General features: G+C 49.4%; 38 non-coding genes across 38 annotated transcripts; all 38 read left to right on the forward strand.

Moving 5' to 3' along the window:
• Window positions 1-2,889: 2,889 nt before the first annotated feature.
• Trnan-guu (transfer RNA asparagine (anticodon GUU)) lies at window positions 2,890-2,962 on the forward strand. Its single transcript has one exon. It is a non-coding gene; the product is annotated as a tRNA-Asn (tRNA).
• Window positions 2,963-7,529: 4,567 nt separating this feature from the next.
• Trnan-guu (transfer RNA asparagine (anticodon GUU)) lies at window positions 7,530-7,602 on the forward strand. Its single transcript has one exon. It is a non-coding gene; the product is annotated as a tRNA-Asn (tRNA).
• Window positions 7,603-8,457: 855 nt separating this feature from the next.
• On the forward strand, window positions 8,458-8,530 carry Trnak-uuu (transfer RNA lysine (anticodon UUU)). The gene has a single exon. It is a non-coding gene; the product is annotated as a tRNA-Lys (tRNA).
• Window positions 8,531-8,919: 389 nt separating this feature from the next.
• On the forward strand, window positions 8,920-8,992 carry Trnaa-ggc (transfer RNA alanine (anticodon GGC)). Its single transcript has one exon. It is a non-coding gene; the product is annotated as a tRNA-Ala (tRNA).
• A 1,309-nt stretch (window positions 8,993-10,301) lies between these two features.
• On the forward strand, window positions 10,302-10,378 carry Trnan-guu (transfer RNA asparagine (anticodon GUU)). Its single transcript has one exon. It is a non-coding gene; the product is annotated as a tRNA-Asn (tRNA).
• Window positions 10,379-11,233: 855 nt separating this feature from the next.
• Trnan-guu (transfer RNA asparagine (anticodon GUU)) lies at window positions 11,234-11,306 on the forward strand. Its single transcript has one exon. It is a non-coding gene; the product is annotated as a tRNA-Asn (tRNA).
• A 1,787-nt stretch (window positions 11,307-13,093) lies between these two features.
• On the forward strand, window positions 13,094-13,166 carry Trnaa-ggc (transfer RNA alanine (anticodon GGC)). The gene has a single exon. It is a non-coding gene; the product is annotated as a tRNA-Ala (tRNA).
• Window positions 13,167-21,891: 8,725 nt separating this feature from the next.
• Window positions 21,892-21,968, forward strand: Trnan-guu (transfer RNA asparagine (anticodon GUU)). The gene has a single exon. It is a non-coding gene; the product is annotated as a tRNA-Asn (tRNA).
• Window positions 21,969-23,741: 1,773 nt separating this feature from the next.
• On the forward strand, window positions 23,742-23,818 carry Trnan-guu (transfer RNA asparagine (anticodon GUU)). The gene has a single exon. It is a non-coding gene; the product is annotated as a tRNA-Asn (tRNA).
• Window positions 23,819-25,591: 1,773 nt separating this feature from the next.
• On the forward strand, window positions 25,592-25,668 carry Trnan-guu (transfer RNA asparagine (anticodon GUU)). The gene has a single exon. It is a non-coding gene; the product is annotated as a tRNA-Asn (tRNA).
• A 1,307-nt stretch (window positions 25,669-26,975) lies between these two features.
• Trnan-guu (transfer RNA asparagine (anticodon GUU)) lies at window positions 26,976-27,052 on the forward strand. Its single transcript has one exon. It is a non-coding gene; the product is annotated as a tRNA-Asn (tRNA).
• A 1,774-nt stretch (window positions 27,053-28,826) lies between these two features.
• Window positions 28,827-28,903, forward strand: Trnan-guu (transfer RNA asparagine (anticodon GUU)). Its single transcript has one exon. It is a non-coding gene; the product is annotated as a tRNA-Asn (tRNA).
• An 856-nt stretch (window positions 28,904-29,759) lies between these two features.
• Window positions 29,760-29,832, forward strand: Trnan-guu (transfer RNA asparagine (anticodon GUU)). The gene has a single exon. It is a non-coding gene; the product is annotated as a tRNA-Asn (tRNA).
• A 2,713-nt stretch (window positions 29,833-32,545) lies between these two features.
• Window positions 32,546-32,622, forward strand: Trnan-guu (transfer RNA asparagine (anticodon GUU)). The gene has a single exon. It is a non-coding gene; the product is annotated as a tRNA-Asn (tRNA).
• Window positions 32,623-35,798: 3,176 nt separating this feature from the next.
• Window positions 35,799-35,871, forward strand: Trnat-agu (transfer RNA threonine (anticodon AGU)). The gene has a single exon. It is a non-coding gene; the product is annotated as a tRNA-Thr (tRNA).
• Window positions 35,872-37,189: 1,318 nt separating this feature from the next.
• Window positions 37,190-37,262, forward strand: Trnan-guu (transfer RNA asparagine (anticodon GUU)). The gene has a single exon. It is a non-coding gene; the product is annotated as a tRNA-Asn (tRNA).
• A 2,702-nt stretch (window positions 37,263-39,964) lies between these two features.
• Window positions 39,965-40,037, forward strand: Trnan-guu (transfer RNA asparagine (anticodon GUU)). The gene has a single exon. It is a non-coding gene; the product is annotated as a tRNA-Asn (tRNA).
• An 855-nt stretch (window positions 40,038-40,892) lies between these two features.
• Trnan-guu (transfer RNA asparagine (anticodon GUU)) lies at window positions 40,893-40,965 on the forward strand. The gene has a single exon. It is a non-coding gene; the product is annotated as a tRNA-Asn (tRNA).
• An 854-nt stretch (window positions 40,966-41,819) lies between these two features.
• Window positions 41,820-41,892, forward strand: Trnan-guu (transfer RNA asparagine (anticodon GUU)). Its single transcript has one exon. It is a non-coding gene; the product is annotated as a tRNA-Asn (tRNA).
• Window positions 41,893-45,976: 4,084 nt separating this feature from the next.
• Window positions 45,977-46,049, forward strand: Trnan-guu (transfer RNA asparagine (anticodon GUU)). The gene has a single exon. It is a non-coding gene; the product is annotated as a tRNA-Asn (tRNA).
• A 3,177-nt stretch (window positions 46,050-49,226) lies between these two features.
• Trnan-guu (transfer RNA asparagine (anticodon GUU)) lies at window positions 49,227-49,304 on the forward strand. The gene has a single exon. It is a non-coding gene; the product is annotated as a tRNA-Asn (tRNA).
• Window positions 49,305-51,077: 1,773 nt separating this feature from the next.
• Window positions 51,078-51,150, forward strand: Trnan-guu (transfer RNA asparagine (anticodon GUU)). The gene has a single exon. It is a non-coding gene; the product is annotated as a tRNA-Asn (tRNA).
• A 3,637-nt stretch (window positions 51,151-54,787) lies between these two features.
• On the forward strand, window positions 54,788-54,865 carry Trnan-guu (transfer RNA asparagine (anticodon GUU)). Its single transcript has one exon. It is a non-coding gene; the product is annotated as a tRNA-Asn (tRNA).
• Window positions 54,866-57,568: 2,703 nt separating this feature from the next.
• On the forward strand, window positions 57,569-57,645 carry Trnan-guu (transfer RNA asparagine (anticodon GUU)). Its single transcript has one exon. It is a non-coding gene; the product is annotated as a tRNA-Asn (tRNA).
• Window positions 57,646-60,817: 3,172 nt separating this feature from the next.
• Window positions 60,818-60,890, forward strand: Trnan-guu (transfer RNA asparagine (anticodon GUU)). Its single transcript has one exon. It is a non-coding gene; the product is annotated as a tRNA-Asn (tRNA).
• Window positions 60,891-63,590: 2,700 nt separating this feature from the next.
• On the forward strand, window positions 63,591-63,663 carry Trnan-guu (transfer RNA asparagine (anticodon GUU)). Its single transcript has one exon. It is a non-coding gene; the product is annotated as a tRNA-Asn (tRNA).
• A 3,636-nt stretch (window positions 63,664-67,299) lies between these two features.
• Trnan-guu (transfer RNA asparagine (anticodon GUU)) lies at window positions 67,300-67,377 on the forward strand. The gene has a single exon. It is a non-coding gene; the product is annotated as a tRNA-Asn (tRNA).
• Window positions 67,378-71,011: 3,634 nt separating this feature from the next.
• Trnan-guu (transfer RNA asparagine (anticodon GUU)) lies at window positions 71,012-71,089 on the forward strand. The gene has a single exon. It is a non-coding gene; the product is annotated as a tRNA-Asn (tRNA).
• A 2,241-nt stretch (window positions 71,090-73,330) lies between these two features.
• On the forward strand, window positions 73,331-73,408 carry Trnan-guu (transfer RNA asparagine (anticodon GUU)). Its single transcript has one exon. It is a non-coding gene; the product is annotated as a tRNA-Asn (tRNA).
• Window positions 73,409-83,081: 9,673 nt separating this feature from the next.
• Trnan-guu (transfer RNA asparagine (anticodon GUU)) lies at window positions 83,082-83,159 on the forward strand. Its single transcript has one exon. It is a non-coding gene; the product is annotated as a tRNA-Asn (tRNA).
• Window positions 83,160-84,015: 856 nt separating this feature from the next.
• On the forward strand, window positions 84,016-84,093 carry Trnan-guu (transfer RNA asparagine (anticodon GUU)). The gene has a single exon. It is a non-coding gene; the product is annotated as a tRNA-Asn (tRNA).
• Window positions 84,094-86,333: 2,240 nt separating this feature from the next.
• On the forward strand, window positions 86,334-86,411 carry Trnan-guu (transfer RNA asparagine (anticodon GUU)). The gene has a single exon. It is a non-coding gene; the product is annotated as a tRNA-Asn (tRNA).
• A 6,067-nt stretch (window positions 86,412-92,478) lies between these two features.
• Window positions 92,479-92,551, forward strand: Trnat-agu (transfer RNA threonine (anticodon AGU)). Its single transcript has one exon. It is a non-coding gene; the product is annotated as a tRNA-Thr (tRNA).
• A 2,245-nt stretch (window positions 92,552-94,796) lies between these two features.
• Window positions 94,797-94,874, forward strand: Trnan-guu (transfer RNA asparagine (anticodon GUU)). Its single transcript has one exon. It is a non-coding gene; the product is annotated as a tRNA-Asn (tRNA).
• An 856-nt stretch (window positions 94,875-95,730) lies between these two features.
• Trnan-guu (transfer RNA asparagine (anticodon GUU)) lies at window positions 95,731-95,808 on the forward strand. Its single transcript has one exon. It is a non-coding gene; the product is annotated as a tRNA-Asn (tRNA).
• Window positions 95,809-98,048: 2,240 nt separating this feature from the next.
• On the forward strand, window positions 98,049-98,126 carry Trnan-guu (transfer RNA asparagine (anticodon GUU)). Its single transcript has one exon. It is a non-coding gene; the product is annotated as a tRNA-Asn (tRNA).
• Window positions 98,127-104,655: 6,529 nt separating this feature from the next.
• Window positions 104,656-104,728, forward strand: Trnat-agu (transfer RNA threonine (anticodon AGU)). The gene has a single exon. It is a non-coding gene; the product is annotated as a tRNA-Thr (tRNA).
• A 2,248-nt stretch (window positions 104,729-106,976) lies between these two features.
• Window positions 106,977-107,049, forward strand: Trnas-gga (transfer RNA serine (anticodon GGA)). The gene has a single exon. It is a non-coding gene; the product is annotated as a tRNA-Ser (tRNA).
• The last annotated feature ends 32,674 nt before the right edge of the window (window positions 107,050-139,723 follow it).

Genomic DNA, 139,723 nt, shown 5'->3' on the forward strand with positions numbered 1-139,723 from the left:
AGCAGCGCCTTGACGTCTCTTTGAGCAGGATCACCAACCGCTTAACCGCTGCCCCTCCGACCCTTCACTGCGGTTGTTCCGAAGGAAGGATGGCGTCCTCTATCGCTGCAATGTCCGCCGGGATGGTCCTGATCTGCTTCCTGTAGTACCTGAGCACCTTCGTACAGATGTACTGCGGCAGCTCCACGACCTTCCAACAGCTGGTCATCTAGGTGTTTCCCGGACCTATGACCACGTGCGACGCCGTTTCTTCTGGCCGGGGCTCTACCGCTCGGTTCACCGCTACGTCGGCGCCTGTGACATGTGCCAACGCAGTAAAGTGCCTCCCACGCTACCCGCCGGACTTCTTCAGCTGCTCGATATACCTATTGAGCCATTCTTCCGAGTTGATTTAGATCTCCTCGGTCTGTTTCCCCGGTCTGCGAACGGCAACAAGTGGATTGCCGTGGCCACCGATTATGCGACACGATCCGCAATCACGCGAGCTCTTCCAACCAGCTGCGCAACTGATCTAGCCGATTTCCTCCTGCCCGACGTCATCTTACACCACGGTGCTTCTCGGTAACTCCTGACAGACCGCGGACGATATTTCCTTTCCCGAGTAGTCGACGACATCCTCCGCACATGCGCAACCGTTCAAAAGGTTAGTACCGCCTACCACCCTCAAACCAACGGCCTCACAGAGCGCCTTAACCGGACTTTAACAGATATGCTGTCAATGTAGGTTTCTGACGACCATGGTGATTGGGACATTGCCTTGCCTTACATAACGTTTGCCTACAATTCGTCGCGCCTTGATACTGCCGGATTCTCTCCCTTCTACCTACTATTCGGCCGAGAGCCGACGTTGCCACTCGACACTCTATTTCAACACCCTCTGCCACCTTCCGTATATGCACAAGACGCCATGGCCCGCGCTGACTTGGCCCGCAACATTGCTCGCGTCAGGCTCGCTTCGTCCCAGCGCTCTCAAAAGGATCGCTACGACTGCCGCCACAGCACCCGCCACTTTGCACCTGGATCCCTAGTGCTGCTCTGGTGTCCTGCACACCGTGTAGGGGGTTCGGAAAAGCTTCTAGCCAGGTACTACGGCCCCTACCGTGTCGTACGCCAAGTGACGGATGTGAATTACGAAATCACCCCACTGGTTCGTCAGACTCATCCCGCTCTCCACAAACAGACGTCGTCCACGTCGCGCGTCTTGAGCCATACGGCTCGGAACCTACAGCTTTACAATGACAAGCACCGAGACAGCGCTCATACCACCGGGGGGTTGTGTTACGGGGCATTAATTAGATTCCCCACAAATAGGACGGCATTCATGTACTGTGCTAGCGGGCATCATCATCAAGAAGAGAGATGAAGAGGACCCTGACGGCGAAGCGCGTTCGCTTTCTGGCTTACGCGGTGCTCTCTTCCATCGTGGTTTGTTATGACTAGAATCTGAATGTGTATCGTAAATACACCACTGTAAACACAGCTTTACCTCGCATCAATGAATATATATATATAGACAGAAATTCAGGGTTGGCAGTCAAGAAAACCTCGGAAGCAAAGGGTAAATAATTTGTTATTGTTTTTTTTTCTTTCTTTTCGACTCAAAAAATTCTTCATCTCTTTTTATGAACCACCACAACCTCCCCTTTGCTTTCCGAGGTTTTCTTGACTGCCAACCCTTAATTTCTGTCTTATTTTCACGGAACCCCTCAATTCCCATTTTCTGATTCGCTACATGCTTAGCGAGGGCCTCTGTTCTGGCAGTCTTGGTGTCAAAGGGAGCTTAAGAGGGTTCAACGCTGGTCGACCACTCTCGACATGTTGTAGACACTCGAGTCGCGGCCCGGGGATTAAAAAAAAGGTCCCCTTCACCCCGAGTAGTTCGAGTGGCACTGGCTACCACCCCCAAGTGCAGAAAACCAAAATACCTAACATAAATACCCAAGAAAGTGCTGGGGAAACAGCCCCGCCGGTAGCGTAGTGGTTATCGCACCAGACCGGTATTCTAGAGGTCGTGAGTTCGAATCCCACCCGGCGGGCATTTTTTCACCACTGTCTTTCTGACTAAAAAAATTTTTCATCTCTTTCTATGACCCACCACAACCTCCCCTTTGCTTTCCGAGGTTTTCTTGACCGCCAACACTTATTTGTGTCTTATTTTCACGGAGCTCCTCATTTCCGATTTTCTGATTCGCTACATGCTTAGCGAGGGCGTCTGTTCTGGCAGTCTTGGTACCAAAGGGAGCTAAGAGGGTTCAACGCTGGTCGACCCTCTCGACATGTCGTAGACACTCGAGTCACGGCCCGGGGATTAAAAAGAAGGTCCCCTTCACCCCGAGTAGTCTGAGTGGCACTGGCAACCACCCCCAAGTGCAGAAAACCAAAATACCTTAACATAAATACCCGAGAAAGTGCTGGGGAAACAGCCCCGCCGGTAGCGTAGTGGTTATCGCACCAGACCGGTATTCTAGAGGTCGTGGGTTCGGATCCCACCCGGCGGGCATTTCTTCACCACTGCCTTTTCGACTAAAAAATTTTTCATCTCTTTCTATGACCCACCACAACCTCCCCTTTGCTTTCCGAGGTTTTCTTGACTGCCAACCCTTAATTTCTGTCTTATTTTCATGGAGCCCATCATTTCCCATTTTCTGATTCGCTACATGCTTAGCGAGGGCCTCTGTTCTGGCAATCTTGGTGTCAAAGGGAACTTAAGAGGGTTCGACGCTGGTCGACCACTCTCGACATGTCGTAGACACTCGAGTCACGGCCCGGGGATTAAAAAGAAGGTCCCCTTCACCCCGAGTAGTCCGAGTGGCACTGGCTACCACCCCCAAGTGCAGAAAACAAAAATACCTTAACATAAATACCCGAGAAAGTGTTGGGGAAACAGCCCCGCTGGTAGCGTAGTGGTTATCGCACCAGACCGTTATTCTGGAGGTCGTGGGTTCGGATCCCACCCGGAGGGCATTTTTTCACCACTTTCTTTACGACTCAAAAAATTCTTCATCTCTTTCTATGACCCACCACAACCTCCCCTTTGCTTTGCGAGGTTTTCTTGACTGCCAACTCTTAATTTCTGTCTTATTTTCACGGAGCCCCTCATTTCCCATTTTCTGATTCGCTACATGCTTAGCGAGGGCTTCTGTTCTGGCAGTCTTGGTGCCAAAGGGAGCTTAAGAGGGTTCGACGCTGGTCGACCACTCTCGACATGTCGTAGACACTCGAGTCACGGCCCGGGGAATAAAAAGAAGGTCCCCTTCACCCCGAGTAGTCCGAGTGGCACTGGCTACCACACCCAAGTGCAGAAAACAAAAATACCTTAACATAAATACCCGAGAAAGTGCTGGGAAAACAGCCCCGCCGTAAGCGTAGTGGTTATCACACCAGACCGGTATTCTGGAGGTCGTGGATTCGGATCCCACCCGGCGGGCATTTTTTCACCACTTTCTTTTCGACTAAAAAAATTCTTCATCTCTTTCTACGACGCACCACAACCTCCCCTTTGCTTTCCGAGGTTTTCTTGACTGCCAACTCTTAATTTCTGCCTTATTTTCACGGAGCCCCTCGTTTCCCATTTTCTGATTCGCTACATGCTTAGCGAGGGCCTCTGTTCTGGCAGTCTTGGTGCCAAAGGGAGCTTAAGAGGGTTCAACGCTGGTCGACCCTCTCGACATGTCGTAGCCACTCGAGTCGCGGCCGGGGATTAAAAAGAAGGTCCCCTTCACCCCGAGTAGTCCGAGTGGCACTGGCTACCACCCGTAAGTGCAGAAAACAAAATTACCTTAACATAAATACCTGAGAAAGTGCTGGGGAAACAGGCCCGCCGGTAGCGTAGTGGTTATCGCACCAGACCGGTATTCTAGAGGTCATGGGTTCGGATCCCACCCGGCGGGCATTTTTTCACCACTGTCTTTTCGACTCAAGAAATTCTTCATCTCTTTCTATGACCCCCCCACAACCTCCCCTTTGCTTTCCGAGGTTTTCTTGACTGCCAACCCTTAATTTCTGTCTTATTTTCATGGAGCCCCTCATTTCACATTTTCTGATTCGCTACATGCTTAGCGAGGGCCTCTGTTCTGGCAATCTTGGTGTCAAAGGGACCTTAAGAGGGTTCGACGCTGGTCGACCACTCTCGACATGTCCTAGACACTCGAGTCACGGCCCGGGGATTAAAAAGAAGGTCCCCTTCACCCCGAGTAGTCCGAGTGGCACTGGCTACACCCCCCAAGTGCAGAAAACAAAAATTCCTTAACATAAATACCCGAGACAGTGCTGGGAAAACAGCCCCGCCGGTAGCGTAGTGGTTATCTCACCAGACCGGTATTCCGGAGGTCGTGGATTAGGATCCCAGCCGGCGGGCATTTTTTCACCACTTTCTTTTCGACTAAAAAAATTCTTCATCTCTTTCTACGACCCACCACAACCTCCCCTTTGCTTTCCGAGGTTTTCTTGACTGCCAACCCTTATTTCTGTTTTATTTTCACGTAGCCCCTCATTTCCCATTTTCTGATTCGCTATATGCTTAGCGAGGGCCTCTGTTCTGGCAATCTTGGTGCCAAAGGGAGCTTAAGAGGGTTCGACGCTGGTCGACCACTCTCGACATGTCGTAGACACTCGAGTCACGGCCCGGGGAATAAAAAGAAGGTCCCCTTCACCCCGAGTAGTCCGAGTGGCACTGGCTACCACACCCAAGTGCAGAAAACAAAAATACCTTAACATAAATACCCGAGAAAGTGCTGGGGAAACAGGCCCGCCGGTAGCGTAGTGGTTATCGCACCAGACCGGTATTCTGGAGGTCGTGGATTCGGATCCCACCCGGCGGGCATTTTTTCACCACTTTCTTTTCGACTAAAAAAATTCTTCATCTCTTTCTACGACCCACCACAACCTCCCCTTTGCTTTCCGAGGTTTTCTTGACTGCCAACCCTTATTTCTGTTTTATTTTCACGTAGCCCCTCATTTCCCATTTTCTGATTCGCTACATGCTTAGCGAGGGCCTCTGTTCTGGCAGTCTTGGTGTCAAAGGGAGCTGAAGAGGGTTCCACGCTGGTCGACCACTCTCGACATGTCGTAGACACTCGAGTCACGGCCCGGGGATTAAAAAGAAGGTCCCCTTCACCCCGAGTAGTCCGAGTGGTACTGGCTACCACCCCCAAGTGCAGAAAACAAAAATACCTTAACATAAATACCCGAGAAAGTGCTGGGGAAACAGCCCCGCTGGTAGCGTAGTGGTTATCGCACCAGATCGTTATTCTGGAGATCGTGGGTTCGGATACCACCCGGAGGGCATTTTTTCACCACTTTTTTTACGACTCAAAAAATTCTTCATCTCTTTCTATGACCCACCACAACCTCCCCTTTGCTTTCCGAGGTTTTCTTGACTGCCAACTCTTAATTTCTGTCTTATTTTCACGGAGCCCCTCATTTCCCATTTTATGATTCGCTACATGCTTAGCGAGGGCCTCTGTTCTGGCAGTCTTGGTGCCAAAGGCAGCTTAAGAGGGTTCAACGCTGGTCGACCCTATCGACATGTCGTAGACACTCGAGTCACGGCCCGGGGATTAAGAAAAAGGTCCCCTTCACCCCGAGTAGTCCGAGTGGCACTGGCTACCACCCCCAAGTGCAGAAAACAAAAATACCTTAACATAAATACCCGAGAAAGTGCTGGGGAAACAGCCCCGCTGGTAGAGTAGTGGTTATCGCACCAGACCATTATTCTGGAGGTCGTGGGGTCGGATCCCACCCGGAGGGCATTTTTTCACCACTTTCTTTACGACTAAAAAATTTTTCATCCCTTTCTATGACCCACCACAACCTCCCCTTTGCTTTTCGACGTTTTCTTGACTGCCAACCCTTATTTCTGTCTTATTTTCACGGAGCCCCCCATTTTCTATTTTCTGATTCGCTACATGCTTAGCGAGGGCCTCGGTTCTGGCAGTCTTGGTGCCAAAGGGAGCTTAAGAGGGTTCAACGCTGGTCGACCCTCTCGACATGTCGTAGCCACTCGAGTCACGGCCGGGGAATAAAAAGAAGGTCCCCTTCACCCCGAGTAATCCGAGTGGTACTGGCTACCACCCGCAAGTGCAGAAAACAAAATTACCTTAACATAAATACCGGAGAAAGTGCTGGGGAAACAGGCCCGCCGGTAGCGTAGTGGTTATCGCACCAGACCGGTATTCTAGAGGTCATGGGTTCGGATCCCACCCGGCGGGCATTTTTTCACCACGGTCTTTTCGACTCAAGAAATTCTTCATCTCTTTCTATGACCCCCCACAACCTCCCCTTTGCTTTCCGAGGTTTTCTTGACTGCCAACCCTTAATTTCTGTCTTATTTTCATGGAGCCCCTCATTTCACATTTTCTGATTCGCTACATGCTTAGCGAGGGCCTCTGTTCTGGCAATCTTGGCGTCAAAGGGAGCTTAAGAGGGTTCGACGCTGGTCGACCACTCTCGACATGTAGTAGACACTCGAGTCACGGCCCGGGGATTAAAAAGAAGGTCCCCTTCACCCCGAGTAGTCCGAGTGACACTGGCTACCACCCCCAAGTGCAGAAAACCAAAATATCTTAGTATAAATACCCGAGAAAGTGGTGGGGTAACAGCCCTGCCCTAGCGTAGTGGTTATCACACCAGACCGTTATTCTGGAGGTCGTGGGTTCGGATCCCACCCGGAGGGCATTTTTTCACCACTTTCATTTCGACTAAAAAAATTCTTTATCTGTTTCTATGACCCTTCACAACTACCCCTTTGCTTTCCGATGTTTTCTTGACTGCCAACCCTTTACTTTTGTCTTATTTTCACGGAGCCCCTCATTTCCCATTTTCTGATTCGCTGCAGGCTTAGCGAGGTTCTCTGTTCTGGCAGTCTTGGTGCCAAAGGGAGCTTAAGAGGGTTCAATGCTGGTCGACCACTCTCGACATGTCGTAGACACTCGAGTCACGGCCCGGGTATTAAAAAGAAGGTCCCCTTCACCCCGAGTAGTCCGAGTGGCACTGGCTACCACCCCCAAGTACAGAAAACAAAAATACCTTAACATAAATTCCCGAGAAAGTGCTGGGGAAACAGCCCCGCCAGTAGCGTAGTGGTTATCGCACCAGACCGGTATTCTGGAGGTCGTGGGTTCGGATCCAACCCGGCGGGCATTTTTTCACCACTGTTTTTTCGACTCAAAAAATACTTCATCTCTTTCTATAACCCACCCGAACCTCCTCTTTGCTTTCCCAGGTTTTCTTGACTGCCAACCCTTATTTCTGTCTTATTTTCACGTAGCCCCTCATTTCCCATTTTCTGATTCGCTACATGCTTTGCGAGGGCCTCTGTTCTGGCAGTCTTGGTGCCAAAGGGAGCTTAAGAGGGTTCACGCTGGTCGACCCTCTCGACATGTCGTAGACACTCGAGTCACGGCCCGGGGATTAAAAAGAAGGTCCCCTTGACCCCGAGTAGTCCGAGTGACACAGGCTACCACCCCCCCCCGTGTAGAAAACCAAAATACCTTAATATAAATACCCGAGAAAGTGGTGGGGTAACAGCCCCGCCGGTAGCGTAGTGGTTATCGCACCAGACCGTTATTCTGGAGGTCGTGGGTTCGGATCCCACCCGGAGAGCTTTTTTTCACCACTTTCTTTACGACTCAAAAAATTCTTCATCTCTTTCTATGACCCACCACAACCTCCCCTTTGCTCTCCGAGGTTTTCTTGACTGCCAACTCTTAATTTCTGTCTAATTTTCACGGAGCCCCTCATTTCCCATTTTCTCATTCGCTATATGCTTAGCGAGGGCCTCTGTTCTGGCAGTCTTGGTGCCAAAGGGAGCTTAAGAGGGTTCAACGCTGGTCGACTATTCTCGACGTGTCGTAGACACTCGACTCACAACACGGGGATTAAAAAGAAGGTACCCTTCACCCCGAGTAGTCCGAGTGGCACTGGCTACCACCCCCAAGTGCAGAAAACAAAAATACCTTAACATAAATTCCCCAGAAAGTGCTGGGGAAACAGCCCCGCCGGTAGCGTAGTGGTTATTGCCCGAGACCGGTATTCTGCAGGTCGTGCGTTCGGATTCCGCCCGGCGGGCACTTTTTCACCACTTTCTTTTGGACTCAAAAAATTCTTCATCTCTTTCTGCGACCCACCACAACCTCCCCTTTGCTTTCCGAGGTTTTTTTGACTGCCAACCCTTATTTCTGTTTTATTTTCACGTAGCCCCTCATTTCCCATTTTCTGATTCGCTACATGCTTAGCGAGGGCCTCTGTTCTGGCAGTCTTGGTGCCAAAGGAAGCTTAAGAGGGTTCAACGCTGGTCGACCCTATCGACATGTCGTAGACACTCGAGTCATGGCCTGGGGATTAAAAAAAAGGTCCCCTTCACCCCGAGTAGTCCGAGTGGCACTGGCTACCACCCCCAAGTGCAGAAAACAAAAATACCTTAACATAAATACCCGAGAAAGTGCTGGGGAAACAGGCCCGCCGGTAGCGTAGTGGTTATCGCACCAGACCTTTACTCTAGAGGTCATGGGTTCGGATCCCACCCGGCGGGCATTTTTTCACCGTCTTTTCGACTCAAGAAATTCTTCATCTCTTTCTATGACCCCCCAAAACCTCCCCTTTGCTTTCCGAGGTTTTCTTGACTGCCAACCCTTAATTTCTGTCTTATTTTCATGGAGCCCCTCATTTCACATTTTCTGATTCGCTACATGCTTAGCGAGGGCCTCTGTTCTGGCAGTCTTGGTGTTAAAGGGAGCTGAAGAGGGTTCGACGCTGGTCGACCACTCTCGACATGTCGTAGACACTCCAGTCACGCCCCGGGGATTAAAAAGAAGGTCCCCTTCACCCCGAGTATTCCGAGTGGCACTGGCTACCACCCCCAAGTGCAGAAAACAAAAATACCTTAACATAAATACCCGAGAAAGTGCTGGGGAAACAGCCCCGCCGGTGGCGTAGTGGTTATCGCACCAGACCGGCATTCTGGAGGTCGTGGGTTGGGATCCCACCCAGCGGGCATTTTTTCACCACTTTCTTTTCGACTAAAAAAATTCTTCATCTCTTTCTATGACCCACCACAACCTCCCCTTTGCATTCCGAGGTTTTCTTGACTGCCAACTCTTAATTTCTGTCTTATTTTCACGGAGCCCCTCATTTCCCATTTTCTGATTGGCTACATGCTTAGCGAGGGCTTCTGTTCTGGCAGTCTTGGTGCCAAAGGGAGCTTAAGAGGGTTCAACGCTGGTCGACCCTCTCCACATGTTGTAGACACTCGAGTCACGGCCCGGGGATTAAAAAGAAGGTCCCCTTCACCCCGAGTAGTCCGAGTGGCACTGGCTGCCACCCCCAAGTGCAGAAAACCAAAATACCTTAACATAAATACCCGAGGAAGTGCTGGGAAAACAGCCCCGCCGTTAGCGTAGTGGTTATCGCACCAGACCGGTATTCTGGAGAACGTGGGTTCGTATCCTATCCGGAGAGCATTTTTTCACCACTTTCTTTACGACTCAAAAAATTCTTCATCTCTTTCTATGACCCACCACAACCTCCCCTTTGCTTTCCGAGGTTTTCTTGACTGCCAACTCTTAATTTCTGTCTTATTTTCACGGAGGCCCTCATTTCCCATTTTCTGATTCGCTACATGCTTAGCGAGGGCCTCTGTTCTGGCAGTCTTAGTGAAAGAGAGCTTAAGAGGGTTCACGCTGGTCGACCCTCTCGACATGTCGTAGACACTCGAGCCGCGGCCCGGAGATTAAAAAGAAGGTCCCCGCACCCCGAGTAGTCCGAGTGACACAGGCTACCACCCCCCCGTGTAGAAAACCAAAATACCTTAATATAAATACCCGAGAAAGTGGTGGGGTAACAGCCCCGCCGGTAGCGTAGTGGTTATGGCACCAGACTTGTATTCTAGAGGTCGTGGGTTCGGATCCCACCCGTCGGGCATTTTCTCACCACTGTCTTTTCGACTCAAAAAATACTTCATCTCTTTCTATGACCCACCCGAACCTCCTCTTTGCTTTCCCAGGTTTTCTTGAGTGCCAACCCTTATTTCTGTCTTATTTTCACGTAGCCCCTCATTTCCCATTTTCTGATTCGCTTCATGCTTTGCGAGGGCCTCTGTTCTGGCAGTCTTGGCGCCAAAGGGAGCTTAAGGGGGTTCACGCTGGTCGACCCTCTCGACATGTCGTAGACACTCGAGTCAGGGCCAGGGGATTAAAAAGAAGGTCCCCTTCACTCCGAGTAGTCCGAGTGAAACTGGCTACCACCCCAAGTGCAGAAAACCAAAATATCTTAGTATAAATACCCGAGAAAGTGGTGGGGTAACAGCCCTGCCCTAGCGTAGTGGTTATCGCACCAGACCGTTATTCTGGAGGTCGTGGGTTCGGATCCCACCCGGAGGGCATTTTTTCACCACTTTCATTTCGACTAAAAAAATTCTTTATCTGTTTCTATGACCCTTCACAACCTCCCCTTTGCTTTCCGATGTTTTCTTGACTGCCAACCCTTTACTTTTGTCTTATTTTCACGGAGCCCCTCATTTCCCATTTTCTGATTCGCTGCAGGCTTAGCCAGGTTCTCTGTTCTGGCAGTCTTGGTGCCAAAGGGAGCTTAAGAGGGTTCAATGCTGGTCGACCACTCTCGACATGTCGTAGACACTCGAGTCACGGCCCGGGTATTAAAAAGAAGGTCCCCTTCACCCCGAGTAGTCCGAGTGGCACTGGCTACCACCCCCAAGTACAGAAAACAAAAATACCTTAACATAAATTCCCGAGAAAGTGCTGGGGAAACAGCCCCGCCAGTAGCGTAGTGGTTATCGCACCAGACCGGTATTCTGGAGGTCGTGGGTTCGGATCCCACCCGGCGGGCATTTTTTGACCACTGTCTTTTCGACTCAAAAAATACTTCATCTCTTTCTATGACCCACCCGAACCTCCTCTTTGCTTTCCCAGGTTTTCTTGACTGCCAACCCTTATTTCTGTCTTATTTTCACGTAGCCCCTCATTTCCCATTTTCTGATTCGCTACATGCTTTGCGAGGGCCTCTGTTCTGGCAGTCTTGGTGCCAAAGGGAGCTTAAGAGGGTTCACGCTGGTCGACCCTCTCGACATGTCGTAGACACTCGAGTCACGGCCCGGGGATTAAAAAGAAGGTCCCCTTGACCCCGAGAAGTCCGAGTGACACAGGCTACCACCCCCCCCTCGTGTAGAAAACCAAAATACCTTAATATAAATACCCGAGAAAGTGGTGTGGTAACAGCCCCGCCGGTAGCGTAGTGGTTATCGCACCAGACCGTTATTCTGGAGGTCGTGGGTTCGGATCCCACCCGGCAGCTTTTTTTCACCACTTTCTTTACGACTCAAAAAATTCTTCATCTCTTTCTATGACTCACCACAACCTCCCCTTTGCTCTCCGAGGTTTTCTTGACTGCCAACTCTTAATTTCTGTCTAATTTTCACGGAGCCCCTCATTTCCCATTTTCTCATTCGCTATATGCTTAGCGAGGGCCTCTGTTCTGGCAGTCTTGGTGCCAAAGGGAGCTTAAGAGGGTTCAACGCTGGTCGACTATTCTCGACGTGTCGTAGACACTCGACTCACAACACGGGGATTAAAAAGAAGGTCCCCTTCACCCCGAGTAGTCCGAGTGGCACTGGCTACCACCCCCAAGTGCAGAAAACAAAAATACCTTAACATAAATTCCCGAGAAAGTGCTGGGGAAACAGCCCCGCCAGTAGCGTAGTGGTTATCTTACGAGACCGGTATTCTGGAGGTCGTGGGTTCGGATACCACCCGGCGGGCATTTTTTCACCACTTTCATTTCTACTAAAAAAATTCTTTATCTCTTTCTATGACCCACCACAACCTCCCCTTTGCTTTCCAATGTTTTCTTGACTGCCATCCATTAACTTTTGTCTTATTTTCACGGAGCCCCTCATTTCCCATTTTCTGATTCGCTGCAGGCTTAGCGAGGGCCTCTGTTCTGGCAGTCTTGGTGCCAAAGGGAGCTTAAGAGGGTTCAATGCTGGTCGACCACTCTCGACATGTCGTAGACACTAGAGTCACGGCCCGGGTATTAAAAAGAAGGTCCTCTTTACCCCGAGTAGTCCGAGTGGCACTGGCTACCACCCCCAAGTGCAGAAAACAAAAATAGCTTAACATAAATACCCGAGAAAGTGCAGAGGAAACAGCCCCGCCGGTAGCGTAGTGGTTATCGCCCGAGACCGGTATTCTGCAGGTCGTGGGTTCGGATTCCGCCCGGCGGGCACTTTTTCACCACTTTCTTTTGGACTAAAAAAATTCTTCATCTCTTTCTATGACCCACCACAACCTCCCCTTTGCTTTCCGAGGTTTTGTTGACTGCCAACCATTAATTTTTGCCTTATTTTCACGCAGCAGCTCATTTCCCATTTTCATATTCGCTACATGCCTAGCGAGGGCCTCTTTTCTGGCAGTCTTGGTGCCTAAGGGAGCTTAAGAGGGTTCAACGTTGGTCGACCACTCTCGACATGTCGTAGACTCTCGAGTCACGGCCCGGGTTATAAAAAGAAGGTCTTCTTCACCCCGAGTAGTCCGAGTGGCACTGGCTACCACCCCCAAGTGCAGAAAACAAAAATACCTTAACATAAATACCTGAGAAAGTTCTGGGGAAACAGCCCCGCCGGTAGCGTAGTGGGTATCACACCAGACCGGTATTCTAGAGGTCATGGGTTCGGATCCCACCCGGCGGGCATTTTTTCACCACTGTCTTTTCGACTCAAGAAATTCTTCATCTCTTTCTATGACCCCCCCACAACCTCCCCTTTGCTTTCCGAGGTTTTCTTGACTGCCAACCCTTAATTTCTGTCTTATTTTCATGGAGCCCCTCATTTCACATTTTCTGATTCGCTACATGCTTAGCGAGGGCCTCTGTTCTGGCAGTCTTGGTGTCAAAGGGAGCTGAAGAGGGTTCGACGCTGGTCGACCACTCTCGACATGTCGTAGACACTCCAGTCACGCCCCGGGGATTAAAAAGAAGGTCCCCTTCACCCCGAGTATTCCGAGTGGCACTGGCTACCACCCCCAAGTGCAGAAAACAAAAATACCTTAACATAAATACCCGAGAAAGTGCTGGGGAAACAGCCCCGCCGGTGGCGTAGTGGTTATCGCACCAGACCGGCATTCTGGAGGTCGTGGGTTGGGATCCCACCCAGCGGGCATTTTTTCACCACTTTCTTTTCGACTAAAAAAATTCTTCATCTCTTTTTATGACCCACCACAACCTCCCCTTTGCATTCCGAGGTTTTCTTGACTGCCAACTCTTAATTTCTGTCTTATTTTCACGGAGCCCCTCATTTCCCATTTTCTGATTCGCTACATGCTTAGCGAGGGCCTCTGTTCTGGCAGTCTTGGTGCCAAAGGGAGCTTAAGAGGGTTCAACGCTGGTCGACCCTCTCCACATGTTGTAGACACTCGAGTCACGGCCCGGGGATTAAAAAGAAGGTCCCCTTCACCCCGAGTAGTCCGAGTGGCAATGGCTGCCACCCCCAAGTGCAGAAAACCAAAATACCTTAACATAAATACCCGAGGAAGTGCTGGGGAAACAGCCCCGCCGTTAGCGTAGTGGTTATCGCACCAGACCGGTATTCTGGAGAACGTGGGTTCGTATCCTATCCGGAGAGCATTTTTTCACCACTTTCTTTACGACTCAAAAAATTCTTCATCTCTTTCTATGACCCACCACAACCTCCCCTTTGCTTTCCGAGGTTTTCTTGACTGCCAACTCTTAATTTCTGTCTTATTTTCACGGAGGCCCTCATTTCCCATTTTCTGATTCGCTACATGCTTAGCGAGGGCCTCTGTTCGGGCAGTCTTGGTGAAAGAGAGCTTAAGAGGGTTCACGCTGGTCGACCCTCTCGACATGTCGTAGACACTCCAGTCACGCCCCGGAGATTAAAAAGAAGGTCCCCTCACCCCGAGTAGTCCGAGTGACACAGGCTACCACCCCCCCGTGTAGAAAACCAAAATACCTTAATATAAATACCCGAGAAAGTGGTGGGGTAACAGCCCCGCCGGTAGCGTAGTGGTTATGGCACCAGACTTGTATTCTAGAGGTCGTGGGTTCGGAGCCCACCCCGGCGGGCATTTTCTCACCACTGTCTTTTCGACTCAAAAAATACTTCATCTCTTTCTATAACCCACCCGAACCTCCTCTTTGCTTTCCCAGGTTTTCTTGACTGCCAACCCTTATTTCTGTCTTATTTTCACGTAGCCCCTCATTTCCCATTTTCTCATTCGCTATATGCTTAGCGAGGGCCTCTGTTCTGGCAGTCTTGGTGCCAAAGGGAGCTTAAGAGGGTTCAACGCTGGTCGACTATTGTCGACGTGTCGTAGACACTCGACTCACAACACGGGGATTAAAAAGAAGGTCCCCTTCACCCCGAGTAGTCCGAGTGGCAGTGGCTACCACCCCCAAGTGCAGAAAACAAAAATACCTTAACATAAATTCCCGAGAAAGTGCTGGGGAAACAGCCCCGCCAGTAGCGTAGTGGTTATCTTACGAGACCGGTATTCTGGAGGTCGTGGGTTCGGATACCACCCGGCGGGCATTTTTTCACCACTTTCATTTCTACTAAAAAAATTCTTTATCTCTTTCTATGACCCACCACAACCTCCCCTTTGCTTTCCGAGGTTTTCTTGACTTGAAACCCTTAATTTCTGTCTTATTTAAACGGAGCCCCTCATTTCCCTTTTTCTGATTCGCTACATGCTTAGCGAGGGCTTCTGTTCTGGCAGTCTTGGTGTCAAAGGGAGCTTAAGTGGGTTCGACGCTGGTCGAGCATTCTCGACATGTCGTAGACACTCGAGTCACGGCCCGGGTAATAAAAAGAAGGTCCTCTTCACCCCGAGTAGTCCGAGTGGCACTGGCTACCACCCCCAAGTGCAGAAAACAAAAATAGCTTAACATAAATACCCGAGAAAGTGCTGAGGAAACAGCCCCGCAGGTAGCGTAGTGGTTATCGCCCGAGAACGGTATTCTGCAGGTCGTGTGTTCGGATCCCGCCCGGCGGGCACTTTTTCACCACTTTCTTTTGGACTCAAAAAATTCTTCATCTCTTTCTATGACCCACCACAACCTCCCCTTTGTTTTGCGAGGTTTTGTTGACTGCCAACCCTTAATTTTTGCCTTATTTTCACGCAGCAGCTCATTTCCCATTTTCTGATTCGCTACATGCCTAGCGAGGGCCTCTTTTCTGGCAGTCTTGGTGCCTAAGGGAGCTTAAGAGGGTTCATCGTTGGTCGACCACTCTCGACATGTCGTAGACTCTCGAGTCACGGCCCGGGTATTAAAAAGAAGGTCTTCTTCACCCCGAGTAGTCCGAGTGGCACTGGCTACCACCCCCAAGTGCAGAAAACAAAAATACCTTAACATAAATACCTGAGAAAGTTCTGCGGAAACAGCCCCGCCGGTAGCGTAGTGGGTATCACACCAGACCGGTATTCTAGAGGTCATGGGTTCGGATCCAACCCGGCGGGCATTTTTCAACCACTGTCTTTTCGACTCAAGAAATTCTTCATCTCTTTCAATGACCCCCCACAACCTCCCCTTTGATTTCCGAGGTTTTCTTGACTGCCAACCCTTAATTTCTGTCTTATTTTCATGGAGCCCCTCATTTCCCATTTTCTGATTCGTTACATGCTTAGCGAGGGCCTCTGTTCTGGCAGGCTTGGTGCCAAAGGGAGCTTAAGAGGGTTCAACGCTGGTCCACCTTTCTGGACATGTCGTAGACACTCGAGTCGCGGCCCAGGTAAAAAAAAGAAGGTCCCCTTCACCCCGAGTAGTCCGAGTTGCACTGGCTACCACCCCCAAGTGCAGCAAACAAAAATACCTTAACATAAATACTCGAGAAAGTGCTGGGGAAACAGCCCCGCCGGTAGCGTAGTGGCTATCGCACCAGACCGGTATTCTGGAGGTCGTGGGTTCGGATCCCACCCGGCGGGCATTTTTTCACCACTTTCTTTTCGACTAAAAAAATTCTTCATCTCTTTCTATGACCCACCACAACCTCCCCTTTGCTTTCCGAGGTTTTCTTGACTTGAAACCCTAAATTTCTGTCTTATTTAAACGGAGCCCCTCATTTCCCTTTTTCTGATTCGCTACATGCTTAGCGAGGGCTTCTGTTCTGGCAGTCTTGGTGTCAAAGGGAGCTTAAGTGGGTTCGACGCTGGTCGAGCATTCTCGACATGTCGTAGACACTCGAGTCACGGCCCGGGTAATAAAAAGAAGGTCCCCTTCACCCCGAGTAGTCCGAGTGGCACTGGCTGCCACCCCCAAGTGCAGAAAACCAAAATACCTTAACATAAATACCCGAGGAAGTGCTGGGAAAACAGCCCCGCCGTTAGCGTAGTGGTTATCGCACCAGACCGGTATTCTGGAGAACGTGGGTTCGTATCCTATCCGGAGAGCATTTTTTCACCACTTTCTTTACGACTCAAAAAATTCTTCATCTCTTTCTATGACCCACCACAACCTCCCCTTTGCTTTCCGAGGTTTTCTTGACTGCCAACTCTTAATTTCTGTCTTATTTTCACGGAGGCCCTCATTTCCCATTTTCTGATTCGCTACATGCTTAGCGAGGGCCTCTGTTCTGGCAGTCTTGGTGAAAGAGAGCTTAAGAGGGTTCACGCTGGTCGACCCTCTCGACATGTCGTAGACACTCGAGCCGCGGCCCGGAGATTAAAAAGAAGGTCCCCTCACCCCGAGTAGTCCGAGTGACACAGGCTACCACCCCCCCGTGTAGAAAACCAAAATACCTTAATATAAATACCCGAGAAAGTGGTGGGGTAACAGCCCCGCCGGTAGCGTAGTGGTTATGGCACCAGACTTGTATTCTAGAGGTCGTGGGTTCGGATCCCACCCGTCGGGCATTTTCTCACCACTGTCTTTTCGACTCAAAAAATACTTCATCTCTTTCTATGACCCACCCGAACCTCCTCTTTGCTTTCCCAGGTTTTCTTGACTGCCAACCCTTATTTATGTCTTATTTTCACGTAGCCCCTCATTTCCCATTTTCTGATTCGCTTCATGCTTTGCGAGGGCCTCTGTTCTGGCAGTCTTGGTGCCAAAGGGAGCTTAAGGGGGTTCACGCTGGTCGACCCTCTCGACATGTCGTAGACACTCGAGCCGCGGCCCGGAGATTAAAAAGAAGGTCCCCTCACCCCGAGTAGTCCGAGTGACACAGGCCACACCCCCCCCCGTGTAGAAAACCAAAATACCTTAATATAAATACCCGAGAAAGTGGTGGGGTAACAGCCCCGCCGGTAGCGTAGTGGTTATCGCACCAGACCGTTATTCTGGAGGTCGTGGGTTCGGATCCTACCCGCAGAGCATTTTTTCACCACTTTCTTTACGACTCAAAAAATTCTTCATCTCTTTCTATGACCCACCACAACCTCCCCTTTGCTCTCCGAGGTTTTCTTGACTACCAACTCTTAATTTCTGTCTAATTTTCACGGAGCCCCTCATTTCCCATTTTCTCATTCGCTATATGCTTAGCGAGGGCCTCTGTTCTGGCAGTCTTGGTGCCAAAGGGAGCTTAAGAGGGTTCAACGCTGGTCGACTATTCTGGACGTGTCGTAGACACTCGACTCACAACACGGGGATTAAAAAGAAGGTCCCCTTCACCCCGAGTAGTCCGAGTGGCACTGGCTACCACCCCCAAGTGCAGAAAACAAAAATACCTTAACATAAATTCCCGAGAAAGTGCTGGGGAAACAGCCCCGCCAGTAGCGTAGTGGTTATCTTACGAGACCGGTATTCTGGAGGTCGTGAGTTCGGATACCACCCGGCGGGCATTTTTTCACCACTTTCATTTCTACTAAAAAAATTCTTTATCTCTTTCTATGACCCACCACAACCTCCCCTTTGCTTTCCAATGTTTTCTTGACTGCCATCCATTAACTTTTGTCTTATTTTCACGGAGCCCCTCATTTCCCATTTTCTGATTCGCTGCAGGCTTAGCGAGGGCCTCTGTTCTGGCAGTCTTGGTGCCAAAGGGAGCTTAAGAGGGTTCAATGCTGGTCGACCACTCTCGACATGTCGTAGACACTAGAGTCACGGCCCGGGTATTAAAAAGAAGGTCCTCTTCACCCCGAGTAGTCCGAGTGGCACTGGCTACCACCCCCAAGTGCAGAAAACAAAAATAGCTTAACATAAATACCCGAGAAAGTGCAGAGGAAACAGCCCCGCCGGTAGCGTAGTGGTTATCGCCCGAGACCGGTATTCTGCAGGTCGTGGGTTCGGATTCCGCCCGGCGGGCACTTTTTCCCCACTTTCTTTTGGACTCAAAAAATTCTTCATCTCTTTCTATGACCCACCACAACCTCCCCTTTGCTTTCCGAGGTTTTGTTGACTGCCAACCCTTAATTTTTGCCTTATTTTCACGCAGCAGCTCATTTCCCATTTTCTGATTCGCTACATGCCTAGCGAGGGCCTCTTTTCTGGCAGTCTTGGTGCCTAAGGGAGCTTAAGAGGGTTCAACGTTGGTCGACCACTCTCGACATGTCGTAGACTCTCGAGTCACGGCCCGGGTTATAAAAAGAAGGTCTTCTTCACCCCGAGTAGTGCGAGTGGCACTGGCTACCACCCCCAAGTGCAGAAAACAAAAATACCTTAACATAAATACCTGAGAAAGTTCTGGGGAAACAGCCCCGCCGGTAGCGTAGTGGGTATCACACCAGACCGGTATTCTAGAGGTCGTGGGTTCGGATCCAACCCGCGGGCATTTTTTCACCACTGTCTTTTCGACTCAAGAAATTCTTCATCTCTTTCAATGACCCCCCACAACCTCCCCTTTGATTTCCGAGGTTTTCTTGACTGCCAACCCTAATTTCTGTCTTATTTTCATGGAGCCCCTTATTTCCCATTTTCTGATTCGCTACATGCTTAGCGAGGGCCTCTGTTCTGGCAGGCTTGGTGCCAAAGGGAGCTTAAGAATGTTCAACGCTGGTCCACCATTCTGGACATGTCGTAGACACTCGAGTCACGGCCCAGGTAAAAAAAAGAAGGTCCCCTTCACCCCGAGTAGTCCGAGTTGCACTGGCTACCACCCCCAAGTGCAGTAAACAAAAATACCTTAACATAAATACCCGAGAAAGTGCTGGGGAAACAGCCCCGCCGGTAGCGTAGTGGCTATCGCACCAGACCGGTATTCTGGAGGTCGTGGGTTCGGATCCCAACCGGCGGGCATTTTTTCACCACTTTCTTTTCGACTAAAAAAATTCTTCATCTCTTTCTAGTACCCACCACAACCTCCCCTTTGCTTTCCGAGGTTTTCTTGACTTGAAACCCTTAATTTCTGTCTTATTTAAACGGAGCCCCTCATTTCCCATTTTCTGATTCGCTACATGCTTAGCGAGGGCCTCTGTTCTGGCAGTCTTGCTGCGAAAGGAAGCTCAAGAGGGTTCAACGCTGGTCGACCCTCTCGACATGTCCTAGACACTCGAGTCACGGCCCGAGGATTAAAAAGAAGGTCCCCTTCACCCCGAGTAGTCCGAATGGCACTGGCTACCACCCCCAAGTGCAGAAAAAATACCTTAACATAAATACCCGAGAAATTGCTGGGGAAACAGCCCCGCCGGTAGCGTAGTGGTTATCGCACCACACTTGTATTCTAGAGGTCGTGGGTTCGGATCCCACCCAGCGGGCATTTTTTCACCACTGTCTTTTCGACTCAAAAAATACTTCATCCCTTCTATGACCCACCCGAACCTCCTCTTCGCTTTCCGAGGTTTTCTTGCCTGCCAACCCTTATTTCTGTCTTATTTTCACGTAGCCCCTCATTTCCCATTTTCTGATTCGCTAAATGCTTTGCGAGGGCCTCTGTTCTGGCAGTCTTGGTGCCAAAGGGAGCTTAAGAGGGTTCACGCTGGTCGACCCTCTCGACATGTCGTAGACACTCGAGTCAGGGCCAGGGGATTAAAAAGAAGGTCCCCTTCATCCCGAGTAGTCCGAGTGACACTGGCTACCACCCCCAAGTGCAGAAAACCAAAATATCTTAATATAAATACCCGAGAAAGTGGTGGGGTAACAGCCCTGCCCTAGCGTAGTGGTTATCGCACCAGACCGTTATTCTGGAGGTCGTGGGTTCGGATCCCACCCGGAGGTCATTTTTTCACCACTTTCATTTCTACTAAAAAAATTCTTTATCTGTTTCTATGACCCTTCACAACCTCCCCTTTGCTTTCCGATGTTTTCTTGACTGCCAACCCTTTACTTTTGTCTTATTTTAACGGAGCCCCTCATTTCCCATTTTCTGATTCGCTGCTGGCTTAGCGAGGTTCTCTGTGCTGGCAGTCTTGGTGCCAAAGGGAGCTTAAGAGGGTTCAATGCTGGTCGACCACTCTCGACATGTCGTAGACACTCGAGTCACGGCCCGGGTAGTAAAAAGAAGGTCCCCTTCACCCCGAGTAGTCCGAGTGGCACTGGCTACCACCCCCAAGTGCAGAAAACAAAAATACCTTAACATAAATACCTGAGAAAGTTCTGGGGAAACAGCCCCGCCGGTAGCGTAGTGGTTATCACACCAGACCGGTATTCTAGAGGTCATGGGTTCGGATCCCACCCGGCGGGCATTTTTTCACCACTGTCTTTTCGACTCAAGAAATTCTTCATCTCTTTCAATGACCCCCCACAACCTCCCCTTTGCTTTCCGAGGTTTTCTTGACTGCCAACCCTTAATTTCTGTCTTATTTTCATGGAGCCCCTTGTTTCCCATTTTCTCATTCGCTACATGCTTAGCGAGGGCATCTGTTCTGGCAGGCTTGGTGCCAAAGGGAGTTTAAGAGGGTTCAACGCTGGTCCACCATTCTGGACATGTCGTAGACACTCGAGTCACGGCCCAGGTATTAAAAAGAAGGTGCCCTTCACCCCGAGTAGTCCGAGTTGCACTGGCTACCACCCCCAAGTGCAGTAAACAAAAATACCTTAACATAAATACTCGAGAAAGTGCTGGGGAAACAGCCCCGCCGGTAGCGTAGTGGCTATCGCACCAGACCGGTATTCTGGAGGTCGTGGGTTCGGATCCCACCCGGCGGGCATTTTTTCACCACTTTCTTTTCGACTAAAAAAATTCTTCATCTCTTTCTATGACCCACCACAACCTCCCCTTTGCTTTTCGAGGTTTTCTTGACTGCCAACCCTTATTTCTGTCTTATTTTCACGGAGCCCCTAATTTCCCATTTTCTGACTCGCTACATGCTTAGCGAGGGCCTCTGTTCTGGCAGTCTTGCTGCGAAAGGGAGCTTAAGAGGGTTCAACGCTGGTCGACCCTCTCGACATGTCCTAGACACTCGAGTCACGGCCCGAGGATTAAAAAGAAGGTCCCCTTCACCCCGAGTAGTCCGAATGGCACTGGCTACCACCCCCAAGTGCAGAAAAAAATACCTTAACATAAATACCCGAGAAATTGCTGGGGAAACAGCCCCGCCGGTAGCGTAGTGGTTATCGCACCACACTTGTATTCTAGAGGTCGTGGGTTCGGATCCCACCCGGCGGGCATTTTTTCACCACTGTCTTTTCGACTCAAAAAATACTTCATCTCTTTCTATGACCCACCCGAACCTCCTCTTTGCTTTCCGAGGTTTTCTTGCCTGCCAACCCTTATTTCTGTCTTATTTTCACGTAGCCCCTCATTTCCCATTTTCTGATTCGCTAAATGCTTTGCGAGGGCCTCTGTTCTGGCAGTCTTGGTGCCAAAGGGAGCTTAAGAGGGTTCACGCTGGTCGACCCTCTCGACATGTCGTAGACACTCGAGTCAGGGCCAGGGGATTAAAAAGAAGGTCCCCTTCACCCCGAGTAGTCCGAGTGACACTGGCTACCACCCCCAAGTGCAGAAAACCAAAATATCTTAATATAAATACCCGAGAAAGTGGTGGGGTAACAGCCCTGCCCTAGCGTAGTGGTTATCGCACCAGACCGTTATTCTGGAGGTCGTGGGTTCGGATCCCACCCGGAGGGCATTTTTTCACCACTTTCATTTCGACTAAAAAATTCTTTATCTGTTTCTATGACCCTTCACACCCTCCCCTTTGCTTTCCGATGTTTTCTTGACTGCCAACCCTTTACTTTTGTCTTATTTTCACGGAGCCCCTCATTTCCCATTTTCTGATTCGCTGCTGGCTTAGCGAGGTTCTCTGTGCTGGCAGTCTTGGTGCCAAAGGGAGCTTAAGAGGGTTCAATGCTGGTCGACCACTCTCGACATGTCGTAGACACTCGAGTCACGGCCCGGGTATTAAAAAGAAGGTCCCCTTCACCCCGAGTAGTCCGAGTGGCACTGGCTACCACCCCCAAGGGCAGAAAACAAAAATACCTTAACATAAATACCTGAGAAAGTTCTGGGGAAACAGCCCCGCCGGTAGTGTAGTGGCAATCACACCAGACCGGTATTCTAGAGGTCATGGGTTCGGATCCCACCCGGCGGGCATTTTTTCACCACTGTATTTTCGACTCAAGAAATTCTTCATCTCTTTCAATGACCCCCCACAACCTCCCCTTTGCTTTCCGAGGTTTTCTTGACTGCCAACCCTTAATTTCTGTCTTATTTTCATGGAGCCCCTTGTTTCCCATTTTCTCATTCGCTACATGCTTAGCGAGGGCCTCTGTTCTGGCAGGCTTGGTGCCAAAGGGAGTTTAAGAGGGTTCAACGCTGGTCCACCATTCTGGACATGTCGTAGACACTCGAGTCACGGCCCAGGTATTAAAAAGAAGGTGCCCTTCACCCCGAGTAGTCCGAGTTGCACTGGCTACCACCCCCAAGTGCAGTAAACAAAAATACCTTAACATAAATACTCGAGAAAGTGCTGGGGAAACAGCCCCGCCGGTAGCGTAGTGGCTATCGCACCAGACCGGTATTCTGGAGGTCGTGGGTTCGGATCCCACCCGGCGGGCATTTTTTCACCACTTTCTTTTCGACTAAAAAAATTCTTCATCTCTTTCTATGACCCACCACAACCTCCCCTTTGCTTTTCGAGGTTTTCTTGACTGCCAACCCTTATTTCTGTCTTATTTTCACGGAGCCCCTAATTTCCCATTTTCTGACTCGCTACATGCTTAGCGAGGGCCTCTGTTCTGGCAGTCTTGCTGCGAAAGGGAGCTTAAGAGGGTTCAACGCTGGTCGACCCTCTCGACATGTCCTAGACACTCGAGTCACGGCCCGAGGATTAAAAAGAAGGTCCCCTTCACCCCGAGTAGTCCGAATGGCACTGGCTACCACCCCCAAGTGCAGAAAAAAATACCTTAACATAAATACCCGAGAAATTGCTGGGGAAACAGCCCCGCCGGTAGCGTAGTGGTTATCGCACCACACTTGTATTCTAGAGGTCGTGGGTTCGGATCCCACCCGGCGGGCATTTTTTCACCACTGTCTTTTCGACTCAAAAAATACTTCATCTCTTTCTATGACCCACCCGATCCTCCTCTTTGCTTTCCGAGGTTTTCTTGCCTGCCAACCCTTATTTCTGTCTTATTTTCACGTAGCCCCTCATTTCCCATTTTCTGATTCGCTAAATGCTTTGCGAGGGCCTCTGTTCTGGCAGTCTTGGTGCCAAAGGGAGCTTAAGAGGGTTCACGCTGGTCGACCCTCTCGACATGTCGTAGACACTCGAGTCAGGGCCAGGGGATTAAAAAGAAGGTCCCCTTCACCCCGAGTAGTCCGAGTGACACTGGCTACCACCCCCAAGTGCAGAAAACCAAAATATCTTAATATAAATACCCGAGAAAGTGGTGGGGTAACAGCCCTGCCCTAGCGTAGTGGTTATCGCACCAGACCGTTATTCTGGAGGTCGTGGGTTCGGATCCCACCCGGAGGGCATTTTTTCACCACTTTCATTTCGACTAAAAAATTCTTTATCTGTTTCTATGAGCCTTCACAACCTCCCCTTTGCTTTCCGATGTTTTCTTGACTGCCAACCCTTTACTTTTGTCTTATTTTCACGGAGCCCCTCATTTCCCATTTTCTGATTCGCTGCTGGCTTAGCGAGGTTCTCTGTGCTGGCAGTCTTGGTGCCAAAGGGAGCTTAAGAGGGTTCAATGCTGGTCGACCACTCTCGACATGTCGTAGACACTCGAGTCACGGCCCGGGTATTAAAAAGAAGGTCCCCTTCACCCCGAGTAGTCCGAGTGGCACTGGCTACCACCCCCAAGGGCAGAAAACAAAAATACCTTAACATAAATACCTGAGAAAGTTCTGGGGAAACAGCCCCGCCGGTAGTGTAGTGGTTATCACACCAGACCGGTATTCTAGAGGTCATGGGTTCGGATCCCACCCGGCGGGCATTTTTTCACCACTGTCTTTTCGACTCAAGAAATTCTTCATCTCTTTCAATGACCCCCCACAACCTCCCCTTTGCTTTCCGAGGTTTTCTTGACTGCCAACCCTTAATTTCTGTCTTATTTTCATGGAGCCCCTTGTTTCCCATTTTCTCATTCGCTACATGCTTAGCGAGGGCCTCTGTTCTGGCAGGCTTGGTGCCAAAGGGAGTTTAAAAGGGTTCAACGCTGGTCCACCATTCTGGACATGTCGTAGACACTCGAGTCACGGCCCAGGTATTAAAAAGAAGGTGCCCTTCACCCCGAGTAGTCCGAGTTGCACTGGCTACCACCCCCAAGTGCAGTAAACAAAAATACCTTAACATAAATACTCGAGAAAGTGCTGGGGAAACAGCCCCGCCGGTAGCGTAGTGGCTATGGCACCAGACCGGTATTCTGGAGGTCGTGGGTTCGGATCCCACCCGGCGGGCATTTTTTCACCACTTTCTTTTCGACTAAAAAAATTCTTCATCTCTTTCTATGACCCACCACAACCTCCCCTTTGCTTTCCGAGGTTTTCTTGACTGCCAACCCTTATTTCTGTCTTATTTTCACGGAGCCCCTAATTTCCCATTTTCTGATTCGCTACATGCTTAGCGAGGGCCTCTGTTCTGGCAGTCTTGCTGCGAAAGGGAGCTTAAGAGGGTTCAACGCTGGTCGACCCTCTCTACATGTCCTAGACACTCGAGTCACGGCCCGAGGATTAAAAAGAAGGTCCCCTTCACCCCGAGTAGTCCGAATGGCACTGGCTACCACCCCCAAGTGCAGAAAAAAATACCTTAACATAAATACCCGAGAAATTGCTGGGGAAACAGCCCCGCCGGTAGCGTAGTGGTTATCGCACCACACTTGTATTCTAGAGGTCGTGGGTTCGGATCCCACCCGGCGGGCATTTTTTCACCACTGTCTTTTCGACTCAAAAAATACTTCATCTCTTTCTATGACCCACCCGAACCTCCTCTTTGCTTTCCGAGGTTTTCTTGCCTGCCAACCCTTATTTCTGTCTTATTTTCACGTAGCCCCTCATTTCCCATTTTCTGATTCGCTAAATGCTTTGCGAGGGCCTCTGTTCTGGCAGTCTTGGTGCCAAAGGGAGCTTAAGAGGGTTCACGCTGGTCGACCCTCTCGACATGTCGTAGACACTCGAGTCAGGGCCAGGGGATTAAAAAGAAGGTCCCCTTCACCCCGAGTAGTCCGAGTGACACTGGCTACCACCCCCAAGTGCAGAAAACCAAAATATCTTAATATAAATACCCGAGAAACTGGTGGGGTAACAGCCCTGCCCTAGCGTAGTGGTTATCGCACCAGACCGTTATTCTGGAGGTCGTGGGTTCGGATCCCACCCGGAGGGCATTTTTTCACCACTTTCATTTCGACTAAAAAATTCTTTATCTGTTTCTATGACCCTTCACAACCTCCCCTTTGCTTTCCGATGTTTTCTTGACTGCCAACCCTTTACTTTTGTCTTATTTTCACGGAGCCCCTCATTTCCCATTTTCTGATTCGCTGCTGGCTTAGCGAGGGCCTCTGTTCTGGCAGGCTTGGTGCCAAAGGGAGTTTAAAAGGGTTCAACGCTGGTCCACCATTCTGGACATGTCGTAGACACTCGAGTCACGGCCCAGGTATTAAAAAGAAGGTGCCCTTCACCCCGAGTAGTCCGAGTTGCACTGGCTACCACCCCCAAGTGCAGTAAACAAAAATACCTTAACATAAATACTCGAGAAAGTGCTGGGGAAACAGCCCCGCCGGTAGCGTAGTGGCTATGGCACCAGACCGGTATTCTGGAGGTCGTGGGTTCGGATCCCACCCGGCGGGCATTTTTTCACCACTTTCTTTTCGACTAAAAAAATTCTTCATCTCTTTCCATGACCCACCACAACCTCCCCTTTGCTTTCCGAGGTTTTCTTGACTGCCAACCCTTATTTCTGTCTTATTTTCACGGAGCCCCTAATTTCCCATTTTCTGATTCGCTACATGCTTAGCGAGGGCCTCTGTTCTGGCAGTCTTGCTGCGAAAGAGAGCTTAAGAGGGTTCAACGCTGGTCGACCCTCTCGACATGTCCTAGACACTCGAGTCACGGCCCGAGGATTAAAAAGAAGGTCCCCTTCACCCCGAGTAGTCCGAATGGCACTGGCTCCACCCCCAAGTGCAGAAAAAAATACCTTAACGTAAATACCCGAGAAATTGCTGGGGAAACAGCCCCGCCGGTAGCGTAGTGGTTATCGCACCACACTTGTATTCTAGAGGTCGTGGGTTCGGATCCCACCCGGCGGGCATTTTTTCACCACTGTCTTTTCGACTCAAAAAATACTTCATCTCTTTCTATGACCCACCCGAACCTCCTCTTTGCTTTCCGAGGTTTTCTTGCCTGCCAACCCTTATTTCTGTCTTATTTTCACGTAGCCCCTCATTTCCCATTTTCTGATTCGCTAAATGCTTTGCGAGGGCCTCTGTTCTGGCAGTCTTGGTGCCAAAGGGAGCTTAAGAGGGTTCACGCTGGTCGACCCTCTCGACATGTCGTAGACACTCGAGTCAGGGCCAGGGGATGAAAAAGAAGGTCCCCTTCACCCCGAGTAGTCCGAGTGACACTGGCTACCACCCCCAAGTGCAGAAAACCAAAATATCTTAATATAAATACCCGAGAAAATGGTGGGGTAACAGCCCTGCCCTAGCGTAGTGGTTATCGCACCAGACCGTTATTCTGGAGGTCGTGGGTTCGGATCCCACCCAGAGGGCATTTTTTCACCACTTTCATTTCGACTAAAAAAATTCTTTATCTGTTTCTATGACCCTTCACAACCTCCCCTTTGCTTTCCGATGTTTTCTTGACTGCCAACCCTTTACTTTTGTCTTATTTTCACGGAGCCCCTCATTTCCCATTTTCTGATTCGCTGCTGGCTTAGCGAGGTTCTCTGTGCTGGCAGTCTTGGTGCCAAAGGGAGCTTAAGAGGGTTCAATGCTGGTCGACCACTCTCGACATGTCGTAGACACTCGAGTCACGGCCCGGGTATTAAAAAGAAGGTCCCCTTCACCCCGAGTAGTCCGAGTGGCACTGGCTACCACCCCCAAGTGCAGAAAACAAAAATACCTTAACATAAATACCTGAGAAAGTTCTGGGGAAAGAGCCCCGCCGGTAGCGTAGTGGTTATCACACCAGACCGGTATTCTAGAGGTCATGGGTTCGGATCCCACCCGGCGGGCATTTTTTCACCACTGTCTTTTCGACTCAAGAAATTCTTCATCTCTTTCAATGACCCCCCACAACCTCCCCTTTGCTTTCCGAGGTTTTCTTGACTGCCAACCCTTAATTTCTGTCTTATTTTCATGGAGCCCCTTGTTTCCCATTTTCTCATTCGCTACATGCTTAGCGAGGGCCTCTGTTCTGGCAGGCTTGGTGCCAAAGGGAGTTTAAGAGGGTTCAACGCTGGTCCACCATTCTGGACATGTCGTAGACACTCGAGTCACGGCCCAGGTATTAAAAAGAAGGTGCCCTTCACCCCGAGTAGTCCGAGTTGCACTGGCTACCACCCCCAAGTGCAGTAAACAAAAATACCTTAACATAAATACTCGAGAAAGTGCTGGGGAAACAGCCCCGCCGGTAGCGTAGTGGCTATCGCACCAGACCGGTATTCTGGAGGTCGTGGGTTCGGATCCCACCCGGCGGGCATTTTTTCACCACTTTCTTTTCGACTAAAAAAATTCTTCATCTCTTTCTATGACCCACCACAACCTCCCCTTTGCTTTCCGAGGTTTTCTTGACTGCCAACCCTTATTTCTGTCTTATTTTCACGGAGCCCCTAATTTCCCATTTTCTGATTCGCTACATGCTTAGCGAGGGCCTCTGTTCTGGCAGTCTTGCTGCGAAAGGGAGCTTAAGAGGGTTCAACGCTGGTCGACCCTCTCGACATGTCCTAGACACTCGAGTCACGGCCCGAGGATTAAAAAGAAGGTCCCCTTCACCCCGAGTAGTCCGAATGGCACTGGCTACCACCCCCAAGTACAGAAAAAAATACCTTAACATAAATACCCGAGAAATTGCTGGGGAAACAGCCCCGCCGGTAGCGTAGTGGTTATCGCACCACACTTGTATTCTAGAGGTCGTGGGTTCGGATCCCACCCGGCGGGCATTTTTTCACCACTGTCTTTTCGACTCAAAAAATACTTCATCTCTTTCTATGACCCACCCGAACCTCCTCTTTGCTTTCCGAGGTTTTCTTGCCTGCCAACCCTTATTTCTGTCTTATTTTCACGTAGCCCCTCATTTCCCATTTTCTGATTCGCTAAATGCTTTGCGAGGGCCTCTGTTCTGGCAGTCTTGGTGCCAAAGGGAGCTTAAGAGGGTTCACGCTGGTCGACCCTCTCGACATGTCGTAGACACTCGAGTCAGGGCCAGGGGATTAAAAAGAAGGTCCCCTTCACCCCGAGTAGTCCGAGTGACACTGGCTACCACCCCCAAGTGCAGAAAACCAAAATATCTTAATATAAATACCCGAGAAAGTGGTGGGGTAACAGCCCTGCCCTAGCGTAGTGGTTATCGCACCAGACCGTTATTCTGGAGGTCGTGGGTTCGGATCCCACCCGGAGGGCATTTTTTCACCACTTTCATTTCGACTAAAAAAATTCTTTATCTGTTTCTATGACCCTTCACAACCTCCCCTTTGCTTTCCGATGTTTTCTTGACTGCCAACCCTTTACTTTTGTCTTATTTTCACGGAGCCCCTCATTTCCCATTTTCTGATTCGCTGCTGGCTTAGCGAGGTTCTCTGTGCTGGCAGTCTTGGTGCCAAAGGGAGCTTAGGAGGGTTCAATGCTGCTCGACCACTCTCGACATGTCGTAGACACTCGAGTCACGGCCCGGGTATTATAAAGAAGGTCCCCTTCACCCCGAGTAGTCCGAGTGGCACTGGCTACCACCCCTAAGTGCAGAAAACAAAAATACCTTAACATAAATTCCCGAGAAAGTGCTGGGGAAACAGCCCCGCCAGTAGCGTAGTGGTTATCGCACCAGACCGGTATTCTGGAGGTCGTGGGTTCGGATCCCACCCGGCGGGCATTTTTTCACCACTGTCTTTTCGACTCAAAAAATACTTCATCTCTTTCTATGCCCCACCCGAACCTCCTCTTTGCTTTCCCAGGTTTTCTTGACTGCCAACCCTTATTTCTGTCTTATTTTCACGTAGCCCCTCATTTCCCATTTTCTGATTCGCTACATGCTTTGCGAGGGCCTCTGTTCTGGCAGTCTTGGTGCCAAAGGGAGCTTAAGAGGGTTCACGCTGGTCGACCCTCTCGACATGTCGTAGACACTCGAGTCACGGCCCGGGGATTAAAAAGAAGGTCCCCTTGACCCCGAGTAGTCCGAGTGACACAGGCTACCACCCCCCCCCCCGTGTAGAAAACCAAAATACCTTAATATAAATACCCGAGAAAGTGGTGGGGTAACAGCCCCGCCGGTAGCGTAGTGGTTATCGCACCAGACCGTTATTCTGGAGGTCGTGGGTTCGGATCCCACGCGGAGAGCTTTTTTTCACCACTTTCTTTACGACTCAAAAAATTCTTCATCTCTTTCTATGACCCACCACAACCTCCCCTTTGCTCTCCGAGGTTTTCTTGACTGCCAACTCTTAATTTCTGGCTAATTTTCACGGAGCCCCTCATTTCCCATTTTCTCATTCGCTATATGCTTAGCGAGGGCCTCTGTTCTGGCAGTCTTGGTGCCAAAGGGAGCTTAAGAGGGTTCAACGCTGGTCGACTATTCTCGACGTGTCGTAGACACTCGACTCACAACACGGGGATTAAAAAGAAGGTCCCCTTCACCCCGAGTAGTCCGAGTGGCACTGGCTACCACCCCCAAGTGCAGAAAACAAAAATACCTTAACATAAATTCCCCAGAAAGTGCTGGGGAAACAGCCCCGCCGGTAGCGTAGTGGTTATCGCCCGAGACCGGTATTCTGCAGGTCGTGGGTTCGGATTCCGCCCGGCGGGCACTTTTTCACCACTTTCTTTTGGACTCAAAAAATTCTTCATCGCTTTCTATGACTCACCACAACCTCCCCTTTGCTTTCCGAGGTTTTGTTGACTGCCAACCCTTAATTTTTGCTTATTTTTACGCAGCAGCTCATTTCCCATTTTCTGATTTGCTACATGCCTAGCGAGGGCCTCTTTTCTGGCAGTCTTGGTGCCTAAGGGAGCTTAAGAGGGTTCAACGTTGGTCGACCACTCTCTACATGTCGTAGACTCTCGAGTCACGGCCCGGGTATTAAAAAGAAGGTCTTCTTCACCCCGAGTAGTCCGAGTGGCACTGGCTACCACCCCCAAGTGCAGAAAACAAAAATACCTTAACATAAATACCTGAGAAAGTTCTGGGGAAACAGCCCCGCCGTTAGCGTAGTGGGTATCACACCAGACCGGTATTCTAGAGGTCATGGGTTCGGATCCCACCCGGCGGGCATTTTTTCAGCACTTTTTTTTCGACTAAAAAAATTCTTCATCTCTTTCTATGACCCACCACAACCTCCCCTTTGCTTTCCGAGGTTTTCTTGACTTGAAACCCTTAATTTCTGTCTTATTTAAACGGAGCCCCTCATTTCCCTTTTTCTGATTCGCTACATGCTTAGCGAGGGCCTCTGTTCTGGCAGGCTTTGTGCCAAAGGGAGCTTAAGAGGGTTCAACGCTGGTCCACCATTCTGGACATGTCGTAGACACTCGAGTCACGGCCCAGGTAAAAAAAAGAAGGTCCCCTTCACCCCGAGTAGTCCGAGTTGCACTGGCTACCACCCCCAAGTGCAGTAAACAAAAATACCTTAACATAAATACCCGAGAAAGTGCTGGGGAAACAGCCCCGCCGGTAGCGTAGTGGCTATCACACCAGACCGGTATTCTGGAGGTCCTGGGTTCGGATCCCACCCGGCGGGCATTTTTTCAGCACTTTCTTTTCGACTAAAAAAATTCTTCATCTCTTTCTATGACCCACCACAACCTCCCCTTTGCTTTCCGAGGTTTTCTTGACTTGAAACCCTTAATTTCTGTCTTATTTAAACGGAGCCCCTCATTTCCCTTTTTCTGATTCGCTACATGCTTAGCGAGGGCCTCTGTTCTTGCAGTCTTGGTGTCAAAGGGAGCTTAAGTGGGTTCGACGCTGGTCGAGCATTCTCGACATGTCGTAGACACTCGAGTCACGGCCCGGTTAATAAAAAGAAGGTCCCCTTCACCCCGAGTAGTCCGAGTGGCACTGGCTACCACCCCCAAGTGCAGAAAACAAAAATAGCTTAACATAAATACCCGAGAAAGTGCTGAGGAAACAGCCCCGCCGGTAGCGTAGTGGTTATCGCCCGAGACCGGTATTCTGCAGGTCGTGGGTTCGGATTCCGCCCGGCGGGCACTTTTTCACCACTTTCTTTTGGACTCAAAAAATTCTTCATCTCTTTCTATGACCCACCACAACCTCCCCTTTTCTTTCCGAGGTTTTGTTGACTGCCAACCCTTAATTTTTGCCTTATTTTCACGCAGCAGCTCATTTCCCATTTTCTGATTCGCTACATGCCTAGCGAGGGCCTCTTTTCTGGCAGTCTTAGTGCCTAAGGAAGCTTAAGAGGGTTCAACGTTGGTCGACCACTCTCGACATGTCGTAGACTCTCGAGTCACGGCCCGGGTATTAAAAAGAAGGTCTTCTTCACCCCGCGTAGTCCGAGTTGCACTGGCTACCACCCCCAAGTGCAGTAAACAAAAATACCTTAACATAAATACTCGAGAAAGTGCTGGGGAAACAGCCCCGCCGGTAGCGTAGTGGCTATCGCACCAGACCGGTATTCTGGAGGTCGTGGGTTCGGATCCCACCCGGCGGGCATTTTTTCACCACTTTCTTTTCGACTAAAAAAATTCTTCATCTCTTTCTATGACCCACCACAACCTCCCCTTTGCTTTCCGAGGTTTTCTTGACTGGAAACCCTTAATTTCTGTTTTATTTAAACGGAGCCCCTAATTTCCCTTTTTCTGATTCGCTACGTGCTTAGCGAGGGCCTCTGTTCTGGCAGTCTTGGTGTCAAAGGGAGCTTAAGAGGGTTCGACGCTGGTCGAGCATTCTCGACATGTCGTAGACACTCGAGTCAGGGCCAGGGGATTAAAAAGAAGGTCCCCTTCACCCCGAGTAGTCTGAGTGACACTGGCTACCACCCCCAAGTGCAGAAAACCAAAATATCTTAATATAAATACCCGAGAAAGTGGTGGGGTAACAGCCCTGCCCTAGCGTAGTGGTTATCGCACCAGACCGTTATTCTGGAGGTCGTGGGTTCGGATCCCACCCGGAGGGCATTTTTTCACCACTTTCATTTCGACTAAAAAAATTCTTTATCTGTTTCTATGACCCTTCACAACCTCCCCTTTGCTTTCCGATGTTTTCTTGACTGCCAACCCTTTACTTTTGTCTTATTTTCACGGAGCCCCTCATTTCCCATTTTCTGATTCGCTGCTGGCTTAGCGAGGTTCTCTGTGCTGGCAGTCTTGGTGCCAAAGGGAGCTTAGGAGGGTTCAATGCTGGTCGACCACTCTCGACATGTCGTAGACACTCGAGTCACGGCCCGGGTATTAAAAAGAAGGTCCCCTTCACCCCGAGTAGTCCGAGTGGCACTGGCTACCACCCCCAAGTGCAGAAAACAAAAATACCTTAACATAAATTCCCGAGAAAGTGCTGGGGAAACAGCCCCGCCAGTAGCGTAGTGGTTATCGCACCAGACCGGTATTCTGGAGGTCGTGGGTTCGGATCCCACCCTGCGGGCATTTTTTCACCACTGTCTTTTCGACTCAAAAAATACTTCATCTCTTTCTATGCCCCACCCGAACCTCCTCTTTGCTTTCCCAGGTTTTCTTGACTGCCAACCCTTACTTCTGTCTTATTTTCACGTAGCCCCTCATTTCCCATTTTCTGATTCGCTACATGCTTTGCGAGGGCCTCTGTTCTGGCAGTCTTGGTGCCAAAGGGAGCTTAAGAGGGTTCAACGTTGGTCGACCACTCTCTACATGTCGTAGACTCTCGAGTCACGGCCCGGGTATTAAAAAGAAGGTCTTCTTCACCCCGAGTAGTCCGAGTGGCACTGGCTACCACCCCCAAGTGCAGAAAACAAAAATACCTTAACATAAATACCTGAGAAAGTTCTGGGGAAACAGCCCCGCCGTTAGCGTAGTGGGTATCACACCAGACCGGTATTCTAGAGGTCATGGGTTCGGATCCCACCCGGCGGGCATTTTTTCAGCACTTTCTTTTCGACTAAAAAAATTCTTCATCTCTTTCTATGACCCACCACAACCTCCCCTTTGCTTTCCGAGGTTTTCTTGACTTGAAACCCATAATTTCTGTCTTATTTAAACGGAGCCCCTCATTTCCCTTTTTCTGATTCGCTACATGCTTAGCGAGGGCCTCTGTTCTGGCAGGCTTGGTGCCAAAGGGAGCTTAAGAGGGTTCAACGCTGGTCCACCATTCTGGACATGTCGTAGACACTCGAGTCACGGCCCAGGTAAAAAAAAGAAGGTCCCCTTCACCCCGAGTAGTCCGAGTTGCACTGGCTACCACCCCCAAGTGCAGTAAACAAAAATACCTTAACATAAATACCCGAGAAAGTGCTGGGGAAACAGCCCCGCCGGTAGCGTAGTGGCTATCACACCAGACCGGTATTCTGGAGGTCCTGGGTTCGGATCCCACCCGGCGGGCATTTTTTCAGCACTTTCTTTTCGACTAAAAAAATTCTTCATCTCTTTCTATGACCCACCACAACCTCCCCTTTGCTTTCCGAGGTTTTCTTGACTTGAAACCCTTAATTTCTGTCTTATTTAAACGGAGCCCCTCATTTCCCTTTTTCTGATTCGCTACATGCTTAGCGAGGGCCTCTGTTCTTGCAGTCTTGGTGTCAAAGGGAGCTTAAGTGGGTTCGACGCTGGTCGAGCATTCTCGACATGTCGTAGACACTCGAGTCACGGCCCGGTTAATAAAAAGAAGGTCCCCTTCACCCCGAGTAGTCCGAGTGGCACTGGCTACCACCCCCAAGTGCAGAAAACAAAAATAGCTTAACATAAATACCCGAGAAAGTGCTGAGGAAACAGCCCCGCCGGTAGCGTAGTGGTTATCGCCCGAGACCGGTATTCTGCAGGTCGTGGGTTGGGATCCCACCCGGCGGGCATTTTTTCACCACTTTCTTTTCGACTAAAAAAATTCATCTGTTTCCATGACCCACCACAACCTCCCGTTTGCATTCCGAGGTTTTCGTGACTGCCAACTCTTAATTTCTGTCTTATTTTCACGGAGCCCCTCATTTCCCATTTTCTGATTCGCTACATGCTTAGCGAGGGGCTCTGTTCTGGCAGTCTTGATGCCAAAGGGAGCTTAAGAGGGTTCAACCCTGGTCGACCACTCTCCTCATGTCGTAGGCACTCGAGTCACGGCCCGGGTATTAAAAAGAAGGTCTTCTTCACCCCGCGTAGTCCGAGTTGCACTGGCTACCACCCACAAGTGCAGAAAACAAAAATACCTTAACATAAATACCTGAGAAAGTTCTGGGGAAACAGCCCCGCCGGTAGCGTAGTGGTTATCACACCAGACCAGTATTCTAGAGGTCATGGGTTCGGATCCCACCCGGCGGGCATTTTTTCACCACTGTCTTTTCGACTCAAGAAATTCTTCATCTCTTTCAATGACCCCCCACAACCTCCCCTTTGCTTTCCGAGGTTTTCTTGACTGCCAACCCTTAATTTCTGTCTTATTTTCATGGAGCCCCTCATTTCCCATTTTCTGATTCGCTACATACTTAGCGAGGGCCTCTGTTCTGGCAGGCTTGGTGCCAAAGGGAGCTTAAGAGGGTTCAACGCTGGTCCACCATTCTGGACATGTCGTAGACACTCGAGTCACGGCCCAGGTAAAAAAAAGAAGGTCCCCTTCACCACGAGTAGTCCGAGTTGCACTGGCTACCACCCCCAAGTGCAGTAAACAAAAATACCTTAACATAAATACCCGAGAAAGTGCTGGGGAAACAGCCCCGCCGGTAGCGTAGTGGCTATTGCACCAGACCGGTATTCTGGAGGTCGTGGGTTCGGATCCCACCCGGCGGGCATTTTTTCACCACTTTCTTTTCGACTAAAAAAATTCTTCATCTCTTTCTATGACCCACCACAACCTCCCCTTTGCTTTCTGAGGTTTTCTTGACTGGAAACCCTTAATTTCTGTCTTATTTAAACGGAGCACCTCATTTCCCTTTTTCTGATTCGCTACATGCTTAGCGAGGGCCTCTGTTCTGGCAGTCTTGGTGTCAAAGGGAGCTTAAGTGGGTTCGACGCTGGTCGAGCATTCTCGACATGTCGTAGACACTCGAGTCACGGCCCGGGTATTAAAAAGAAGGTCCCCTTCACCCCGAGTAGTCCGAGTGGCACTGGCTACCACCCCCAAGTGCAGAAAACAAAAATACCTTAACATAAATACCTGAGAAAGTTCTGGGGAAACAGCCCCGCCGGTAGTGTAGTGGTTATCACACCAGACCAGTATTCTAGAGGTCATGGGTTCGGATCCCACCCGGCGGGCATTTTTTCACCACTGTCTTTTCGACTCAAGAAATTCTTCATCTCTTTCAATGACCCCCCACAACCTCCCCTTTGCTTTCCGAGGTTTTCTTGACTGCCAACCCTTAATTTCTGTCTTATTTTCATGGAGTCCCTCATTTCCCATTTTCTGATTCGGTACATGCTTAGCGAGGGCCTCTGTTCTGGCAGGCTTGGTGCCAAAGGGAGCTTAAGAGGGTTCAACGCTGGTCCACCATACTGGACATGTCGTAGACACTCGAGTCACGGCCCAGGTATTAAAAAGAAGGTGCCCTTCACCCCGAGTAGTCCGAGTTGCACTGGCTACCACCCCCAAGTGCAGAAAACAAAAATACCTTAACATAAATACCCGAGACAGTGCTGGGAAAACAGCCCCGCCGGTAGCGTAGTGGTTATCGCACCAGACCGGTATTCCGGAGGTAGTGGATTAGGACCCCAGCCGGCGGGCATTTTTTCACCACTTTCTTTTCGACTAAAAAAATTCCTCATCTCTTTCTACGACCCACCACAACCTCCCCTTTGCTTTCCGAGGTTTTCTTGACTGAAACCCTTATTTCTGTTTTATTTTCACGTAGCCCCTCATTTCCCATTTTCTGATTCGCTACATGCTTAGCGAGGGCCTCTGTTCTGGCAGTCTTGGTGCCAAAGGAAGCTTAAGAGGGTTCAACGCTGGTCGACCCTATCGACATGTCGTAGACACTCGAGTCATGGCCTGGGGATTAAAAAAAAGGTCCCCTTCACCCCGAGTAGTCCGAGTGGCACTGGCTACCAGCCCCAAGTGCAGAAAACAAAAATACCTTAACATAAATACCCGAGAAAGTGCTGGGGAAACAGCCCCGCTGGTAGTGTAGTGGTTATCGCACCAGACCGTTATTCTGGAGGTCGTGGGTTCGGATCCCAGCCGGAGGGCATTTTTTCACCACTTTCTTTACGACTAAAAATTTCTTCATCCCTTTGTATGACCCACCACAACCTCCCCTTTGCTTTCCGAGGTTTTCTTGACTGCCAACCCTTAATTTCTGTCTTATTTTCATGGAGCCCCTCATTTCACATTTTCTGATTCGCTACATGCTTAGCGAGGGCCTCTGTTCTGGCAGGCTTTGTGCCAAAAGGAGCTTAAGAGGGTTCAACGCTGGTCCAACATTCTGGACATGTCGTAGACACTCGAGTCACAGCCCAGGTATTAAAAAAAAGGTCCCCTTCACCCCGAGTAGTCCGAGTGGCACTGGCTACCATCCCCAAGTGCAGAAAACAAAAATACCTTAACATAAATACCCGAGAAAGTGCTGGGGAAACAGCCCCGCTGGTAGCGTAGTGGTTATCGCACCAGACCGTTATTCTGGAGGTCGTGGGTTCGGATCCCACCCGGCGGGCATTTTTTCACCACTGTCTTTTCGACTCAAGAAATTCTTCATCTCTTTCTATGACCCCCCACAACCTCCCCTTTGCTTTCCGAGGTTTTCTTCACTGCCAACCCTTAATTTCTGTCTTATTTTCATGGAGCCCCTCATTTCACATTTTCTGATTCGCTACATGCTTAGCGAGGGCCTCTGTTCTGGCAATCTTGGTGTCAAAGGGAGCTTAAGAGGGTTCGACGCTGGTCGACCACTCTCGACATGTCGTAGACACTCGAGTCACGGCCCGGGGATTAAAAAGAAGGTCCCCTTCACCCCGAGTAGTCCGAGTGGCACTGGCTACCACCCCCAAGTGCAGAAAACAAAAATACCTTAACATAAATACCCGAGACAGTGCTGGGAAAACAGCCCCGCCGGTAGCGTAGTGGTTATCGCACCAGACCGGTATTCCGGAGGTCGTGGATTAAGATCCCAGCCGGCGGGCATTTTTTCACCACTTTCTTTTCGACTAAAAAAATTCATCTCTTTCCATGACCCACCACAACCTCCCGTTTGCATTCCTAGGTTTTCGTGACTGCCAACTCTTAATTTCTGTCTTATTTTCACGGAGCCCCTCATTTCCCATTTTCTCATTCGCTACCTGCTTAGCGAGGGGCTCTGTTCTGGCAGTCTTGATGCCAAAGGGAGCTTAAGAGGGTTCAACCCTGGTCGACCACTCTCCTCATGTCGTAGGCACTCGACTCACGGCCCGGGGATTAAAAAGAAGGTGCCCTTCACCCCGAGTAGTCCGAGTGGCACTGGCTACAACCCCCAAGTGCAGAAAACAAATTCCTTAACATAAATTCCCGAGAAAGTGCTGGGGAAACAGCCCCGCCGGGAGCGTAGTGGTAATCGCACCAGACCGGTATTCTGGAGGTCGGGGGTTCGGATCCCACCCGGCGGGCATTTTTTCACCACTTTCTTTTCGACTAAAAAATTCTTCATCTCTTTCTATGACCCACCACAACCTCCCCTTTGCTTTCCGAGGTTTTCTTGGCTGCCAACCCTTATTTCTGTCTTATTTTCACGGATCCAATCATTTCCCATTTCTGATTCGCTACATGCTTAGCGAGGGCGTCTGTTCTGGCAGTCTTGGTGCCAAAGGGAGCTTAAGAGGGTTCAACGCTGGTCGACCCTCTCGACATGTCATAGACACTCGAGTCACGGCCCGGGGATTAAAAAGAAGGTCCCCTTCACCCCGAGTATTCCAAGTGGACCTGGCTACCACCTCCAAGTGCGGAAAACAAAAATACCTTAACATAAATACCCGAGAAAGTTCTGGGGAAACAGCCCCGCCGGTAGCGTAGTGGTTATCGCACACCGGTATTCTAGAGGTCATGGGTTCGGGTCCCACCCGGCGGGCATTTTTTCACCACTGTCTTTTCGACTCAAGAAATTCTTCATCTCTTTCTATGACCCCCCACAACCTCCCCTTTGCTTTCCGAGGTTTTCTTGACTGCCAACCCTTAATTTCTGTCTTATTTTTATGGAGCCCCTCATTTCACATTTTCTGATTCACTATATGCTTAGCGAGGGCCTCTGTTCTGGCAGTCTTGGTGTCAAAGGGAGCTGAAGAGGGTTCGACGCTGGTCGACCACTCTCGACATGTCGTAGACACTCGAGTCACGGCCCGGGTATTAAAAAGAAGGTCCCCTTCACCCCGAGTAGTCCGAGTGGCACTGGCTACCACCCCCAAGTGCAGAAAACAAAAATACCTTAACATAAATACCTGAGAAAGTTCTGGGGAAACAGCCCCACCGGTAGCGTAGTGGTTATCACACCAGACCAGTATTCTAGAGGTCATGGGTTCGGATCCCACCCGGCGGGCATTTTTTCACCACTGTCTTTTCGACTCAAGAAATTCTTCATCTCTTTCAATGACCCCCCACAACCTCCCCTTTGCTTTCCGAGGTTTTCTTGACTGCCAACCCTTAATTTCTGTCTTATTTTCATGGAGTCCCTCATTTCCCATTTTCTGATTCGCTACATGCTTAGTGAGGGCCTCTGTTCTGGCAGGCTTGGTGCCAAAGGGAGCTTAAGAGGGTTCAACGCTGGTCCACCATTCTGGACATGTCGTAGACACTCGAGTCACGGCCCAGGTATTAAAAAGAAGGTGCCCTTCACCCCGAGTAGTCCGAGTTGCACTGGCTACCACCCCCAAGTGCAGAAAACAAAAATACCTTAACATAAATACCCGAGACAGTGCTGGGAAAACAGCCCCGCCGGTAGCGTAGTGGTTATCGCACCAGACCGGTATTCCGGAGGTCGTGGATTAGGACCCCAGCCGGCGGGCATTTTTTCACCACTTTCTTTTCGACTAAAAAAATTCCTCATCTCTTTCTACGACCCACCACAACCTCCCCTTTGCTTTCCGAGGTTTTCTTGACTGAAACCCTTATTTCTGTTTTATTTTCACGTAGCCCCTCATTTCCCATTTTCTGATTCGCTACATGCTTAGCGAGGGCCTCTGTTCTGGCAGTCTTGGTGCCAAAGGAAGCTTAAGAGGGTTCAACGCTGGTCGACCCTATCGACATGTCGTAGACACTCGAGTCATGGCCTGGGGATTAAAAAAAAGGTCCCCTTCACCCCGAGTAGTCCGAGTGGCACTGGCTACCAGTCCCAAGTGCAGAAAACAAAAATACCTTAACATAAATACCCGAGAAAGTGCTGGGGAAACAGCCCCGCTGGTAGTGTAGTGGTTATCGCACCAGACCGTTATTCTGGAGGTCGTGGGTTCGGATCCCACCCGGAGGGCATTTTTTCACCACTTTCTTTACGACTCAAAAAATTCTTCATCTCTTTCTATGACCCACCACAACCTCCCCTTTGCTTTCCGAGGTTTTCTTGACTGCCAACTCTTAATTTCTGTCTTATTTTCACGGAGCCCTTAATTTCCCATTTTATGATTCGCTACATGCTTAGCGAGGGCCTCTGTTCTGGCAGTCTTGGTGCCAAAGGCAGCTTAAGAGGGTTCGACGCTGGTCGACCGTATCGACATGTCGTAGACACTCGAGTCACGGCCCGGGGATTAAGAAAAAGGTCCCCTTCACCCCGAGTAGTCCGAGTGGCACTGGCTACCACCCCCAAGTGCAGAAAACAAAAATACCTTAACATAAATACCCGAGAAAGTGCTTGGGAAACAGCCCCGCTGGTAGCGTAGTGGTTATCGCACCAGACCGTTATTCTGGAGGTCGTGGGTTCGGATCCCAGCCGGAGGGCATTTTTTCACCACTTTCTTTACGACTAAAAATTTCTTCATCCCTTTGTATGACCCACCACAACCTCCCCTTTGCTTTACGACGTTTTCTTGACTGCCAACCCTTAATTTCTGTCTTATTTTCATGGAGCCCCTCATTTCACATTTTCTGATTCGCTACATGCTTAGCGAGGGCCTCTGTTCTGGCAGGCTTTGTGCCAAAAGGAGCTTAAGAGGGTTCAACGCTGGTCCACCATTCTGGACATGTCGTAGACACTCGAGTCACAGCCCAGGTATTAAAAAAAAGGTCCCCTTCACCCCGAGTAGTCCGAGTGGCACTGGCTACCATCCCCAAGTGCAGAAAACAAAAATACCTTAACATAAATACCCGAGAAAGTGCTGGGGAAACAGCCCCGCTGGTAGCGTAGTGGTTATCGCACCAGACCGTTATTCTGGAGGTCGTGGGTTCGGATCCCACCCGGCGGGCATTTTTTCACCACTGTCTTTTCGACTCAAGAAATTCTTCATCTCTTTCTATGACCCCCCACAACCTCCCCTTTGCTTTCCGAGGTTTTCTTGACTGCCAACCCTTAATTTCTGTCTTATTTTCATGGAGTCCCTCATTTCCCATTTTCTGATTCGCTACATGCTTAGTGAGGGCCTCTGTTCTGGCAGGCTTGGTGCCAAAGGGAGCTTAAGAGGGTTCAACGCTGGTCCACCATTCTGGACATGTCGTAGACACTCGAGTCACGGCCCAGGTATTAAAAAGAAGGTGCCCTTCACCCCGAGTAGTCCGAGTTGCACTGGCTACCACCCCCAAGTGCAGAAAACAAAAATACCTTAACATAAATACCCGAGACAGTGCTGGGAAAACAGCCCCGCCGGTAGCGTAGTGGTTATCGCACCAGACCGGTATTCCGGAGGTCGTGGATTAGGACCCCAGCCAGCGGGCATTTTTTCACCACTTTCTTTTCGACTAAAAAAATTCCTCATCTCTTTCTACGACCCACCACAACCTCCCCTTTGCTTTCCGAGGTTTTCTTGACTGAAACCCTTATTTCTGTTTTATTTTCACGTAGCCCCTCATTTCCCATTTTCTGATTCGCTACATGCTTAGCGAGGGCCTCTGTTCTGGCAGTCTTGGTGCCAAAGGAAGCTTAAGAGGGTTCAACGCTGGTCGACCCTATCGACATGTCGTAGACACTCGAGTCATGGCCTGGGGATTAAAAAAAAGGTCCCCTTCACCCCGAGTAGTCCGAGTGGCACTGGCTACCAGTCCCAAGTGCAGAAAACAAAAATACCTTAACATAAATACCCGAGAAAGTGCTGGGGAAACAGCCCCGCTGGTAGTGTAGTGGTTATCGCACCAGACCGTTATTCTGGAGGTCGTGGGTTCGGATCCCACCCGGAGGGCATTTTTTCACCACTTTCTTTACGACTCAAAAAATTCTTCATCTCTTTCTATGACCCACCACAACCTCCCCTTTGCTTTCCGAGGTTTTCTTGACTGCCAACTCTTAATTTCTGTCTTATTTTCACGGAGCCCTTAATTTCCCATTTTATGATTCGCTACATGCTTAGCGAGGGCCTCTGTTCTGGCAGTCTTGGTGCCAAAGGCAGCTTAAGAGGGTTCGACGCTGGTCGACCGTATCGACATGTCGTAGACACTCGAGTCACGGCCCGGGGATTAAGAAAAAGGTCCCCTTCACCCCGAGTAGTCCGAGTGGCACTGGCTACCACCCCCAAGTGCAGAAAACAAAAATACCTTAACATAAATACCCGAGAAAGTGCTTGGGAAACAGCCCCGCTGGTAGCGTAGTGGTTATCGCACCAGACCGTTATTCTGGAGGTCGTGGGTTCGGATCCCAGCCGGAGGGCATTTTTTCACCACTTTCTTTTCGACTAAAAAAATTCATCTCTTTCAATGACCCACCACAATCTCCCGTTTGCATTCCGAGGTTTTCGTGACTGCCAACTCTTAATTTCTGTCTTATTTTCACGGAGCCCCTCACTTCCCATTTTCTGATTCGCTACATGCTTAGCGCGGGGCTCTGTTCTGGCAGTCTTGATGCCAAAGGGAGCTTAAGAGGGTTCAACCCTGGTCGACCACTCTCCTCATGTCGTAGGCACTCGACTCACGGCCCGGGGATTAAAAAGAAGGTGCCCTTCACCCCGAGTAGTCCGAGTGGCACTGGCTACAACCCCCAAGTGCAGAAAACAAATTCCTTAACATAAATTCCCGAGAAAGTGCTGGGGAAACAGCCCCGCCGGGAGCGTAGTGGTAATCGCACCAGACCGGTATTCTGGAGGTCGGGGGTTCGGACCCCACCCGGCGGGCATTTTTTCACCACTTTCTTTTCGACTAAAAAATTCTTCATCTCTTTCTATGACCCACCACAACCTCCCCTTTGCTTTCCGAGGTTTTCTTGGCTGCCAACCCTTATTTCTGTCCTATTTTCACGGATCCAATCATTTCCCATTTCTGATTCGCTACATGCTTAGCGAGGGCCTCTGTTCTGGCAGTCTTGGTGCCAAAGGGAGCTTAAGAGGGTTCAACGCTGGTCGACCCTCTCGACATGTCATAGACACTCGAGTCACGGCCCGGGGATTAAAAAGAAGGTCCCCTTCACCCCGAGTATTCCAAGTGGACCTGGCTACCACCTCCAAGTGCGGAAAACAAAAAATACCTTAACATAAATACCCGGGAAAGTTCTGGGGAAACAGCCCCGCCGGTAGCGTAGTGGTTATCGCACACCGGTATTCTAGAGGTCATGGGTTCGGGTCCCACCCGGCGGGCATTTTTTCACCACTGTCTTTTCGACTCAAGAAATTCTTCATCTCTTTCTATGACCCCCCAAAACCTCCCCTTTGCTTTCCGAGGTTTTCTTGACTGCCAACCCTTTTTTCTGTCTTATTTTTATGGAGCCCCTCATTTCACATTTTCTGATTCACTACATGCTTAGCGAGGGCCTCTGTTCTGGCAGTCTTGGTGTCAAAGGGAGCTGAAGAGGGTTCGACGCTGGTCGACCACTCTCGACATGTCGTAGACACTCGAGTCACAGCCCGGGGATTAAAAAGAAGGTCCCCTTCACCCCGAGTAGTCCGAGTGGTACCGGCTACCACCCCAAGTGCAGAAAACAAAAATACCTTAACATAAATAGCTGAGACAGTGCTGGGAAAACAGCCCCGCCGGTAGCGTAGTGGTTATCGCACCAGACCGGTATTCCGGAGGTCGTGGATTAGGACCCCAGCCGGCGGGCATTTTTTCACCACTTTCTTTTCGACTAAAAAAATTCTTCATCTCTTTCTACGACCCACCACAACCTCCCCTTTGCTTTCCGAGGTTTTCTTGACTGCCAACCCTTATTTCTGTTTTATTTTCACGTAGCCCCTCATTTCCCATTTTCTGATTCGCTACATGCTTAGCGAGGGCCTCTGTTCTGGCAGTCTTGGTGTCAAAGGGAGCTGAAGAGGGTTCGACGCTGGTCGACCACTCTCGACATGTCGTAGACACTCGAGTCACAGCCCGGGGATTAAAAAGAAGGTCCCCTTCACCCCGAGTAGTCCGAGTGGTACCGGCTACCACCCCAAGTGCAGAAAACAAAAATACCTTAACATAAATAGCTGAGACAGTGCTGGGAAAACAGCCCCGCCGGTAGCGTAGTGGTTATCGCACCAGACCGGTATTCCGGAGGTCGTGGATTAGGACCCCAGCCGGCGGGCATTTTTTCACCACTTTCTTTTCGACTAAAAAAATTCTTCATCTCTTTCTACGACCCACCACAACCTCCCCTTTGCTTTCCGAGGTTTTCTTGACTGCCAACCCTTATTTCTGTTTTATTTTCACGTAGCCCCTCATTTCCCATTTTCTGATTCGCTACATGCTTAGCGAGGGCCTCTGTTCTGGCAGTCTTGGTGCCAAAGGGAGCTTAAGAGGGTTCAACCCTGTTCGACCACTCTCCTCATGTCGTAGGCACTCGACTCATGGCCCGGGGATTAAAAAGAAGGTGCCCTTCACCCCGAGTAGTCCGAGTGGCACTGGCTACAACCCCCAAGTGCAGAAAACAAATTCCTTAACATAAATTCCCGAGAAAGTGCTGGGGAAACAGCCCCGCCGGGAGCGTAGTGGTAATCGCACCAGACCGGTATTCTGGAAGTCGGGGGTTCGGATCCCACCCGGCGGGCATTTTTTCACCACTTTCTTTTCGACTAAAAAATTCTTCATCTCTTTCTATGACCCACCACAACCTCCCCTTTGCTTTCCGAGGTTTTCTTGGCTGCCAACCCTTATTTCTGTCTTGTTTTCACGGATCCAATCATTTCCCATTTCTGATTCGCTACATGCTTAGCGAGGGCCTCTGTTCTGGCAGTCTTGGTGCCAAAGGGAGCTTAAGAGGGTTCAACGCTGGTCGACCCTCTCGACATGTCGTAGACACTCGAGTCACGGCCCGGGGATTAAAAAGAAGGTCCCCTTCACCCCGAGTATTCCAAGTGGACCTGGCTACCACCTCCAAGTGCGGAAAACAAAAATACCTTAACATAAATACCCGAGAAAGTTCTGGGGAAACAGCCCCGCTGGTAGCGTAGTGGTTATCGCACACCGGTATTCTAGAGGTCATGGGTTCGGGTCCCACCCGGCGGGCATTTTTTCACCACTGTCTTTTCGACTCAAGAAATTCTTCATCTCTTTCTATGACCCCCCACAACCTCCCCTTTGCTTTCCGAGGCTTTCTTGACTGCCAACCCTTAATTTCTGTCTTATTTTTATGGAGCCCCTCATTTCACATTTTCTGATTCACTACATGCTTACCGAGGGCCTCTGTTCTGGCAGTCTTGGTGTCAAAGGGAGCTGAAGAGGGTTCGACGCTGGTCGACCACTCTCGACATGTCGTAGACACTCGAGTCACAGCCCGGGGATTAAAAAGAAGGTCCCCTTCACCCCGAGTAGTCCGTGTGGTACCGGCTACCACCCCAAGTGCAGAAAACAAAAATACCTTAACATAAATACCTGAGACAGTGCTGGGAAAACAGCCCCGCCGGTAGCGTAGTGGTTATCGCACCAGACCGGTATTCCAGAGGTCGTGGATTAGGACCCCAGCCGGCGGGCATTTTTTCACCACTTTCTTTTCGACTAAAAAAATTCTTCATCTCTTTCTACGACCCACCACAACCTCCCCTTTGCTTTCCGAGGTTTTCTTGACTGCCAACCCTTATTTCTGTTTTATTTTCACGTAGCCCCTCATTTCCCATTTTCTGATTCGCTACATGCTTAGCGAGGGCCTCTGTTCTGGCAGTCTTGGTGTCAAAGGGAGCTGAAGAGGGTTCGACGCTGGTCGACCACTCTCGACATGTCGTAGACACTCGAGTCACGCCCCGGGGATTAAAAAGAAGGTCCCCTTCACCCCGAGTATTCCGAGTGGCACTGGCTACCACCCCCAAGTGCAGAAAACAAAAATACCTCAACATAAATACTCGAGAAAGTGGTGGGGTAACAGCCCCGCCGGTAGCGTAGTGGTTATCGCACCAGACCGTTATTCTGGAGGTCGTGGGTTCGGATCCCACCCGGAGAGCATTTTTTCACCACTTTCTTTTCGACTAAAAAAATTCTTCATCTCTTTCTATGACCCACCACAACCTCCCCTTTGCTCTCCGAGGTTTTCTTGACTGCCAACTCTTAATTTCTGTCTAATTTTCACGGAGCCCCTCATTTCCCATTTTCTCATTCGCTATATGCTTAGCGAGGGCCTCTGTTCTGGCAGTCTTGGTGCCAAAGGGAGCTTAAGAGGGTTCAACGCTGGTCGACTATTCTCGACGTGTCGTAGACACTCGACTCACAAAACGGGGATTAAAAAGAAGGTCCCCTTCACCCCGAGTAGTCTGAGTGGCACTGGCTACCACCCCCAAGTGCAGAAAACAAAAATACCTTAACATAAATTCCCGAGAAAGTGCTGGGGAAACAGCCCCGCCAGTAGCGTAGTGGTTATCTTACGAGACCGGTATTCTGGAGGTCGTGGGTTCGGATACCACCCGGCGGGCATTTTTTCACCACTTTCATTTCGACTAAAAAAATTCTTTATCTCTTTCTATGACCCACCACAACCTCCCCTTTGCTTTCCAATGTTTTCTTGACTGCCAACCCTTAATTTTTGCCTTAATTTCACGCAGCAGCTCATTTCCCATTTTCTGATTCGCTACATGCCTAGCGAGGGCCTCTTTTCTGGCAGTCTTGGTGCCTAAGGGAGCTTAAGAGGGTTCAACGTTGGTCGACCACTCTCGACATGTCGTAGACTCTCGAGTCACGGCCCGGGTATTAAAAAGAAGGTCTTCTTCACCCCGAGTAGTCCGAGTGGCACTGGCTACCACCCCGAAGTGCAGAAAACAAAAATACCTTAACATAAATACCTGAGAATGTTCTGGGGAAACAGCCCCGCCGGTAGCGTAGTGGGTATCACACCAGACCGGTATTCTAGAGGTCATGGGTTCGGATCCCACCCGGCGGGCATTTTTTCACCACTGTCTTTTCGACTCAGGAAATTCTTCATCTCTTTCAATGACCCCCCACAACCTCCCCTTTGCTTTCCGAGGTTTTCTTGACTGCCAACCCTTAACTTCTGTCTTATTTTCACGGAGCCCCTCATTTCCCATTTTCTGATTCGCTACATGCTTAGCGAGGGCCTCTGTTCTGGCAGGCTTGGTGCCAAAGGGAGCTTAAGAGGGTTCAACGCTGATCCACCATTCTGGACATGTCGTAGACACTCGAGTCACGGCCCAGGTAAAAAAAAGAAGGTCCCCTTCACCCCGAGTAGTCCGAGTTGCACTGGCTACCACCCCCAAGTGCAGTAAACAAAAATACCTTAACATAAATACCCGAGAAAGTGCTGGGGAAACAGCCCTGCCGGTAGCGTAGTGCCTATCGCACCAGACCGGTATTCTGGAGGTCGTGGGTTCGGATCCCACCCGGCGGGCATTTTTTCACCACTTTCTTTTAAAATAAAAAAATTATTCATCTCTTTCTATGACCCACCACAACCTCCCCTTTGCTTTCCGAGGTTTTCTTGACTGGAAACCCTTAATTTCTGTCTTATTTCAACGGAGCCCCTCATTTCCCTTTCTCTGATTCGCTACATGCTTAGCGAGGGCCTCTGTTCTGGAAGTCTTGACGTCAAAGGGAGCTTAAGTGGGTTCGACGCTGGTCGAGCATTCTCGACATGTCGTAGACACTCGAGTCACGGCCCGGGTATTAAAAAGAAGGTCCCCTTCACCCCGAGTTGTCCGAGTGGCACTGGCTACCACCCCCAAGTGCAGAAAACAAAAATAGCTTAACATAAATATCCGAGAAAGTGCTAAAGAAACAGCCCCGCCGGTAGCGTAGTGGTTATCGCCCGAGACCGGTATTCTGCAGGTCGTGGGTTCGGATTCCGCCCGGCGGGCACTTTTTCACCACTTTCTTTTGGACTCAAAAAATTCTTCATCTCTTTCTAAGACCCACCACAACCTCCCCTTTTCTTTCCGAGGTTTTGTTGACTGCCAACCATTAATTTTTGCCTTATTTTCACGCAGCAGCTCAGTTCCCATTTTCTGATTCGCTACATGCCTAGCGAGGGCCTCTTTTCTGGCAGTCTTGGTGCCTAAGGGAGCTTAAGAGGGTTCAACGTTGGTCGACCACTCTCGACATGTCGTAGACTCTCGAGTCACGGCCCGGGTATTAAAAAGAAGGTCTTCTTCACCCCGAGTAGTCCGAGTGGCACTGGCTACCACCCCCAAGTGCAGAAAACAAAAATACCTTAACATAAATACCTGAGAAAGTTCTGGGGAAACAGCCCCGCCGGTAGCGTAGTGGTTATCACACCAGACCGGTATTCTAGAGGTCATGGGTTCGGATCCCACCCTGAGGGCATTTTTTCACCACTGTCTTTTCGACTCAAGAAATTCTTCATCTCTTTCAATGACCCACCACAACCTCCCCTTTGCTTTCCGAGGTTTTCTTGACTGGAAACCCTTAATTTCTGTCTTATTTAAACGGAGCCCCTCATTTCCCTTTTTCTGATTCGCTACATGCTTACCGAGGGCCTCTGTTCTGGCAGTCTTGGTGTCAAAGGGAGCTTAAGAGGGTTCGACGCTGGTCGAGCTTTCTCGACATGTCGTAGAGACTCGAGTCACGCCCCGGGGATTAAAAAGAAGGTCCCCTTCACCCCGAGTATTCCGAGTGGCACTGGCTACCACCCCCAAGTGCAGAAAACAAAAATACCTTAACATGAATACCCGAGAAAGTGCTGGGGAAACAGCCCCGCCGGTGGCGTAGTGGTTATCGCACCAGACCGGTATTCTGGATGTCGTGTGTTGGGATCCCACCCGGCGGGCATTTTTTCACCACTTTCTTTTCGACTAAAAAAATTCTTCATCTCTTTCTATGACCCACCACAACCTCCCCTTTGCTTTCCGAGGTTTTCTTGACTGCCAACTCTTATTTCTGTCTTATTTTCACGGAGCCCCTAATTTCCCATTTTCTGATTCGCTACATGCTTAGCGAGGGCCTCCGTTCTGGCAGTCTTGCGGCGAAAGGGAGCTTAAGAGGGTTCAACGCTGGTCGACCCTCTCGACATGTCGTAGACACTCGAGTCAGGGCCAGGGGATTAAAAAGAAGGTCCCCTTCACCCCGAGTACTCCGAGTGACACTGGCTACCACCCCCAAGTGCAGAAAACCAAAATACCTTATTATAAATACCCGAGAAAGTGGTGGGGTAACAGCCCTGCCCGTAGCGTAGTGGTTATCGCACCAGACCGTTATTCTGGAGGTCGTGGGTTCGGATCCCACCCGGAGGGCATTTTTTCACCACTTTCATTTCGACTAAAAAATTCTTTATCTGTTTCTATGACCCTTCACAACCTCCCCTTTGCTTTCCGATGTTTTCTTGACTGCCAACCCTTTACTTTTGTCTTATTTTCACGGAGCCCCTCATTTCCCATTTTCTGATTCGCTGCAGGCTTAGCGAGGTTCTCTGTTCTGGCAGTCTTGGTGCCAAAGGGAGCTTAAGCGGGTTCAATGCTGGTCGACCACTCTCGACATGTCGTAGACACTCGAGTCACGGCCCGGGTATTAAAAAGAAGGTCCCCTTCACCCCGAGTAGTCCGAGTGGCACTGGCTACCACCCCCAAGTGCAGAAAACAAATTCCTTAACATAAATTCCCGAGAAAGTGCTGGGGAAACAGCCCCGCCGGGAGCGTAGTGGTAATCGCACCAGACCGGTATTCTGGAAGTCGGGGGTTCGGATCCCACCCGGCGGGCATTTTTTCACCACTTTCTTTTCGACTAAAAAATTCTTCATCTCTTTCTATGACCCACCACAACCTCCCCTTTGCTTTCCGAGGTTTTCTTGGCTGCCAACCCTTATTTCTGTCTTGTTTTCACGGATCCAATCATTTCCCATTTCTGATTCGCTACATGCTTAGCGAGGGCCTCTGTTCTGGCAGTCTTGGTGCCAAAGGGAGCTTAAGAGGGTTCAACGCTGGTCGACCCTCTCGACATGTCGTAGACACTCGAGTCACGGCCCGGGGATTAAAAAGAAGGTCCCCTTCACCCCGAGTATTCCAAGTGGACCTGGCTACCACCTCCAAGTGCGGAAAACAAAAATACCTTAACATAAATACCCGAGAAAGTTCTGGGGAAACAGCCCCGCTGGTAGCGTAGTGGTTATCGCACACCGGTATTCTAGAGGTCATGGGTTCGGGTCCCACCCGGCGGGCATTTTTTCACCACTGTCTTTTCGACTCAAGAAATTCTTCATCTCTTTCTATGACCCCCCACAACCTCCCCTTTGCTTTCCGAGGCTTTCTTGACTGCCAACCCTTAATTTCTGTCTTATTTTTATGGAGCCCCTCATTTCACATTTTCTGATTCACTACATGCTTACCGAGGGCCTCTGTTCTGGCAGTCTTGGTGTCAAAAGGAGCTGAAGAGGGTTCGACGCTGGTCGACCACTCTCGACATGTCGTAGACACTCGAGTCACAGCCCGGGGATTAAAAAGAAGGTCCCCTTCACCCCGAGTAGTCCGTGTGGTACCGGCTACCACCCCAAGTGCAGAAAACAAAAATACCTTAACATAAATACCTGAGACAGTGCTGGGAAAACAGCCCCGCCGGTAGCGTAGTGGTTATCGCACCAGACCGGTATTCCAGAGGTCGTGGATTAGGACCCCAGCCGGCGGGCATTTTTTCACCACTTTCTTTTCGACTAAAAAAATTCTTCATCTCTTTCTACGACCCACCACAACCTCCCCTTTGCTTTCCGAGGTTTTCTTGACTGCCAACCCTTATTTCTGTTTTATTTTCACGTAGCCCCTCATTTCCCATTTTCTGATTCGCTACATGCTTAGCGAGGGCCTCTGTTCTGGCAGTCTTGGTGTCAAAGGGAGCTGAAGAGGGTTCGACGCTGGTCGACCACTCTCGACATGTCGTAGACACTCGAGTCACGCCCCGGGGATTAAAAAGAAGGTCCCCTTCACCCCGAGTATTCCGAGTGGCACTGGCTACCACCCCCAAGTGCAGAAAACAAAAATACCTTAACATAAATACTCGAGAAAGTGGTGGGGTAACAGCCCCGCCGGTAGCGTAGTGGTTATCGCACCAGACCGTTATTCTGGAGGTCGTGGGTTCGGATCCCACCCGGAGAGCATTTTTTCACCACTTTCTTTTCGACTAAAAAAATTCTTCATCTCTTTCTATGACCCACCACAACCTCCCCTTTGCTCTCCGAGGTTTTCTTGACTGCCAACTCTTAATTTCTGTCTAATTTTCACGGAGCCCCTCATTTCCCATTTTCTCATTCGCTATATGCTTAGCGAGGGCCTCTGTTCTGGCAGTCTTGGTGCCAAAGGGAGCTTAAGAGGGTTCAACGCTGGTCGACTATTCTCGACGTGTCGTAGACACTCGACTCACAAAACGGGGATTAAAAAGAAGGTCCCCTTCACCCCGAGTAGTCTGAGTGGCACTGGCTACCACCCCCAAGTGCAGAAAACAAAAATACCTTAACATAAATTCCCGAGAAAGTGCTGGGGAAACAGCCCCGCCAGTAGCGTAGTGGTTATCTTACGAGACCGGTATTCTGGAGGTCGTGGGTTCGGATACCACCCGGCGGGCATTTTTTCACCACTTTCATTTCGACTAAAAAAATTCTTTATCTCTTTCTATGACCCACCACAACCTCCCCTTTGCTTTCCAATGTTTTCTTGACTGCCAACCCTTAATTTTTGCCTTATTTTCACGCAGCAGCTCATTTCCCATTTTCTGATTCGCTACATGCCTAGCGAGGGCCTCTTTTCTGGCAGTCTTGGTGCCTAAGGGAGCTTAAGAGGGTTCAACGTTGGTCGACCACTCTCGACATGTCGTAGACTCTCGAGTCACGGCCCGGGTATTAAAAAGAAGGTCTTCTTCACCCCGAGTAGTCCGAGTGGCACTGGCTACCACCCCGAAGTGCAGAAAACAAAAATACCTTAACATAAATACCTGAGAATGTTCTGGGGAAACAGCCCCGCCGGTAGCGTAGTGGGTATCACACCAGACCGGTATTCTAGAGGTCATGGGTTCGGATCCCACCCGGCGGGCATTTTTTCACCACTGTCTTTTCGACTCAGGAAATTCTTCATCTCTTTCAATGACCCCCCACAACCTCCCCTTTGCTTTCCGAGGTTTTCTTGACTGCCAACCCTTAACTTCTGTCTTATTTTCACGGAGCCCCTCATTTCCCATTTTCTGATTCGCTACATGCTTAGCGAGGGCCTCTGTTCTGGCAGGCTTGGTGCCAAAGGGAGCTTAAGAGGGTTCAACGCTGATCCACCATTCTGGACATGTCGTAGACACTCGAGTCACGGCCCAGGTAAAAAAAAGAAGGTCCCCTTCACCCCGAGTAGTCCGAGTTGCACTGGCTACCACCCCCAAGTGCAGTAAACAAAAATACCTTAACATAAATACCCGAGAAAGTGCTGGGGAAACAGCCCTGCCGGTAGCGTAGTGGCTATCGCACCAGACCGGTATTCTGGAGGTCGTGGGTTCGGATCCCACCCGGCGGGCATTTTTTCACCACTTTCTTTTAAAATAAAAAAATTATTCATCTCTTTCTATGACCCACCACAACCTCCCCTTTGCTTTCCGAGGTTTTCTTGACTGGAAACCCTTAATTTCTGTCTTATTTCAACGGAGCCCCTCATTTCCCTTTCTCTGATTCGCTACATGCTTAGCGAGGGCCTCTGTTCTGGAAGTCTTGGCGTCAAAGGGAGCTTAAGTGGGTTCGACGCTGGTCGAGCATTCTCGACATGTCGTAGACACTCGAGTCACGGCCCGGGTATTAAAAAGAAGGTCCCCTTCACCCCGAGTTGTCCGAGTGGCACTGGCTACCACCCCCAAGTGCAGAAAACAAAAATAGCTTAACATAAATACCCGAGAAAGTGCTAAAGAAACAGCCCCGCCGGTAGCGTAGTGGTTATCGCCCGAGACCGGTATTCTGCAGGTCGTGGGTTCGGATTCCGCCCGGCGGGCACTTTTTCACCACTTTCTTTTGGACTCAAAAAATTCTTCATCTCTTTCTAAGACCCACCACAACCTCCCCTTTTCTTTCCGAGGTTTTGTTGACTGCCAACCATTAATTTTTGCCTTATTTTCACGCAGCAGCTCAGTTCCCATTTTCTGATTCGCTACATGCCTAGCGAGGGCCTCTTTTCTGGCAGTCTTGGTGCCTAAGGGAGCTTAAGAGGGTTCAACGTTGGTCGACCACTCTCGACATGTCGTAGACTCTCGAGTCACGGCCCGGGTATTAAAAAGAAGGTCTTCTTCACCCCGAGTAGTCCGAGTGGCACTGGCTACCACCCCCAAGTGCAGAAAACAAAAATACCTTAACATAAATACCTGAGAAAGTTCTGGGGAAACAGCCCCGCCGGTAGCGTAGTGGTTATCACACCAGACCGGTATTCTAGAGGTCATGGGTTCGGATCCCACCCTGAGGGCATTTTTTCACCACTGTCTTTTCGACTCAAGAAATTCTTCATCTCTTTCAATGACCCACCACAACCTCCCCTTTGCTTTCCGAGGTTTTCTTGACTGGAAACCCTTAATTTCTGTCTTATTTAAACGGAGCCCCTCATTTCCCTTTTTCTGATTCGCTACATGCTTAGCGAGGGCCTCTGTTCTGGCAGTCTTGGTGTCAAAGGGAGCTTAAGAGGGTTCGACGCTGGTCGAGCTTTCTCGACATGTCGTAGAGACTCGAGTCACGCCCCGGGGATTAAAAAGAAGGTCCCCTTCACCCCGAGTATTCCGAGTGGCACTGGCTACCACCCCCAAGTGCAGAAAACAAAAATACCTTGACATGAATACCCGAGAAAGTGCTGGGGAAACAGCCCCGCCGGTGGCGTAGTGGTTATCGCACCAGACCGGTATTCTGGATGTCGTGTGTTGGGATCCCACCCGGCGGGCATTTTTTCACCACTTTCTTTTCGACTAAAAAAATTCTTCATCTCTTTCTATGACCCACCACAACCTCCCCTTTGCTTTCCGAGGTTTTCTTGACTGCCAACTCTTATTTCTGTCTTATTTTCACGGAGCCCCTAATTTCCCATTTTCTGATTCGCTACATGCTTAGCGAGGGCCTCCGTTCTGGCAGTCTTGCGGCGAAAGGGAGCTTAAGAGGGTTCAACGCTGGTCGACCGTCTCGACATGTCCTAGGCACTCGAGTCACGGCCCGAGGATTAAAAAGAAGGTCCCCTTCACCCCGAGTATTCCGAATGGCACTGGCTACCACCCCCAAGTGCAGAAAAAAAATACCTTAACATGAATACCCGAGAAATTGCTGGGGAAACAGCCCCGCCGGTAGCGTAGTGGTTATCGCACCACACTTGTATTCTAGAGGTCGTGGGTTCGGATCCCACCCGGCGGGCATTTTTTCACCACTGTCTTTTCGACTCAAAAAATACTTCATCTCTTTCTATGACCCACCCGAACCTCCTCTTTGCTTTCCGAGGTTTTCTTGCCTGCCAACCCTTATTTCTGTCTTATTTTCACGTAGCCCCTCATTTCCCATTTTCTGATTCGCTAAATGCTTTGCGAGGGCCTCTGTTCTAGCAGTCTTGGTGCCAAAGGGAGCTTAAGAGGGTTCACGCTGGTCGACCCTCTCGACATGTCGTAGACACTCGAGTCAGGGCCAGGGGATTAAAAAGAAGGTCCCCTTCACCCCGAGTACTCCGAGTGACACTGGCTACCACCCCCAAGTGCAGAAAACCAAAATACCTTATTATAAATACCCGAGAAAGTGGTGGGGTAACAGCCCTGCCCGTAGCGTAGTGGTTATCGCACCAGACCGTTATTCTGGAGGTCGTGGGTTCGGATCCCACCCGGAGGGCATTTTTTCACCACTTTCATTTCGACTAAAAAATTCTTTATCTGTTTCTATGACCCTTCACAACCTCCCCTTTGCTTTCCGATGTTTTCTTGACTGCCAACCCTTTACTTTTGTCTTATTTTCACGGAGCCCCTCATTTCCCATTTTCTGATTCGCTGCAGGCTTAGAGAGGTTCTCTGTTCTGGCAGTCTTGGTGCCAAAGGGAGCTTAAGCGGGTTCAATGCTGGTCCACCATTCTGGACATGTCGTAGACACTCGAGTCACGGCCCAGGTAAAAAAAAGAAGGTCCCCTTCACCCCGAGTAGTCCGAGTTGCACTGGCTACCACCCCCAAGTGCAGTAAACAAAAATACCTTAACATAAATACCCGAGAAAGTGCTGGGGAAACAGCCCCGCCGGTAGCGTAGTGGCTATCACACCAGACCGGTATTCTGGAGGTCCTGGGTTCGGATCCCACCCGGCGGGCATTTTTTCAGCACTTTCTTTTCGACTAAAAAAATTCTTCATCTCTTTCTATGACCCACCACAACCTCCCCTTTGCTTTCCGAGGTTTTCTTGACTTGAAACCCTTAATTTCTGTCTTATTTAAACGGAGCCCCTCATTTCCCTTTTTCTGATTCGCTACATGCTTAGCGAGGGCCTCTGTTCTTGCAGTCTTGGTGTCAAAGGGAGCTTAAGTGGGTTCGACGCTGGTCGAGCATTCTCGACATGTCGTAGACAGTCGAGTCACGGCCCGGTTAATAAAAAGAAGGTCCCCTTCACCCCGAGTAGTCCGAGTGGCACTGGCTACCACCCCCAAGTGCAGAAAACAAAAATAGCTTAACATAAATACCCGAGAAAGTGCTGAGGAAACAGCCCCGCCGGTAGCGTAGTGGTTATCGCCCGAGACCGGTATTCTGCAGGTCGTGGGTTCGGATTCCGCCCGGCGGGCACTTTTTCACCACTTTCTTTTGGACTCAAAAAATTCTTCATCTCTTTCTATGACCCACCACAACCTCCCCTTTTCTTTCCGAGGTTTTGTTGAGTGCCAACCCTTAATTTTTGCCTTATTTTCACGCAGCAGCTCATTTCCCATTTTCTGATTCGCTACACGCCTAGCGAGGGCCTCTTTTCTGGCAGTCTTAGTGCCTAAGGAAGCTTAAGAGGGTTCAACGTTGGTCGACCACTCTCGACATGTCGTAGACTCTCGAGTCACGGCCCGGGTATTAAAAAGAAGGTCTTCTTCACCCCGCGTAGTCCGAGTTGCACTGGCTACCACCCCCAAGTGCAGTAAACAAAAATACCTTAACATAAATACTCGAGAAAGTGCTGGGGAAACAGCCCCGCCGGTAGCGTAGTGGCTATCGCACCAGACCGGTATTCTGGAGGTCGTGGGTTCGGATCCCACCCGGCGGGCATTTTTTCACCACTTTCTTTTCGACTAAAAAAATTCTTCATCTCTTTCTATGACCCACCACAACCTCCCCTTTGCTTTCCGAGGTTTTCTTGACTGGAAACCCTTAATTTCTGTTTTATTTTAACGGAGCCCCTAATTTCCCTTTTTCTGATTCGCTACATGCTTAGCGAGGGCCTCTGTTCTGGCAGTCTTGGTGTCAAAGGGAGCTTAAGAGGGTTCGACGCTGGTCGAGCATTCTCGACATGTCGTAGACACTCGAGTCACGCCCCGGCGATTAAAAAGAAGGTCCCCTTCACCCCGAGTATTCCGAGTGGCACTGGCTACCACCCCCAAGTGCAGAAAACAAAAATACCTTAACATAAATACCCGAGAAAGTGCTGGGGAAACAGCCCCGCCGGTGGCGTAGTGGTTATCGCACCAGACCGGTATTCTGGATGTCGTGTGTTGGGATCCCACCCGGCGGGCATTTTTTCACCACTTTCTTTCGACTAAAAAAATTCTTCATCTCTTTCTATGACCCACCACAACCTCCCCTTTGCTTTCCGAGGTTTTCTTGACTGCCAACCCTTATTTCTGTCTTATTTTCACGGAGCCCCTAATTTCCCATTTTCTGATTCGCTACATGCTTAGCGAGGGCCTCTGTTCTGGCAGTCTTGCTGCCAAAGGGAGCTTAAGAGGGTTCAACGCTGGTCGACCCTCTCGACATGTCCTAGACACTTGAGTCACGGCCCGAGGATTAAAAAGAAGGTCCCCTTCACCCCGAGTAGTCCGAATGGCACTGGCTACCACCCTCAAGTGCAGAAAAAAAATACCTTAACATAAATACCCGGGAAATTGCTGGGGAAACAGCCCCGCCGGTAGCGTAGTGGTTATCGCACCACACTTGTATTCTAGAGGTCGTGGGTTCGGATCCCACCCGGCGGGCATTTTTTCACCACTGTCTTTTCGACTCAAAAAATACTTCATCTCTTTCTATGACCCACCCGAACCTCCTCTTTGCTTTCCGAGGTTTTCTTGCCTGCCAACCCTTATTTCTGTCTTATTTTCACGTAGCTCCTCATTTCCCATTTTCTGATTCGCTAAATGCTTTGCGAGGGCCTCTGTTCTGGCAGTCTTGGTGCCAAAGGGAGCTTAAGAGGGTTCACGCTGGTCGACCCTCTCGACATGTCGTAGACACTCGAGTCAGGGCCAGGGGATTAAAAAGAAGGTCCCCTTTACCCCGAGTAGTCCGAGTGACACTGGCTACCACCCCCAAGTGCAGAAAACCAAAATATCTTAATATAAATACCCGAGAAAGTGGTGGGGTAACAGCCCTGCCCTAGCGTAGTGGTTATCGCACCAGACCGTTATTCTGGAGGTCGTGGGTTCGGATCCCACCCGGAGGGCATTTTTTCACCACTTTCATTTCGACTAAAAAATTCTTTATCTGTTTCTATGACCCTTCACAACCTCCCGTTTGCTTTCCGATGTTTTCTTGACTGCCAACCCTTTACTGTTGTCTTATTTTCACGGAGCCCCTCATTTCCCATTTTCTGATTCGCTGCAGGCTTAGCGAGGTTCTCTGTTCTGGCAGTCTTGGTGCCAAAGGGAGCTTAAGAGGGTTCAATGCTCCTCGACCACTCTCGACATGTCGTAGACACTCGAGTCACGGCCCGGGTATTAAAAAGAAGGTCCCCTTCACCCCGAGTAGTCCGAGTGGCACTGGCTACCACCCCCAAGTGCAGAAAACAAAAATACCTTAACATAAATTCCCGAGAAAGTGCTGGGGAAACAGCCCCGCCAGTAGCGTAGTGGTTATCGCACCAGACCGGTATTCTGGAGGTCGTGGGTTCGGATCCCACCCGGCGGGCATTTTTTCACCACTGTCTTTTCGACTCAAAAAATACTTCATCTCTTTCTATGACCCACCCGAACCTCCTCTTTGCTTTCCCAGGTTTTCTTGACTGCCAACACTTATTTCTGTCTTATTTTCACGTAGCCCCTCATTTCCCATTTTCTGATTCGCTACATGCTTTGCGAGGGCCTCTGTTCTGGCAGTCTTGGTGCCAAAGGGAGCTTAAGAGGGTTCATGCTGGTCGACCCTCTCGACATGTCGTAGACACTCGAGTCACGGCCCGGGGATTAAAAAGAAGGTCCCCTTGACCCCGAGTAGTCCGAGTGACACAGGCTACCACCCCCCCGTGTAGAAAACCAAAATACCTTAATATAAATACCCGAGAAAGTGGTGGGGTAACAGCCCCGCCGGTAGCGTAGTGGTTATCGCACCAGACCGTTATTCTGGAGGTCGTGGTTTCGGATCCCACCCGGAGAGCTTTTTTTCACCACTTTCTTTACGACTCAAAAAATTCTTCATCTCTTTCTATGACCCACCACAACCTCCCCTTTGCTCTCCGAGGTTTTCTTGACTGCCAACTATTAATTTCTGTCTAATTTTCACGGAGCCCCTCATTTCCCATTTTCTCATTCGCTATAAGCTTAGCGAGGGCCTCTGTTCTGGCAGTCTTGGTGCGAAAGGGAGCTAAGAGGGTTCAACGCTGGTCGACTATTCTCGACGTGTCGTAGACACTCGACTCACAACACGGGTATTAAAAAGAAGGTCTTCTTCACCCCGAGTATACCGAGTGGCACTGGCTACCACCCCCAAGTGCAGAAAACAAAAATACCTTAACATAAATACCTGAGAAAGTTCTGGGGAAACAGCCCCGCCGGTAGCGTAGTGGTTATCGCACCAGTCCGGTATTCTAGAGGTCATGGGTTCGGATCCCACCCGGCGGGCATTTTTTCACCACTGTCTTTTCGACTCAAGAAATTCTTCATCTCTTTCAATGACCCCCCACAACCTCCCCTTTGCTTTCCGAGGTTTTCTTGACTGCCAACCCTTAATTTCTGTCTTATTTTCATGGAGCCCCTCATTTCCCATTTTCTGATTCGCTACATACTTAGCGAGGGCCTCTGTTCTGGCAGGCTTGGTGCCAAAGGGAGCTTAAGAGGGTTCAACGCTGGTCCACCATTCTGGACATGTCGTAGACACTCGAGTCACGGCCCAGGTAAAAAAAAGAAGGTCCCCTTCACCCCGAGTAGTCCGAGTTGCACTGGCTACCACCCCCAAGTGCAGTAAACAAAAATACCTTAACATAAATACCCGAGAAAGTGCTGGGGAAACAGCCCCGCCGGTAGCGTAGTGGCTATCGCACCAGACCGGTATTCTGGAGGTCGTGGGTTCGGATCCCACCCGGCGGGCATTTTTTCACCACTTTCTTTTCGACTAAAAAAATTCTTCATCTCTTTCTATGACCCACCACAACCTCCCCTTTGCTTTCTGAGGTTTTCTTGACTGGAAACCCTTTATTTCTGTCTTATTTAAACGGAGCACCTCATTTCCCTTTTTCTGATTCGCTACATGCTTAGCGAGGGCGTCTGTTCTGGCAGTCTTGGTGTCAAAGGGAGCTTAAGTGGGTTCGACGCTGGTCGAGCATTCTCGACATGTCGTAGACACTCGAGTCACGGCCCGGGTATTAAAAAGAAGGTCCCCTTCACCCCGAGTAGTCCGAGTGGCACTGGCTACCACCCCCAAGTGCAGAAAACAAAAATACCTTAACATAAATACCTGAGAAAGTTCTGGGGAAACAGCCCCGCCGGTAGCGTAGTGGTTATCACACCAGACCAGTATTCTAGAGGTCATGGGTTCGGATCCCACCCGGCGGGCATTTTTTCACCACTGTCTTTTCGACTCAAGAAATTCTTCATCTCTTTCAATGACCCCCCACAACCTCCCCTTTGCTTTCCGAGGTTTTCTTGACTGCCAACCCTTAATTTCTGTCTTATTTTCATGGAGTCCCTCATTTCCCATTTTCTGATTCGCTACATGCTTAGCGAGGGCCTCTGTTCTGGCAGGCTTGGTGCCAAAGGGAGCTTAAGAGGGTTCAACGCTGGTCCACCATTCTGGACATGTCGTAGACACTCGAGTCACGGCCCAGGTATTAAAAAGAAGGTGCCCTTCACCCCGAGTAGTCCGAGTTGCACTGGCTACCACCCCCAAGTGCAGAAAACAAAAATACCTTAACATAAATACCCGAGACAGTGCTGGGAAAACAGCCCCGCCGGTAGCGTAGTGGTTATCGCACCAGACCGGTATTCCGGAGGTCGTGGATTAGGACCCCAGCCGGCGGGCATTTTTTCACCACTTTCTTTTCGACTAAAAAAATTCCTCATCTCTTTCTACGACCCACCACAACCTCCCCTTTGCTTTCCGAGGTTTTCTTGACTGAAACCCTTATTTCTGTTTTATTTTCACGTAGCCCCTCATTTCCCATTTTCTGATTCGCTACATGCTTAGCGAGGGCCTCTGTTCTGGCAGTCTTGGTGCCAAAGGAAGCTTAAGAGGGTTCAACGCTGGTCGACCCTATCGACATGTCGTAGACACTCGAGTCATGGCCTGGGGATTAAAAAAAAGGTCCCCTTCACCCCGAGTAGTCCGAGTGGCACTGGCTACCAGCCCCAAGTGCAGAAAACAAAAATACCTTAACATAAATACCCGAGAAAGTGCTGGGGAAACAGCCCCGCTGGTAGTGTAGTGGTTATCGCACCAGACCGTTATTCTGGAGGTCGTGGGTTCGGATCCCACCCGGAGGGCATTTTTTCACCACTTTCTTTACAACTCAAAAAATTCTTCATCTTTTTCTATGACCCACCACAACCTCCCCTTTGCTTTCCGAGGTTTTCTTGACTGCCAACTCTTAATTTCTGTCTTATTTTCACGGAGCCCCTCATTTCCCATTTTATGATTCGCTACATGCTTAGCGAGGGCCTCTGTTCTGGCAGTCTTGGTGCCAAAGGCAGCTTAAGAGGGTTCGACGCTGGTCGACCGTATCGACATGTCGTAGACACTCGAGTCACGGCCCGGGGATTAAGAAAAAGGTCCCCTTCACCCCGAGTAGTCCGAGTGGCACTGGCTACCACCCCCAAGTGCAGAAAACAAAAATACCTTAACATAAATACCCGAGAAAGTGCTTGGGAAACAGCCCCGCTGGTAGCGTAGTGGTTATCGCACAAGACCGTTATTCTGGAGGTCGTGGGTTCGGATCCCAGCCGGAGGGCATTTTTTCACCACTTTCTTTACGACTAAAAATTTCTTCATCCCTTTGTATGACCCACCACAACCTCCCCTTTGCTTTACGACGTTTTCTTGACTGCCAACCCTTAATTTCTGTCTTATTTTCATGGAGCCCCTCATTTCACATTTTCTGATTCGCTACATGCTTAGCGAGGGCCTCTGTTCTGGCAATCTTGGTGTCAAAGGGAGCTTAAGAGGGTTCGACGCTGGTCGACCACTCTCGACATGTCGTAGACACTCGAGTCACGGCCCGGGGATTAAAAAGAAGGTCCCCTTCACCCCGAGTAGTCCGAGTGGCACTGGCTACCACCCCCAAGTGCAGTAAACAAAAATACCTTAACATAAATACCCGAGACAGTGCTGGGAAAACAGCCCCGCCGGTAGCGTAGTGGTTATCGCACCAGACCGGTATTCCGGAGGTCGTGGATTAGGATCCCAGCCGGCGGGCATTTTTTCACCACTTTCTTTTCGACTAAAAAAATTCATCTCTTTCCATGACCCACCACAACCTCCCGTTTGCATTCCGAGGTTTTCGTGACTGCCAACTCTTAATTTCTGTCTTATTTTCACGGAGCCCCTCATTTCCCATTTTCTGATTCGCTACATGCTTAGCGAGGGGCTCTGTTCTGGCAGTCTTGATGCCAAAGGGAGCTTAAGAGGGTTCAACCCTGGTCGACCACTCTTCTCATGTCGTAGGCACTCGACTCACGGCCCGGGGATTAAAAAGAAGGTGCCCTTCACCCCGAGTAGTCCGAGTGGCACTGGCTACAACCCCCAAGTGCAGAAAAGAAATTCCTTAACATAAATTCCCGAGAAAGTGCTGGGGAAACAGCCCCGCCGGGAGCGTAGTGGTAATCGCACCAGACCGGTATTCTGGAGGTCGGGGGTTCGGATCCCACCCGGCGGGCATTTTTTCACCACTTTCTTTTCGACTAAAAAATTCTTCATCTCTTTCTATGACCCACCACAACCTCCCCTTTGCTTTCTGAGGTTTTCTTGGCTGCCAACCCTTATTTCTGTCTTATTTTCACGGATCCAATCATTTCCCATTTCTGATTCGCTACATGCTTAGCGAGGGCCTCTGTTCTGGCAGTCTTGGTGCCAAAGGGAGCTTAAGAGGGTTCAACGCTGGTCGACCCTCTCGACATGTCATAGACACTCGAGTCACGGCCCGGGGATTAAAAAGAAGGTCCCCTTCACCCCGAGTATTCCAAGTGGACCTGGCTACCACCTCCAAGTGCGGAAAACAAAAATACCTTAACATAAATACCCGAGAAAGTTCTGGGGAAACAGCCCCGCCGGTAGCGTAGTGGTTATCGCACACCGGTATTCTAGAGGTCATGGGTTCGGGTCCCACCCGGCGGGCATTTTTTCACCACTGTCTTTTCGACTCAAGAAATTCTTCATCTCTTTCTATGACCCCCCAAAACCTCCCCTTTGCTTTCCGAGGTTTTCTTGACTGCCAACCCTTTTTTCTGTCTTATTTTTATGGAGCCCCTCATTTCACATTTTCTGATTCACTACATGCTTAGCGAGGGCCTCTGTTCTGGCAGTCTTGGTGTCAAAGGGAGCTGAAGAGGGTTCGACGCTGGTCGACCACTCTCGACATGTCGTAGACACTCGAGTCACAGCCCGGGGATTAAAAAGAAGGTCCCCTTCACCCCGAGTAGTCCGAGTGGTACCGGCTACCACCCCAAGTGCAGAAAACAAAAATACCTTAACATAAATAGCTGAGACAGTGCTGGGAAAACAGCCCCGCCGGTAGCGTAGTGGTTATCGCACCAGACCGGTATTCCGGAGGTCGTGGATTAGGACCCCAGCCGGCGGGCATTTTTTCACCACTTTCTTTTCGACTAAAAAAATTCTTCATCTCTTTCTACGACCCACCACAACCTCCCCTTTGCTTTCCGAGGTTTTCTTGACTGCCAACCCTTATTTCTGTTTTATTTTCACGTAGCCCCTCATTTCCCATTTTCTGATTCGCTACATGCTTAGCGAGGGCCTCTGTTCTGGCAGTCTTGGTGTCAAAGGGAGCTGAAGAGGGTTCGACGCTGGTCGACCACTCTCGACATGTCGTAGACACTCGAGTCACAGCCCGGGGATTAAAAAGAAGGTCCCCTTCACCCCGAGTATTCCGAGTGGCACTGGCTACCACCCCCAAGTGCAGAAAACAAAAATACCTTAACATAAATACTCGAGAAAGTGGTGGGGTAACAGCCCCGCCGGTAGCGTAGTGGTTATCGCACCAGACCGTTATTCTGGAGGTCGTGGGTTCGGATCCCACCCGGAGAGCATTTTTTCACCACTTTCTTTTCGACTAAAAAAATTCTTCATCTCTTTCTATGACCCACCACAACCTCCCCTTGGCTCTCCGAGGTTTTCTTGACTGCCAACTCTTAATTTCTGTCTAATTTTCACGGAGCCCCTCATTTCCCATTTTCTCATTCGCTATATGCTTAGCGAGGGCCTCTGTTCTGGCAGTCTTGGTGCCAAAGGGAGCTTAAGAGGGTTCAACGCTGGTCGACTATTCTCGACGTGTCGTAGACACTCGACTCACAAAACGGGGATTAAAAAGAAGGTCCCCTTCACCCCGAGTAGTCTGAGTGGCACTGGCTACCACCCCCAAGTGCAGAAAACAAAAATACCTAAACATAAATTCCCGAGAAAGTGCTGGGGAAACAGCCCCGCCAGTAGCGTAGTGGTTATCTTACGAGACCGGTATTCTGGAGGTCGTGGGTTCGGATACCACCCGGCGGGCATTTTTTCACCACTTTCATTTCGACTAAAAAAATTCTTTATCTCTTTCTATGACCCACCACAACCTCCCCTTTGCTTTCCAATGTTTTCTTGACTGCCAACCCTTAATTTTTGCCTTATTTTCACGCAGCAGCTCATTTCCCATTTTCTGATTCGCTACATGCCTAGCGAGGGCCTCTTTTCTGGCAGTCTTGGTGCCTAAGGGAGCTTAAGAGGGTTCAACGTTGGTCGACCACTCTCGACATGTCGTAGACTCTCGAGTCACGGCCCGGGTATTAAAAAGAAGGTCTTCTTCACCCCGAGTAGTCCGAGTGGCACTGGCTACCACCCCGAAGTGCAGAAAACAAAAATACCTTAACATAAATACCTGAGAATGTTCTGGGGAAACAGCCCCGCCGGTAGCGTAGTGGGTATCACACCAGACCGGTATTCTAGAGGTCATGGGTTCGGATCCCACCCGGCGGGCATTTTTTCACCACTGTCTTTTCGACTCAGGAAATTCTTCATCTCTTTCAATGACCCCCCACAACCTCCCCTTTGCTTTCCGAGGTTTTCTTGACTGCCAACCCTTAACTTCTGTCTTATTTTCATGGAGCCCCTCATTTCCCATTTTCTGATTCGCTACATGCTTAGCGAGGGCCTCTGTTCTGGCAGGCTTGGTGCCAAAGGGAGCTTAAGAGGGTTCAACGCTGATCCACCATTCTGGACATGTCGTAGACACTGGAGTCACGGCCCAGGTAAAACAAAGAAGGTCCCCTTCACCCCGAGTAGTCCGAGTTGCACTGGCTACCACCCCCAAGTGCAGTAAACAAAAATACCTTAACATAAATACCCGAGAAAGTGCTGGGGAAACAGCCCTGCCGGTAGCGTAGTGGCTATCGCACCAGACCGGTATTCTGGAGGTCGTGGGTTCGGATCCCACCCGGCGGGCATTTTTTCACCACTTTCTTTTAAACTAAAAAAATTATTCATCTCTTTCTATGACCCACCACAACCTCCCCTTTGCTTTCCGAGGTTTTCTTGACTGGAAACCCTTAATTTCTGTCTTATTTAAACGGAGCCCCTCATTTCCCTTTCTCTGATTCGCTACATGCTTAGCGAGGGCCTCTGTTCTGGAAGTCTTGGCGTCAAAGGGAGCTTAAGTGGGTTCGACGCTGGTCGAGCATTCTCGACATGTCGTAGACACTCGAGTCACGGCCCGGGTATTAAAAAGAAGGTCCCCTTCACCCCGAGTTGTCCGAGTGGCACTGGCTACCACCCCCAAGTGCAGAAAACAAAAATAGCTTAACATAAATACCCGAGAAAGTGCTAAAGAAACAGCCCCGCCGGTAGCGTAGTGGTTATCGCCCGAGACCGGTATTCTGCAGGTCGTGGGTTCGGATTCCGCCCGGCGGGCACTTTTTCACCACTTTCTTTTGGACTCAAAAAATTCTTCATCTCTTTCTAAGACCCACCACAACCTCCCCTTTTCTTTCCGAGGTTTTGTTGACTGCCAACCATTAATTTTTGCCTTATTTTCACGCAGCAGCTCAGTTCCCATTTTCTGATTCGCTACATGCCTAGCGAGGGCCTCTTTTCTGGCAGTCTTGGTGCCTAAGGGAGCTTAAGAGGGTTCAACGTTGGTCGACCACTCTCGACATGTCGTAGACTCTCGAGTCACGGCCCGGGTATTAAAAAGAAGGTCTTCTTCACCCCGAGTAGTCCGAGTGGCACTGGATACCACCCCCAAGTGCAGAAAACAAAAATACCTCAACATAAATACCTGAGAAAGTTCTGGGGAAACAGCCCCGCCGGTAGCGTAGTGGTTATCACACCAGACCGGTATTCTAGAGGTCATGGGTTTGGATCCCACCCTGAGGGCATTTTTTCACCACTGTCTTTGCGACTCAAGGAATTCTTCATCTCTTTCAATGACCCACCACAACCTCCCCTTTGCTTTCCGAGGTTTTCTGGACTGGAAACCCTTAATTTCTGTCTTATTTAAACGGAGCCCCTCATTTCCCTTTTTCTGATTCGCTACATGCTTAGCGAGGGCCTCTGTTCTGGCAGTCTTGGTGTCAAAGGGAGCTTAAGAGGGTTCGGCGCTGGTCGAGCTTTCTCGACATGTCGTAGACACTCGAGTCACGCCCCGGGGATTAAAAAGAAGGTCCCCTTCACCCCGAGTATTCCGAGTGGCACTGGCTACCACCCCCAAGTGCAGAAAACAAAAATACCTTAACATGAATACCCGAGAAAGTGCTGGGGAAACAGCCCCGCCGGTGGCGTAGTGGTTATCGCACCAGACCGGTATTCTGGATGTCGTGTGTTGGGATCCCACCCGGCGGGCATTTTTTCACCACTTTCTTTTCGACTAAAAAAATTCTTCATTTCTTTCTATGACCCACCACAACCTCCCCTTTGCTTTCCGAGGTTTTCTTGACTGCCAACTCTTATTTCTGTCTTATTTTCACGGAGCCCCTAATTTCCCATTTTCTGATTCGCTACATGCTTAGCGAGGGCCTCCGTTCTGGCAGTCTTGCGGCGAAAGGGAGCTTAAGAGGGTTCAACGCTGGTCGAGCCTCTCGACATGTCCTAGGCACTCGAGTCACGGCCCGAGGATTAAAAAGAAGGTCCCCTTCACCCCGAGTAGTCCGAATGGCACTGGCTACCACCCCCAAGTGCAGAAAAAAAATACCTTAACATGAATACCCGAGAAATTGCTGGGGAAACAGCCCCGCCGGTAGCGTAGTGGTTATCGCACCACACTTGTATTCTAGAGGTCGTGGGTTCGGATCCCACCCGGCGGGCATTTTTTCACCACTGTCTTTTCGACTCAAAAAATACTTGATCTCTTTCTATGACCCACCCGAACCTCCTCTTTGCTTTCCGAGGTTTTCTTGCCTGCCAACCCTTATTTCTGTCTTATTTTCACGTAGCCCCTCATTTCCCATTTTCTGATTCGCTAAATGCTTTGCGAGGGCCTCTGTTCTAGCAGTCTTGGTGCCAAAGGGAGCTTAAGAGGGTTCACGCTGGTCGACCCTCTCGACATGTCGTAGACACTCGAGTCAGGGCCAGGGGATAAAAAGAAGGTCCCCTTCACCCCGAGTACTCCGAGTGACACTGGCTACAACCCCCAAGTGCAGAAAACCAAAATACCTTATTATAAATACCCGAGAAAGTGGTGGGGTAACAGCCCTGCCCGTAGCGTAGTGGTTATCGCACCAGACCGTTATTCTGGAGGTCGTGGGTTCGGATCCCACCCGGAGGGCATTTTTTCACCACTTTCATTTCGACTAAAAAATTCTTTATCTGTTTCTATGACCATTCACAACCTCCCCTTTGCTTTCCGATGTTTTCTTGACTGCCAACCCTTTACTTTTGTCTTATTTTCACGGAGCCCCTCATTTCCCATTTTCTGATTCGCTGCAGGCTTAGCGAGGTTCTCTGTTCTGGCAGTCTTGGTGCCAAAGGGAGCTTAAGCGGGTTCAATGCTGGTCGACCACTCTCGACATGTCGTAGACACTCGAGTCACGGCCCGGTTATTAAAAAGAAGGTCCCCTTCACCCCGAGTAGTCCGAGTGGCACTGGCTACCACCCCAAGTGCAGAAAACAAAAATACCTTAACATAAATTCCCGAGAAAGTGCTGGGGAAACAGCCCCGCCATTAGCGTAGTGGTTATCGCACCAGACCGGTATTCTGGAGGTCGTGGGTTCGGATCCCACCCGGCGAGCATTTTTTCACCACTGTCTTTTCGACTCAAAAAATACTTCATCTCTTTCTATGACCCACCCGAACCTCCTCTTTGCTTTCCCAGGTTTTCTTGACTGCCAACCCTTATTTCTGTTTTATTTTCACGTAGCCCCTCATTTCCCATTTTCTGATTCGCTACATGCTTTGCGAGGGCCTCTGTTCTGGCAGTCTTGGTGCCAAAGGGAGCTTAAGAGGGTTCACGCTGGTCGACCCTCTCGACATGTCGTAGACACTCGAGTCACTCCCCGGGGATTAAAAAGAAGGTCCCCTTCACCCCGAGTAGTCCGAGTGACACAGGCTACCACCCCCCCCCGTGTAGAAAACCAAAATACCTTAATATAAATACCCGAGAAAGTGGTTGGGTAACAGCCCCGCCGGTAGCGTAGTGGTTATCGCACCAGACCGTTATTCTGGAGGTCGTGGGTTCGGATCCCACACGGAGAGCATTTTTTCACCACTTTTTTTACGACTCAAAAAATTCTTCATCTCTTTCTATGACCCACCACAACCTCCCCTTTGCTCTCCGAGGTTTTCTTGACTGCCAACTCTTTATTTTTGTCTAATTTTCACGGAGCCCCTCATTTCCCATTTTCTGATTCGCTATATGCTTAGCGAGGGCCTCTGTTCTTGCAGTCTTGGTACCAAAGGGAGCTTAAGAGGGTTCAACGCTGGTCGACTATTCTCGACGTGTCGTAGACACTCGACTCACAACACGGGGATTAAAAAGAAGGTCCCCTTCACCCCGAGTAGTCCGAGTGGCACTGGCTACCACCCCCAAGTGCAGAAAAAAAAATACCTTAACATAAATTCCTGAGAAAGTGCTGGGGAAACAGCCCCGCCAGTAGCGTAGTGGTTATCGCACGAGACCGGTATTCTGGAGGTCGTGGGTTCGGATACCACCCGGCGGACATTTTTTCACCACTTTCATTTCGACTAAAAAAATTCTTTATCTCTTTCTATGACCCACCACAACCTCCCCTTTGCTTTCCAATGTTTTCTTGACTGCCATCCCTTAACTTTTGACTGATTTTCACGGAGCCCCTCATTTCCCATTTTCTGATTCGCTGCAGGCTTAGCGAGGGCCTCTGTTCTGGCAGTCTTGGTGCCAAAGGGAGCTTAAGAGGGTTCAATGCTGGTCGACCACTCTCGACATGTCGTAGACACTAGAGTCACGGCTCGGGTATTAAAAAGAAGGTCCCCTTCTCCCCGAGTAGTCCGAGTGGCACTGGCTACCACCCCCAAGTGCAGAAAACAACAATAGCTTAACATAAATACCCGAGAAAGTGCTGAGGAAACAGCCCCGCCGGTAGCGTAGTGGTTATCGCCCGAGACCGGTATTCTGCAGGTCGTGGGTTCGGATTCCGCCCGGCGGGCACTTTTTCACCACTTTCTTTTGGACTCAAAAAATTCTTCATCTCTTTCTATGACCCACCACAACGTCCCCTTTTCTTTCCGAGGTTTTGTTGACTGCCAACCCTTAATTTTTGCCTTATTTTCACGCAGCAGCTCATTTCCCATTTTCTGATTCGCTACATGCCTAGCGAGGGCCTCTTTTCTGGCAGTCTTGGTGCCTAAGGGAGCTTAAGAGGGTTCAACGTTGGTCGACCACTCTCGACATGTCGTAGACTCTCGAGTCACGGTCCGGGTATTAAAAAGAAGGTCTTCTTCACCCCGAGTAGTCCGAGTGGCACTGGCTACCACCCCCAAGTGCAGAAAACAAAAATACCTTAACATAAATACCTGAGAAAGTTCTGGGGAAACAGCCCCGCCGGTAGCGTAGTGGTTATCACACCAGACCAGTATTCTAGAGTTCATGGGTTCGGATCCCACCCGGCGGGCATTTTTTCACCACTGTCTTTTCGACTCAAGAAATTCTTCATCTCTTTCAATGACCCCCCACAACCTCCCCTTTGCTTTCCGAGGTTTTCTTGACTGCCAACCCTTAATTTCTGTCTTATTTTCATGGAGCCCCTCATTTCCCATTTTCTGATTCACTACATGCTTAGCGAGGGCCTCTGTTCTGGCAGGCTTGGTGCCAAAGGGAGCTTAAGAGGGTTTAACGCTGGTCCACCATTCTGGACATGTCGTAGACACTCGAGTCACGGCCCAGGTATTAAAAAGAAGGTGCCCTTCACCCCGAGTAGTCCGAGTTGCACTGGCTACCACCCCCAAGTGCAGTAAACAAAAATACCTTAACATAAATACCCGAGAAAGTGCTGGGGAAACAGCCCCGCCGGTAGCGTAGTGGCTATCGCACCAGACCGGTATTCTGGAGGTCGTGGGTTCGGATCCCACCCGGCGGGCATTTTTTCACCACTTTCTTTTCGACTAAAAAATTCTTCATCTCTTTCTATGACCCACCACAACCTCCCCTTTGCTTTCCGAGGTTTTCTTGACTGGAAACCCTTAATTTCTGTCCTATTTAAACGGAGCCCCTCATTTCCCTTTTTCTGATTCGCTACACGCTTAGCGAGGGCCTCTGTTCTGGCAGTCTTGGTGTCAAAGGGAGCTTAAGAGGGTTCGACGCTGGTCGAGCATTCTCGACATGTCGTAGACACTCGAGTCACGCCCCGGGGATTAAAAAGAAGGTCCCCTTCACCCCGAGTATTCCGAGTGGCACTGGCTGCCACCCCCAAGTGCAGAAAACAAAAATACCTTAACATAAATACCCGAGAAAGTGCTGGGGAAACAGCCCCGCCGGTGGCGTAGTGGTTATCGCACCAGACCGGTATTCTGGAGGTCGTGTGTTGGGATCCCACCCGGCGGGCATTTTTTCACCACTTTCTTTTCGACTAAAAAAATTCTTCATCTCTTTCTATGACCCACCACAACCTCCCCTTTGCTTTCCGAGGTTTTCTTGACTGCCAACCCTTATTTCTGTCTTATTTTCACGGAGCCCTTAATTTCCCATTTTCTGATTCGCTACATGCTTTGCGAGGGCCTCTGTTCTGGCAGTCTTGGTGCCAAAGGGAGCTTAAGAGGGTTCACGCTGGTCGACCCTCTCGATATGTCGTAGACACTCGAGTCAGGGCCAGGGGATTAAAAAGAAGGTCCCCTTCACCCCGAGTAGTCCGACTGACACTGGCTACCACCCCCAAGTGCAGAAAACCAAAATACCTTAATATAAATACCCGAAAAAGTGGTGGGGTAACAGCCCTGCCCGTAGCGTAGTGGTTATCGCACCAGACCGTTATTCTGGAGGTCGTGGGTTCGGATCCCACCCGGAGGGCATTTTTTCACCACTTTCATTTCGACTAAAAACATTCTTTATCTGTTTCTATGACCCTTCACAACCTCCCCTTTGCTTTCGATGTTTTCTTGACTGCCAACCCTTTACTTTTGTCTTATTTTCACGGAGCCCCTCATTTCCCATTTTCTGATTCGCTGCAGGCTTAGCGAGGTTCTCTGTTCTGGCAGTCTTGGTGCCAAAGGGAGCTTAAGAGGGTTCAATGCTGGTCGACCACTCTCGACTGTCGTAGACACTCGAGTCACGGCCCGGGTATTAAAAAGAAGGTCCCCTTCACCCCGAGTAGTCCGAGTGGCACTGGCTACCACCTCCAAGTGCAGAAAACAAAAATACCTTAACATAAATTCTTGAGAAAGTGCTGAGGAAACAGCCCCGCCGGTAGCGTAGTGCTTATCGCCCGAGACCTGTATTCTGCAGGTCGTGGGTTCGGATTCTGCCCGGCGGGCACTTTTTCACCACTTTCTTTTGGACTCAAAAAATTCTTCATCTCTTTCTATGACCCACCACAACCTCCCCTTTGCTTTCCGAGGTTTTCTTGACTGCCAACTCTTAATTTTTGTCTAATTTTCACGGAGCCCCTCATTTCCCATTTTCTGATTCGCTATATGCTTAGCGAGGGCCTCTGTTCTGGCAGTCTTGGTGCTAAAGGGAGCTTAAGAGGGTTCAACGCTGGTCGACTATTCTCGACATGTCGTAGACACTCGACTCAAAACCCGGGGATTAAAAAGAAGGTCCCCTTCACCCCGAGTAGTCCGAGTGGCACTGGCTACCACCCCCAAGTGCAGAAAACAAAAATACCTTAACATAAATTCCCGAGAAAGTGCTGGGGAAACAGCCCACCAGTAGCGTAGTGGTTATCACACCAGACCGGTATTCTGGAGGTCGTGGGTTCGGATACCACCCGGCGGGCATTTTTTCACCACTTTCATTTCGACTAAAAAAATTCTTTATCTCTTTCTATGACCCTTCACAACCTCCCCTTTGCTTTCCGGTGTTTTTTTGACTGCCAACCCTTAACTTTTGTCTTATTTTCACGGAGCCCCTCATTTCCCATTTTCTGATTCGCTGCAGGCTTAGCGAGGTTCTCTGTTCTGGCAGTCTTGGTGCCAAAGGGAGCTTAAGAGGGTTCAATGCTAGTCGACCACTCTCGACATGTCGTAGACACTCGAGTCACGACTCGGGTATTAAAAAGAAGGTCCCCTTCACCCCGAGTAGTCCGAGTGGCACTGGCTACCACCCCCAAGTGCAGAAAACAAAAATAGCTTAACATAAATACCCGAGAAAGTGCTGAGGAAACAGCCCCGCCGGTAGCGTAGTGGTTATCGCACCAGACCGGTATTCTGCAGGTCGTGGGTTCGGATCCCACCCGGCGGGCACTTTTTCACCACTTTCTTTTGGACTCAAAAAATTCTTCATCTCTTTCTATTACCCACCACAACCTCCCCTTTGCTTTCAGAGGTTTTGTTGACTGCCAACCCTTAATTTTTGTCTTATTTTCACGGAGCAGCTCATTTCCCATTTTCTGATTTGCTACATGCCTAGCGAGGGCCTGTTTTCTGGCAGTCTTGGTGTCAAAGGGAGCTTAAGAGGGTTCGATGCTGGTCGAGCATTCTCGACATGTCGTAGACACTCGAGTCACGCCCCGGGGATTAAAAAGAAGGTCCCTTTCACCCCGAGTATTCCGAGTGGCACTGGCTACCACCCCCAAGTGCAGAAAACAAAAATACCTTAACATAAATACCCGAGAAAGTGCTGGGGAAACAGCCCCGCCGGTGGCGTAGTGGTTATCGCACCAGACCGGTATTCTGAAGGTCGTGTGTTGGGATCCCACCCGGCGGGCAATTTTTCCCCACTTTCTTTTCGACTAAAAAAATTCTTCATCTCTTTCTATGACCCACCACAACCTCCCCTTTGCTTTCCGAGGTTTTCTTGACTGCCAACCCTTATTTCTGTCTTATTTTCACGGAGCCCCTAATTTCCCATTTTCTGATTCGCTACATGCTTTGCGAGGGCCTCTGTTCTGGCAGTCTTGGTGCCAAAGGGAGCTTAAGAGGGTTCACGCTGGTCGACCCTCTCGACATGTCGTAGACACTCGAGTCAGGGCCAGGGGATTAAAAAGAAGGTCCCCTTCACCCCGAGTAGTCCGAGTGACACTGGCTACCACCCCCAAGTGCAGAAAACCAAAATACCTTAATATAAATACCCGAGAAAGTGGTGGGGTAACAGCCCTGCCCGTAGCGTAGTGGTTATCGCACCAGACCGTTATTCTGGAGGTCGTGGGTTCGGATCCCACCCGGAGGGCATTTTTTCACCACTTTCATTTCGACTAAAAAAATTCTTTATCTGTTTCTATGACCCTTCACAACCTCCCCTTTGCTTTCCGATGTTTTCTTGACTGCCAACCCTTTACTTTTGTCTTATTTTCACGGAGCCCCTCATTTCCCATTTTCTGATTCGCTGCAGGCTTAGCGAGGTTCTCTGTTCTGGCAGTCTTGGTGCCAAAGGGAGCTTAAGAGGGTTCAATGCTGGTCGACCACTCTCGACATGTCGTAGACACTCGAGTCACGGCCCGGGTATTAAAAAGAAGGTCCCCTTCACCCCGAGTAGTCCGAGTGGCAATGGCTACCACCCCCAAGTGCAGAAAACAAAAATACCTTAACATAAATTCCCGAGAAAGTGCTGGGGAAACAGCCCCGCCAGTAGCGTAGTGGTTATCACACCAGACTGGTATTCTGGAGGTCGTGGGTTCGGATCCCACCCGGCGGGCATTTTTTCACCACTGTCTTTTCGACTCAAAAAATACTTCATCTCTTTCTATGACCCACCCGAAATACCTCTTTGCTTTCCGAGGTTTTCTTGACTGCCAACTCTTAATTTCTGTCTAATTTTCACGGAGCCCCTCATTTCCCATTTTCTGATTCGCTATATGCTTAGCGAGGGCCTCTGTTCTGGCAGTCTTGGTGCTAAAGGGAGCTTAAGAGGGTTCAACGCTGGTCGACTATTCTCGACATGTCGTAGACACTCGACTCACAACCCGGTGATTAAAAAGAAGGTCCCCTTCACCCCGAGTAGTCCGAGTGGCACTCGCTACCACCCCCAAGTGCAGAATACAAAAATACCCTAACATAAATTCCCGAGAAAGTGCTGGGGAAACAGCCCCGCCAGTAGCGTAGTGGTTATCGCACCAGACCGGTATTCTGGAGGTCGTGGGTTCGGATACCACCCGGCGGGCATTTTTTCACCACTTTCATTTCGACTAAAACAATTCTTTATCTCTTTCTATGACCCTTCACAACCTCCTCTTTGCTTTCCGATGTTTTCTTGACAGCCAACCCTTAATTTTTGTCTTATTTTCACGCTGCCCCTCATTTCCCATTTTCTGATTCGCTGCAGGCTTAGCGAGGTTCTCTGTTCTGGCAGTCTTGCTGCCAAAGGCAGCTTAAGAGGGTTCAACGCTGGTCGACCCTCTCGACATGTCCTAGACACTCGAGTCACGGCCCGAGGATTAAAATGAAGGTCTCCGTGACCCCGAGTAGTCCGAGTGGCACTGGCTACCACCCTTAAGTGCAGAAAACCAAAATACCTTAACATGAATATCCGAGAAAGTGCTGGGGAAACAGCCCCGCCGGTAGCGTAGTGGTTATCGCACCAGACTTGTATTCTAGAGGTCGTGGGTTCGGATCCCACCCGGCGGGCATTTTTTCAACACTGTCTTTTCGACTAAAAAAATACTTCATCTCTTTCTATGACCCACCCGAACCTCCTCTTTGCTTTCCGAGGTTTTCTTGACTGCCAACCCTTATTGCTGTCTTATTTTCACGTAGCCCCTCATTTCCCATTTTCTGATTCGCTACATGCTTTGCGAGGGCCTCTGTTCTGGCAGTGTTGGTGCCAAAGAGAGCTTAAGAGGGTTCAACGCTGGTCGACCCTCTCAAAATGTCGTAGACACTCGAGTCACGGCCCGGGGATTAAAAAGAAGGTCCCCTTCACCCCGAGTAGTCCGAGTGACACGGGCTACCACCCCCAAGTGCAGAAAACCAAAATACATTTATATAAATACCCGAGAAAGTGGTGGGGTAACAGCCCCTCCGGTATCATAGTGGTTATCGCACCAGACCATTATTCTGGAGTTCGTGGGTTCGGATTCCACCAGGAGGGAATTTTTTCACCACTTTCTTTAGGACTCAAAAAATTCTTTATCTCTTTCTATGACCCACCACGACCTCCCCTTTGCTTTCCGAGGTTTTCTTGACTGCCAACTCTTAATTTCTGTCTTATTTTCACGGAGCCCCTCATTTCCCATTTTCTGATTCGCTACATGCTTAGCGAGGGCCTCGGTTCTGGCAGTCTTGGTGCCAAAGGGAGCTTAAGAGGGTTCAACGCTGGTCGACCACTCTCGACATGTCGTAGACACTCGACTCACGGCCCGGGGATTAAAAAGAAGGTCCCCTTCACCCCGAGTAGTCCGAGTGGCACTGGCTACCACCCCCAAGTGCAGAAAACAAAAATACCTTAACATAAATTCCCGAGAAAGTGCTGGGGAAACAGCCCCGCCAGTAGAGTAGTGGTTATCGCACCAGACCGGTATTCTGGAGGTCGTGGGTTCGGATACCACCCGGCGGGCATTTTTTCACCACTTTCATTTGGACTAAAAAAATTCTTTATCTCTTTCTATGACCCACCACAACCTCTCCTTTGCTTTCCGATGTTTTCTTGACTGCCAACCCTTAACTTTTGTCTTATTTTCACGGAGCCCCTCATTTCCCATTTTCTGATTCGCTACATGCCTAGCGAGGGCCTCTTTTCTGGCAGTCTTGGTGCCAAAAGGGAGCTTAAGAGGGTTAAACGTTGGTCGACCACTCTCGACATGTCGTAGACTCTCGAGTCACGGCATGGGTATTAAAAAGAAGGTCTTCTTCACCTCGAGTAGTCCGAGTGGCACTGGCTACCACCCCCAAGTGCAGAAAACAAAAATACCTTAACATAAATACCTGAGAAAGTTCTGGGGAAACAGCCCGCCGGTAGCGTAGTGGTTATCGCACCAGACCGGTATTCTAGAGGTCATGGGTTCGGATCCAACCCGGCGGGCATTTTTTCACCACTGTCTTTTCGACTCAAAAAATTCTTCATCTCTTTCTATAACCCACCACAACCTCCCCTTTGCTTTCCGAGGTTTTCTTGACTGCCAACTCTTAATTTCTGTCTTATTTTCACGGAGCCCCTCATTTCCCATTTTCTGATTCGCTACATGCTTAGCGAGGGCCTCTGTTCTGGCAGTCTTGGTGCCAAAGGGAGCTTAAGAGGGTTCAACGCTGGTCGACCACTCTCGACATGTCGTAGACACTCGACTCACGGCCCGGGGATTAAAAAGAAGGTCCCCTTCACCCCGAGTAGTCCGAGTGGCACTGGCTACCACCCCCAAGTGCAGAAAACAAAAATACCTTAACATAAATTCCCGAGAAAGTGCTGGGGAAACAGCCCCGCCAGTAGCGTAGTGGTTATCGCAGCAGACCGGTCTTCTGGAGGTCGTGGGTTCGGATACCACCCGGTGGGCATTTTTTCACCACTTTCATTTTGACAAAAAAAATTCTTTATCTCTTTCTATGACCCACCACAACCTCTCCTGTGCTTTCCGTTGTTTTCTTGACTGCCAACCCTTAACTTTTGTCTTATTTTCACGGAGCCCCTCATTTCCCATTTTCTGATTCGCTGCAGGCTTAGCGAGGGCCTCTGTTCTGGCAGTCTTGGTGCCAAAGGGAGCTTAAGAGGGTTCAATGCTGGTCGACCACTCTCAACATGTCGTAGACACTCGAGTCACGGCCCGGGTATTAAAAAGAAGGTCCCCTTCACCCCGCGTAGTCCGAGTGGCACTGGCTACCACCCCCAAGTGCAGAAAACCAAAATAGCTTAACATAAATACCCGAGAAAGTGCTGAGGAAACAGCCCCGCCGGTAGCGTAGTGGTTATCGCACCAGACCGGTATTCTGCAGGTCGTGGGTTCGGATCCCGCCCGGCGGGCACTTTTTCACCACTTTCTTTTGGACTCAAAAAATTCTTCATCTCTTTCTATGACCCACCACAACCTCCCCTTTGCTTTCCGAGGTTTTGTTGACTGCCAAACCTTAATTTTTGTCTTATTTTCACAAAGCAGCTCATTTCCGATTTTCTGATTCGCTACATGCTTAGCGAGGGCCTCTGTTCTGGCAGTCTTGGTGCCAAAGGGAGCTTAAGAGGGTTCAACGCTGGTCGACCACTCTCCACATGTCGTAGACACTCGACTCACGGCCCGAGGATTAAAAAGAAGGTCCCTTTCACCCCGAGTAGTCCGAGTGGCACTGGCTACCACCCCCAAGTGCAGAAAACAAAAATACCTTAACATAAATTCCCGAGAAAGTGCTGGGGAAACAGCCCTGCCAGTAGAGTAGTGGTTATCGCACCAGACCGGTATTCTGGAGGTCGTGTGTTCGGATACCACCCGGCGGGCATTTTTTCACCACTTTCATTTCGACTAAAAAAATTCTTTATCTCTTTCTATGACCCACCACAACCTCTCCTTTGCTTTCCGATATTTTCTTGACTGCCAACCCTTAACTTTTGTCTTATTTTCACGGAGCCCCTCATTTCCCATTTTCTGATTCCCTGCAGGCTTAGCGAGGGCCTCTGTTCTGGCAGTCTTGGTGCCAAAGGGAGCTTAAGAGGGTTCAATGCTGGTCGACCACTCTCGACATGTCGTAGACACTCGAGTCACGGCCCGGGTATTAAAAAGAAGGTCCCCTTCACCCCGAGTAGTCCGAGTGGCACTGGCTACCACCCCCAAGTGCAGAAAACAAAAATAGGTTAACATAAATACCCGAGAAAGTGCTGAGGAAACAGCCCCGCCGGTAGCGTACTGGTTATCACACCAGACCGGTATTCTAGAGGTCATGGGTTCGGATCCCACCCGGCGGGCATTTTTTCACCACTGTCTTTTCGACTCAAGACATTCTTCATCTCTTTCTATGACCCCCACAACCTCCTCTTTGCTTTCCGAGGTTTTCTTGAATGCCAACCCTTAATTTCTGTCTTATTTTCATGGAGCCCCTCATTTCCCATTTTCTGATTCGCTACTTGCTTAGCGAGGGCCTCTGTTCTGGCAGGCTTGGTGCCAAAGGGAGCTTAAGAGGGTTCAACGCTGGTCCACCATTCTCGACATGTCGTAGACACTCGAGTCACGGCGCAGGTATTAAAAAGAAGGTCCCCTTGACCCGAGTAGTCCGAGTGTCACTGGCTACCACCCCCAAGTGCAGTAAATAAAAATACCTTAACATAAATACTGGAGAAAGTGCTGGGGAAACAACCCCGCCGGTAGCGTAGTGGCTATCGCACCGGTCTGGTATTCTGGAGGTCGTGGGTTCGGATACCACCCGGCGGGCATTTTTTCACCACTTTCTTTTCGACTAAAAAAATTCTTCATCTCTTTGTATGACCCCCCAAAACCTCCCCTTTGCTTTCCGAGGTTTTCTTGACTACCAACCCTTAATTTCTGTGTTATTTTCACAAAGCAGCTCATTTCCGATTTTCTGATTCGCTACATGCTTAGCGAGGGCCTCTGTTCTGGCAGTCTTGGTGCCAAAGGGAGCTTAAGAGGGTTCAACGCTGGTCGACCACTCTCCACATGTCGTAGACACTCGACTCACGGCCCGAGGATTAAAAAGAAGGTCCCTTTCACCCCGAGTAGTCCGAGTGGCACTGGCTACCACCCCCAAGTGCAGAAAACAAAAATACCTTAACATAAATTCCCGAGAAAGTGCTGGGGAAACAGCCCTGCCAGTAGAGTAGTGGTTATCGCACCAGACCGGTATTCTGGAGGTCGTGTGTTCGGATACCACCCGGCGGGCATTTTTTCACCACTTTCATTTCGACTAAAAAAATTCTTTATCTCTTTCTATGACCCACCACAACCTCTCCTTTGCTTTCCGATATTTTCTTGACTGCCAACCCTTAACTTTTGTCTTATTTTCACGGAGCCCCTCATTTCCCATTTTCTGATTCCCTGCAGGCTTAGCGAGGGCCTCTGTTCTGGCAGTCTTGGTGCCAAAGGGAGCTTAAGAGGGTTCAATGCTGGTCGACCACTCTCGACATGTCGTAGACACTCGAGTCACGGCCCGGGTATTAAAAAGAAGGTCCCCTTCACCCCGAGTAGTCCGAGTGGCACTGGCTACCACCCCCAAGTGCAGAAAACCAAAATAGCTTAACATAAATACCCGAGAAAGTGCTGAGGAAACAGCCCCGCCGGTAGCGTAGTGGTTATCGCACCAGACCGGTATTCTGCAGGTCGTGGGTTCGGATCCCGCCCGGCGGGCACTTTTTCACCACTTTCTTTTGGACTCAAAAAATTCTTCATCTCTTTCTATGACCCACCACAACCTCCCCTTTGCTTTCCGAGGTTTTGTTGACTGCCAACCCTTAATTTTTGTCTTATTTTCACGGAGCAGCTCATTTCCGATTTTCTGATTCGCTACATGCTTAGCCAGGGCCTCTGTTCTGGCAGTCTTGGTGCCAAAGGGAGCTTAAGAGGGTTCAACGCTGGTCGACCACTCTCCACATGTCGTAGACACTCGACTCACAGCCCGAGGATTAAAAAGAAGGTCCCTTTCACCCCGAGTAGTCCGAGTGGCACTGGCTACCACCCCCAAGTGCAGAAAACAAAAATACCTTAACATAAATACCCGAGAAAGTGCTGGGGAAACAGCCCTGCCAGTAGAGTAGTGGTTATCGCAGCAGACCGGTATTCTGGAGGTCGTGTGTTCGGATACCACCCGGCGGGCATTTTTTCACCACTTTCATTTCGACTAAAAAAATTCTTTATCTCTTTCTATGACCCACCACAACCTCTCCTTTGCTTTCCGATATTTTCTTGACTGCCAACCCTTAACTTTTGTCTTATTTTCACGGAGCCCCTCATTTCCCATTTTCTGATTCCCTGCAGGCTTAGCGAGGGCCTCTGTTCTGGCAGTCTTGGTGCCAAAGGGAGCTTAAGTGGGTTCGACGCTGGTCGAGCATTCTCGACATGTCGTAGACACTCGAGTCACGGCCCGGGTATTAAAAAGAAGGTCCCCTTCACCCCGAGTAGTCCGAGTGGCACTGGCTACCACCCCCAAGTGCAGAAAACAAAAATACCTTAACATAAATACCTGAGAAAGTTCTGGGGAAACAGCCCCGCCGGTAGCGTAGTGGTTATCGCTCGAGACCTGTATTCTGCAGGTCGTGGGTTCGGATTCTGCCCGGCGGGCACTTTTTCACCACTTTCTTTTGGACTCAAGAAATTCTTCATCTCTTTCTATGACCCACCACAACCTCCCCTTTGCTTTCCGAGGTTTTCTTGACTGCCAACTCTTAATTTTTGTCTAATTTTCACGGAGCCCCTCATTTCCCATTTTCTGATTCGCTATATGCTTAGCGAGGGCCTCTGTTCTGGCAGTCTTGGTGCCTAAGGGAGCTTAAGAGGGTTCAACGTTGGTCGACCACTCTCGACATGTCGTAGACTCTCGAGTCACGGCCCGGGTATTAAAAAGAAGGTCTTCTTCACCCCGAGTAGTCCGAGTGGCACTGGCTACCACCCCCAAGTGCAGAAAAGAAAAATACCTTAACATAAATACCTGAGAAAGTTCTGGGGAAACAGCCCCGCCGGTAGCGTAGTGGTTATCACACCAGACCGGTATTCTAGAGGTCATGGGTTCGGATCCCACCCTGAGGGCATTTTTTCACCACTGTCTTTTCGACTCAAGAAATTCTTCATCTCTTTCAATGACCCACCACAACCTCCCCTTTGCTTTCCGAGGTTTTCTTGACTGGAAACCCTTAATTTCTGTCTTATTTAAACGGAGCCCCTCATTTCCCTTTTTCTGATTCGCTACATGCTTAGCGAGGGCCTCTGTTCTGGCAGTCTTGGTGCCAAAGGGAGCTTAAGAGGGTTCAATGCTGGTCGACCACTCTCGACATGTCGTAGACACTCGAGTCACGCCCCGGGGATTAAAAAGAAGGTCCCCTTCACCCCGAGTATTCCGAGTGGCACTGGCTACCACCCCCAAGTGCAGAAAACAAAAATACCTTAACATGAATACCCGAGAAAGTGCTGGGGAAACAGCCCCGCCGGTGGCGTAGTGGTTATCGCACCAGACCGGTATTCTGGATGTCGTGTGTTGGGATCCCACCCGGCAGGCATTTTTTCACCACTTTCTTTTCGACTAAAAAAATTCTTCATCTCTTTCTATGACCCACCACAACCTCCCCTTTGCTTTCCGAGGTTTTCTTGACTGCCAACTCTTATTTCTGTCTTATTTTCACGGAGCCCCTAATTTCCCATTTTCTGATTCGCTACATGCTTAGCGAGGGCCTCCGTTCTGGCAGTCTTGCGGCGAAAGGGAGCTTAAGAGGGTTCAACGCTGGTCGACCCTCTCGGCATGTCCTAGGCAGTCGAGTCACGGCCCGAGGATTAAAAAGAAGGTCCCCTTCACCCCGAGTAGTCCGAATGGCACTGGCTACCACCCCCAAGTGCAGAAAAAAAATACCTTAACATGAATACCCGAGAAATTGCTGGGGAAACAGCCCCGCCGGTAGCGTAGTGGTTATCGCACCACACTTGTATTCTAGAGGTCGTGGGTTCGGATCCCACCCGGCGGGCATTTTTTCACCACTGTCTTTTCGACTCAAAAAATACTTCATCTCTTTCTATGACCCACCCGAACCTCCTCTTTGCTTTCCGAGGTTTTCTTGCCTGCCAACCCTTATTTCTGTCTTATTTTCACGTAGCCCCTCATTTCCCATTTTCTGATTCACTACATGCTTAGCGAGGGCCTCTGTTCTGGCAGGCTTGGTGCCAAAGGGAGCTTAAGAGGGTTTAACGCTGGTCCACCATTCTGGACATGTCGTAGACACTCGAGTCACGGCCCAGGTATTAAAAAGAAGGTGCCCTTCACCCCGAGTAGTCCGAGTTGCACTGGCTACCACCCCCAAGTGCAGTAAGCAAAAATACCTTAACATAAATACCCGAGAAAGTGCTGGGGAAACAGCCCCGCCGGTAGCGTAGTGGCTATCGCACCAGACCGGTATTCTGGAGGTCGTGGGTTCGGATCCCACCCGGCGGGCATTTTTTCACCCCTTTCTTTTCGACTAAAAAATTCTTCATCTCTTTCTATGACCCACCACAACCTCCCCTTTGCTTTCCGAGGTTTTCTTGACTGGAAACCCTTAATTTCTGTCCTATTTAAACGGAGCCCCTCATTTCCCTTTTTCTGATTCGCTACATGCTTAGCGAGGGCCTCTGTTCTGGCAGTCTTGGTGTCAAAGGGAGCTTAAGAGGGTTCGACGCTGGTCGAGCATTCTCGACATGTCGTAGACACTCGAGTCACGCCCCGGGGATTAAAAAGAAGGTCCCCTTCACCCCGAGTATTCCGAGTGGCACTGGCTACCACCCCCAAGTGCAGAAAACAAAAATACCTTAACATAAATACCCGAGAAAGTGCTGGGGAAACAGCCCCGCCGGTGGCGTAGTGGTTATCGCACCAGACCGGTATTCTGGAGGTCGTGTGTTGGGATCCCACCCGGCGGGCATTTTTTCACCACTTTCTTTTCGACTAAAAAAATTCTTCATCTCTTTCTATGACCCACCACAACCTCCCCTTTGCTTTCCGAGGTTTTCTTGACTGCCAACCCTTATTTCTGTCTTATTTTCACGGAGCCCTTAATTTCCCATTTTCTGATTCGCTACATGCTTTGCGAGGGCCTCTGTTCTGGCAGTCTTGGTGCCAAAGGGAGCTTAAGAGGGTTCACGCTGGTCGACCCTCTCGATATGTCGTAGACACTCGAGTCAGGGCCAGGGGATTAAAAAGAAGGTCCCCTTCACCCCGAGTAGTCCGACTGACACTGGCTACCACCCCCAAGTGCAGAAAACCAAAATACCTTAATATAAATACCCGAAAAAGTGGTGGGGTAACAGCCCTGCCCATAGCGTAGTGGTTATCGCACCAGACCGTTATTCTGGAGGTCGTGGGTTCGGATCCCACCCGGAGGGCATTTTTTCACCACTTTCATTTCGACTAAAAACATTCTTTATCTGTTTCTATGACCCTTCACAACCTCCCCTTTGCTTTCGATGTTTTCTTGACTGCCAACCCTTTACTTTTGTCTTATTTTCACGGAGCCCCTCATTTCCCATTTTCTGATTCGCTGCAGGCTTAGCGAGGTTCTCTGTTCAGGCAGTCTTGGTGCCAAAGGGAGCTTAAGAGGGTTCAATGCTGGTCGACCACTCTCGACTGTCGTAGACACTCGAGTCACGGCCCGGGTATTAAAAAGAAGGTCCCCTTCACCCCGAGTAGTCCGAGTGGCACTGGCTACCACCTCCAAGTGCAGAAAACAAAAATACCTTAACATAAATTCCCGAGAAAGTGCTGAGGAAACAGCCCCGCCGGTAGCGTAGTGGTTATCGCCCGAGACCTGTATTCTGCAGGTCGTGGGTTCGGATTCTGCCCGGCGGGCACTTTTTCACCACTTTCTTTTGGACTCAAAAAATTCTTCATCTCTTTCTATGACCCACCACAACCTCCCCTTTGCTTTCCGAGGTTTTCTTGACTGCCAACTCTTAATTTTTGTCTAATTTTCACGGAGCCCCTCATTTCCCATTTTCTGATTCGCTATATGCTTAGCGAGGGCCTCTGTTCTGGCAGTCTTGGTGCTAAAGGGAGCTTAAGAGGGTTCAACGCTGGTCGACTATTCTCGACATGTCGTAGACACTCGACTCAAAACCCGGGGATTAAAAAGAAGGTCCCCTTCACCCCGAGTAGTCCGAGTGGCACTGGCTACCACCCCCAAGTGCAGAAAACAAAAATACCTTAACATTAATATAAATACCCGAAAAAGTGGTGGGGTAGCAGCCCTGCCCGTAGCGTAGTGGTTATCGCACCAGACCGTTATTCTGGAGGTCGTGGGTTCGGATCCCACCCGGAGGGCATTTTTTCACCACTTTCATTTCGACTAAAAACATTCTTTATCTGTTTCTATGACCCTTCACAACCTCCCCTTTGCTTTCGATGTTTTCTTGACTGCCAACCCTTTACTTTTGTCTTATTTTCACGGAGCCCCTCATTTCCCATTTTCTGATTCGCTGCAGGCTTAGCGAGGTTCTCTGTTCTGGCAGTCTTGGTGCCAAAGGGAGCTTAAGAGGGTTCAATGCTGGTCGACCACTCTCGACTGTCGTAGACACTCGAGTCACGGCCCGGGTATTAAAAAGAAGGTCCCCTTCACCCCGAGTAGTCCGAGTGGCACTGGCTACCACCTCCAAGTGCAGAAAACAAAAATACCTTAACATAAATTCCCGAGAAAGTGTTGAGGAAACAGCCCCGCCGGTAGCGTAGTGGTTATCGCCCGAGACCTGTATTCTGCAGGTCGTGGGTTCGGATTCTGCCCGGCGGGCACTTTTTCACCACTTTCTTTTGGACTCAAAAAATTCTTCATCTCTTTCTATGACCCACCACAACCTCCCCTTTGCTTTCCGAGGTTTTCTTGACTGCCAACTCTTAATTTTTGTCTAATTTTCACGGAGCCCCTCATTTCCCATTTTCTGATTCGCTATATGCTTAGCGAGGGCCTCTGTTCTGGCAGTCTTGTGCTAAAGGGAGCTTAAGAGGGTTCAACGCTGGTCGACTATTCTCGACATGTCGTAGACACTCGACTCAAAACCCGGGGATTAAAAAGAAGGTCCCCTTCACCCCGAGTAGTCCGAGTGGCACTGGCTACCACCCCCAAGTGCAGAAAACAAAAATACCTTAACATAAATTCCCGAGAAAGTGCTGGGGAAACAGCCCACCAGTAGCGTAGTGGTTATCACACCAGACCGGTATTCTGGAGGTCGTGGGTTCGGATACCACCCGGCGGGCATTTTTTCACCACTTTCATTTCGACTAAAAAAATTCTTTATCTCTTTCTATGACCCTTCACAACCTCCCCTTTGCTTTCCGGTGTTTTTTTGACTGCCAACCCTTAACTTTTGTCTTATTTTCACGGAGCCCCTCATTTCCCATTTTCTGATTCGCTGCAGGCTTAGCGAGGTTCTCTGTTCTGGCAGTCTTGGTGCCAAAGGGAGCTTAAGAGGGTTCAATGCTGGTCGACCACTCTCGACATGTCGTAGACACTCGAGTCACGACTCGGGTATTAAAAAGAAGGTCCCCTTCACCCCGAGTAGTCCGAGTGGCACTGGCTACCACCCCCAAGTGCAGAAAACAAAAATAGCTTAACATAAATACCCGAGAAAGTGCTGAGGAAACAGCCCCGCCGGTAGCGTAGTGGTTATCGCACCAGACCGGTATTCTGCAGGTCGTGGGTTCGGATCCCACCCGGCGGGCACTTTTTCACCACTTTCTTTTGGACTCAAAAAATTCTTCATCTCTTTCTATTACCCACCACAACCTCCCCTTTGCTTTCAGAGGTTTTGTTGACTGCCAACCCTTAATTTTTGTCTTATTTTCACGGAGCAGCTCATTTCCCATTTTCTGATTTGCTACATGCCTAGCGAGGGCCTGTTTTCTGGCAGTCTTGGTGTCAAAGGGAGCTTAAGAGGGTTCGACGCTGGTCGAGCATTCTCGACATGTCGTAGACACTCGAGTCACGCCCCGGGGATTAAAAAGAAGGTCCCTTTCACCCCGAGTATTCCGAGTGGCACTGGCTACCACCCCCAAGTGCAGAAAACAAAAATACCTTAACATAAATACCCGAGAAAGTGCTGGGGAAACAGCCCCGCCGGTGGCGTAGTGGTTATCGCACCAGACCGGTATTCTGAAGGTCGTGTGTTGGGATCCCACCCGGCGGGCAATTTTTCCCCACTTTCTTTTCGACTAAAAAAATTCTTCATCTCTTTCTATGACCCACCACAACCTCCCCTTTGCTTTCCGAGGTTTTCTTGACTGCCAACCCTTATTTCTGTCTTATTTTCACGGAGCCCCTAATTTCCCATTTTCTGATTCGCTACATGCTTTGCGAGGGCCTCTGTTCTGGCAGTCTTGGTGCCAAAGGGAGCTTAAGAGGGTTCACGCTGGTCGACCCTCTCGACATGTCGTAGACACTCGAGTCAGGGCCAGGGGATTAAAAAGAAGGTCCCCTTCACCCCGAGTAGTCCGAGTGACACTGGCTACCACCCCCAAGTGCAGAAAACCAAAATACCTTAATATAAATACCCGAGAAAGTGGTGGGGTAACAGCCCTGCCCGTAGCGTAGTGGTTATCGCACCAGACCGTTATTCTGGAGGTCGTGGGTTCGGATCCCACCAGGAGGGCATTTTTTCACCACTTTCATTTCGACTAAAAAAATTCTTTATCTGTTTCTATGACCCTTCACAACCTCCCCTTTGCTTTCCGATGTTTTCTTGACTGCCAACCCTTTACTTTTGTCTTATTTTCACGGAGCCCCTCATTTCCCATTTTCTGATTCGCTGCAGGCTTAGCGAGGTTCTCTGTTCTGGCAGTCTTGGTGCCAAAGGGAGCTTAAGAGGGTTCAATGCTGGTCGACCACTCTCGACATGTCGTAGACACTCGAGTCACGGCCCGGGTATTAAAAAGAAGGTCCCCTTCACCCCGAGTAGTCCGAGTGGCAATGGCTACCACCCCCAAGTGCAGAAAACAAAAATACCTTAACATAAATTCCCGAGAAAGTGCTGGGGAAACAGCCCCGCCAGTAGCGTAGTGGTTATCACACCAGACCGGTATTCTGGAGGTCGTGGGTTCGGATCCCACCCGGCGGGCATTTTTTCACCACTGTCTTTTCGACTCAAAAAATACTTCATCTCTTTCTATGACCCACCCGAAATTCCTCTTTGCTTTCCGAGGTTTTCTTGAGTGCCAACTCTTAATTTCTGTCTAATTTTCACGGAGCCCCTCATTTCCCATTTTCTGATTCGCTATATGCTTAGCGAGGGCCTCTGTTCTGGCAGTCTTGGTGCTAAAGGGAGCTTAAGAGGGTTCAACGCTGGTCGACTATTCTCGACATGTCGTAGACACTCGACTCACAACCCGGTGATTAAAAAGAAGGTCCCCTTCACCCCGAGTAGTCCGAGTGGCACTCGCTACCACCCCCAAGTGCAGAATACAAAAATACCTTAACATAAATTCCCGAGAAAGTGCTGGGGAAACAGCCCCGCCAGTAGCGTAGTGGTTATCGCACCAGAACGGTATTCTGGAGGTCGTGGGTTCGGATACCACCCGGCGGGCATTTTTTCACCACTTTCATTTCGACTAAAACAATTCTTTATCTCTTTCTATGACCCTTCACAACCTCCTCTTTGCTTTCCGATGTTTTCTTGACAGCCAACCCTTAATTTTTGTCTTATTTTCACGCTGCCCCTCATTTCCCATTTTCTGATTCGCTGCAGGCTTAGCGAGGTTCTCTGTTCTGGCAGTCTTGCTGCCAAAGGCAGCTTAAGAGGGTTCAACGCTGGTCGACCCTCTCGACATGTCCTAGACACTCGAGTCACGGCCCGAGGATTAAAATGAAGGTCTCCGTGACCCCGAGTAGTCCGAGTGACACTGGCTACCACCCCCAAGTGCAGAAAACCAAAATACATTTATATAAATACCCGAGAAAGTGGTGGGGTAACAGCCCCTCCGGTATCATAGTGGTTATCGCACCAGACCATTATTCTGGAGTTCGTGGGTTCGGATTCCACCAGGAGGGAATTTTTTCACCACTTTCTTTAGGACTCAAAAAATTCTTTATCTCTTTCTATGACCCACCACGACCTCCCCTTTGCTTTCCGAGGTTTTCTTGACTGCCAACTCTTAATTTCTGTCTTATTTTCACGGAGCCCCTCATTTCCCATTTTCTGATTCGCTACATGCTTAGCGAGGGCCTCGGTTCTGGCAGTCTTGGTGCCAAAGGGAGCTTAAGAGGGTTCAACGCTGGTCGACCACTCTCGACATGTCGTAGACACTCGACTCACGGCCCGGGGATTAAAAAGAAGGTCCCCTTCACCCCGAGTAGTCCGAGTGGCACTGGCTACCACCCCCAAGTGCAGAAAACAAAAATACCTTAACATAAATTCCCGAGAAAGTGCTGGGGAAACAGCCCCGCCAGTAGAGTAGTGGTTATCACACCAGACCGGTATTCTGGAGGTCGTGGGTTCGGATACCACCCGGCGGGCATTTTTTCACCACTTTCATTTCGACTAAAAAAATTCTTTATCTCTTTCTATGACCCACCACAACCTCTCCTTTGCTTTCCGATGTTTTCTTGACTGCCAACCCTTAACTTTTGTCTTATTTTCACGGAGCCCCTCATTTCCCATTTTCTGATTCGCTGCAGGCTTAGCGAGGGCCTCTGTTCTGGCAGTCTTGGTGCCAAAGGGAGCTTAAGAGGGTTCAATGCTGGTCGACCACTCTCGACATGTCGTAGACACTCGAGTCACGGCCCGGGTATTAAAAAGAAGGTCCCCTTCACCCCGAGTAGTCCGAGTGGCACTGGCTACCACCCCCAAGTGCAGAAAACAAAAATAGCTTAACATAAATACCCGAGAAAGTGCTGAGGAAACAGCCCCGCCGGTAGCGTAGTGGTTATCGCACCAGACCGGTATTCTGCAGGTCGCGGGTTCGGATCCCGCACGGCGGGCACTTTTTCACCACTTTCTTTTGGACTCAAAAAATTCTTCATCTCTTTCTATGACCCACCACAACCTCCCCTTTTCTTTCCGAGGTTTTGTTGACTGCCAACCCTTAATGTTTGTCTTATTTTCACGGAGCAGCTCATTTCCCATTTTCTGATTCGCTACATGCCTAGCGAGGGCCTCTTTTCTGGCAGCTGCCAACCCTTAATGTTTGTCTTATTTTCACGGAGCAGCTCATTTCCCATTTTCTGATTCGCTACATGCCTAGCGAGGGCCTCTTTTCTGGCAGTCTTGGTGCCAAAAGGGAGCTTAAGAGGGTTAAACGTTGGTCGACCACTCTCGACATGTCGTAGACTCTCGAGTCACGGCATGGGTATTAAAAAGAAGGTCTTCTTCACCTCGAGTAGTCCGAGTGGCACTGGCTACCACCCCCAAGTGCAGAAAACAAAAATACCTTAACATAAATACCTGAGAAAGTTCTGGGGAAACAGCCCGCCGGTAGCGTAGTGGTTATCGCACCAGACCGGTATTCTAGAGGTCATGGGTTCGGATCCCACCCGGCGGGCATTTTTTCACCACTGTCTTTTCGACTCAAAAAATTCTTCATCTCTTTCTATGACCCACCACAACCTCCCCTTTGCTTTCCGAGGTTTTCTTGACTGCCAACTCTTAATTTCTGTCTTATTTTCACGGAGCCCCTCATTTCCATTTTCTGATTCGCTACATGCTTAGCGAGGGCCTCTGTTCTGGCAGTCTTGGTGCCAAAGGGAGCTTAAGAGGGTTCAACGCTGGTCGACCACTCTCGACATGTCGTAGACACTCGACTCACGGCCCGGGGATTAAAAAGAAGGTCCCCTTCACCCCGAGTAGTCCGAGTGGCACTGGCTACCACCCCCAAGTGCAGAAAACAAAAATACCTTAACAAAAATTCCCGAGAAAGTGCTGGGGAAACAGCCCCGCCAGTAGCGTAGTGGTTATCGCAGCAGACCGGTCTTCTGGAGGTCGTGGGTTCGGATACCACCCGGTGGGCATTTTTTCACCACTTTCATTTTGACAAAAAAAATTCTTTATCTCTTTCTATGACCCACCACAACCTCTCCTGTGCTTTCCGTTGTTTTCTTGACTGCCAACCCTTAACTTTTGTCTTATTTTCACGGAGCCCCTCATTTCCCATTTTCTGATTCGCTGCCTGCAGCGGCTTAGCGAGGGCCTCTGTTCTGGCAGTCTTGGTGCCAAAGGGAGCTTAAGAGGGTTCAATGCTGGTCGACCACTCTCAACATGTCGTAGACACTCGAGTCACGGCCCGGGTATTAAAAAGAAGGTCCCCTTCACCCCGCGTAGTCCGAGTGGCACTGCCTACCACCCCCAAGTGCAGAAAACCAAAATAGCTTAACATAAATACCCGAGAAAGTGCTGAGGAAACAGCCCCGCCGGTAGCGTAGTGGTTATCGCACCAGACCGGTATTCTGCAGGTCGTGGGTTCGGATCCCGCCCGGCGGGCACTTTTTCACCACTTTCTTTTGGACTCAAAAAATTCTTCATCTCTTTCTATGACCCACCACAACCTCCCCTTTGCTTTCCGAGGTTTTGTTGACTGCCAAACCTTAATTTTTGTCTTATTTTCACAAAGCAGCTCATTTCCGATTTTCTGATTCGCTACATGCTTAGCGAGGGCCTCTGTTCTGGCAGTCTTGGTGCCAAAGGGAGCTTAAGAGGGTTCAACGCTGGTCGACCACTCTCCACATGTCGTAGACACTCGACTCACGGCCCGAGGATTAAAAAGAAGGTCCCTTTCACCCCGAGTAGTCCGAGTAGCACTGGCTACCACCCCCAAGTGCAGAAAACAAAAATACCTTAACATAAATTCCCGAGAAAGTGCTGGGGAAACAGCCCTGCCAGTAGAGTAGTGGTTATCGCACCAGACCGGTATTCTGGAGGTCGTGTGTTCGGATACCACCCGGCGGGCATTTTTTCACCACTTTCATTTCGACTAAAAAAATTCTTTATCTCTTTCTATGACCCACCACAACCTCTCCTTTGCTTTCCGATATTTTCTTGACTGCCAACCCTTAACTTTTGTCTTATTTTCACGGAGCCCCTCATTTCCCATTTTCTGATTCCCTGCAGGCTTAGCGAGGGCCTCTGTTCTGGCAGTCTTGGTGCCAAAGGGAGCTTAAGAGGGTTCAATGCTGGTCGACCACTCTCGACATGTCGTAGACACTCGAGTCACGGCCCGGGTATTAAAAAGAAGGTCCCCTTCACCCCGAGTAGTCCGAGTGGCACTGGCTACCACCCCCAAGTGCAGAAAACAAAAATAGGTTAACATAAATACCCGAGAAAGTGCTGAGGAAACAGCCCCGCCGGTAGCGTACTGGTTATCACACCAGACCGGTATTCTAGAGGTCATGGGTTCGGATCCCACCCGGCGGGCATTTTTTCACCACTGTCTTTTCGACTCAAGACATTCTTCATCTCTTTCTATGACCCCCACAACCTCCTCTTTGCTTTCCGAGGTTTTCTTGAATGCCAACCCTTAATTTCTGTCTTATTTTCATGGAGCCCCTCATTTCCCATTTTCTGATTCGCTACTTGCTTAGCGAGGGCCTCTGTTCTGGCAGGCTTGGTGCCAAAGGGAGCTTAAGATGGTTCAACGCTGGTTCACCATTCTCGACATGTCGTAGACACTCGAGTCACGGCCCAGGTATTAAAAAGAAGGTCCCCTTGACCCGAGTAGTCCGAGTGTCACTGGCTACCACCCCCAAGTGCAGTAAATAAAAATACCCTAACATAAATACTGGAGAAAGTGCTGGGGAAACAACCCCTCCGGTAGCGTAGTGGCTATCGCACCGGACTGGTATTCTGGAGGTCGTGGGTTCGGATCCCACCCGGAGGGCATTTTTTCACCACTTTCTTTACGACTAAAAAAATTCTTAATCTCTTTCTATGACCCACCACAACCTCCCCTTTGCTTTCCGAGGTTTTCTTGACTGCCAACTCTTAATTTCTGTCTTATTTTCACGGAGCCCCTCATTTCCCATTTTCTGATTCGCTACATGCTTAGAGAGGGCCTGTGTTCTGGCAGTCTTGTTGCCAAAGGGAGCTTAAGAGGGTTCAACGCTGGTCGACCACTCTCGACATGTCGTAGACACTCGACTCGCGGCCCGGGGATTAAAAAGAAGGTCCCCTTCACCCCGTGTAGTCCGAGTGGCACTGGCTACCACCCCCAAGTGCAGAAAACAAAAATTCCTTAACATAAATTCCCGAGAAAGTGCTGGGGAAACAGCCCCGCCAGTAGCGTAGTGGTTATCGCAGCAGACCGGTCTTCTGGAGGTCGTGGGTTCGGATACCACCCGGCGGGCATTTTTTCACCACTTTCTTTTCGACTAAAAAAATTCTTCATCTCTTTGTATGACCCCCCAAAACCTCCCCTTTGCTTTCCGAGGTTTTCTTGACTACCAACCCTTAATTTCTGTGTTATTTTCACGGAGCCCCTCATTTCCAATTTTCTGATTCGCTACATGCTTAGCGAGGGCCTCTGTTCTGGCAGGCTTGGTGCCAAAGGGCTCTTAAGAGGGTTCAACGCTGGTCCACCATTCTCAACATGTCATAGACACTCGAGTCACGGCCCGGGTATTAAAAAGAAGGTCCCCTTCACCCCGCGTAGTCCGAGTGGCACTGGCTACCACCCCCAAGTGCAGAAAACCAAAATAGCTTAACATAAATACCCGAGAAAGTGCTGAGGAAACAGCCCCGCCGGTAGCGTAGTGGTTATCGCACCAGACCAGTATTCTGCAGGTCGTGGGTTCGGATCCCGCCCGGCGGGCACTTTTTCACCACTTTCTTTTGGACTCAAAAAATTCTTCATCTCTTTCTATGACCCACCACAACCTCCCCTTTGCTTTCCGAGGTTTTGTTGACTGCCAACCCTTAATTTTTGTCTTATTTTCACGGAGCAGCTCATTTCCGATTTTCTGATTCGCTACATGCTTAGCGAGGGCCTCGGTTCTGGCAGTCTTGGTGCCAAAGGGAGCTTAAGAGGGTTCAACGCTGGTCGACCACTCTCCAAATGTCGTAGACACTCGACTCACAGCCCGAGGATTAAAAAGAAGGTCCCTTTCACCCCGAGTAGTCCGAGTGGCACTGGCTGCCACCCCCAAGTGCAGAAAACAAAAATACCTTAACATAAATACCCGAGAAAGTGCTGGGGAAACAGCCCTGCCAGTAGAGTAGTGGTTATCGCAGCAGACCGGTATTCTGGAGGTCGTGTGTTCGGATAACACCCGGCGGGCATTTTTTCACCACTTTCATTTCGACTAAAAAAATTCTTTATCTCTTTCTATGACCCACCACAACCTCTCCTTTGCTTTCCGATATTTTCTTGACTGCCAACCCTTAACTTTTGTCTTATTTTCACGGAGCCCCTCATTTCCCATTTTCTGATTCCCTGCAGGCTTAGCGAGGGCCTCTGTTCTGGCAGTCTTGGTGCCAAAGGGAGCTTAAGAGGGTTCAATGCTGGTCGACCACTCTCGACATGTCGTAGACATCGAGTCACGGCCCGGGTATTAAAAAGAAGGTCCCCTTCACCCCGAGTAGTCCGAGTGGCACTGGCTACCACCCCCAAGTGCAGAAAACAAAAATAGGTTAACATAAATACCCGAGAAAGTGCTGAGGAAACAGCCCCGCCGGTAGCGTACTGGTTATCGCACCAGACCGGTATTCTAGAGGTCATGGGTTCGGATCCCACCCGGCGGGCATTTTTTCACCACTGTCTTTTCGACTCAAGACATTCTTCATCTCTTTCTATGACCCCCACAACCTCCTCTTGGCTTTCCGAGGTTTTCTTGAATGCCAACCCTTAATTTCTGTCTTATTTTCATGGAGCCCCTCATTTCCCATTTTCTGATTCGCTACTTGCTTAGCGAGGGCCTCTGTTCTGGCAGGCTTGGTGCCAAAGGGAGTTTAAGAGGGTTCAACGCTGGTCCACCATTCTCGACATGTGGAGACACTCGAGTCACGGCCCAGGTATTAAAAAGAAGGTCCCCTTGACCCGAGTAGTCCGAGTGTCACTGGCTACCACCCCCAAGTGCAGTAAATAAAAATACCTTAACATAAATACCGGAGAAAGTGCTGGGGAAACAACCCCGCCGGTAGCGTAGTGGCTATCGCACCGGACCGGTATTCTGGAGGTCGTGGGTTCGGATCCCACCCGGAGGGCATTTTTTCACCACTTTCTTTACGACTAAAAAAATTCTTCATCTCTTTCTATGACCCACCACAACCTCCCCTTTGCTTTCCGAGGTTTTCTTGACTGCCAACTCTTAATTTCTCTCTTATTTTCACGGAGCCCCTCATTTCCCATTTTCTGATTCGCTACATGCTTAGCGAGGGCCTGTGTTCTGGCAGTCTTGGTGCCAAAGGGAGCTTAAGAGGGTTCAACGCTGGTCGACCACTCTCGACATGTCGTAGACACTCGACTCACGGCCCGGGGATTAAAAAGAAGGTCCCCTTCACCCCGAGTAGTCCGAGTGGCACTGGCTACCACCCCCAAGTGCAGAAAACAAAAATTCCTTAACATAAATTCCCGAGAAAGTGCTGGGGAAACAGCCCCGCCAGTAGCGTAGTGGTTATCGCAGCAGACCGGTCTTCTTGAGGTCGTGGGTTCGGATACCACCCGGCGGGCATTTTTTCACCACTTTCTTTTCGACTAAAAAAATTCTTCATCTCTTTGTATGACCCCCCAAAACCTCCCCTTTGCTTTCCGAGGTTTTCTTGACTACCAACCCTTAATTTCTGTGTTATTTTCACGGAGCCCCTCATTTCCAATTTTCTGATTCGCTACATGCTTAGCGAGGGCCTCTGTTCTGGCAGGCTTGGTGCCAAAGGGCGCTTAAGAGGGTTCAACGCTGGTCCACCATTCTCGACATGTGGTAGACACTCGAGTCAGGGCCAGGGGATTAAAAAGAAGGTCCCCTTCACCCCGAGTAGTCCGACTGACACTGGCTACCACCCCCAAGTGCAGAAAACCAAAATACCTTAATATAAATACCCGAAAAAGTGGTGGGGTAACAGCCCTGCCCGTAGCGTAGTGGTTATCGCACCAGACCGTTATTCTGGAGGTCGTGGGTTCGGATCCCACCCGGAGGGCATTTTTTCACCACTTTCATTTCGACTAAAAACATTCTTTATCTGTTTCTATGACCCTTCACAACCTCCCCTTTGCTTTCGATGTTTTCTTGACTGCCAACCCTTTACTTTTGTCTTATTTTCACGGAGCCCCTCATTTCCCATTTTCTGATTCGCTGCAGGCTTAGCGAGGTTCTCTGTTCAGGCAGTCTTGGTGCCAAAGGGAGCTTAAGAGGGTTCAATGCTGGTCGACCACTCTCGACTGTCGTAGACACTCGAGTCACGGCCCGGGTATTAAAAAGAAGGTCCCCTTCACCCCGAGTAGTCCGAGTGGCACTGGCTACCACCTCCAAGTGCAGAAAACAAAAATACCTTAACATAAATTCCCGAGAAAGTGCTGAGGAAACAGCCCCGCCGGTAGCGTAGTGGTTATCGCCCGAGACCTGTATTCTGCAGGTCGTGGGTTCGGATTCTGCCCGGCGGGCACTTTTTCACCACTTTCTTTTGGACTCAAAAAATTCTTCATCTCTTTCTATGACCCACCACAACCTCCCCTTTGCTTTCCGAGGTTTTCTTGACTGCCAACTCTTAATTTTTGTCTAATTTTCACGGAGCCCCTCATTTCCCATTTTCTGATTCGCTATATGCTTAGCGAGGGCCTCTGTTCTGGCAGTCTTGGTGCTAAAGGGAGCTTAAGAGGGTTCAACGCTGGTCGACTATTCTCGACATGTCGTAGACACTCGACTCAAAACCCGGGGATTAAAAAGAAGGTCCCCTTCACCCCGAGTAGTCCGAGTGGCACTGGCTACCACCCCCAAGTGCAGAAAACAAAAATACCTTAACATTAATATAAATACCCGAAAAAGTGGTGGGGTAGCAGCCCTGCCCGTAGCGTAGTGGTTATCGCACCAGACCGTTATTCTGGAGGTCGTGGGTTCGGATCCCACCCGGAGGGCATTTTTTCACCACTTTCATTTCGACTAAAAACATTCTTTATCTGTTTCTATGACCCTTCACAACCTCCCCTTTGCTTTCGATGTTTTCTTGACTGCCAACCCTTTACTTTTGTCTTATTTTCACGGAGCCCCTCATTTCCCATTTTCTGATTCGCTGCAGGCTTAGCGAGGTTCTCTGTTCTGGCAGTCTTGGTGCCAAAGGGAGCTTAAGAGGGTTCAATGCTGGTCGACCACTCTCGACTGTCGTAGACACTCGAGTCACGGCCCGGGTATTAAAAAGAAGGTCCCCTTCACCCCGAGTAGTCCGAGTGGCACTGGCTACCACCTCCAAGTGCAGAAAACAAAAATACCTTAACATAAATTCCCGAGAAAGTGTTGAGGAAACAGCCCCGCCGGTAGCGTAGTGGTTATCGCCCGAGACCTGTATTCTGCAGGTCGTGGGTTCGGATTCTGCCCGGCGGGCACTTTTTCACCACTTTCTTTTGGACTCAAAAAATTCTTCATCTCTTTCTATGACCCACCACAACCTCCCCTTTGCTTTCCGAGGTTTTCTTGACTGCCAACTCTTAATTTTTGTCTAATTTTCACGGAGCCCCTCATTTCCCATTTTCTGATTCGCTATATGCTTAGCGAGGGCCTCTGTTCTGGCAGTCTTGTGCTAAAGGGAGCTTAAGAGGGTTCAACGCTGGTCGACTATTCTCGACATGTCGTAGACACTCGACTCAAAACCCGGGGATTAAAAAGAAGGTCCCCTTCACCCCGAGTAGTCCGAGTGGCACTGGCTACCACCCCCAAGTGCAGAAAACAAAAATACCTTAACATAAATTCCCGAGAAAGTGCTGGGGAAACAGCCCACCAGTAGCGTAGTGGTTATCACACCAGACCGGTATTCTGGAGGTCGTGGGTTCGGATACCACCCGGCGGGCATTTTTTCACCACTTTCATTTCGACTAAAAAAATTCTTTATCTCTTTCTATGACCCTTCACAACCTCCCCTTTGCTTTCCGGTGTTTTTTTGACTGCCAACCCTTAACTTTTGTCTTATTTTCACGGAGCCCCTCATTTCCCATTTTCTGATTCGCTGCAGGCTTAGCGAGGTTCTCTGTTCTGGCAGTCTTGGTGCCAAAGGGAGCTTAAGAGGGTTCAATGCTGGTCGACCACTCTCGACATGTCGTAGACACTCGAGTCACGACTCGGGTATTAAAAAGAAGGTCCCCTTCACCCCGAGTAGTCCGAGTGGCACTGGCTACCACCCCCAAGTGCAGAAAACAAAAATAGCTTAACATAAATACCCGAGAAAGTGCTGAGGAAACAGCCCCGCCGGTAGCGTAGTGGTTATCGCACCAGACCGGTATTCTGCAGGTCGTGGGTTCGGATCCCACCCGGCGGGCACTTTTTCACCACTTTCTTTTGGACTCAAAAAATTCTTCATCTCTTTCTATTACCCACCACAACCTCCCCTTTGCTTTCAGAGGTTTTGTTGACTGCCAACCCTTAATTTTTGTCTTATTTTCACGGAGCAGCTCATTTCCCATTTTCTGATTTGCTACATGCCTAGCGAGGGCCTGTTTTCTGGCAGTCTTGGTGTCAAAGGGAGCTTAAGAGGGTTCGACGCTGGTCGAGCATTCTCGACATGTCGTAGACACTCGAGTCACGCCCCGGGGATTAAAAAGAAGGTCCCTTTCACCCCGAGTATTCCGAGTGGCACTGGCTACCACCCCCAAGTGCAGAAAACAAAAATACCTTAACATAAATACCCGAGAAAGTGCTGGGGAAACAGTCCCGCCGGTGGCGTAGTGGTTATCGCACCAGACCGGTATTCTGAAGGTCGTGTGTTGGGATCCCACCCGGCGGGCAATTTTTCCCCACTTTCTTTTCGACTAAAAAAATTCTTCATCTCTTTCTATGACCCACCACAACCTCCCCTTTGCTTTCCGAGGTTTTCTTGACTGCCAACCCTTATTTCTGTCTTATTTTCACGGAGCCCCTAATTTCCCATTTTCTGATTCGCTACATGCTTTGCGAGGGCCTCTGTTCTGGCAGTCTTGGTGCCAAAGGGAGCTTAAGAGGGTTCACGCTGGTCGACCCTCTCGACATGTCGTAGACACTCGAGTCAGGGCCAGGGGATTAAAAAGAAGGTCCCCTTCACCCCGAGTAGTCCGAGTGACACTGGCTACCACCCCCAAGTGCAGAAAACCAAAATACCTTAATATAAATACCCGAGAAAGTGGTGGGGTAACAGCCCTGCCCGTAGCGTAGTGGTTATCGCACCAGACCGTTATTCTGGAGGTCGTGGGTTCGGATCCCACCAGGAGGGCATTTTTTCACCACTTTCATTTCGACTAAAAAAATTCTTTATCTGTTTCTATGACCCTTCACAACCTCCCCTTTGCTTTCCGATGTTTTCTTGACTGCCAACCCTTTACTTTTGTCTTATTTTCACGGAGCCCCTCATTTCCCATTTTCTGATTCGCTGCAGGCTTAGCGAGGTTCTCTGTTCTGGCAGTCTTGGTGCCAAAGGGAGCTTAAGAGGGTTCAATGCTGGTCGACCACTCTCGACATGTCGTAGACACTCGAGTCACGGCCCGGGTATTAAAAAGAAGGTCCCCTTCACCCCGAGTAGTCCGAGTGGCAATGGCTACCACCCCCAAGTGCAGAAAACAAAAATACCTTAACATAAATTCCCGAGAAAGTGCTGGGGAAACAGCCCCGCCAGTAGCGTAGTGGTTATCACACCAGACCGGTATTCTGGAGGTCGTGGGTTCGGATCCCACCCGGCGGGCATTTTTTCACCACTGTCTTTTCGACTCAAAAAATACTTCATCTCTTTCTATGACCCACCCGAAATTCCTCTTTGCTTTCCGAGGTTTTCTTGAGTGCCAACTCTTAATTTCTGTCTAATTTTCACGGAGCCCCTCATTTCCCATTTTCTGATTCGCTATATGCTTAGCGAGGGCCTCTGTTCTGGCAGTCTTGGTGCTAAAGGGAGCTTAAGAGGGTTCAACGCTGGTCGACTATTCTCGACATGTCGTAGACACTCGACTCACAACCCGGTGATTAAAAAGAAGGTCCCCTTCACCCCGAGTAGTCCGAGTGGCACTCGCTACCACCCCCAAGTGCAGAATACAAAAATACCTTAACATAAATTCCCGAGAAAGTGCTGGGGAAACAGCCCCGCCAGTAGCGTAGTGGTTATCGCACCAGAACGGTATTCTGGAGGTCGTGGGTTCGGATACCACCCGGCGGGCATTTTTTCACCACTTTCATTTCGACTAAAACAATTCTTTATCTCTTTCTATGACCCTTCACAACCTCCTCTTTGCTTTCCGATGTTTTCTTGACAGCCAACCCTTAATTTTTGTCTTATTTTCACGCTGCCCCTCATTTCCCATTTTCTGATTCGCTGCAGGCTTAGCGAGGTTCTCTGTTCTGGCAGTCTTGCTGCCAAAGGCAGCTTAAGAGGGTTCAACGCTGGTCGACCCTCTCGACATGTCCTAGACACTCGAGTCACGGCCCGAGGATTAAAATGAAGGTCTCCGTGACCCCGAGTAGTCCGAGTGGCACTGGCTACCACCCTTAAGTGCAGAAAACCAAAATACCTTAACATGAATATCCGAGAAAGTGCTGGGGAAACAGCCCCGCCGGTAGCGTAGTGGTTATCGCACCAGACTTGTATTCTAGAGGTCGTGGGTTCGGATCCCACCCGGCGGGCATTTTTTCAACACTGTCTTTTCGACTAAAAAAATACTTCATCTCTTTCTATGACCCACCCGAACCTCCTCTTTGCTTTCCGAGGTTTTCTTGACTGCCAACCCTTATTGCTGTCTTATTTTCACGTAGCCCCTCATTTCCCATTTTCTGATTCGCTACATGCTTTGCGAGGGCCTCTGTTCTGCAGTGTTGGTGCCAAAGAGAGCTTAAGAGGGTTCAACGCTGGTCGACCCTCTCAAAATGTCGTAGACACTCGAGTCACGGCCCGGGGATTAAAAAGAAGGTCCCCTTCACCCCGAGTAGTCCGAGTGACACTGGCTACCACCCCCAAGTGCAGAAAACCAAAATACATTTATATAAATACCCGAGAAAGTGGTGGGGTAACAGCCCCTCCGGTATCATAGTGGTTATCGCACCAGACCATTATTCTGGAGTTCGTGGGTTCGGATTCCACCAGGAGGGAATTTTTTCACCACTTTCTTTAGGACTCAAAAAATTCTTTATCTCTTTCTATGACCCACCACGACCTCCCCTTTGCTTTCCGAGGTTTTCTTGACTGCCAACTCTTAATTTCTGTCTTATTTTCACGGAGCCCCTCATTTCCCATTTTCTGATTCGCTACATGCTTAGCGAGGGCCTCGGTTCTGGCAGTCTTGGTGCCAAAGGGAGCTTAAGAGGGTTCAACGCTGGTCGACCACTCTCGACATGTCGTAGACACTCGACTCACGGCCCGGGGATTAAAAAGAAGGTCCCCTTCACCCCGAGTAGTCCGAGTGGCACTGGCTACCACCCCCAAGTGCAGAAAACAAAAATACCTTAACATAAATTCCCGAGAAAGTGCTGGGGAAACAGCCCCGCCAGTAGAGTAGTGGTTATCACACCAGACCGGTATTCTGGAGGTCGTGGGTTCGGATACCACCCGGCGGGCATTTTTTCACCACTTTCATTTCGACTAAAAAAATTCTTTATCTCTTTCTATGACCCACCACAACCTCTCCTTTGCTTTCCGATGTTTTCTTGACTGCCAACCCTTAACTTTTGTCTTATTTTCACGGAGCCCCTCATTTCCCATTTTCTGATTCGCTGCAGGCTTAGCGAGGGCCTCTGTTCTGGCAGTCTTGGTGCCAAAGGGAGCTTAAGAGGGTTCAATGCTGGTCGACCACTCTCGACATGTCGTAGACACTCGAGTCACGGCCCGGGTATTAAAAAGAAGGTCCCTTCACCCCGAGTAGTCCGAGTGGCACTGGCTACCACCCCCAAGTGCAGAAAACAAAAATAGCTTAACATAAATACCCGAGAAAGTGCTGAGGAAACAGCCCCGCCGGTAGCGTAGTGGTTATCGCACCAGACCGGTATTCTGCAGGTCGCGGGTTCGGATCCCGCACGGCGGGCACTTTTTCACCACTTTCTTTTGGACTCAAAAAATTCTTCATCTCTTTCTATGACCCACCACAACCTCCCCTTTTCTTTCCGAGGTTTTGTTGACTGCCAACCCTTAATGTTTGTCTTATTTTCACGGAGCAGCTCATTTCCCATTTTCTGATTCGCTACATGCCTAGCGAGGGCCTCTTTTCTGGCAGCTGCCAACCCTTAATGTTTGTCTTATTTTCACGGAGCAGCTCATTTCCCATTTTCTGATTCGCTACATGCCTAGCGAGGGCCTCTTTTCTGGCAGTCTTGGTGCCAAAAGGGAGCTTAAGAGGGTTAAACGTTGGTCGACCACTCTCGACATGTCGTAGACTCTCGAGTCACGGCATGGGTATTAAAAAGAAGGTCTTCTTCACCTCGAGTAGTCCGAGTGGCACTGGCTACCACCCCCAAGTGCAGAAAACAAAAATACCTTAACATAAATACCTGAGAAAGTTCTGGGGAAACAGCCCGCCGGTAGCGTAGTGGTTATCGCACCAGACCGGTATTCTAGAGGTCATGGGTTCGGATCCCACCCGGCGGGCATTTTTTCACCACTGTCTTTTCGACTCAAAAAATTCTTCATCTCTTTCTATGACCCACCACAACCTCCCCTTTGCTTTCCGAGGTTTTCTTGACTGCCAACTCTTAATTTCTGTCTTATTTTCACGGAGCCCCTCATTTCCCATTTTCTGATTCGCTACATGCTTAGCGAGGGCCTCTGTTCTGGCAGTCTTGGTGCCAAAGGGAGCTTAAGAGGGTTCAACGCTGGTCGACCACTCTCGACATGTCGTAGACACTCGACTCACGGCCCGGGGATTAAAAAGAAGGTCCCCTTCACCCCGAGTAGTCCGAGTGGCACTGGCTACCACCCCCAAGTGCAGAAAACAAAAATACCTTAACAAAAATTCCCGAGAAAGTGCTGGGGAAACAGCCCCGCCAGTAGCGTAGTGGTTATCGCAGCAGACCGGTCTTCTGGAGGTCGTGGGTTCGGATACCACCCGGTGGGCATTTTTTCACCACTTTCATTTTGACAAAAAAAATTCTTTATCTCTTTCTATGACCCACCACAACCTCTCCTGTGCTTTCCGTTGTTTTCTTGACTGCCAACCCTTAACTTTTGTCTTATTTTCACGGAGCCCCTCATTTCCCATTTTCTGATTCGCTGCCTGCAGCGGCTTAGCGAGGGCCTCTGTTCTGGCAGTCTTGGTGCCAAAGGGAGCTTAAGAGGGTTCAATGCTGGTCGACCACTCTCAACATGTCGTAGACACTCGAGTCACGGCCCGGGTATTAAAAAGAAGGTCCCCTTCACCCCGCGTAGTCCGAGTGGCACTGCCTACCACCCCCAAGTGCAGAAAACCAAAATAGCTTAACATAAATACCCGAGAAAGTGCTAAGGAAACAGCCCCGCCGGTAGCGTAGTGGTTATCGCACCAGACCGGTATTCTGCAGGTCGTGGGTTCGGATCCCGCCCGGCGGGCACTTTTTCACCACTTTCTTTTGGACTCAAAAAATTCTTCATCTCTTTCTATGACCCACCACAACCTCCCCTTTGCTTTCCGAGGTTTTGTTGACTGCCAAACCTTAATTTTTGTCTTATTTTCACAAAGCAGCTCATTTCCGATTTTCTGATTCGCTACATGCTTAGCGAGGGCCTCTGTTCTGGCAGTCTTGGTGCCAAAGGGAGCTTAAGAGGGTTCAACGCTGGTCGACCACTCTCCACATGTCGTAGACACTCGACTCACGGCCCGAGGATTAAAAAGAAGGTCCCTTTCACCCCGAGTAGTCCGAGTAGCACTGGCTACCACCCCCAAGTGCAGAAAACAAAAATACCTTAACATAAATTCCCGAGAAAGTGCTGGGGAAACAGCCCTGCCAGTAGAGTAGTGGTTATCGCACCAGACCGGTATTCTGGAGGTCGTGTGTTCGGATACCACCCGGCGGGCATTTTTTCACCACTTTCATTTCGACTAAAAAAATTCTTTATCTCTTTCTATGACCCACCACAACCTCTCCTTTGCTTTCCGATATTTTCTTGACTGCCAACCCTTAACTTTTGTCTTATTTTCACGGAGCCCCTCATTTCCCATTTTCTGATTCCCTGCAGGCTTAGCGAGGGCCTCTGTTCTGGCAGTCTTGGTGCCAAAGGGAGCTTAAGAGGGTTCAATGCTGGTCGACCACTCTCGACATGTCGTAGACACTCGAGTCACGGCCCGGGTATTAAAAAGAAGGTCCCCTTCACCCCGAGTAGTCCGAGTGGCACTGGCTACCACCCCCAAGTGCAGAAAACAAAAATAGGTTAACATAAATACCCGAGAAAGTGCTGAGGAAACAGCCCCGCCGGTAGCGTACTGGTTATCACACCAGACCGGTATTCTAGAGGTCATGGGTTCGGATCCCACCCGGCGGGCATTTTTTCACCACTGTCTTTTCGACTCAAGACATTCTTCATCTCTTTCTATGACCCCCACAACCTCCTCTTTGCTTTCCGAGGTTTTCTTGAATGCCAACCCTTAATTTCTGTCTTATTTTCATGGAGCCCCTCATTTCCCATTTTCTGATTCGCTACTTGCTTAGCGAGGGCCTCTGTTCTGGCAGGCTTGGTGCCAAAGGGAGCTTAAGATGGTTCAACGCTGGTTCACCATTCTCGACATGTCGTAGACACTCGAGTCACGGCCCAGGTATTAAAAAGAAGGTCCCCTTGACCCGAGTAGTCCGAGTGTCACTGGCTACCACCCCCAAGTGCAGTAAATAAAAATACCCTAACATAAATACTGGAGAAAGTGCTGGGGAAACAACCCCTCCGGTAGCGTAGTGGCTATCGCACCGGACTGGTATTCTGGAGGTCGTGGGTTCGGATCCCACCCGGAGGGCATTTTTTCACCACTTTCTTTACGACTAAAAAAATTCTTAATCTCTTTCTATGACCCACCACAACCTCCCCTTTGCTTTCCGAGGTTTTCTTGACTGCCAACTCTTAATTTCTGTCTTATTTTCACGGAGCCCCTCATTTCCCATTTTCTGATTCGCTACATGCTTAGAGAGGGCCTGTGTTCTGGCAGTCTTGTTGCCAAAGGGAGCTTAAGAGGGTTCAACGCTGGTCGACCACTCTCGACATGTCGTAGACACTCGACTCGCGGCCCGGGGATTAAAAAGAAAGTCCCCTTCACCCCGTGTAGTCCGAGTGGCACTGGCTACCACCCCCAAGTGCAGAAAACAAAAATTCCTTAACATAAATTCCCGAGAAAGTGCTGGGGAAACAGCCCCGCCAGTAGCGTAGTGGTTATCGCAGCAGACCGGTCTTCTGGAGGTCGTGGGTTCGGATACCACCCGGCGGGCATTTTTTCACCACTTTCTTTTCGACTAAAAAAATTCTTCATCTCTTTGTATGACCCCCCAAAACCTCCCCTTTGCTTTCCGAGGTTTTCTTGACTACCAACCCTTAATTTCTGTGTTATTTTCACGGAGCCCCTCATTTCCAATTTTCTGATTCGCTACATGCTTAGCGAGGGCCTCTGTTCTGGCAGGCTTGGTGCCAAAGGGCTCTTAAGAGGGTTCAACGCTGGTCCACCATTCTCAACATGTCATAGACACTCGAGTCACGGCCCGGGTATTAAAAAGAAGGTCCCCTTCACCCCGCGTAGTCCGAGTGGCACTGGCTACCACCCCCAAGTGCAGAAAACCAAAATAGCTTAACATAAATACCCGAGAAAGTGCTGAGGAAACAGCCCCGCCGGTAGCGTAGTGGTTATCGCACCAGACCAGTATTCTGCAGGTCGTGGGTTCGGATCCCGCCCGGCGGGCACTTTTTCACCACTTTCTTTTGGACTCAAAAAATTCTTCATCTCTTTCTATGACCCACCACAACCTCCCCTTTGCTTTCCGAGGTTTTGTTGACTGCCAACCCTTAATTTTTGTCTTATTTTCACGGAGCAGCTCATTTCCGATTTTCTGATTCGCTACATGCTTAGCGAGGGCCTCGGTTCTGGCAGTCTTGGTGCCAAAGGGAGCTTAAGAGGGTTCAACGCTGGTCGACCACTCTCCAAATGTCGTAGACACTCGACTCACAGCCCGAGGATTAAAAAGAAGGTCCCTTTCACCCCGAGTAGTCCGAGTGGCACTGGCTGCCACCCCCAAGTGCAGAAAACAAAAATACCTTAACATAAATACCCGAGAAAGTGCTGGGGAAACAGCCCTGCCAGTAGAGTAGTGGTTATCGCAGCAGACCGGTATTCTGGAGGTCGTGTGTTCGGATAACACCCGGCGGGCATTTTTTCACCACTTTCATTTCGACTAAAAAAATTCTTTATCTCTTTCTATGACCCACCACAACCTCTCCTTTGCTTTCCGATATTTTCTTGACTGCCAACCCTTAACTTTTGTCTTATTTTCACGGAGCCCCTCATTTCCCATTTTCTGATTCCCTGCAGGCTTAGCGAGGGCCTCTGTTCTGGCAGTCTTGGTGCCAAAGGGAGCTTAAGAGGGTTCAATGCTGGTCGACCACTCTCGACATGTCGTAGACATCGAGTCACGGCCCGGGTATTAAAAAGAAGGTCCCCTTCACCCCGAGTAGTCCGAGTGGCACTGGCTACCACCCCCAAGTGCAGAAAACAAAAATAGGTTAACATAAATACCCGAGAAAGTGCTGAGGAAACAGCCCCGCCGGTAGCGTACTGGTTATCGCACCAGACCGGTATTCTAGAGGTCATGGGTTCGGATCCCACCCGGCGGGCATTTTTTCACCACTGTCTTTTCGACTCAAGACATTCTTCATCTCTTTCTATGACCCCCACAACCTCCTCTTGGCTTTCCGAGGTTTTCTTGAATGCCAACCCTTAATTTCTGTCTTATTTTCATGGAGCCCCTCATTTCCCATTTTCTGATTCGCTACTTGCTTAGCGAGGGCCTCTGTTCTGGCAGGCTTGGTGCCAAAGGGAGTTTAAGAGGGTTCAACGCTGGTCCACCATTCTCGACATGTGGAGACACTCGAGTCACGGCCCAGGTATTAAAAAGAAGGTCCCCTTGACCCGAGTAGTCCGAGTGTCACTGGCTACCACCCCCAAGTGCAGTAAATAAAAATACCTTAACATAAATACCGGAGAAAGTGCTGGGGAAACAACCCCGCCGGTAGCGTAGTGGCTATCGCACCGGACCGGTATTCTGGAGGTCGTGGGTTCGGATCCCACCCGGAGGGCATTTTTTCACCACTTTCTTTACGACTAAAAAAATTCTTCATCTCTTTCTATGACCCACCACAACCTCCCCTTTGCTTTCCGAGGTTTTCTTGACTGCCAACTCTTAATTTCTCTCTTATTTTCACGGAGCCCCTCATTTCCCATTTTCTGATTCGCTACATGCTTAGCGAGGGCCTGTGTTCTGGCAGTCTTGGTGCCAAAGGGAGCTTAAGAGGGTTCAACGCTGGTCGACCACTCTCGACATGTCGTAGACACTCGACTCACGGCCCGGGGATTAAAAAGAAGGTCCCCTTCACCCCGAGTAGTCCGAGTGGCACTGGCTACCACCCCCAAGTGCAGAAAACAAAAATTCCTTAACATAAATTCCCGAGAAAGTGCTGGGGAAACAGCCCCGCCAGTAGCGTAGTGGTTATCGCAGCAGACCGGTCTTCTTGAGGTCGTGGGTTCGGATACCACCCGGCGGGCATTTTTTCACCACTTTCTTTTCGACTAAAAAAATTCTTCATCTCTTTGTATGACCCCCCAAAACCTCCCCTTTGCTTTCCGAGGTTTTCTTGACTACCAACCCTTAATTTCTGTGTTATTTTCACGGAGCCCCTCATTTCCAATTTTCTGATTCGCTACATGCTTAGCGAGGGCCTCTGTTCTGGCAGGCTTGGTGCCAAAGGGCGCTTAAGAGGGTTCAACGCTGGTCCACCATTCTCGACATGTGGTAGACGCTCGAGTCACGGCCCAGGTATTAAAAAGAAGGTCCCCTTCACCCCTAGTAGTCCGAGTGGCACTGGCTACCACCCCCAAGTGCAGTAAACAAAAATACCTTAACATAAATACCCGGGAAAGTGGTGGGGAAACAGTCCCGCCGGTAGCGTAGTGGCTATTGCACCAGACCGGAATTCTGGAGGTCGTGGGTTCGGATCCCACCCGGCGGGAATTTTTTCACCACTTTCTTTTCGACTAAAAAAATTCTTCATCTCTTTCTATGACCCACTACAACCTCCCCATTGCTTTCCGAGGTTTTCTTGACTGCCTACCCTTAATTTCTGTCTTATTTAAATGGAGCCCCTCATTTCCTGTTTTATGATTCGCTATATATGTATATTGTGAGCTGAGTTTGCGTCTTACTGCCTGCTAGGAGACATTTGTCCCCATTGGTATTATTCATCATCACAAGTAGCTTGCGGCTACCGCATCATCTGCTGTACATACTCATCATCACCGGCACAACTTCGTCTTCGGCTAATCATCATCAGCAGGGACGCTGGGTCGCCATCTTGGTTCGTCCCCGCCTGACGCAACGGAATAAAGGAGCTGCGAAAGCAACGGTGCCGTTACCTTCTATCTACGGCCTCACAAGTGGTGGAGTTGCAACTCGATCCCGAGCTGTACCTCTCCTTCGACACCCTTGGAGCTCCGTTCAGGTCGCCGCTTGCCCTCAAGACCAATGTCCATGTCGCAAGACACTCCGAGTAGCGCAGCCTCTGCGCCTCTGCAATGCATCGTCACCACTCCCCAGCGCGACCCGCCCGAGTTCACTGGTCTTCGGGGCGAAGATGTGGAGGAGTGGCTGGACAGCATCACACGCTTCAGCGAGTTCAATAGGTGGGATGATCGCCTCAAATTGTTCAACGTTGGCTTCTCTCTGAATAAGATTGCCGAGACGTGGTATTTAAACCACAAACATGAATTTACCGACTGGGCAGGCTTCACCACGGAGGTGCAAAAGATTTTTGGCTCCCCTAAAGCGCGGAGTGACAACGCGAGGAGGGAGCTGGAGGTCCGCGTGCAGCAAGCTAATGAGACATACACCTCATACATCGAGGATGTTATAGCGCTGTGTCGCCGCGTCGACAAAGATATGCCGGAGTCTGACCGTGTTCATCACATTCTCAAAGGGATCGGCGAGTTCGCTTTCAACGCACTTGTCCTGCGCAACCTTTCCACCGTAGCAGACGTAAGATCCTCCTGTCAGCGTATCGACGAACTTCAATCCATCCGCCTCCCACGGGACACGGCGCCTACTCCTCATCTTGGGAACGAAGACCTTCGTGCGATGATTCGAGCTATAGTTCGCGAAGAAGTGTACGGCAACACCTCTCATTTTCCGCACGGTGTTCGCCAAGCCGCTACGGCTCCTGGCCTTCGCGAGATGGTTAAAGAGGAGCTTGCTGCTATGCCTGTGCTAGTGCCACCTGTCCATTCAGTTGCCCCATCAACACCGTCCTACTCGGATGTCGCTGGCCGGACACCTCTGCCGTTGTCGCCGATCATGAGCCACCCTTCGTCTGGCTATGTTGCGGCCATGCCCCACGCGCCGAGCTCAAAGCCCTACTTTCCACCAAGTCAGGATGCCTTCTCCAACCGGCCCGTGTGCTACTATTGCGGCATTCGAGGTCACATCTCCCGCTTTTGTCGACGCCGCCAACGGGATGAACGACGTGGTTATGCTGCCTATGAGCGCAAGAGCGTACCCCCGAACTACTACGGCTACCGGCGGCGGGCGTACCCGTCGCCTCCACGCCGCTCCCCGTCTCCGCCTCAGACTGACGACGTCCCTCGCAGCTCCCGTGCGCAACGACCCCGCTCGCCTTCACCAGGTCGCCGTTCAGTTTCCCCCCTTCGTCCTGCGTCTTACATCGCTAACCACCGCCAGGAAAACTAGTTATTGCAGTTTTGGGAGGGAAAACTGCATCTCTTGCGAAGCTTACAAGTTCTCCAGAGCGTCCGTCGAACTTGCTGTCTGTTTTGGTTGAAGGTGTTTGCGTCGATGCCCTTACTGACACTGGTGCGAGCGTTTCAGTGATAAGTGCGGAATTGTGTGCTCGTCTACGCAAGGTACGAACACCCTACACGGGACCTTTTCTACATGGAGCGAATAGCAGTGTGATTAAGCCATCCGGACAATGCACAGTGCGGATTGTTGTTGGTTCTCTTCGGCATCATGTTCAGTGTGCGGTGTTGTCCCCCTGTGCTCATCATCTTATTCTGGGTTGGGATTTTCTCTCATCCGCATCCGCCGTCATTTCATGTGATCACCCTGAAATTCAACTCACGGATACAGAGCAGCTCAGCGGCATTTCTGAAGTACCACAGCTGCACGTCACAGCGAGTGAAGATTGTGTTTTAAACCCCCGCCGCGAGACGGTGCTTTCCCTCTGCTCAAACCGAATCAGTGACGGAGACGTGCTTATAGTTCCCTCTCCACGTTTTCTGCCCAAAGGTGTCGTCATCCCGACATGCCTCGTCCGCTTCTCACATAGATCAGCACAGCTTCTGGCTACAAACGCCACTTCCGAATCCATATTGCTCCCCGCGGGTGCTACTATCGCTTCTGTTCTGCCTGACGATACGCTCTCATTAGTTCCCCTGTGCTCCGTCTCTTCCGTTCCGACGCCTGCAAAATCTGAGCCAAATATGTCCACACTTAAGGCTACCATCAGCAAAGACCTCTCAGAAAGCGAAACAAACCAGCTACTTCAACTCCTGGATAAACACAGGGACACATTTGACTGCCTTTCTAGCAAGCTGGGGCAGACGTCTGTGACAGCGCATCGGATCGAGACGGATGGGACCCACATCGTTCGCCGTCGCCCATACTGTTTGTCATCGTCCTAGCGAAAAGTCATCGAAGAAAATGTAGCGGACATGCTAGAACGAGACATCATTCGGCCGTCTTCCAGCCCATGGTCTTCCCCCGTGGTTTTAGTCCGCAAGAAGGATGGTTCCGTGCGGTTTTGCGTGGACTATCGAGCCTTGAATAAGATCACCAAGAAGGATGTTTATCCAATGCCACGTATAGATGACGCGCCCGACTGTCTGCAGGGGGCGGAATTTTTCTCCAGCTTAGACCTGCGATCTGGTTATTGGCAGATACCCATGCACGAGCCTGACAAAGAAAAGACAGCGTTTGCTACTCCAGACGGCTTATACGAGTTTAACGTAATGCCGTTTGGTTTATGCAACGCCCCAGCCACGTTTGAACGCATGATAGACACAGTCCTTTGTGGCCTTAAATGGAAGACGTGCTTGTGTTACCTGGATGACATTGTTATTTTCTCGTCGAATTTTCCTGAACATCTCCGGCGTCTCGATGAAGTTCTGACCAATCTGGCCAAAGCCGGCCTGACTTTGGACACAAAGAAGTGCCACTTCGCCCGCAGATCCATCAAAGTTCTCGGTCACATTGTCAGCAAAGATGGTATACGGCCCGACCCAGACAAAATTTCCGCTGTGGCTAATTTCCCTCGACCTCAAGAACAAAAATCCCTTCGCAGTTTCCTTGGCTTGGCATCATATTTCCGTCGTTTCGTTCGCAATTTCACCACCCTGGCCTCGCCCCTCAATCAGCTGCTGCATTCCGGTAACCCCTTTGTCTGGAGTGACGACTGCGAGAAGGCTTTTCAAAACCTAAAGCAAGCACTTACTTCCGGGCCTGTACTTCGCCACTTCGATGACACAAAGCCAGTTCTTCTTCATACTGACGCTAGCGGGCATGGAATTGGCGCCGTCTTGCTACAGCGCGATGCTCACTCGCGTGAACGAGTGGTTGCCTACGCAAGCCGCTCTCTGACGTCCGCAGAAAAAAATTACCCCATCACAGAGCAAGAATGTCTGGCTGTTGTGTGGTCTGTTCAAAAGTTCCGTCCATACCTTTACGGCCGACATTTCACAGTCGTTACAGATCACCATGCCCTGTGTTGGCTGTCTTCTTTGAAAAATCTGTCAGGACGACTCGGGAGCTGGATTCTCCGCTTGCAAGAATATGACTTCACCATGATCTATAAGTCTGGTCGCAAGCATCTCGACGCGGACGCGCTTTCCCGGTGTCCGCTGGTGAAGTCTTCAGACGACGTTGCCCGACATTCTAATGTGCCGCCTTTGCCCATTGCACCCATCGATATTCCTATTAACGATATCCCCGACTTGGTTGCCATTCAACACGCCGACAGTTATTGTCGGACAATAATCGATCGGCTCACCGGCTCCACACAACCACCGAATAGCCGCCTACATCGTCAGCTGTACCAGTTCCAGCTTCTTGATGGCGCACTGTACCGCATCAACCACCACACCGATGGAGCCAGATGGGTTCCGGTTGTGCCCCGTTCCCTCCGTCCACGCATTTTGGAAGCGTTGCACGACGACCCAACTGCAGGCCACCTCGGATTCCAGAAGACCTACGACCGTGTCCGAGGGCGCTTCTTTTGGCCAGGGCTTTCTACGAGTGTCGCCAAATACGTCGCCTCTTGTGCGCCTTGTCAGCACCGGAAACGCACCACGTAACCCCCTGCCGGTCTACTCCAGCCCCTTCCGTGTCCAGCAAGCCCGTTTGAAGTGGTCGGTATTGAACTTTACGGTCCCTTGCCTCCGACAGCGGCCGGTCATCGCTGGATAGTTACGGCAGTGGACCACCTGACTCGCTACACCAAAACCGCTCCACTTCCTTCAGCTAGCGCCACCGAGATCGCTCACTTCTTCTTAAACAACATTTTGCTACGCCATGGAGCACCCCGCGTTTTGCTAAGCGATCGAGGCAAGACATTTCTGTCTCAAATTCTCACCGACTTGCTTCGAGCTTCCAACACCTGTCACAAGATGACGTCCAGCTATCATCCCCAAACAAACGGCCTCACAGAACGCTTCCATCGAACTCTCTCTGATATGATCGCTATGTATATTCAACCTGACCATCGCAACTGGGACGCCATCTTGCCTCCTGTAACCTATGCTTACAATACCGCAATTCAGACCACAACCGGATACTCCCCGTACTACCTTGTATACGGCCGTCACCCTTCGCACACTCTGGATACCTGCTTCTTCGCCGCTCCCGTGTCACCTTCTGCGACGTCTCCTGAACAGTTTGTTGCTCGCGTTGAACACTGCCGCCAACTTGCCCGCACGCGCACTGAAGCGAGCCAACAGGATCGAAAGCAACCCTATGATACTGTGCATCGCTCTCCTCAATTCCGACCCGGTGATGAAGTCTTGGTGTGGACGCCTATTCGTGTTCCGGGCCTATGCAAGAAGTTCTTGCACCGTTTCCTTGGTCCGTACAAGGTTCTCGAGGCGACTTCTCCTGTAAACTTTCGCGTCACACCGGTTTGCCCAAGTTCCGACCGCCGCCATCGTGGCACCGAGATAGTTCACGTTTCCCGGCTCAAGGTTTTTAACCGCCGCGACGAACTCTGAAACGCGGCCAGGCGGCCGCTTCTTTCAACGAGGGGGATAATAGTGTGAGCTGAGTTTGCGTCTTGCTGCCTGCTAGGAGATATTTGTCCCCATTGGTATTAATCATCATCACCAGTAGCTTGCGGCTACCACATCATCTGCTGTACATACTCATCATCACCGGCACAACCTCGTCTTTTCGGCTAATCATCATCAGCAGGGACGCTGGGTCACCATCTTGGTTCGTCCCCGCCTGACGCATCGGAATAAAGGAGCTGCGAAAGCAACGGTCCCGTTACCTTCTATCTACGGCCTCACAATATATATATATATATATATATATATATATATATATATATATATGTATATAGCAGAACAGAGAGATACGGGACGAGGGACTCGGTAAAGATACATATCAAGGTTGCAGTCGTCATTGCCAGCTCTGGCAATGACGACTGCAACCTTGATATGTATATATATATATATATATATATATATATATATATATATATATATATATATATATATATATATATATATATATATATATATATATATATATATATATATATATATAAATATATATATAAATATATATATATATATATATATATATATATATATAAATATATATATATATATTTTTTTTTTATATGCGCTGGGGCTGCCGACGTGGGTCGCGCCCCCTCGAAGATTGCCACGATGCCAATGAGGTGTGCAGCTACGGCCAGCAAGGGGAGGGACCCGCACCTCCTCCAAAATGTAGCGTTGCGGCAGGACAGACGACATGAACGTTCAGACAGTCAAACGATCTATTTACAGATTATTTACATGGCGTCCAAACCAGAGCCCGCGCAGGCAGAGCGCACAGACAGATCTTCTTCGTCGTCTTAGGCTGGGATGACCGAGCCGCGTTGCGTTGCCCTCTTCATCGTCTTCTCGGTACATATATAAATATATATATATATATATATATATATATATATATATATATATATATATATACAGGGCAATACGCTTAGAAATTACGTGAAATTTTTCGAGGTAAGGGAGAGTAAATGTACGTTGCATGCCATTTACAAAGGGTAAAGTCTGCTGCACCCCGGGGATTCTTTCCCCCGGGGTGCTCCAGCTTCGTCCGATCGCTTACGGCTGGAGCGCCCCACTGAAGTGATGTCACCTGTTTTTTGTTATTTTTTCTTGGATTTGGTCGTTCTTGTTGATCGCCGAAACTGTATCAAGTACCATGCCGGCCGTGCAAGGTGGCCGTGCCGGCACTCTTGTTTAGGTCGGCTGTGCTCTTCAAAATTTACGCGCCGTAAGCGCAGGCTGATAACTTTCCTCCTTTGTATATCGCCTGTCGTTCAGTGTTGCGTTATCTACGGAGCACCTGCAGGCAAGACAAAACCACTCTGAGTGGAGGATTCGGAAGATTGCGTTGCACGTTTAGGTTCACCGGCTTTTGTAACCGCACTTCTTTCTTTCTTTTTATTTTGAAAGGTGCGTGCGTGCGCGATTTCACGCCATTAGATTTGATCTGCTGTGGCTGAATGGGGAAGACTGGGTCTGTGTCCTCAAATGTGGGCACTGGCTGAAGAGGCTGCCGGCAAAGGTGTAAATAATGTTGCACGAAGGCTGCTTGCGCTCCCATTTAGATCATAGAACCTGTGGCTTTTGTGGGGAGAAGAATAGGCAGAAGGAATTCCTTTAAAGGCCCTCATTTGACAAGAGTTTTCTTGTGCCTAGATTACTGGTGCCGACTGGATCTTCCACTAAATAAGCTTATTTAGTGGCTCTTGTGCACTCTAGTACGCGCCGCTGAACACCAGTGTTTTTGTCCGTATAGTTTTAACGGAGCACCCTGAAATGTTGCAACCTCACCATACTTTCCGTGCATAGAAAGACCAGCAGGTGCCTTATTTTGGGGGGTGAAATCAGCACAGCTCGTACAAAAGGGGCCTGAATTTAAGTTTATTTTAATGTGACTAGAAGAGTTTGGAGTAAACACTCTTAATGCCTCTTTTCGTCGTGCCTACAACTCTATATTTGGTCATGTTGTACCAACTTTTCCGAGATTCCAAAGTGTCAAGAGATACACTGCAGTTCTACACGTAGTGATCACAAAGTGTAAAAAAATTTGGCTTTTGGCTTCTCATTGCCACCCTTGGTAGTGATGGCCTGGGAAGAACCACGCTGAAGCAGGAAGAACCTACCAATCCAGAAGATACACTGTACTTCACTTCATCAACTTCACACACCGTTGTAAAAACTGTGCTCGTAAGCAATAAACAGCGAGAGCACAGCTCTGTACAACACGCCGGTCAAGGCAGCAAATGTAGCGCCAACAATGGTCTTTCACATAAACTTGGCCAACAGCTCCTGTCAACACGAAATTGATAACAGCGTTGTTGCAAATAATTACGTAAACAAACGTCATGTAAGTAGTGTTGCTTCTGGTCATAGCAGCAGCTGTCCAACAGCCCACCACTGCAAGTGGTGAAGAACCGGCCAACCATGTGGCATTCGTTGTCCAAAAAGAAAGAAGCACTCAGGCCTTCGTTTTCTGACAAGCAGACTGGTTGCTGATCACGCTGAAGTTCCCCCGCAGGAAGAGCTATGTGTGCGCATCCGTTTACGCGTATAAGTGCTGCCACGTGCACCTGGCAGCACGTGGCAGCAAGGTTCCATTCTGCCAAGGTGCGGCCCGCTTAGCGCCGTGGTGAGGGGATTGGCTGCTGCTCTGGCGAAATGAGTCTGGCGAAAGTCGTACACCAGTCCATACAATGGTGGCCCCGCCGACGGCCACGTATATATACAGTAACTTGTCCCGTTTGATGTTACACCTTCGTCTTTAAAATTGGTGAAAGTTGCACTAAGTGAAAGTTGCACAAGGAAAAGCTGCAGGATTTCTTTTTATGTAAGCCCTGAATGACACGCCAGTTTATTTACGTGTTCCGTCGTCGCTTAATTCTCACTGTGGCAGTAGTAGTCATCGTCATATCCATCTATTTTCCGCATGCATGACTGGCTGACCCGGATCGTTTTGTCCGCCGGCTTTCCCATTCCTCCAAGAGTAGAACGCGTCGTCACGCGCTAGAACCGGCTTCGCGAGCTGGGCGTCTGCGAGCTGTGTGCTCCTCCTTGTGCCGCGGACACACGTGACTGTTTCTTTGGTATTTTTGCGACTGCCACGCGCAAGTCAGGACGATGCCGGACGCTCAGCGCAAAACGCGTGCGCGGTAAGCGGCGGGAGTAACTATAACAAGATGCTGTTTTCTGATGACGCTGCACACATTACGGCCAGCAAAAACTTTGCTCTTAAAAGGTTCTCCGAAGTGTTCGTATGGTGGCGGAATGGCCAGCGAAGTTGTTTCGATTTCATTGGACTGCGCACATTTCTGAAAAAAACACGATTGACTCCGGATATCCTAGTTTTGGGCAAAATAAAGCTATCATAATTGACTGTCAAAGCTATCAATTTATGCAGAATTTAAGAGCACTAAATGTATTTAGTGTCAAGACTAAGACCAATCCAAAGTAGCAGCCCATGGGCTGAGGAGTTGCACTACTGAACACGAGGCAGAAGGTTTCCTGGGCATACCAGTTTTTGTGAAGGAGGTGTAAAACACAGCTGTACGTGAGTAAGCGATCTTGCTGTTGAATGAACACTTCCAGGTGGTATAAGTTTATTCATTGCCCTCCACCATGCCATGCCTTATATTCATGGTGCTGCTTTAGAACAATATGCTACAAACTTATCTTTTGGGTTTACCACTAGCAACATTTAAATGAAACATCTTTGACATTGTATACCTGTTCTTGAATATTTATTTACTTTATAATGGGCACAATAGCAGTATTGTCGTAAAAAAACTGCAGCTAAATTATAAATCGTAATTGTTGTATGCTACTGAGATGTTGCAAGAAAATCGAAAATGTTATAGCGTTATCCGTTCGCTCACCAGCTGTACAAGTTGTACCTGTCCCATGAACCTTCAAATGCTGGTTAGTCTCATGGCCAACACATGACCCATACATGCCCTACTGTTCCCAAAAGGACTAAGCAAACACACAACCTCCAAGAAAACACATGAGGCACTAGGACGGAGCATTTAAAATTGACTCACTTTATTTGATCGACAAACAGTACATTTGGCTTTCATAGCCCACAAAAGACCATCGCCAGCACTGCAATAGGGCTTAAGAACTTTTCTACAGTTGGCTTTGGCAACAAGTAGAATGCATCATTATGTACTCGAAACACATGACATGCCACAGCTTTGACCAGCCCATTGGTTGCACTGGGTGTCAAGAGATAAAAAGGAAGAACCAGCACGAATGCTTTAATGTATGCACGTTAAAGTATGTATGCACGTTGACCCATTTGTGGTCACACATGGTCACAGGATCAACCCATTTGTGACAGCCTTATTGAAGTGAAGGCAAGAACGAGTGCGTGGCAAGATTTCGATCTGAGCTTTAACTGTAGGTCGTCTCTAGGCTGTCTGCAGTCATATTTACTATTGCGCGCCAAACACCTGAGTGCAGTGAACTTCAGCAATGAAAGTAGTCATGAGTAATTTTTATCGTATGTTGACTGTTGCGAATACTAGTAAACCGTTACAAGCACCTGGCATGATGGCAAGAGAGAGGTAGAGAGAGTAAAAGATTTTTGAAAGGAGAAGAGGCCAGCCTGAGAAACTGAATTTGGGCCTGCTACTTAAATCCCGCTGGGGCAAGGAAGGTACTGAATACTGAGGGTATGAGAAATGACAGTGAAGTCAACCAATAAACTATGTACACTTAAAGCATGTATACATGCAATGGGGCACAGAAACAAACTAATCACTGTATAATTCTCATAACATATTTACCGACCATAAAAACAGTTTCGCAGTTTGTGAAATTTCACCACCTAGACCCAAAAGTTGAGACAGGACAATTAGCGATTTGACAGCTCGATCTTGCTTCTTCGTGTCAGCCCACGTGCCCAAAATCTTTCGTTCAGACAGAGGGTAAGCATTCAAGCGTAGTAAGGCTGCTTCAAGGTCTTTTCACCTACTAGTATACCTCGGTCAAACCCTATGAAAATGATCAATTGCCTCTGTGCAGCCTTACACAGAAGGCAGTCTGGGCTGTCCTCGAGTCCGATTGTGTGCAGATACTTTCAGGTCAATGCTACTTCAAGCCGCAGCCTGTGTATCAAGGTTTAATTGACCTCTGTGAAGTTGAGGGGCATGAGCGAGCCAGAACCTTTGCTCGGGATCAGTCCTGGGGAGCTGTTCCTGTAAATTTTGTGGGTCAGACCAATGCAAGGGAGCAGCTTGTGCACGGGCTCTGTAGAGTATTGCGTTGCTATCTTGTCTTATGATGGGTGTAGCCAAAAGAGGGTATATCCTTTAGCAGGCACAAGGCAGCATTTCCTTCCCAGAAAATTAGTTGTAAAATTGTAATTACACTAGCTAGTTTCGAACAATTCTCGAGCAGGACTACCGAGTGTAACATGCACTTTATAATGCACTTTATAACATCACAGCCCAACAGCACGGCACAGCAGCACAGCACAACAAACAGCACAACACCATGCTGCAACTTTTCTGCTATGACCCCCAAGAGCACTGCCAGCTTTCAGGTCCGCAACCTCGTTAAACTCAGTTTCCCCTTGAGAACATGATTTTAGCGCTAAAGGCGACAGACACACTTTACTGGTGCTTGCATCTGTCAAACACCAGCAAACATAAGTTAATTTAAAATGATACGGGGTAAACTTGGAAGCTGGCACAACTCAGAGAGATGGGAGTGGCAACAAAAATCTGTCCACAGTACAGCCCCTGTTGCGGCATTTTTCAGCACGGCGACAGTTGTCACACCACTCTTGTTAACCTATATTCGAATCTCCTGATACTGTGGAGAGACGTGTTGCATCGGTGGCACACTGGAATTACCACTGTGTCGAACCATGGAGCCTGCAGGTTGCCATTCGAAGTATGCGAGTCTGCCGATGGAAATTTTTTTTGGCGACTGTTTCCTGCTGCTTCCTGCTGGCACAGCCATTCCATTCCACGCAGACAAACAAAATGCGCGCCGGCTGCATGCAACAGGAATGTTTGCGTTGTTGTGTCGGAAGCAGGTTTGCCAACGGGTACCATTTGGCTGCGCAGCAGCACCCAGTGTATGCTTAGATGCAGATACCTAGCGGGTCCGCCTTGATTGATTCCACAGAGGCAAAAGCAACGCTTTCTCAAGTTTCTCTGATGGTGCTTTTCAATGGCGTCAACTATGAATTGCCCTAAAGAAATAGACAGAGAAATATTTTATGGATTTGCGAGTAGAAGGCTGCTAGGGCTTCTACCCCGTGATAGTCGTTCTAAGTCCAATCGCACTGAAACCCACAAGCGCCGTCAAAGTCGCCCACCCCGGACTTCCACTACAGCCTTCACCATCGCTAGAGTTACATCTGCAGCTGAGCCCGGCAGATGGCCCGAGAGAACAAAGTGGTGCGTAGAGCCATTTTCGGTTAGAGCGCACGACGTCGTGCGTATAGCATTAACTCTTTTTTTTCTGGTGGACGTCGACGACGACGTGGGAAGTGGCGTGGGAATTGTTTTGGCTCGGCGACAGCGAGACGCGAGAAGATTACTCGAGGCCACCATCCTTCACATGACCAGTAAGTGTTCTTACCCTTAAATTATTCTAAATAGTGTCTGAGCGCTCTTTGGCCGTTTTATATCTGCTACTAACTGCAAAAGATAAGGAATGAATGTCGGCGTGCCGGCGGAGCCGTCGGAAGGCCTGGAGGTCCGCTTCACCGTATATGGCGCCAACGCAGAAGAAAATGGCTCGTATTAACCCCTTGCACATATTTCCACTTGACAGGCTCTATTCAGGACTGTGCTGGCTACAAGTTAGTCGGGTTAGGAATTCACCTGCATTGTGCGTGCCGGCGTCGAGTAGTCGCTGAGCCACATTTTCACGTACAGTCGGCAAAAGGCTTTAACTCGCAAACGGCGTGTTTCGGAGTGCGCGTGAGACACGTAGTGATAACGCCTGGTTTGAGATAGGTGCATACGAGGCCCGTACCAGCCAGATGGCTGTGTCCCTCCTCGCTGTGTCCGTCACCTTGGATTGCACGCCTTCTTTGACAGTAATGAGAGATATGTGCCTGCGCTTCCGCGCCGGGAAACAAACGCGGAGATTACCCGCCTTAGCGCGCGTTGTACGAGTTTTTTCATCTGCATTAGCCTTGGCGCACAGCTGTTTATTGCGTTACCGTTCCGCCAATAGCTGCATGAGTCCCGTGAGCGCCACTATCAGGTTGCTGGGCTCGGCTCTGCATGTCACTGCTGACGGGCTCACGCCACAATCTGGTCACTATAAAACACCGGCAACGATTTGTTTTCGGCAATTGTCGTTTGTTGTCTCGCATATAGGAAAAAACTGCTGTATAACTTGTTTAAGGTGCCACAAAAAAAAGCGTTGCGCGTAGTTAAACGCAGCCAACGCTGTACTGGCCGTGCAGGCAGCGCTTATCACGACGAAAGAAGGTACGGAAATCAAGGCGACGGGCACAGTGACAAGGGACAGAGCCATCGCGCTGATGTGGGTAGCGCATGCTCACACCCTACCGGTCTCAACCCAGGCGTTATCACTAAGTGTTTCATGCGCAGTCCAAGCCTTTAGCCGACTGTACGAGCTTTGAAATCGTGTTTTTCTGTGAAGGCCTTCTTGGTGGTAGCCACTACAGTAATGTGTTTCGTAAACGCTCTTATCGAACCTGACCCACATAAACGCCAAGGCGCTAGAACAGCCACGCTTTTAGGTGTGTTTATTAGGGGAAGTCAATATTTGTGTGAATACTTACATAACTATAATTAAACACGTGTAAAATGACACTTACGTGTGCTTGTTGCTCTAAATAGGTGAGTCATTTTGGTGAAAGAGGCTCGGAACAAGTTTGGTATGTTATCTCTTGACCTCTTATTGCAGGCAGACACAAAAACTGCGAAGGCAGAGAAAAGGTCAGCGAAGGTCGACATCATCCTTCGAGCTGCCGCAAGGCACCAAGACCCTGTGGCCGTTTTAAGGATTAGGGTCGTGCAATTGGAGGCTGAGATGCGGGGGCTGCGATCACTCAACATGAAGCGGCCGGAAAGTTCTTTTTTACCAGTGCGTAAACAATTCCCCTTCTGTGTGCATGGCTTCTTATCACTATTATGAGCTAAGCAACGTAGCAGATACTGCAGTTGCTATCATGCTTAGTTGGCTGCAAAGTCAATTCTAGCAAGGAAGGTTGCACTTCCTCAAACATGTGGCATTACCATCTGACGAACCTACACCCTGATTGAACGGGATCCTTTGTTTGGGTGATTGAAAACAAAACTGCCCTGCAGTATGACCTTGTCACGTGGCTTATATATGAGGATTTTGAGCTATTAGTTTATCAAGTTGCTAGCCGTCGCCTTCTTTGCAGGCACTGCATAAATTACTGCCCGTTGAAAGTGCTTTACCCGCTGTAAAGGATTTTGACCATGACATTGTTTGGAAGAGAAGGCCTAGTAAAATATTCATAAAACTAGTAAAAAAGCAGGTACTGACACTACTACTGAACGGTTCAAATTCCACGATATCATTTAGAATGTCTTTGTTGACGGCACTTTCAAGTGTTTCGCTGTTTTCATTTGCTGCCTCGGGAAGACCATAAACGATTAGATTCGACCGACGACTATGGTTTTCCAGTTGATGGATTTTAGTTTCTAGAACACCTATTGTTTTTTGCAACAAGGACAGCTGCTCCTGACAGGCATTTACCTTCATTTCAAGCCCAGATAGGGCATCAAGCTTCTTCTCAATATCTGATAGTCGCCTTTCTTTAATGTCTTTGACATCAACCGCTATGTCTGTTAACGTTTTGGCAATCCGTTCCAGATCCAAACCTGGGTTCGTCTCAATATCGCCACACAGTAACAATAACTTCCTCAGTACAGTTTCCGCGCGGCAAAACAAACACCTGAGCCATGGGCACGGCAGCACCAGCAAAAAAGGATCATCAGAGCGAACACAATTTTCATAATGCTTTCTTACACGTACAATGAACACGAACGAATTTCAGACGGTCCGCATGCTGGTACAGCCGCCATGCCCAATGGTCGAGATGACCGCTGGGCGCGAACTTATAGCCGCGATGAATGGTGCTGGTGCCGCCATCTGCCAGTGATCCATGGCGCATGCTGTCGTCGAGTGACGACTCAGGCCCTCCCAGGACGACGATGCTCGCAGTTCAGGCGCATGCCAAACAGAAGAATCGCAGTCATGCGCAGCAGGCGTCATTCCACAGCTTCCTGAGCACCCGGCACGAACTGGCGGTAGTAGGGTGATAATCTGTACTATGAACAGGAACGGATTACAGATGGTCCGCATGCTGGTACAGCCGCCGTGCCCAATGAAACAATGTGTACAACTAACAACAAGAAGCGCGTAAAAGTAGACTCAGAATATTCATTTTTATGCTCTTTCCTACACTTCACATCGAAACTAACAACGGCCGGGCCTATGACTTCAAGCCCGGGCCGGTCCGGGCCCGCCGATAATCGACTTCGGGCGGCCCGGTCCCGTGCAGTGCTTTAATACAGCTAGAACATGCATTTCTCTTAACGGTGCTGTTTGCCTGGTCAGCCAATTTTATCCAAGTTCTGCTGAGTTCTCAGAAAGGATAAAGCGCCAGGACATTTAAGGCTCACTCCAGCATACACATCTTTCTCCTTTGAGGTCCACAGCCTTCTTTGTTACACCCAGTGCCAGGTGACAGTTTCTGTGATGATGATTCACATTTTGATTTTAGGGATAGGTCTCAACAATCAAGGAAGCCCTTGTCGTATGCAAAAACAGTCAAGATTGGGAACGAAATTAAGAAAAGGGGTGTGTTGCAAGCTAATAGGTGACCCGTAAAAACTGCCAAGGCTTGTGGGTACATTGTCCGCTCCCTCCACTTCCGGTTCAAACGCTCTTCTGACCTCCCGTGCGCCAGTGACTTTCATGCACGTAGGTGCGTGTTGTTTCCACCGAAAAGAAATGCTTATGCATCGCGTATTCTCATAAATAACAATGATTAATTCTACTAGGGGCTTCTCTCAAAGGTGACTCAATCATGCTCTTACAAGCTAGGTAGTGTGTAACAAATTTATGAAGAGAAAAGGTTGCAGTGATTAGATTTCAACTTTCAGTGCATTAATCACCGCCCATTGCATTTTTCAGTTTCGGCACTATACAACCTCACCTGTGGCTGGGCAGTGTAGCTCATTTTCAGTTTGCTGAACTGCTTTCGTTGCTTAAAGGGGCCATGCAGACAAAATAGGTTTGTTTTATTTGAAAGAGTTGGGGTTTTTTGTAGTGCACCCAGCGCTTGTCCAGCAGCAGTGATTGCTTATTCACTGAGAAAGTAATCAATTTGGGTTAATTTTTTTTAAATTTGGGTTAAAATTCTGTGTTTTCGGGACGTCCGCAATAAAGTCATCAGCGCGCGTCATTTGGCACTGCGTCATTTGGCTCTGCAGCCTTGCTTGCCTTCAGTCCTCCCAGGTGGTGCTACCATACTCATTCACGTATCGTTGTCCGCCGTTGATTTATTTTTGACCATATTTGCACTTGGCTTGTTTTTGCTACTGTTGAAAGTAAGTATTTTGTGAAACATGGGGTATGCTCGGCCAACAGGGTTACGTAAGATAACTCCAAAGAGGCGGACTGCTCCTCAGCTACAACAAGCATAGTGTGCCCAACAGCAGTGCTCATCGGTATTTCTATGCTTATGTCTATTTTGTAACTTTCAGTGTTCCTCGTACCATCTGTAGTGCTGTAAAATGAATATGCATTACATTTATGCGGAAATAGCTCATTTCAAAAGCTTGCAAGCCGTACATAATTTGTGTTTGCTTTTGCCGGCCTCAGCCAATTGCAGAGCTGGGCACTTGGGACATCTAGGTTCTGTTGAGGGAAATGAGCGAGTGGGTTGCATGGTCATTTCCTTTCTTCCTAATTATATAGCATATTTGTGTTAAATGCACATTAAAAATGGTGTCACTATGATTCTAACGTGGCAATCTTTCGAATGAACCAAACTCGTGTTGCGTCTGCATGGCCCCTTTAGCTTAAAGTTTCACAAGCGGGCGTATACTTTTGGAGGGAGCTTTTATGAGTGTAATGTTATGCTCTGCAGTAATTTAAATGTTAAAAGCACCACTTTTTCATCATGGGGAGCATTCTTTTTACTGTGAAGCAGTCTGTGTCTCAACCCCCTCCCCCCGCGGTTTCTTTCCAGTGAAGCCATTGTATGAGTGCCGCTTGCTCTTGTGTTTTTTACTAAGCACACACACATAAGTGGTTGCCGATTTACGCGTGCACATGCGGGGACCGGAGGAAGGAGGGGGGGTCGTGCATGCACAACTATAGGTTTCACACCCTCTTACATGTGGAGTCTTACACACGGACGTCGAACAGCCAAATGCGACCTGTCTGGTGTCTTCACTGGTCGAGCAAATTGGGTTGTGTGCTACACACACAGTAATGGAAACGGACAGCCCCATGTTTGTTTGCTAGAATAAAGCTCGAGTTCGTCCAAGGTTAATTCAGTAAAACGACTAGTAAGTATGCTGCCTTGCAAATTATAAACAAACATGGTTTGTTTCGTGCACTTCGTCGGCTGCGCCCGGCTTCGCAGCTCATCAATGTGGAGCCATTGTGTTTAGTTGTATGAAACGGCAGAGGTTAAGGACACAGTATTGGCAGTGTAATTTTCAGTCTTTTTACGTTCTTTGCCATTTCCCTGCACATTACATGTATTGTTTTCTTCTATCGATGCAAATCCCTTCTGGGGCTGCGAACCAGGGTACATGCACAAGCGACACATGCTGCTAGCGAGATATCTAGCACGAGGCCCCGTGGATCTGCACTAATAAGAAGGTGCATGTTTACCAATTTGGTTGCTGCAAACCTAGCCCAGTGTCTCTACTCTTTTAAAGGGACCCTGAAGCACTTACCATCGACTACTCGGAATGTAGTTTGGGGTAAAGTCTATTGCCATAGAAATCTCCTCTCCAAGAATTATGAAAAGCCCTTTACTGTCACCGAAACGATGCACGATCAGAAATCGCTCATAGTTGTTCTCTCTCAACTCGAGTGCGGACAACGCGACAAAAGCTGTGCGCTCTCTCCTGGCGACGGGGGTGGCTAGCGGCGTTCTCTCTGGCGACCTTCGATATATCATAGGCTGGGGAGTATTCTCCGAAACGCGGGGGGTGGGTCAATTTCTGGTTTGGTGCCCCAAAAAAGCAGACACAGCCATGCCTGCTTGCAAGCGCGCGCTTAGGCTGGTAGGGCGTTTTCAAAGCAATAAACATGTGTTGTCGAGTGGTCTTGTTGAAAGGGGAGTATTGAGTTTTCCACTCAAACTCCGTGCGCACTCAACAAAAGAAACACAAAACTGCGCGTGCAGGTTTAGGCATAGAAGACATTGGTACGCTGCACCGATGACAGCGAATCCTAAGAGGAACTGTGAGAAATACGTTGCAAAGTTCACCAGCGAGAGCCAATTAAACAGCCATGGCCACAATGACGCCGTTGAGGCCATGCCAAGGGTGCATAATGAGCAAAATTGAAGAGCGCGGCTGGTTTTTCCGCGTCTTTAACAATGATTTGCCTGCTCACCGCTTCACATGGACTTGTAATATTTGGCTCCGGTATTCCTGGCAGTGTAATCTAAACATCGTATAGGTTTACTGGCACTGTCAAAGAATGTGGCAGGGTCGTTTTAATCCAAAATGGTCACTTACTAAAATAGAGGCATTTTTGATTGTCTGCATTGATAGTTTGATTGTTGACATTGACACAGCAATTATGCGCCTCGACCGAGAAGACTGCAGTTCGCGCTGCGTGCAAATTTTTCATCACGGAGTATCGGATTTTTTTTGGTATTTGTTTGTACTTTGCTGAAATTTTATCGTTGCTTAGCTTCACTTAGATTTATGAGCTGGCTTATACTCTTTGGGGGAAGTTTTATGAGTATGCTGTCACTCTCTGAAGTAATTTACTTATCGTTACCGCTTGAAAATTCACCGATTTTTCGGGGTAAACAACTTTTTTTATGAAAAAATATTGGGTTAGGCACTAAGTACAGGAACACAAAATGCACAATATTTATTTCTTTTCAAATGCCACCAGTTTTTAAATGTTTGCACACATCATAGTTGCAAAAAAATATCGACAGAAAAATTTTTGTCAAGTTTTCAAAGAAAATGATAAAAAAATGAGTTGTGTACAACAAACCGCAGACAGTAGAAAAAATTTCGGATATACATTTTGTAGGCAACATTCCAAAAACGCGTCGTACAAAAAATGCTGGCTTGCGTGGAAAAGTTTGCAGAGACAAAAAAAAATGTTAGCACGCGTGGTGCCCGTGCCATGCGGTGAAGCCCAACCTGCGTTTCAAAATTGGCAATTTGGGGTGGCTCCCTGCAAGAAATCTGGCGATTTGACATTACCACAGCTCCAATATGTCCCCATGTGACGTAAAAACATTTTGTCAGTGACTGACTTTGCATTTACAGCAAGCACAGTATTCGGGACAAGCACGTGATGCGGAAAAACATGCATGGAGTTGAAAACGAAACTCCGTGGTTGATGCTTGTTGACGTTCACTGTCAGTCATCTCTAAAAACATAACCTTGTGGTTTATTATCATCTTCTGACTCGCAATTGTAGCCTTGCTTACATGAATGCTGTGCAATGCGCTAGTCATGCCCCGCAAACGTTGCCCAAGTAGCTGGTGGGCGATAATAAATATCAACACTACGAGCCTCCTGCATTGCAGCGCACCTAACATTTTTGAAATTAAAAAGTGCAAAACGTATTGGAAACTCGATCCAAATAGACATTTCAACTAAGGAGCAACACTAGACCTCCGGAGATACCTTTGTATGGAAACGAAACTGGCAGGCGGAAAGCTGGCGGTGTGTAACGCCGGTTGAAGTGCTCTCCTCGTCGAAACTGATATCTGGTGACTGGGTGTTATTTTTTTACTTGCAGCGGAAGTTCTTATTGCAGAGAACGGGTTGACGAGGGGTGAAATAAGAAGTGGCATGCTTTTATTTTTAGGTTGTGTAGCTGACGTTCAAGGCGCCATAGCAGGTAGGCTTGAAGTTGAGTGACTGCATAGTAACGCCAAATATGAATTTCGCGATGCAGAAACAAAACCGAAACTGTGGTTAACTGTTTGAATGGTCCTGTGGTAAGTAGAACTACAACACAACTTAGTACAATGTGGGCAAAGACAATAAGACTGCCTTAAATCGTGAAGTCTCTTTGCAGACAGGAACTGCTTGATATTTTCAGCAGATTTCAGGGGTTATTACTGTGTGATGGCAAACCCGACGTTTAAAAATTATCTTCCGACTCAGCCTTCATGCCCTGATAATAAAAACCAAACGCTGATGCAGAGTAACTGGGGTTGGCATGCATTGTTCTTTAGCAGCAGTGACGCGCAAAGACCACTCCCCTTTCTGCACCCACGTGATGCAAATGCATGTAAAAATCGCGTTTGTGTTGAAAAATCAACACAAAACTGATTTTAAAAGGGCATTCTCTGAACTAAGTCCAAATGGCTTTACTTGTTCCAGAAATGCCAAGAACGCTATGAAAAGGGGCTTGCAAGGTTTTGAAATTGAGCGGTTTTGAATAGGCACAGTAATGTGAAACTTTATCAGACCACTGATTGCTCAGCATGCGGAGACGTGTTTAGTTTTATAAAAAGGCACAGTTTAAGAACACAGTATTAGCAGTATGATTTTCAGTCTTTCTGTGATGCTTGTCATTGTTTTGCATCAATCTTTTTGTTTTTTGGTTCTGTCGATGCAGGTTCCTTCTGGCATTACCTCCAGGTGAAGGTCTGTGAGCGTGCCGAAATGCACAACGGCCACAAGCTGCTGGCTAGATATCTCGCACAGAAGTACTCTGATCTGCATCGATAAGGAGGTACGTGGGCTTTTTTGCCAATTTGGCTGGTACGAACGCCAGAGCCAGTGTCTCTACCGTTTTCATCCTAAACAGTCATTGAGGAAATTGTGGCATTTTTAATGGTGAATGTACTTTGCAATGTCATTTTTGCGCTTCATGGGGTGTGCATTAACAGTTCTTTGGGGGCTTTCTGCCGCTACAATTATTTAGTGGCAGCTTCTAGCTATTGGTGGTTTTTCACTGGGAATTTGGTGTATTTACTCAAAGGTTTTTTCAGCTTCAGACAACTTTGCAGCTGTAGAATGGCACGGATAGTCCATAATGCTTGTAGTTAGGGACAGTGCACTTCTGGCCTTCGACAAGCCGATTTTAATGGTACTTGTACTTGTTTTTTCCAGCCTGGAGCTGCGTGTGCATGAAGAAAACTAAAATAAAATTTCTGTATTCTCTTCAGTTTGTGCATGCGCTCATGTCATATTTGGGCTGTCCTAACTGTTTACGAGCAGTGGACAGCCCAAATACAGTGCATGGCTGGATTTAAAAATAGTGATATTTGCTGCAACAGAATTGTTATGAATGCATTGTGCGATAGGTCAGGACTGCAAGACGTCAAGAATACATAACGCAGCATCAGGACTGCGACAAGACACGCATGATTCTAACAGTACAGCATCAGAACTGTGACATACTACAGGATTACTACAGGACTATGACGTACTACAGGATCACTACAGGACCCCGACACACGATAAAACAAAATTGCTACAGGAGCACAACACAGGGCAAATGTCAGAATGATGACAGGACAATACGAGTGTACGACACGCAAAAATACGACACAAAAATTTTCCTGTTGTGATTTTCGACTGGGTCATGTCGCCCCAATTACGGTGAACGCTGAAGTCTTTCTCCTTCAGAGCAAGCGTTGCAATGATAACGGCGAACGCTAGAGGTTTTTTGTGAATCTTGTCCAAACTCACTAAGTAGGTATGCTCACAGTCGGTATCCAAACTACCTAAGTAGGTATGCTTGGTTGGGCGGTCGCCGTGAGGCACGCACACGCGAGCGCTTGGCATTTTCCTGGTTTTTTTAAGTGCTCGGGAGTTGCCGCAATCTTGGCCGATCTCCTCCAGAAAGGCTTGGCTTGACAATCTTGTGCAGGGGATACTGGACGGTCGTCGCATGGGGCCCACGAACGAGCGCAAAAGATGTTCATGATTTTGTTAACTTGTGGGAGATGGCCGTGAGGCGCGCTCTGAATGGCACGCGCTCGGCAATTTCTTTGTAGTTTTAACGGCGGACGCGAAGGATTACAACTTTCTAAACAGTTTCGTTGTTAAAAATCACGGTACTCACTATCGTACCCAAATCCGCTGTTCTTGCATATTCGGTTCCTTTTCGTCACCGTTTTTTTGACAAGACGCTTGGAACCCATACAGCCACCCGCAAAGCACCCAGTTGAACTTATTTAGCTTCCCTACATTTTCGTTTTTATTCCCTGCAACTTCAAAAAATCACACCATTATTACAGTCTGCCTCGATGCAGAGACATCTGCTGTTTCCACATAATCGTGGTTTCCTTTCTAGACTCTCTTAGCGCAAATTGAAGGTCTCTTGCACCGTCATTTCCGACATGTCCTCAAGACGCCACATAATGGGATCAACACGTACCATATCTGCGTACCTTTGAACGGAGATAACTGCGTCTTCAAAAAAACTGCTTATGCTGCGAGCGTCTGACGTTACACAAATGAAACAAAATACTGTTAAGCTATACGGAAGCAATCCATAATACTTGTGTCTCGAGGCCCGGAAGGTAAAACAAAAACTTCCAAGAATCAAAATACTTGCCCAAGTGTACATGTATATTATCATCGACCCATATCATTATGGCTTCCAGACGGCTTCAGGTGTTTTAGTACCGGCTGAGCATTGCTGCGTCTTCATCACAGAGGTGGAAAAAAGAGCAATACGTCATTGTCAATGGGGTCGCAAAAGCGCACTATCGACGTTCCAGACAGCATTCACCGACATTTTCTCCAGGTCGTGAACAGACATGGATGCTACTGTTTGTAGGGTCACTAAACCTGACTACACACGTTATAGGCGGACATTCAAAACTCTGTGGCACGCCAAACGCCACTTTATTGCCGCGGCCAGCTCCACATGGCCAACTCCACAACGCGGCGTCGATGCCATCGGCAACTCAGTTTAATGCAGATACCACTGCTGCCATATTCTCATTGGTCGGAATTTTCCACTGAAAGACACAAATTTGGTAAAGTAAACTAAAGTCTGGTTCACAGACAATAACAGCGCCTAAACGGGATGCAAGAAAAATTGACAAGACAAGGCGCTGACTAGCAACAACATGGTTACGGGAAGGAAGTACAGCGAGATCTTCCTCAGAAAAACATGACTAGCCATTCGTGGAGTGCAAGTCAGGCGTCGTTTACGACATTCCGTTGCCGTGCGGAAGGTCCTACACGGGTCAAGCAGGACGTTGTTTGAATGCCCGGCTGCGGGAACATGCAGCTATCTCGCCGTATATTACGTCAAGTGCAAGTGCACACCCAAATTCGGCAAGGCACGTGTGCTTCGAAGATACAAAGATCAGTGCGCCAGAGAGATCTTCGAGGCGCACGTCATCCACACGCGAAAGGATTCATCCGTCAGCAAGCCATCTATTGTTTTGTTACAAAAGGAGCACGATTATCTTAACCGATGACAACTTTCTTCGCGCGTGCCTATGTATGTGAATGTGAGTTCTTCACAATCTACCTTTTCTGTTCCTTCTTTCTGCGTTTTCTTTCTCCGGCGATGACAACTTTCTTCGCGCGCGCCTATGTATGTGAATGTGAGTTCTTCACAATCTATCTTTTCTGTTCCTTCTCTCTGCGTTTTCCTTCTCCGAGGGTATATATTTAGTTACAATGAAACAAACCATGTTGTTGCTGGTCAGCACCTTGTCTTGTCAATCTTTCTTGCGTCCCGTTTAAGCGCTGTTATTGTCTGTCAAGTATGCACCAACAAGCCCAAACCACCACGCTTTTTCAGTAAAATCTGGTACTGGAAATCACATCGTCTTCCCAAAAGTCTTGCGAATTGCGTTTTTTTTTTGTTCTAAACTATATCAAAGAATAATAATGCTCGAGTTAAACCTGAAACCGAATATCAAAACATGCTTTTGCATGATCCCTTAAGTAAAAACACCTGTCACGGTGCTTTCCATTGCGTTATATTTCATTTGCTAATAATATAATGCGTGGCAAATGCTCTGACAGTGACCCCAAGGCGGCGTCACTGAGATGAGGCGGCAATCGCAGAACTGGTGGATTAGAAAAAGAGCAAGGGGGGGGGGAAGGGGGCGCCCGCTTATACTCCAAGACAACCTTATAGCGGTATCGATTAAGGTCACCTTTCGTACCTGTTAAGATCGAGGCGTTGCATCGAGTGGTTGCGAAGGCTGGCCGGCGAGGTTTCTTTTTGTTTGTTTGTTTTGATTATGAGCGCCGGGTGTTGCAGCATCCTTTCGAGTGCCGTTTTTTTGTTTGCTCTTCTCTCGTGGTCAGGGGCCACGGACCCCGCTCAATGCTTCGGCAGCGGAAAGGAACCGTTTGCCGCGAATTCTCAGAAGCAGGAGAGGGGCGAGGCCGTGTGGTGCATTGCTCGCACCGGGTGCGTCGGGAGTCAAGTTCGGGCGCTGACTGGAAGGGGCCGGTTGTAAATCGCTGGGAAAACTCGACGACGCAAACACGCGAAATGTAAAGTGGCGGCGGCCACATTCGTTAAACAAATTACGAGACTGTGCCGGTCTGTTTTGAAATGGGGAATCCGGGGAATGACCGGAAGCAGCTGCACGTGGCCGCTGGGAAGTGGGGATGAAGCAATGGCGGCGATCTCCCGTAAACAAACTGCACCAGCATGACACAGATGTGGATTGGAACGACGGTTCGGGATTTATTGCTTTTAGTGATGTGAGGCTACTCCTAAATCAGTGCAACAACGCGTCAGACGTGGGTATATTTGTTGTTTTTTAATGTCACGGCTTCCGGTGCGAATCCTTCCGAGTATTGACGTCTAGTTTGCGTGGGAATCCGAAAGGAGTTTGGGACAAGGGGTGGGCCAATTTCCTAATTATGAGCTCCGCCTGTCGGTGGCTCTGCGCCCTATAAACGGCCAGAACTGCTATTATGTGTCCCCCTCTCTTTCTTGGGTTCCGGCCTCTTTGTGGGCGCGTTTTTATCAAAACGGGTTTTTCTCTTGGTATTCAGGACTGCTGAGCGGACAACGAGGAGCCCGCTAGCTAACTTATCATGCGTTGTAAACTGCAGTTGTAAATAAATTGTAAATAGTCGTGTGGTAAACCGTCGTCGGCTATGTGCCTGTGATCATCGAGCCTTCTTCAATATCTTTCATCCATTGACTGATCCTCTGCTGGCGTCCAGACTAGCGGGAACCTCAACTGTACCACCCAGTTATCCTAAACGCGAAGGTTTCTCCAAAAAAACCTGAGTCCAAATAAAAGTCCACAAACTAAACTGCTTCGACCGTATCAAAATAGCTCATTTTAATACACGTCGGTTTCACAACCACAGGGAAGCATTTTCGATTCCGACCAGGATAACTCTTTTTCGACAGGTGCTTGATGTGCCTTCGCATGTCATCTTCATACTTTTGTGAAACGATTTCTGTAATATTGGATTTCATGCAGTGCGTTACCTAGCGACATCAAACACCACCATTGAGACATTGAAACCACTTTAAGAAGGTTACATTCGGTTTTACCACGCCAATCGTGAAATATCAGGCGAAAGCTCGGTTTTTTGAACAGAACTATCTATTTTCTGCAACCAAATGAGTCATAGAAAGGTCGTTGCATGGCTGGTCGCTGATGATACAAATCAGCTGCGGCGCGACACGACGGGCTGCAGTTCTCGCGTTTTCTCGGAGCAATTGCGAGCAGCGCAACCTCCTCCTTCAATCCAGCCGGACCCGAGAAGGCCGGAGCAGCCCACAAGAAAACTCTGTCGGCTTCGCGTGACACAGCGAAAAATACGCTGATCTTATTGGAGCTGTTACTGTGGCCATCTTCAGCTCTCAAAGCTGAGCTTCACGTGGTCTACACGGACGTCGTCTTCTGCAATAGAGACACGGCATTCCTAGTAGCCTTCGACCAGGCAGAAGACCTTCAAGGTTGCCTGGCACTCAAGAATGATGAAGCAGAGACTGACACACTCCTACTAGCCATAAGGTGGGGAAAATTCGCAAAAAAAACTATTGTAGGGCGCTATGTCTGGGCGAGAGAAAAGACCCTCAGGCATGACGACTGTTTGTCGCAAGGCAAAGCATATTCTATTTTTTAGCACTCCGCGAGACCCCGTGTCCTTGTGCGCGCGCGGCCGCGCAGCCTGTCACGCCATGTCGCTCGGGCTGCTGCGCAAGGTGCCGCGCTCGATCCAGCGATGTCGCTCGAAATACTGCTACAGGGCTCCCCCCAAGAAAGGACCGGAAGCGATATGAGCGAAAAAGTTATTCAAAAGACCAGTGGACACATTGAGGTGGTATTGTTAAAGGGGGCAGAGCAGGTTCCAACGAAGTGACTTTGGGCGGCTTGAAGTACGCGGGTTTCAGGCATTTAATTGCGATGGTACCTCGGGAGCCGTTGTGGCCAGTACGAATGTCGACGTGTGGCGGTGTACGACAGGGTACGAACCAATGTAATGAGGCCGCAGTTGCTCTCGGGCAGGTCCGTAAAGCACAAAAACATGTGTCGCAGTGACGGGTTGTGAAGACTCGTCGAACAAGTCCTCTGGTAAACGCACGCGATGTACAATAGACGAACTCATCCGACATGCATGAGAGGTCCACTTTGTACGCACACCGGATTCTATGGAGCGTCAGAGGTAGTCGGACCAACTCGGTTGGCCACGCGTGTGCTGTGAGTGAAGCCTTGAGGTGTTGATGAAAACGCTCCATGAGACCGTTCGAGTGCGGGTGATACGCAGCTGTTCGCAGACGAGTGGTTCTGAGAAGACGCAGTAGTTCGATGAACAAGGACGACTCGAACTGCCAGAAGCGATCGGTGGCAACAGTAGAAGGGCATCCACAGCGTGACACCGAGGTAGATACAAAAAGGGACTTTACGGCGAAGGCCGTGATGTCGGGAAGAGGGCAGGCTTTGGGCTTACAGGTGAACCGGTCAATGCAGGTCAGGATGTACCGGTAACCTTGGCAAGGGGGTAGGGGGCAAACGAGGTCAATCTGAACGACAAACACATTCATCGGGCCTGAGGAATGGCTTAGCCGGGAGAGTGGTATGTCGTTGGACTTTTGAACGCTTTCCCGGCGTGCAGGCTCGTAACCAGTCTCGAATCTCAGCGTTGATACGTGGTCAAACGTAGCGGAACGCAATGAGTCTGAGATGCCCGAAGGCTGGGGTGAGCCATGTTGTGGATGGCGTCAAACAAGCGTTGATGATGTGAATCAGGAAGGAAGAGTCTAGGAACACCTGTGGGCGCGCGGCAGGTGATAGACACACCACGAAATGATGCGTCCTCACATTTGTGAGTCGTAGCTACTGCAGGCAGATGGGAACGCTCGATGTCGTTCGCTTGCATCGCAGCCAGTTTGTGGACGTCAAACGGGTCGGTAGGTGCTTCCTGCGTTTTAGGTGAAATGGCATTTACACCGTCCATGCAACTCAGAGTGTCTGCGGGGGAGTGCCCACACCACTGACGAGCTGGATGTTGTACGTGATCTCCGAGAGGTCTGCTAGTTGGCCTACCTCTCGTGGATTATAGAAGGTGTCAGGAAGGTTTAGCGCGAACGTGAGCGGCTTGTGATCGTTGAAGATCCTGAACTTACGTCCTTCAAGGTGGTATTTGAAGTGACGAACAGCGAGGTACACGGCTAGCAGTTCGCGGCCGAAAACGTTATATCGTGTGTGAGGCGGAGTTATGCGCTTGGAGAAAAACGGTAGCGGCTACGGTGTACCCTTAACTCACTGCTCAAGGACAGTTCCGACTGGTGAACTTGACGTGTTGGTCATCGAGTACCACCGGAAAACACGGATTCGGGTTAGCCAGTAGAGTAGGCGAAGATGTTTCAGATGCCCTTCCAGGAATGTGCTGGCCCCCAGATTATCGTCAACATAGGCGTAGAAGAACGGCAGCCCTTGTGTTACGGCATGAATGAAACGATGGAATGTTTGTGCAGCGTTGCGGAGTCCAAACGCCATGCGCAGAAATTGGAACAGGCCGAATGGGGTTGTGAGGGCAGCTTTGTGGATGCCTTCTGCCACGGAGATCTGGTGATAAGAACGAACTGTCTTTTTTGGAGGAAGCGGTGGACCCGTGCAGAGTGGAGGTGAAATGTCGCGTAACGGATAGCGGTCAGGAACTGTTTTGGTGTTAAAGTCCGGTAATCTGCGCAAAGGTGCCAGTCAGAAGTTTTCTTTGGCACCATGTGCATTGGTGATACGGGGTTACTGGAAGAGTGAGGGATAATGCCAGTTCCATGATATGTTCAAACTACGCACGGGTTACTGATATTGTAAGGCGCGAGTTTCTGTGGTCGAAAGAAGCCGGGAGGGCAAGTGGTGCATGACAATGTAATGACGAACGTCGTGACGAACAGGCTAAGTCCAGGCAGGTGGCGGTGTCACGGTTGGGAAGTCACGTAGCAGGGTGGGGAACGGTTCATTAGCAATTCTAGCGCAGGACGGGGCTACATTAGGAACTGCCTCCGCTGACACTTCTTGCACTATGAGGAGTGTTGTAGAATGAAGTAGTCGCTTCCGATTTAGGTCGACAAAGCTTTTACGATGAAGTTGGACCTGAGGATGGTGGTCTGAACATCGGCAACAAGAAAAAGGAGATAGCACAGCTGTCAGAGCACCGGGATGCTACGCTGCAAACCTGGGTACAAATCCCGTCGAGTCCCAGACACGTTCCTTATTTATTTACTCTTTACTACGGCGGCCGTTTGCTTGACCGGACAACAGTGGCTCTAGTTTGAAGAATATGAAGGCAAAGTCTCCGCCGTGAAAAAAGAAAGCAAAGCAAAAGAAAACAAAGACAAAACCATAGACTAAAAGAAGTCCTAAACAAAATTGGCGATTCAAAGACGATGCACGCCAGTAGTGCGCGTGTAATCATTCATACAAGCTTGTGTCCTAAAAATGCGAAGTAAGATTTCCTATCATTTTTCAGAACTGTGGAGAAGAACGCCTGTGACACAAAATCGTGCGCGCTGTGATCGGAAGCTCTCGAGCCGCTGCAGTGCGATTCACAGTTGCTGCCTCTGTGTTCCAATCCGACCACAGAGGCAAAAAGGGTTTTCTTTTGGCACACACATCCCAATGCCGTTGTTGAATGTCGCTCTTACTGTGCCGTTGGTGAAAAATCGATTTTGTAGAATTAAAATTTGGCGCCCTTGGATGACCGCCTCATAGTCTCTACAATGGCAGAAAGAGGGCGCCAGGAGTCCGCTAGAAGTAGGAGTTCCTTTATAAGCATCCCCCTCGCGAGGGGCACGATCAAATGCAGAGCATTTCCGTGGGCGCACGATGTTAAGTAGTTTGCGTTACGTTAATGTTGTTGCACTTGTGACAACTGCTGACGAGAGAGCGCTCGTCAGCAGTAATTTGAATGAGTCAACGATATAAGGCGTGGTAGTAGCGTCCCATTCTGTGTCGGTGTCACGTCAATTTACCAAGTAGACAGGATACACAGAAAAACGTTTAATTGACGAGGAAGGTGTTTCGCAGCACACATAAAGTAACAGTAAACAGTCACAGCAGTGTTCTCACGGTTTGAGTTTGCACAAAGGTCTAGGTATTGTGTCGCTCACGTTACGGGTGATGTCTTCCTATCTGGCGTGTGGGCCCAGACAACCGACAGTCATGTCTCGTAGTGCTTGCACGAAGTGGGTTCAGCCGACGCTGCCAACCGCCAAGAGAGCGTAGCCCTAGTTGTGATGTGTCGCAGCGTAGCCCGAGCGTCCCCACCTGTATCTAAGTTGGTAGCCTGGAGCCGCCGACGGTGCGCTGCCGCGGGGTCTCCCTCCAGGATCGTCGCCTGGAACTCCGGTCGGTAGGCCTGAGGCGTCGTCAAGCCCCGATGACGCTGGAGTCGGCACCAGGAGCGTAGCCTGGTCTTCTCCTCTTCTTCCTTCTCCCAGCGCTTGCCTCACTCCTCTTCTTACTCACGTCTCTAAATTCACTCCAACGCTGGCACATTTCACGCCCGTCTATTGGGCACATGCCCCTTCGGGGGTTTTGACACATACCCCTTCGGGAGGTTGCTCATGACAGTCGGCTTTGTGGCGCAGTATGTAAAGCAACATGTACATTGCGTTCCGCGCGCAGGGTCCAAGGATCGAAACCTGGCACTAGATAGTATTTGTTTTATATAGTAGGGACAACGACGGTGCGGACTACGGACGCCAACGCGGGTGACATCGTGAGTTACTTAAATGCTCTGCATTTAATACCCACCGGAAAACTCAGCGGAGCCCAAGGTTCAGAGTGAGCGAGCGTTCCTTGTAGACGGGTGTGCACGTGCCGTTTACTGCTTGTAAAGGCGAGATGGCGCGAGAAGCACGTTCCGAGCGTGTAGCTGGCAGAACGCTAACCTGGCACGGGGATCCACGATAAGCCTCGGTCCAGTGGTGCGGTCGCGGACATGAAAAGGCGATATTCCTTAGTTGGGCCGAGATCGCTTGTTGCCTTTAGCGGTCGGCCAGGCCGCTTCCCGTCCAAGCGCAGGGCAGACGGCAGTGGCTGCCATCAGCGCCGAAACGCCGGTGGTAGTAGCAAATGCCGTGGTTCGGTGAGTGACGGCGCGGGCGTTACGGTCGTCGTCGCTGCCACGACGAGCGACGACGGTTACGGGAACGTTGTGGCGAGCTATCACGGCGTGTTGCGGCCAGAATGATTTTCTCCAGACAATCGCCAAGACAAGAAGAGCCGGACTCACTCGGCGCTGAAGCGGGTGTCCTGGTGTAGGGAGGATACTAAAGCTTAGCCGATTGCAACCGCTGCCACTTGAGGAAAGGGGGTGGCGACCTCGACTTTGTCTGCCAGCGGGGCGACGGCCTGAAGGTCCATGGTTGCAGCAGTGGCAAGAAACACTTGGACGTCTGGAGGTAGGCGCTGAAGGTAAAGCTGATGGAGCAGTGGTACATCCATGGCGTGGAGCGCTTGTCAAGGAGTGGCTTAATACGCCGTAGCATTGGGCTAGGCCTGCAGTTGCCGAGCTTCTCGGACGAGAGAAGCTGCCGGATGCGCGTGCGTTCCGAAGCAGCTGTGCGCTCCAGGAGGGCAGCCTTGAGCTGGTCGTAAGGTGCTGCTGCGTGGTTGTGGTGGAACGAAGCGAGGATGTCCACCATCTCCTCTGCGGCTGTCAGAAGAAATGCTGCTGCTACGCCCTCACATAATCACCGACTCACGGAAAGCCACCCAGAACACCAGTAATGGGAGCATCCACAAGCGGCTCAAAGAAATCGGTTAAAGTTGATGCTTGGCCGAGTTGGTGTTCCATAATCTTGAATTCACAGCGCAACAAGAAACGAGCACGAAAGGGAGGGCATGACACACAGGCGCTGACTAACAATTGAAGTTTATTTGCTGTGACGTCTGGCATATAAATACAGAAGAAATCAAGGAAACCAAGAAATCGACACATAACATGTGAAAATAAAATATAACAATTCTGCCAGGGCATCACTACTACCACGTGCTTACATAGAGTCTGGATAGTTGATTTCTTTTGATGATGAATCTGCGTATGACTCCGCGCATTCGAAACTCGTTAAAAAAGGAATTGCGAATCTGTGCCTGAAAAATTCACTTGTTAGGTCATGCGTACATATGATGCGCTTTAGTTTCATGGATCAGGTTAATCGCTTAATTAAAATAGGTTATCCCACATATCTATTAACGTCTGTTGCCGAAGGTTTGCTGAAGTAAATGAAGACTAAGCAAAAAATGATCGGAATAACAAAAAGAACGGGAAGGTTGCAGTATTGCCATACGTACGTACGGTTTCGCATAATCTAAAAAGAATAGGCAAGCGTGCCGATGTAAGTGCTGTTTTTTCAGCTCCAGATAATCCTTCCAGCCTATGCAGACATGTGAACAGCGATACCCCAAGTTCTGGGGTTTGTAGGAAGAAGCACCAACAACAGTTCATCCCATGTGGCACAAACGTAGTATACAGGATACCTTTATTTTGTGGCAGTGAATATATCGGGCAAACGGGGAGATGCGTTAATGATAGACTGAAGGAAGATGGTTACAACAAGGAAAAAAGCAAAAGCGGCCATCTAGGGGTATTATTGTAATGACTGTCCTGGGAGCGAGCCTATCTTCAGTAATCATCATCACCATCATCATCATTATCATCATCATCATCAGCCTATCTACGCCCCCTGCAGGGCAAAGGCCTCTCCCATAATTCTCCACTTACCTCGGTCCTGTGCCAACTGTGACCAGTTTATCCCCGCAAACTTCTTGATCTCATCTGCCCATCTAACTTTCTGCCGCCCCCTGCAACGCTTGCCATCTCTAGGGATCTACTCTGTTACCTTTAATGACCAGCGGTTATCTTGCCTTCGCATTACATGCCCTGCCAAGGTCCATTTCTTCTTAATCTCTACTAATATGTCCTTAACACGTGTTTGTTCCCTGACCCACCCCGCTCTCTTCTTGACCCTTAATGTTACACCTATAAGTTTATGCTCCATTCCCCACTGAGTCGTTCTCACTTTAAGTGAAACACTCTTAGTGAGCCTACAAGTTCTTCCCCCATAGGTGAGTAGATGCAGTAAGATGCAGCTGTCATACACTTTCTTCTTCACCGACAATGGTAGGCTGCTATTCATTATTTGAGAATGCCTGCCATATGCAACCCACCCCATTCTGATCCTTTTAATTATCGCGGCCTCATGGTTCGGATCTAGGGTCACAACTTGGCCTAAGTAGATATATTCGCTTACCACTTCCACTGCCTCGCCACTTATGCCGAACCGCTGTGCTGTCCCGAGGTTATTGATCATTACTTTAGTTTTCTGCATATTAATTTTCAGGCCCACGGTTCTAATCTGTTCGTCCAGTGCAGAAAGCATGCTTCTTTGCAATTCGTCCCCCGAGTTACTTAGCAAGGCAATGTCATCAGCAAATCTGAGGTTACTCAGGTATTCTCCATTAACCCTTACCCCCACCTGTTCCCTATCCAACGTTCTGAATACTTCTTGTAAACATGCTGTGAATAACCTTGGAGAGATTGTGTCTCCTTGTCTGACACCTTTCCTTATAGGTATTTTGCTGCTCTCTTTATGTAGGATGATAGTAGCTGTAGACCCATTTCAGATATCCTCTAGTATGCTTACATATTGCTCATCTACCCCCTGGTTCCGTAATGCCTGAATGAC

This window comes from Haemaphysalis longicornis, unplaced genomic scaffold, assembly GCF_048455015.1.
Source record: "Haemaphysalis longicornis isolate Haplotype H1 unplaced genomic scaffold, Haemaphysalis longicornis Haplotype H1 scaffold_13, whole genome shotgun sequence".
Classification (NCBI taxonomy): Eukaryota; Metazoa; Arthropoda; class Arachnida; order Ixodida; family Ixodidae; genus Haemaphysalis; species Haemaphysalis longicornis.